This window comes from Oryctolagus cuniculus, chromosome 13 (genome assembly GCF_964237555.1).
Source record: "Oryctolagus cuniculus chromosome 13, mOryCun1.1, whole genome shotgun sequence".
Taxonomy (NCBI): Eukaryota; Metazoa; Chordata; class Mammalia; order Lagomorpha; family Leporidae; genus Oryctolagus; species Oryctolagus cuniculus.
Window position 1 is genome coordinate 50991061 of NC_091444.1, and position 121896 is coordinate 51112956.

General features: G+C 40.3%; 1 protein-coding gene, 1 non-coding gene and 2 pseudogenes across 2 annotated transcripts; 3 read left to right on the forward strand and 1 right to left on the reverse strand.

Moving 5' to 3' along the window:
• The first annotated feature begins 7369 nt into the window (after positions 1–7369).
• On the forward strand, positions 7370–7948 carry LOC100351180 (ubiquitin-conjugating enzyme E2 N-like; annotated as a pseudogene).
• Positions 7949–47543: 39595 nt separating this feature from the next.
• On the reverse strand, positions 47544–118806 carry LOC138844973 (small ribosomal subunit protein mS35 pseudogene; annotated as a pseudogene).
• Positions 60790–101230, forward strand: TSNAX (translin associated factor X). Its single transcript, XM_002717369.5, has 6 exons — positions 60790–60980; positions 61427–61531; positions 68014–68128; positions 73495–73625; positions 94903–95030; positions 99386–101230. Exons 1-6 carry the CDS (start codon positions 60965–60967, stop codon positions 99761–99763), a joined length of 873 nt encoding a protein of 290 aa, XP_002717415.1. The 5' UTR covers positions 60790–60964; the 3' UTR covers positions 99764–101230.
• LOC127483668 (U6 spliceosomal RNA) lies at positions 87228–87334 on the forward strand. The gene has a single exon (XR_007910090.1). It is a non-coding gene; the product is annotated as a U6 spliceosomal RNA (small nuclear RNA).
• Positions 118807–121896: the final 3090 nt, after the last annotated feature.

The following is a 121896-nucleotide window of genomic DNA, read 5'->3' on the forward strand; positions in this document are numbered from 1 at the left end:
GTAACTTCCCAGCAACAGCACCACACCATGGAGGGAAGCGTGAGTCCACTGTCGTCCCTTCCACAGCCACCATGGTTTCCCTGGCAACTCCATGATCTTGGGGCAGTTTCTCATTCTCTCTGACTTCAGTTTGGGATCAGTTAAATGAGAATTCAAATATAGTCTGGTTTGCAATGTGCCTGCTTCTGTAAGGCTAATTAGCCTATATGGAATTGGTAAACAAAGGCATGCTAACAGTGAACACAGCAGTAGATTGGTTCATATGCGAGTTGTTTCCCTTTTTGTTAACAGTAGCTGAACGCAAAGTTCACTGATCCCACTGAGTCTTCAATACACGTTCAATACATGTACAGGTTTTCTATGGGCTCAGTTCCAGCACACAATCTGTCTTGAAATTCTGTAGTGCAGTTTTCCCCAATTTTTGTGCATTTTTATCTTGTCTCCATAACATAGCAACAGCGATCTTTCCTTACATGCCCTTTCCCTTAGTTGTTTTAATTTTCCAATTTATTTTGAAATAATTTCAGATTGACAGAGAAGCTCCAATAAGCACAAAAAGTTCTCATGCATTCTTCACCCAGATCCTCTGAATGCTAACATTTTATCAGATTTGCATTATTTCTTCCTATCCACATTACTGTTTTTCCCTGAGTTGACTGAGTTGCACACATGATACCTCATTAATTCCTAAAACTTAATTGTATATTTCCTAAAAACAAGAATTTTCTGAGGCTTGCATTATGACATGGTGGGCATCCAATTTGGGCACTGGTTCATGTCCTGGCTGCTCCACTTCCAATGCAGCTCCCTGCTAATGGCCTGCGAAAAGCAGCAGAGGATGGCCTATGCATTTTGGCCCCTGCCACCACCTGGGAGACCCGAATGAAGCTCCTGGCTCCTGGTTTTGGCCTGGCCCAGTACTGGCTGTTGCAGCCATCTGGGGAGTAAACCAGCAGATCAAGGATCTCTTTCATTCTCTGTCTCCTCCTCTCTCTTTGTAACTCTGAATTTCAAAATAAATAAATAAATAAATATTTAAAAAGAACATTCTGGCCGGTGCCGCGGCTCAACAGGCTAATCCTCCGCCTTGCGGCGCTGGCACACCGGGTTCTAGTCCCGGTCGGGGCGCCGGATTCTGTCCCGGTTGCCCCTCTTCCAGGCCAGCTCTCTGCTGTGGCCAGGGAGTGCAGTGGAGGATGGCCCAAGTGTTTGGGCCCTGCACCCCATGGCAGACCAGGATAAGCACCTGGCACCTGGCTTCGGATCAGCGCAGTGCGCCGGCCGCAGCGCGCCGGCCCCAGCGGCCATTGGAGGGTGAACCAATGGCAAAGGAAGACCTTTCTCTCTGTCTCTCTCTCTCTCACTGTCCACTCTGCCTGTAAAAAAAAAAAAGAAAAGAAAAAGAAAAAGAACATTCTGTTTTACAACAATAGTATAATGATAAAAACTGGGAAACATTGATATAATACCACACTTTTGATATAATGCTATTATTTCATCTACAATCCTTATTCAAAGTTAACAAATTATCCCAGTACTATTCTGTATAGCAAGATAAAAATGTTTTTCCAGGTCAATAATCAAGTGTTTCATTTGGCTGTCAGGTTTTGTTGCTGTTGTTGTTAATTAAAAGACACTAGTTTTTAGAGTAGTTTTGGGGTGACAGAAAAATGAATGGAAAGTACAGGGAAATCCCAGATACTTCTTTTCACTTTGTTCCAACAACAACTTCCATTGGTGTTGTACAAGTGTTACAGCCAATGAGCTAATATTGACACATTATTATCTTTAAATTTTTATTTATTTGAGAGGCAGAAGGATGAGTGGGTTGGACAGAGACAGAGAGATAGAGAGAGAAGAGAGCAAAGGAGAGAGAGGGAGAGGCATTGAGAGACAGAGTCCCCATCTACTGGTTCACTCTCCAAATACCTGCAGTGGCCAAGACTGGACTGCGCTAAAGCCAGGAGTCAAAAATCAGTCCAGATCACCTACCTGGGTGGCAGGAACCCAATTACTTGAGCCATCACTGTTGCTTCCCAGGTTCTGTATTAGCAGGAAGCTGGAGACAAGTACCAAACCCAGGTACTCTGATATGTGACATAGGCATCTTAACCACTAGTCTAAATGCCTGCCACAACACACATGTTACTATTAATGAAAATACAGAGTTTACAGTATACTTTTTATAATGCACATTGATAGGTTTTTACAAATATGTGAGGATAAGTACCCACCATTATACCATCAAATACAGTATAGTTTTACTCTTTAAAAATACCCTATATTCCAATTATTTATCCCTTCTGCCTGTTATAGTATATAGCCTTTTCTGACTAACTTATAGATAGAAATATGCACCTACAACTTTTTGTGTTCACCTACATGTTTTACTTTTTTGTCTCATATATATATATATACATATATATATATATACATACATATATATATGAGATCTCTCTCTATATATATGTATATATCAATATATATCTATATCTCTATATATCTCCTTTGGTCTGAATCAGTTCCTCAGCCTTCCTTTGTATTTTTGGAAAGTATTATTTTATTTAGTCTGAAGACATCCACAGGGAATATGTAGAAAACAATAGGGAAATTTGTATTTTGGATGATCAGGGTTTTTCTTTATTAGTAAGGGTAAATACAGGAGAGGAACTTTATTGTGAAAGACAGTGGGGCTATCGGTGGACCAGGAAGTACATCCATAATCCCAAACTAAGAGCCCCTAGAGAGTTGGAGGCAATTATTAAGAAACATGGGTAATAATGATTATATAGAGATAGCCCCTTAGGGTGTATTTTATCTTACTGAAAGCTATTTGGATAAGCTCCAATGACAAAGAAACAGATATTCTTTCATAAAATCAAGTCTGGCTGAAAAAATGGCCAGAACAGTGAGTCTTTTAATTATAACATCATCCTGTACCTGGACTTGTTTTGCAAAAGGGAGGAATGGTAGGATGAGATCTCAAATGTTCCGTGTTTTAAAAGGCATGCAAGAGCGCCGTGGCTCACTAGGTTAATCCTCTACCTGCATCCCATATGGGCACCAGTTTCTAGTCCCAGTTGCTCCTTTTCCAGTCCAGCTCTCAGCTGTGGCCTGGGAAGGTAGTGGAGGATGGCCCAGGTGCTTGGGCCCTGACCCACATGGGAGACCAGGAGGAAGCACCTGGCTCCTGGCTTCAGATTGGCGCAGCGCCGGCTGTAGCAGCCATTTGGGGAGTGAAACAAAAGGAAGACCTTTCTTTCTCTCTCTCTCTCTCTCTCTCTCTCTCTCACTGTCTATAACTCTACCTGTCAAATAAATAAAAAATAAAATAAAATAAAAGGCATGTAAGAAATAGTGAGGCCTCCCACAAATTTAAGTAATCTGAGAGATACACAGCAGGAAGCAGAAAAAAGCCCCTCTGCTTTGCTATAAAAGTTGAGAGTGTCTCAGGCAGTATACTTCTTGGGACTCTGAAGCTCAGGGAAATCAGGTAGTTCTAGAGTACTCTGGAAGCCTGGAAAAAACTGCAAAATTCAGCTATTTGTCCCAAGACTAATTCATGTCAGCTGGTAGAGAGTCTACCTTTAAGGTTTTCAAAAACAAAGACATGGCAGAAAATGATGACAAAAATAAAAAGGCAGGTAGTTTTATTGGCCATTGTTCTCTAGTCTGCTCCAAGTAATCCCAGTAGGATAAAGGAAGCTACCACAGGTGATTAACCCTGGTCCTCAGTGTGGGACCAACAGTAGACCACCAGTTAAGTTAGGGCCTAAGCAGTGTACATATGGAAAGCAAAAGAGTCACTGGAATTTGGAGTATCCAATCCATCCCCAGAGGGGTGAGGCTCAGGGAAAATCAAATTCCTTTCAGCTCCCATTGACAGCAGATGATTGTCCAGGGGACTTCCCAGTTGACACCGGAGAAAATTGCTCTCTCCCAGGAGGCCCCAGGTTACTCTAAAAATACAAGAGGGAGAAAGCTGACATGACTCACATACTCTCTGTTGACTACCAAGAAGGTTTCTCTTCTAAAACAGAGTATAATATCAAAGACTTGTCAGGGAAGGAAATATAAAGTAGTTTCTGGAGCCTCTGACCTGTAAAGTAGGAACTAAAGGTCTGACTTATTTGTTCCTGTATATTACTGAATGCCCTGTGCAAATCTTGGACAGGAACCTGCTAGCTAATCTAGGTGCTACCATGTAGTTAAGCTAAAGGGCCAGGGAGATTTCTTAGTTCTCCTCCATGAGGGACTTAAGGATCCTGAAACCATTCCAGAAGTTATTTTAGTTCAGGTTAATCCAGTATGGGCCCACAGTCAGGTGGGGCAGGATGTCAACATCTATCCTATAATGATAATACTAAAGTAGACTAATCACTGGCTCAGGGTTAAGCAATATCCTTTGAGACTCAAACCAATAATTGGAATCTTAACAGTTTCAAACAGACTCTTCAGCCAGGGACTGATCAGGACCTGAAGATCTTCAAACAACCACATACTACCTCTTAAATATAGGTTTGTACAGGACCTGAGTGCTACAAATTGAGTTCAGGACATCTATCCCATAGTATCCCAATTGTTATATTCTGTTGTCTAATTTGCCAGGGCATAGCAGATATTATACTGTCCTATAATTAAAGGATACATTTATATTCCTTTGGACTCTGAATTCCAAAAACTATTTGCCTTTGAGAAGACCCCAAAACTCACCAGAAGTCACAGTATTGCTTGACTGTTCTGCCCCAAGGGTTTTTAAATTATCCTATTCTTTTCAGAAATTTTGAGCAAAGAACAGAGGGAACACAAATTAGAAAAAAAGAGACAGACTTACATATGTAGATGACATTCTTATAACTAGTCCTCCAAAGGAGGAGAAGTTGTAAAAACACCATTCATACCTTAACATGTCTGGTAGGGAAGGGGTACAGAGAATCAAAAGAAAAGTACAGATTTCGAAAGAAAAGGTTCTATAATGTCCCAAAGACAGCAGAGCCTATCCCAAGACTGTAAATTGGCAATATATATCTTTACTATAAAAATAATTACACAGATTCCTGGGAATGGCCAGATTCTGCTGGATTGGGATACCCAACTTTGGTCTAATAGCAAAGTGATGTATTAAAAGGAAAGGAAATTGTTTCCAACAGGGTAAACAATATGATCAGGCCACTAAGAGGCTAAAAGGGCTCTTATTAGAAGCTCCTTCTTTGAGACTGCCTGATATGGAAAAGCCCCTTGACCTGTATAACATGTGACACAAGGAATTGTACAGGAGGTCCTGATCCAAATCTTGGTACCATTAAAATTAGTGGTGGAGGGGCAGAGCCAAGATGGCAGAATAGTGAGGGCACGCACTGATAGTCTGGGAAAAGATAGTTTAATAAAAGTGGAGTTACTGTAGTTTCAGGGAAAGGCTCGGGAAATAAATTGCAGAGGAAACTCTTCCGGATCTAGTGGATGTGACACGGAGGACCTACGGGGAGAGCAAGGACGCCCACAGCTCGGGAGCCCAGTTGTGGAGTCTATGCACCAGTGCTGGAAGGGGAGGTGAGGTCAGTAGCCTGAGACATTGGCGGGGAAAAGGCCGAAAAGAGCCTAGCGGGAACGAGGCTTGAAGCCCTGCTGGGGAAAGTTCACCAGGCTAACTAGAGGAGAGAAAAAATAAATAAATAAAAGGGACCGGCATGGACACGAGCCTCTCTCTCCATTCAGTTTACAAAGGCAAGCAAGACAAAGAGCAGGCGGCATTTTGGAGGAAGCAGCGCCTGCCATCAACCAAGCAGAAAAACCTGACTCTGGTGGGGAGAAATAACAGAAGGTTAGGACCTAGTGAAGGTGTGGAACTAATGAACTGATACTGTGAACATGCAGGGAAATTTGAGATCACACGGAGGACTGCATAGACCCTTTGTGTGGTCCTTGGGGCAGAGCAGACAAATATTATACCCACAGAGGTCAGATTTCATACATTGACTACCCTCAATTCCGCTCAGCTGTGCGGAATTACTTTCCTTCTGAGTTAAAAAAGAGAGAGAGAGAGAGAGCAAGCAAGCGAGAGAAAGAACAACCTGGGTGATTCACCTTTGGCACACCCTTAACCCTGAAGAACCAAACAGAGCTCTCTGGCCACACCGATCACATGCCTCTAAGGATCCATCAAAAGCAGACAGTCCACTTAATCTAGAGTCATAGTATAACGAGAAAAAACACCACAGCAAAGAAATCAAAGAATATCTCCACAATGCCAAGCAACAAATGCAGAAACAGAGGAAACAAGAGCAAGGAAGACACTATGATGCCCCCAAATGAACAAGACAACCCAATTCAAGATGATGAGATAGAAGAAATGCAAGAAACAGATCTCAAAAAATTGATAAGAACATTAAGAAGTTCTCAAAAAAAAATTCTTGAACTACAGAAATCCTTACTGGACAGGATACAAAATCTCTCTCATGAAAATGAAATATTAAGGAGGAATCAAAATGAAATGAAGCAACTAGTAGAACATGAAACTGTGATAGTGATGAGAAATCATAATGAAATGAAGAATTGAATAGATCAAATGACAAACACATTAGAGAGCCTTAAAAACAGAGTCAGTGAAACAGAAGAGAGAATAGCGGACTTAGAAGACAGAGAACAGGAAAGGATACAGTCAGACCAAAGAAAAGACGAGGAAATTAGAAATCTAAAAAATATTGTTGGGAATCTACAAGATACTATTAAAAAACCCAATATTCGGGTTCTAGGAGTTCCTGAAGGCATGGAGAGGGAGAAAGGATTAGAAGGCTTTTTAGTGAGATACTAGCTAAAAATTTCCCAGGTTTGGAGAAGGACAGAGACGTCCTAGTACAGGAAGCTCATAGAACCCCTAGGAAACATGACCAAAAGAGATCCTCACCACGACACATTGTAATTAAACTCACCACAGTGAAACATAAAGAAAAGATCCTAAAATGTGCAAGAGATAAATGTCAGATTACTCTCAGAGGATCTCCAATTAGACTCACAGCTGACTTCTCATCAGAAACCCTACAGGCTAGGAGGGAATGGCGAGATATAGCCCAGGTACTAAGAGAGAAAAACTGCCAGCCCAGAATATTATATCCTGCCAAGCTCTCATTTGTGAATGAAGGTGAAATAAAGACCTTTCATAGCAAACAGAAATTGAAAGACTTTGTGGCCACTCGTCCGGCCCTGCAAAAGATACTTAAAGATGTGCTACACTCAGAAACACAGAAACACGGCCATCAATATGAAAGAAGGGAAAGGAAGAACACCTACCAGTAAAAGAGCATGGGAGACTCGTGCGTGAGGCGAGCGGAGCCGGAGACGAGACTAGAGGCCGAACTCGGGATCTGACAAGATGGCCGGGCTGCCCCGCAGGATCATCTAGGAAACCCAGCGTTTGCTGGCAGAACCAGTTCCTGGCATTAAAGCAGAACCAGATGAGAGCAACGCCCGCTATTTTCATGTGGTCATTGCTGGCCCCCAGGATTCCCCCTTTGAGGGAGGGACTTTTAAACTTGAACTATTCCTTCCAGAAGAATACCCAATGGCAGCCCCTAAAGTACGTTTCATGACCAAAATTTATCATCCTAATGTAGACAAGTTGGGAAGAATATGTTTAGATATTTTGAAAGATAAGTGGTCCCCAGCACTGCAGATCCGCACAGTTCTGCTATCGATCCAGGCTTTGTTAAGTGCTCCCAATCCAGATGATCCATTAGCAAATGACGTAGCGGAGCAGTGGAAGACCAATGAAGCCCAAGCCATAGAAACAGCTAGAGCATGGACTAGGCTATATGCCATGAATAATATTTAAATCGATCTGATCATCAAGTATGCATCACTTCTCCTGTTCTGCCAAGACTTCTTCCTTTTTGTTTGCATTTAATGGACACAGTCTTAGAAATATTACAGAATAAAAGCCCAGACATCTTCAGTCCTTTGGTGATTAAATGCACATTAGCAAATCTAAAAAAAAAAAAAAAAAAAAAAAGAGCATGGGAAGCTCAAAGCATATACTAGAAAATATTTCCGGGAAAATGGCAGGGCAAAGTCACTACATATCAATAGTCACATTGAACATTAATGGTCTGAATTCTTCAGTTAAAAGACACCGTTTGGCTGACTGGCTCACAGAACACAACCCAACTATTTGTTGCCTACAAGAAACACATCTCTCTAACAAAGAGGCATGCAGACTGAAAGTGAAAGGTTGGAAAAAGATATTCCATGCCAACAAAAAAACAAAAAAAAAGCAGGTGTAGCCATATTAATATCAGACAAAATAAACTTTAACCCAAAAACTGTTAAGAGAGACAAAGAGGGGCACTATATAATGATTAAGGGTTCAATTCAACAGGAAGATGTAACTATTATAAATGTATATGCACCTAATTACAGGGTACCGGTCTATTTAAAAGACATGTTAAGGGACTTAAAGGGAGACTCAGGCTCCAATACAATAGTACTGGGGGACTTTAATACTCTATTCTCAGAGATAGACATATCATCCGGACAGAAGATCAACAAGGAAACAGCAGATTTAATCAACACTATAGCCCAAATGGATCTAACAGATATATACAGAACTTTCAATACTACATTTAAAGAATTTACATTCTTCTCAGCAGTGCATGGAACCTTTTCTTGGATCGACCACATACTAGACCATAAAGCAAGTCTCAGCAAATTCAAAAGAATTAGAATCATACCATGCAGCTTCTCAGACCACAGTGGAATGAAGTTGGAAATTAGAGACTCAGGTTTCCCTAGAGAGTATGCAAACACATGGAGATTGAACAACATGCTCCTGAATGAACACGGGGTCAAAGAAATCAAAAGAGAAATCAAAAACTTTCTGGAAGTAAATGAGGATAACAACACAACATATCAAAACTTACGGGATACGGTAAAAGCAGTGTTGAGAGGAAAGTTTATAGCAATAGGTGCCTACATCAAGAAATTGGAAAGGCACCAAATAAACGAGCTTTCAACGCATCTCAAGGATCTAGAGAAACTGCAGCAAACCAGACCCAAATCTAGTAGGAGAAGAGAAATAATTAAAATGAGAAAAGAAATCAACGGGATTGAATCCAAAAAAAATTACAAAAAATCAGCGAAATGAAGAGCTGTTTTTTTTTTTTTTTTTTTTGACAGGCAGAGTGGACAGTGAGAGAGAGAGACAGAGAAAGGTCTTCCTTTGCCGTTGGTTCACCCTCCAATGGCCCCTGCAGCCGGTGCACCGCGCTGATCCAAAGCCAGGAGCCAGGTGCTTCTCCTGGTCTCCCATGCGGGTGCAGGGCCCAAGCACTTGGGCCATCCTCCTCTGCACTCCCGGGCCACAGCAGAGAGCTGGACTGGAAGAGGGGCAACCGGGACAGAATCCAGCACCCCGACCAGGACTAGAACCCGGTATACTGGCGCCACAAGGTGAAGGATTAGCCTATTGAGTCACAGCGCAGGCCTAAGAGCTGGTTTTTTAAAAAAAATGAATAAAATTGACACACCATTGGCCCAACTAACTAAAAAAAGAAGAGACCCAAATCAATAAAATCAGAGATGAAAGAGGAAACGTAACAATAGACACCACAGAAATAAAAAGAATCATCAGAAATTACTATAAAGAGTTGTATGCCAGCAAACAGGAAATCTATCAGAAATGGATAGATTCCTGGACACATGCAATCTACCTAAATTGAACCATGAAGACATAGGAAACCTAAACAGACCCATAACTGAGACAGAAATTGAAACAGTAATAAAGGCCCTCCCAACAAAGAAAAGCCCAGGACTAGATGGAGTCACTGCTGAATTCTACCAGACATTTAAAGAAGAACTAACTCCAATTCTTCTCAAACTATTCAGAACAATTGAAAAAGAGGGAATCCTCCCAAATTCTTTCTATGAAGCCAGCATCACCTTAATCCCTAAGCCAGAGAAAGATGCAGCACTGAAAGAAAATTACAGACCAATATCCCTGATGAACATAGATGCAAAAATCCTCAATAAAATTCTCGCCAATAGAATACAACAACACATCAGAAAAATCATCCACCCAGACCAAGTGGGATTTATCCCTGGTATGCAGGGATGGTTCAATGTGTGCAAATCAATCAATGTGATACACCACTTTAACAAACTGCAGAAGAAAAAACATATGATTATATCAATAGATGCAGAGAAAGCATTCGATAAAATTCAACACCCTTTCATGATGAAAACTCTAAGTAAATTGGGTATAGAAGGAACATTCCTCAATACAATCAAAGCAATTTATGAAAAACCCATGGTCAGCATCCTATTGAATAGGGAAAAGTTGGAAGCATTTCCACTGAGATCTGGTACCAGATAGGGATGTCTACTCTCACCACTGCTATTCAATATAGTTCTGGAAGTTTTAGCCAGAGCCATCAGGCAAGAAAAAGAAATTAAAGGGATACAAATTGGGAAGGAAGAAGTCAAACTATCCCTCTTTGCAGACGATATGATTCTTTATTTAGGGGATCCAAAGAACTCTACTAAGAGACTACTGGAACTCATAGAAGAGTTTGGCAAAGTAGCAGGATATAAAATCAATGCACAAAAATCAACAGCCTTTGAATACACAGGCAGTGCCATGGCTGAGAAAGAACTGCTAAGATTTATAATTGTGTAATACATAATTATTCTTAAGTGTTGAAACTTAACTGAAAAGTGATCCCTGTTAAATATAAGAGTGGGAATAAGAGAGGGAAGAGATGTACAATTTGGGACATGCTCAATCCCAAATTGACTTGCCCCAAATGGCAGAGTTAGAAACGTGCCAGTGGATTCCAATACAATCCCATCAAGGTGGCATGTACCAATGCCATCTCACTAATCTAAGTGATCAATTTCGGTTCACAATTGATCATAATGATAGGAAAAAGAGTCAAATGGATCAGATAAACAAGACTAGTGTCTGCTAATACTAACTGATAGAATAAAAAAGGGAGAGAACGATCCAACAGGGGAAGCAGAATACACAGCAGACTCATAGAATAGCAGATGTCCTAAACAGCACTCTGGCCTCAGAATCAGCCCTTAAGGCATTCAGATCCAGCTGAAAAGCCCATGAGAGTATTTTAGGCATGGAAAGCCAAGACACTGTGGCAAAAAACAAACAAACAAACAAACAAACAAACTACCTAAATGAAAGATCTCTGCAAGTGAGATCTCAGTGGAAAGAACAGGTCATCAAAGAAGGAGGTACCTTTCTCTGAAGGGAGGAGAGAACTTCCACTTTGACTATGACCTTGTCTAAATAAGATCAGAGTTGGTGAACTCAAAAGGCCTCCATAGCCTTGGCAACTCATGACAAGAGCCTAGGGTGATTACTGATGCCATAAATAAGAGTGTCAATTTGTTAAGTCAACAACAGGAGTCACTGTGCACTTACTCCTCATGTAGGATCTCTGTCCTTAATGTGCTGTACATCATGATTTAATGCTATAACTAGTACTCAAACAGTATTTTTTACTTTGTGTTTCTATGTGGGTGCAAACTGTTGAAAGTTTTACTTAATACATGCTAAACTGATCTTCTGTATATAAAGAGAATTGAAAATGAATCTTGATGTGAATGGAAGGGGAGAGGGAGCAGGAGAGGGGAGGGTTGCGGGTGTGAGGGAAGTTATGGGGTGAAAAAGCCATTGTAATCCATAAGCTGTACTTTGGGAGTATTTTACTGCTTTGAACTTTTTTTTGAGTGGATGTTTTAGGAAAGCTCTTCTAACATTGTACTCAGAGGGGCCAGACCACCACAAACAAGCTGCAAAAACCCATTTTGAGTGAGATTTTTGAACATACAATGTATAAATATATACACTGCAAGCAGGAAGGGCCCTCCCACTCTTCCTTTTCAATATCCTGGACACTCCCCTAACCCTTGCTATAAACCCTAGTAAGCTGCTTCTGAGGACGCAGTTTCTCTGGGAACTATACCTTCCCATTGTCTCCTCGACTTGTCACAGTAAATAAAGCTTTCCTCTGAGCAACTCCCACTTCAGTCTGATTATCTGGCAACATCCCAAGTATACAGACACCTTGTGTTTGCGAACACAAACTTCTTTCTCAAACCCTGTCAGACTCTGAACATGCCACATGGTTGCATGTCTCAGATCCCCTTACACATAACTGTGCTGAAGTGATAATCTTGGTGTACTCAAGTAGGAAAGATCCCCGAGTGAAACTCTACCGAATGCAGAAGAAATACAGTTTGTAGAGGCAGCAGCCTTATGGAAATGGTCAATGGAAGGCGAGATATGCAATTTTGTCTTTATGTGGAACTGTTGAAGCTAAGAGTTTCTCTTTCCAAAGAGAACTGTAGAAAAGGCAGCACTGGCTGTTGGTGACCATCTGGGACTAAACCCAGAAGATCTCGATCTCTCTCTTTCCCTCTAACTCTGACTTTCAAAATAAACAAGTAAATCTTTAAAAAAAAAATGTGTGGGGCTGGTGCTGCAGTCTAGCGGGTAAAGCTGGTGCCTGCTGTGCTGGCATCCCATATGGACACTGGTTCAAGACCTGGCTGCTCCAATTGTGATCCAGCTATTTTCTATGGTCTGGGAAAGCAATAGAAGCTGGCCCAAGTCCTTGGACCCCTGCACCCACGTGGGAGACCTGGAAGAAGCTCCTGGCTCCTGGCTTTGGATCGGCCCAGGTTCATCCATTGCAGCCATTTGGGGAGTCAACCAGTGAATGGAAGACCTTTCTCTCTGCATCTGCCCTCTATCTCTCTCTAAATGCCTTTCAAATAAATAAATAAATCTTTTAAAAATTTATTTTTAAGGATTATAAATTTCATAAGTATAACTTCAGGAATATAATTATTCTTCCAACTACACACACCCTCCTACCCACACTCCCACTTCTCCTCCTCCTCCCTCTCCCCAGTCTCATTCTCCATTAAGATTCATTTTCAATTAACTTTGTACACAGAAGACCAACTCTATACTAAGTAAACAGCTCAACAATTTCCACACACACACACAAAACTGTGAAAACTAGTTTCACAGTTAACTCTCATAATACAACTCATTGAGGACAGAGGTCCTGCATGGGGAGTTAGTGCACAGTGACTCCTGTTATTAATTTAACAATTAACATTCTTATGTATGATGTCAGTGACCACCCAAGGCTCTTGACATGAGCTACCTAGACTATGGAAGCCTTTTGAGTCCACTAACTCCGTCAGTATTTAGACAAGGCCATAAGCAAAGTGGAAGTTCTCTCCTCTCTTTAGAGAAAAGTACATCCTTCTTTGATGGCCACATCTTTCTGCTGGGGTCTCGCTCACAGATACCCTTCATGTAGAACATTTTTTTTGCCACAGCATCTTGGCTTTGCATGCCTAAAATGTTCGCATGGGCTTTTCAGCCAGACCAGGAAGGAAGGCTTAAGGGTTGATTCTGAGGTCAGAATGTTACTTAAAGCAATTGTCATTCTATGAGTCTACTGTATGGACTGTTTCCCATGTTGGAACATTCTCTCCTTTCTAATTCTGTCTATTATTATTCCTAGGCTCTTGATCCTATTTATATGATCACTTTAACACTTAATCCTATCTATATGTTCATTTTATCACTTAATATGATCACTTTAACACTAAAGATGGCATATCTACCACCAAGATAATGGAATTTTGGAGTCCCATGACAAGTTTTTAAACTGTACCCTTAGAAGTAAGTCTGGGATGGCCCAAGTACTTGGGCCCTGCACCCCATGGGTGACCAGGATAAGTACCTGGCTCCTGCCATCAGATCAGCCGCGGCGGCCATTGGAGGGTGAACCAACGGCAAAGGAAGACCTTTCTCTCTGTCTCTCTCTCTCACTGTCCACTCTGCCTGTCAAAAAAAAAAAAAAAAAGAAGAAGAAGTAAGTCTGTAGGAATGCATGTAAAACTATACAGCTTTACAGTTACAAACTTCCCCCTCCCTCTCTTATTCCCACTCCTATTTTTTACTGAGATCTATTTTCAATTGATTTTACACACATATGATTAACTCTATGTTAAGTAAAGAGTTCAACAAATATGAAAGATCTCCGAGCATGAGATCCCAGTGAAAAGAACAGGTCATCAAAGGAGGTACCTTTCTCTGAAGGGAGGAGAGAACTTCCACTTTGACTACGACCTTGTCTAAATATGATCAGAGTTGGTGAACTCAAAAGGCTTCCACAGCCTTGGCAACTCATGACAAGAGCCTAGGGTGATTACTGATGCCATAAACAAGAGTGTCAATTTGTTAAGTCAACAACAGGAGTCACTGTGCACTTACTCCTCATGTAGGATCTCTGTCCTTAATGTGCTGTACATCATGATTTAATGCTATAACTAGTACTGAAACAGTATTTTTCACTTTGTGTTTCTATGTGGGTGCAAACTGTTGAAATCTTTACTTAATATACGCTAAACTGATCTTCTGTATATAAAGAGAATTGAAAATGAATCTTGATGTGAATGGAAGGGGGGAGGGAGAGGGAAAGGGGAGGGTTGCGGGTGGGAGGGAAGTTATTGGGGGGAAGCCATTGTAATTCATAAGTTGTACTTTGGAAATTTATATTCATTAAATAAAAGTTTAAAAAAAAGAGTTCAACAAATAGTATGAAGAAAAAAAAAAACAAAAATCAAAACTGTTCCTCAACAGTGAAGACAAGGGCAGCTCAAGTCATCCCTTCTCAAAGTGTTAATTTCACTCCTACAAATTTCATTTTAGGTGCTCTATTAGTTCTCACAGATCAGGGAGAACACATGGTATTTGCCCACTTGGGACTGGCTTATTTCACTCAGCATGATGTTTCCCAGATCCATCCATTTTGTTGCAAATGATCATATTTCATTTATTTTTAGCGCTGTATAGTATTCCATAGTGTACATATCCCATATTTTCTTTATCCAGTCTTCAGTTGATGGGCATTTGGGTTGATTCCAGGTCTTAGCCATTGTGAACTGAGCTGCAATAAACATGGAGGTGCAGATAAAAAAAAATAATGTACACACCATGCCTCTCATACCTCCATTAGCAAAAGTGGAACAGATAAGGAGTACCTTGCTCAGGAAAGATTGGCAGTTCATCTTCACAGTTATGCCTAATTGAAAAGGCTTGAAAAGTCTTTAGAAGCCTGCTAGGTGAAATTATCCAGAGATTTTAGTCTGCCCTAAGATTGTAAAAAATGATAATAGAGGGCCAGCATTGTGGCATAGTGAGTAAAGCCGCTACCTGCAGAGCCAGCATTTCATTTGGACACCAGTTTGAGACCTGGCTGCTCCACTTCCAATCCAGCTTTCTGCTATGGCCTTGGAAAGCAGTAGAAGATGGCACAAGTGTTTGGGCCTTTACACCCACGAGGGAGACCGTGATGAAGTTCCTGGCTTCAAATCAGCCCTGCTTTGGCCGTTGCAGCCATTTGGGGAGTGAAACAGCAGATGGAAGACCTCTCTCTTTGTCTCTGCCTCTGCTTCTAACTCTTCCTTTCAAATAAGTAAATAAATATTAAAAAAAAAAAAGAAAGTGATACTAGGTGGTGGTTGGAGCATCCCAAGGTTTAGCAATAAGTTGACAATTACTTGGAAATTGGGCCTACTCAGGACCAGCTGAATTCTATTTGGATGAGAGCCTACTTGATTCTATTAACCACTCATTCTTTGTTAAGTACAAGAAAGCCCCTGAATCTACCCTTAACCCTCTTGATAGACACTCTTGTGAGCAAGTATCAGACCTGAAACTGCTTTTCAAAAGAACAAATATTTATTATAAGTCTACAATTTCTATGGCCCACAACTTAACCTTACAGTGTAAGAGTTTCACTCCTCTAAGCCTGGGGCTGCTGGAGTCTTTGTTCAGTAGAAAATCATTACAAAAGAATGACCTCTTATTTAGACAAGGTCATAGTCAAAGTGGAAGTTCTCTCCTCCCTTCAGAGAAAGGTACCTCCTTCTTTGATGGCCCGTTCTTTCTACTGGGATCTCACTCACAGAGATCTTTCATACCTTGTCTAAATAAGATCGAAGTCAGTGAACTCAAGAGGGTTCCATAGCCTTGGAAACTCATGACTAGAGCGTAGGGAGATTTCTGACGCCATAAACAAGAGTGTCAAATTGTTAAGTCAACAACAGGAGTCACTGTGTACTTATTCCTCATGTGGGATCTCTGTCCTTAATGTGTTGTCCAATGTGAATTAATGCTATAACTAGTACTCAAACAGTATTTTATATTTTATGTTCTGTGTGGGTGCATACTGAGGAAATATTTACTTAATACATACTAAATCGATCTTCTGTATATAAAGATAATTGAAAATGAATCTTGATGTGAGTGGAATGGGAGAAGGAGTGAGAGGTGGGAGGGGTGCGGGTGGGAGGGAAGTTATGGGGGGAAAAAGCCATTGTAATCCATAAACTGTACTTTGGAAATTATATTTACTAAATAAAAGTTTTTTAAAAATGCAAATTAAAACCATAAAAAAAAAGAATGACCTCTTCCCTTACCTTTCAGAATGAAGAATAAGAAGCAGACACTTCTGTCACAATGGATTAAATCACCACTTGGGATGCCCAATATCTCATGTCAGAGTGCTAGTTCAAGTTCTGGTTCCTCTGCTTCCCACTCAACTTCCTGCTAATACATGTGGGAAGGCAGCAGATGATCGGGCCCAAGTACCTGGGCCCATGAAATCCACATGGGAGATCCATATGGAGTTCCTGGCTCCTGGCTTCTGGCTTAGCCTGGCCCACTCCTGCCTATCGTGGGCATCTGGGGAGTAAATCTGCAGATGGAATCTTTGTGTTCCCTTACCCCCTTTTCTCTCTTTCTCCTCCCATCTCTCTGCTTTTCAATAAATAAATAAATCTAAAAAAATAATAAGTGAAATGTTTTAGAGGATATTTGTTATCAAGAGTATGGGCTTGTATTTCATGGACATTCTAAGAAAATTTATCTTGTAATATAGTACTCAGTGGGGGCCAAACCACCACAAATGAGGAACAGTTAAAGCTGCAAGGAGTTGGAGTCAGAGGTTTTTTTTTTTTCCTTTACTGTACTTGCTTTCATTTTATTTGAAGGGAGATAGATGGCTAGAGATCTTCATCTGCTGGCTCACTTCCCAGATGCCCACAGTAGTCAGGGCTGGGCCTGTCTGAAGTCAGGAGCACAGAACCCTATCTGTGTTTCCCACTTGGTTGGCAGGGACTCAAATACTTGGGCTATCATCTACTACTTCCCAGGATGTACATTAGTAAGATGCTGGATCAGAAGCAGAGTAGCCAACATTCAAACCAGGCACTCAACTATGAGATGCTGCCATCCCAAGTGGCAATGCAAGCCACTGCACCAAACACGCACACCAGAGTTTGTTTGCAAGACACAATGTAGGAAGACATATGTTGCTTGAGTAGGAAGGGCCTGCTTTCCCATTTTCTACATGTGGCTACTCACTTAACTTGCTATTAAAGGCCTAGCAAACTGGTTCTTGGGAAGTAGTTTCTTTTCAGGAACTATACTTTCCTACTGTCTCCTTTAGTTGTTACAAAACAACAAAATTTTCCTCTGAACAACTCCTACTTGAGACTGATTATCTGGTGACACCCTAAGTGACGGACCCCTTCTGTCTGCTAACAAAAGGATAAAGAGAAAGTAGGGAACTGGAACTGCATGACAAGCAAAAAAAATAGTAATGTTTGTATTATCCGAGTCACTGCAAACAAAAGAATGGAATGGAGCTAATATTTAAAACTATAATCCAAGCAAACCTCCCAGAAATAGAAAATCAGCTGAATCTACACATTGTAAGGGATCACTAGGTACCTGAGAAAATTAATCCATAATGATCAGCTCTGAGACATATCATAGTAAAACTATTAGATCCAAAGACAAAGATAAAACCAGGTAAAAAGATCAAATACTCCAAGAGAAATGAATTAGACAAGCCTCAGACTTTTCAAAACCAACATACAAAGCAAGCAAAGACTAAGGAGCATTTTTAAGGCACTAACCCAAAGAAAGTATGAATTAAGGATTTTATTTCTGGTCAAACTGTCCTCAAAATTTAAGACTACAGAATAGCAGTCTCAACACACAAATGTAGGGAATTCTGTATTAATAGGCCCTTCCTGAAAATGAACTTCATCCAAACAAGTTATACCTGGAGAAAACCGAGTGAAAAAACCAATGATGAGCATTTAATAATTTATAACTGTACATATAAACTTAAAAAAAGAAATGAGGGTGGAAGAGTTGTATACAAACATTATATAACATGACAAAATGGAAATAATGTATCAATATGGGGAGTAATAAGGAAGAGAGGGGGAAGAGTAAAATAGAAAAATCTCATTGTAGGGTAATAAGTGGGTGTTGAAAGACATAGGGTAAATTTACTTAGTGGTTCATCTATTTCATTAATTTTCCTCCCAAAAGACATGATTTTGGTTCATTAATTACAGATACTTTATTATTCTCTACTTCAATAATTTCTGCTTTCATCTTTCTAAACTTATACCTCATCTTTTAAAATACTATATATGCATATGATATAAATATACATATATACATTTATGTTAAACATTGGCTCAATGCTTACAGAGGCTAAGAAGTCTATGATTAGCTATCTGAAGGCTGGAATCTGAAGAAATCTAGTGGCCTCGTTTTGGTAGAAGTCTGAAGCCTGAGAATGAAAAAAACCAATGGCTTTAAGTTCTAGTCCAAGTCTGAAGACTTGAGAAGCAAGAGTACCAATGGTATGAGTCCATGTCTGAGACATGGAGGAGACTAGTGTTCCAGCTCAAGAAGCCAGGCAGGGAGAGTGAATTCTTTCCTCTGCTTTTTTTTTCTTTTGTCTACTCAGATGCTCAACACATGGGTTGATGTCTACCAACATTGGAGAGGTCGATCAGCTTTACTCAGTGTACCAGTCCAAATGCTGATCTCTTCCAGAAACAGCATCACAGACACACCCAGAATAATGTTTTACCAAATATCTGGGTACCCTCTGGACCACTCAATAAAACTGTTACAAGCCACGTACCACGTTAATAAATCTAATAAAAAATAATTATTACCTCTATCAATGATGAAAAAGGCTTTGACAAAATTAGCACATGTTCATGATTAAAAAAAAACACTAAAGAAAATATGAATCAGCAGAAAATTTTCTTAGGATGGAAGAAAGGAAGGATCCAAGATGGCTAAACGGAGAAGCCCTGTACTCACCTCTGCCACAGAAAAGAAACAGAAAAACAAAGGAAGGATCATGTATCTAGAGATGAGCTGAGAGGAAACTTAAGTAAAGACATGGTGGTGGGTATGTGTGTTGGTGGAGAGGGGTGAGGGAGGTCAGGAATTGACATTATTCAGAATGCCTGTATCCCAAATGGAAATAGCTGGTTCAACTCCTGGCTACTCCACGCATCTGTTCCAGCTTCCTGCTACCACACCAGGGAGGCAGCAGAGGATGGCCCAAGTACTTGAGTTGCTGTCACTCATGACGGAGACTCATATGGAGTCCTGGCTCCTGGCATTGGCCTGACCAAGCCTTTGTTGTTATGAGCATTTGGGAAATGAACCAGATGGAAGCTTTCTCTCTCTTCCCCTTTCTCTCTCTCTCCATCTTTAAGAAAATAAAATTGAAAAGTGACAGGCTATCTAAACAGCACAGAGACTTGGAAAGCCAGTGGAGAGAGCAGAGCGAAGCACACCACAGCTCCTACCCTGGTTCCCAGGCCTGAAGAACTCTATGTTGCTGGGGAAAATGTAAGTGGAAGGCTCTGTGACCCCCAACATTGCCACAAACCACCATAATTTACAGAGGGATTCCACATCCACACAGCTGGAAATCTATTCTAGAAAGCTGACTCAGGTCCAAATGACTGTTGCTGCAAAAAAAGGAACTTACATTTCCTCCCTTGACTCCCTAAGTTCACAGACCTAAGCCACTGTCACATAGCCACTGCCTAACTCCATTCTTAGGGGACAGTCAGCAGCCTCATCACCACAAGAAGCTCCCCAAGCCTGACAGTTCAAAGGGCAGAGAGCAGACCTGTCTCTATCCTGTAGCTCTGGGAGTGCTGCGTATAAACCCGAGAGCCATGCTTACTTGCTTTGTGGGATCTAGGGAAGGTCCCCTCTCCCTCTTGGGGCTCAGTGCTAGCAGCAGCCAATACACAGGCCCAGAGGACCAGATCTGAGGAAGACCCCCTGCTGTATCTCTTAGCCCAGAGCACTGGATGGCCAGGGCACAAGCCTCAGAATCATGCTTGCGTGACCATTGGGAACCAGGGGCAGTCCCTTCTATGTACTGTTGCTTTGGGACTATGGCTGTTGGTGCTACAATCCCAGGGGTAAATGGCTTCACCAGTGGACCTGGAGGGTCTGCATTTCTGTGCTTCAAGCGGGCAGCTGCTGTTCCACAATCTCCAGTGTAACCTGCACTCGCCCTGTGAGATCTGTGTAAGGACACCACATTGTACAGCTCTATATGTTTGTCCTGTAAGTCCCAGGGATACCTGCGCTCCCCCATGGGGCCTGAGGAAGGCCCTATCTGCATTCTTGTGGTACAGACCTGCACCTGCTAGAGCATAGCCCCCAATATAACCTGAAATCACCCTGTGGGACCTGGGTAAATTATACTCTGAGTCATGCAGCTCTGGGACTACAACTGTTTGATTCATCTGGGCTCACCCTGAGGGTACTAGGTAAGGAACTCATTGCATCCTGCAGCTCTGGTTCTGTAGCTGTTTGCTCTAAACCCATGCTCGCCCAGTGGTACCTGGGGAGGACCAGATAGTATCTACACTCTACTGTCCCAAATCTGTGTCGGCCAATGTACAATGCCCAGAATAACTTGTGCATGAAATGTAGGACTTAGATAAGGACTTTTTTTTAAAAGATTTATTTATTATACTTGAAAGTCACAGTTACACAGAGAGAGGAGAGGCAGAGAGAGAAAGAGAGAGGTCTTCCATCCATTAGTTCACTCCCCGGATGGTCACAACGACCAGGGTTGCACCAATCCGAAGCCAGGATCCAGGAGCTTCTTCCTGGTCCCCCACATGGGTACAGGGGCCCAAGGACTTGGGCCATCTTCCACTGCTCTCCCAGGCCATAGCAGAGAGCTAGATTGGAAGTAGAGCAGCTGGGTCTCTAACCGGCACTTAGGTAAGGTCTTTATTACATCCTTCAGCTCTGCACTATGATGACGAGCTCTGTAAGTCCTAGGAACGCCTGTGCTTGCCCTTTAGAATTTAAGGGAAGACTTTATCTCCATTCTACTGCTGCATGCCCTTGGTTTCCAGTGCATAATCCCTAGCACAAACTTCCTGTGGGGCCTGAGCAATGTTCCTTTCCTCTCCTGCAGCTCTGGGATCATGAATGCTAGCACCACACTTCTCAGTCACCTGAACAAATCCTGTGGGACTCAGAAGATCCTACCTGCACTGTATTGCTCCAGACCTGTGTCTGCCAGTGTAAAATCCCCAGCACTCACCCCACGGAACCTTGGAAAGGTCCTCTTAACATTTCCCAGTAGTGGTACTGGGGATGTGATGTGATAAGCCCCAGCATCACTCAAATGCACAGAAGGACTTATCCACATGATACAGTTTCAGGGATGCAGATCTTGGTGCCTGAAGTCCCAGTATCAATCAGGCTTGCCTGGTGGAACAAGGAAATTGAAATCTTAGTGTCCCCAGCACCAGAAACATAGCTACTGCCATCACAAATCACAGTGCAATTGACACCCAGCTCTCTGGGGCCTAAAGACATATACCTTTGGAAGCCCAGGTCCACTTCAAAGTCACACTATCACCTCCATGAACTGCTGCAGACTAGTCAACTGTGGCACTCACAGACAATGCTAACATTCATTATAGCTGAAAAGGAAGAAAAAAACTTAGAGGTAAACTTCTGGAACCAAACACCTGGAATCAAAGTGAAAGCAACTATGTAACTGACACTCTACATTCTATTTGAACAGAAAAGTTGTTGCCAACAAAAACTACTCCATAAAGAAGAAACTATACACCAGATATGGAGACAACAACATAGGGACACAGGAAACATCAAGAAGCAAGGAAGCATGACAAAGCTAAAAAAACACAATTGTTCTCCAGAAATAGATCCTGATCTGAAGGAAATCTATGAAATGTCTGAAAAGGAATTCAAAATAATGATCCTAAGGAAATTCAATAAGATGCAAGAGAATACAGACAGGCAATTAGAAGAAATGAGGAAACAATGCATGATATAAATGACAAAAACAACAAAGAGAAATCATTAAAAAGATTTTGTCAGGCTATTGTTTGGCTGAAAACTTTAATCAGTGAATTTAAACAAATAGAACTGAGAGTTTCAACAGTAGAATAGACCAAGAGGAATAAAGACTTTCTTACTTGAGGACAAGACTTGAAATAACATAGTCAGACAACTAACTAAATAAATAAATAGAAAAGAATTAATAAGGATGAAGAAAGCCTACAAGACAAACTGGATACTAGTAAGCAAACATTCATATTGTAGTGATACTTCAAGAAGAAAAGGAAGAAGGCATTCAGAATCTATTGAATGAAATAATAGTTTAAAAATTCCAAAGTCTTTAAAGAGAAATACATGTTCAGATACTGGAAGCTCAAAGGACCCAGCGAGTCTCAACCAAAAAAGAACTGCCCCAAAGTATGTAATAGTCAAATTGTAAAAAGGAAATGACAACAAGAGAACCCTAAAGACAATGAGAGAAAAATTCCAAGTAACATATGAAGTAAAACTCATTAGATTAACAGCAGACTTCTCAGCAGAAACCATACAGGTAAGAAGAAAATGGGATGATATGTTCAAGATCTAGATAGAAGAAAAAAATTCCAACCAAGAATACTATATCCAGTGAAAATAACCTTTAGAAGGGAAGGAGAAATTAAGTGTTTATCAGACAAGCAAAAACATCACCAGCAGACCAGCCATACAGGAAATTCTAAGGTAGTCCTACATTAGCAGCAAAAGGATCCTAAAAATCATCATGAAAACAAATGACAATAAAAAAAATTTTCCAAAGGAGCAGATACACAGAAGAGAAAAAGAAGATAATCCAAACTTATTATGACAGAAAGCTACCAAAAAACAAAGACGAATGAGAGGCAGAAAGAAACAGAGATTGAAACAGAAACAGTGATTGATTGTACTCAGTAAGCAACCCACAAAATGATAAGATTTAGATTTTATCTATAGATATTAATCTTGAATACAAATGATTTAAAGTCCCTAGTCGAAAATATAGACTGGCCAAATGGATAAAAAACAAAAAGACCCAATTATACACTGCCTACCAAAAATAAACTTCAAAGATAAAGATATACACAGACTGAAAGTGAAGAGTTGGAAAAAGATATCCCATGCAAATGGAAAATGAAAATGAACAGGAGAGCTATAGTCATATCAGATAAAATAACTTTAAATCAAAAACTGTAAGAAGAGACCAACAAGGATATTAGATATTGATAAAAAAGATCAGTTTACCAAGATTTAAGATAAATATGCACCCAACATCAGACCACCCAAATACATAAAGCAAATATTATTAGACCTCAAAGAAGAGACAGACTCCAATACAGTAATAATGGGGGACTTCAACACTCATTGTCATCAACAGATCATCCAAACAAAATCAACAAAGATTCATCAGAGTTGAATGATACTATGGAGCAAATGGACTTTACAGACATTTACAGAACATTTCATCCAACAGCTATAGAATATATATTCTCATAAGCACATAGGACATTTTCCAGGATAGCCTACAAACCAAGTTTCAGTAAAATTTTAAAAATTGATAAGATAACATGCATATTCTTAGACCATAATGAAATGACACTAAAAATTATCAATGGGGGGCCAGCGCTATGGCATAGCAGGTAAAGCCACCGCCTGCAGTGCTGACATCCCATGTGGGCGCCTATTTGAGTACTGGCTGCCCCACTCACAGTCCGGATCTCTGCTATGACCTGGGAAAGCAGTAGAAGATGGCCCATGTCCTTGGGCCCTGCACCCTCGTGGGAGACCTGAAGGATGCTCCTGGTTCCTGGTGTTGGATTGGCACAGCTCCGGCTGTTGCTGCCATCTGAGGAGTGAACCAGCGGATGGAAGACCTCTCTCTGCCTCTGCCTCTCTGTAACTCTAACTTTCAAGTAAACAAATAAAATCTTTTAAAAAAATCATCAATAGGCAGAACAATAGAAAATTTATAAATACATAGAAATGGTACCTGCTCCTGAATGACTAACGGATCACTGACGGAATTACAAAGAAAGCCAAAACATTTCTTCAAAGAAATGGAAACAAAATCACAACAAACCAAAGTTAGCCGGGTATAGGGATGGATATTGCAATGCAACAAATTAAGCTGCCACAAAGGAGGTCCACATCCCATATTGGAGTGCTTGCTTCAAGTTTTGCTATGTTGTGCTTCCTATCCAGGTTCCTGCTAATGCACTTGGAAAGCAGCAGATGATGGACCAAGTGTTTGAATTCTTGTCACCCATGTGGAGAACCTGGATGGAGTTCCTGGCTCCTGGCTTCAGCTCTGGTTATTCCAGGCATTTGGGGACTGAACCAGCAGATGGACGATCTCTGTCTCTATCTCTCTCTCTTGTTGTGTCACTCTGCCTTTCAAATAAGTAAATATTTTTTAAAAGATTTATTTATCTATTTGGGAGGCAGAGTTACAGACAGAGTGAGAGAGACAGAAAGAGAGATCCTCCATCTGCCAGTTCACTCCCCAAATAGCTGCAATGGTTGGAGCTGGGCCAATCCAAAGCCTGGAGCCAGGAGCTTCTTCTGGGTCTCTTGCGTGGGTGCAGGGACCTAAGCACCCAGGCCATCCTCCCCCACTTTCCCACGCCATCAGCAGAGAGCCATATTAGAAGAGGAACAGCCAGAACACGAACCTGTGCCCATATGGGATGCTGGCCCAACCTACCATACCGCAGTGCCAGCCCAAAAACAAGTAATATTTTTTTAAGTGTATATGTGTGTGTGGGGGGGTGGCATACAGCAAAGGCTGTATTAAGAGGAAAGTTTACAGCAATAAGTGCATACACTTCAAAAAAGAAAGATTTCAAATGAACAATCTAACAATATACCTCAAGGACTTGAAAAAGCAAGAACAAATCAAACCCAAATGTAGCAAAAAGCAATAAATAATAAGGATCTGAACAGAATCAAATGAAATTGAAACTAAAAAAATACAAAACATCAATAAAATAAAACAAAAAGCTACTTTTGGGAAATGTAAATAAAATAGACAAACCTTTAGCCAGACTAACAAACTCCTGAATACAATACCTTACTAAGATTAAATCAAAATATAGGAAATCTATGTAGACCAATAATAAATAATGAGATTGAAGCAGTAATTTAAAGTCTCCCATGAAGGAAAAAGTTAGGACCTGATAGCTTTATAAATGAATTCCACAAAACAGTTTAGAGAGGAACTAACTCCAGTACTTGTCAAACTATTCCAAAATATTGAAAAGCACAGAATTCTACCAAACTCTTTACATGGCCAGCATTACCTTGATATTGAAACCAAACACCAACACAAGAAGGAAACTAAAGACCAATATCCTTTATAAACATAGATGTAAAAAATCTCATCAAATAGCAAACTGATGGAGCTGGTATTGTGAGGCAGCAGGTTGAGCTGCCACTTTCAACACTAGCATCTCATATCAGAGTACTGGATTGAGTACCGGCTGGTTCACTTCCAACCCATATATTTTGAGGTTATTCAATTTGCTAGCATGGAGTTATACAAGTAGTTTCTTATGAGCCTTTGTATTTCTGTGATATCATATGTAATGTCTCCTTTTTCATCTCTAATTTTGTTTGAGGTTTTTCTTTATTTCAGAGAGAGAGAAATATTAATATGAACATGAGTCTTTGGTCCATGGGTTCATTTTCCAAAGGCCCACAATAGGCAGGCTGAAACCAGGAGCCAGGCACTCCGCATGGGTCTCCCATGTGGGTGGCAAGCCTGAAACCCTTGAATCATCATTTGCTGCCTCCCAGGATGTACTAGCTGGGAGTGAAGTAGCTGGGACTCCAACTGCCACTGTGATATGGGATGCTGCCCCCAAAGCAGTAGTTTAACCCATTGTACCACTATGCTTGTACCCCAAAAGGGCAATTCTTCTATCATGTTACTGGGAATGTAAATTGGTACAGCCACTGTGGAAAACAGTATGCTATCCCTTTAAAAATTAGCAATAGGGGCCGATGCCATGGCGTAGAGGGTAAAGCCACTGCCTGCAGTGCTGGCATCCCATATGGGTACTGGTTCGAGGCCCAGCTGCTTCACTTCTGATACAGCTCCTTGCTAATGTGCCTGGGAAAGCAGTGGGAGATGGCCCAAGTTCTTGGGCCCCTGCACACATGTGGGAGACCCAGAAGAAGCTCCAGGCTCCTGGCTTCAGATCAGCTCAGCTCCAGTCGTTGAGGCCATCCAGGGCGTGAACCAGTGGATGGAAGACTTCTCTCTCTCTGCCTCTGCCTCTGCCTCTCTGTAACTCTGCCTTTCAAATAAATAAATAAACCTTAAATTGGTAATGAGTACCACTCACAAGAAGATTAAAAGAAAATGGTTCTAGTGTTACACAGCATCATAGCATTGTGGGGTAAGTATAGTTCACAATCACCTAGCACATACAAATATGAGAAAGGAACTCCAATCATAAAGTAATGTCAAAGAAGGGGAGATGTTGATTACCCTACAGTATACATTGTCTACAGGCACTGAAATGTTACACTGTAGCTCATAAATACAAATGATTATCATTAATAAAGATACTTTATTTCAAAAAATAAAGCTTTCAACTTCCAAGTAAAAATATGATATAATATTTATTGCCTACTCCTCTATCCAGTATCTTGTATAAATGGGGAAACAGAAGGATGCCTACTACCTCCAGTATCACTCAACATTGTACTACAGAGATGAGCCAATGTTATTAGAGAAGGAGAATCAATTGCACATATATTCTTTTTTTCTTCACGATTTATTTATTTATTTGAAAGTCAGAGTTACATAGAGACAGGGACAGAGATAGAGATCTTCCACGTGCTGATTCACTTCATCTGGGTCTCCCATGTGGGCAGGAGCCAAGCACTTGGACAATGTTTTCATTGCTGTTCCCAGGCCATTAGCAGGGAGCTGGATTGGAAGTGGGACAGCTGAGACACGAAATGGCATCCATGTAGGATGCTAGTGTCGCAGGATGGCAGCTTTAGCCACTACATCAGAATGTTGGCCTCCAGTACATATATTCTTAAATTAAGTTCAACCCAAATCTAAGTAATGATAATATATGTCTAGAATAAAATTCAATATGAAATATTTCTACTACAACTCTACCTGGTAACTGTGTTACTTGATTTGTTCCTATTCAAACCTTCTATGTCTCTCATAGGACTTTTATATGGTTGTATGTACATCAGAGGGTAGGGAAAAGAGGCAAAAAAATCTGTTGAAATCCTGGATCTGCTACTATCATTTTTCTTGTTCCCATTACTCCTGTCAGTTTATAGATTTTTAAAAATGCCTTCATTGACATTTTATCACTTTATCATTACATTTAGTTTAAGAAAGACTAAGGAGGCCGGCGCCGCGGCTCACTAGGCTAATCCTCCGCCTAGCGGCGCCGGCACACCGGGTTCTAGTCCCGGTCGGGGCGCCGGATTCTGTCCCGGTCGCCCCTCTTCCAGGCCAGCCCTCTGCTGTGGCCAGGGAGTGCAGTGGAGGATGGCCCAGGTGCTTGGGCCCTGCACCCCATGGGAGACCAGGATAAGCACCTGGCTCCTGGCTCCTGCCATCGGATCAGCGCGGTGCGCCGGCCGCAGCGCGCCGACCGCGGCGGCCATTGGAGGGTGAACCAACGGCAAAGGAAGACCTTTCTCTCTGTCTCTCTCTCTCACTGTCCACTCTGCCTGTCAAAAAAAAAAAAAAAAAAAAAAAAAAAAAAAGACTAAGGAGGGAGAGGAAGTAACAATGTCTGGTCATTATCAACACCTAGTGATTATCATCATAATAAAAATGCTAAGAAAATATTCTGGGACTATGCCAGGGCTCACTAGGCTAATCCTCCGCCTGCGGTGCCAGCACCCCGGGTTCTAGTCCTGGTTGGGGCGCTGGATTCTGTCCCGGTTGCTCCTCTTCCAGTCCAGCTCTCTGCTGTGGCCTGGGAGTGCAGTGGAGGATGGCCCAAATGCTTGGGCCCTGCACCCACATGAGAGACCAGGAGGAAACACCTGGCTCGGCGCAGCATGCCAGCTGTAACAGCCATTTGGGGGTGAACCAAAGGAAGGAAGACCTTTCTGTCTGTCTCTCTCTCACTTCTATAACTCTCTCTCTCTGTCTCTGTCTCTCTCACTGTCTAACTCTGCCTGGCCAATATATATATATATATTCTGTATTTCTTCCAAGGAATTTAAATCATAGGGATAGTCTTGCTTTGGCTTTGAGGTTAGAAATGAACAACTACCATTCTTGAGTTCCAAAGATGAGCAGAACATTTAGGCCAAACTGTTCCACAGGACTTTCTGTCTCAATACAAAGAGTTTCTTTTTATATCTAAATCTAGTCAGGTGGAAAGACCTACAATTTTCTGTGGAAATGATATCAGTTTTGAAATTTACATAAGTTAACTAATAAGACTCACTTTTTTACTACAGATAAAATAAGTAAAGTTCCAATTTAAAATCATGGGGAAAGTATGTGCTCTGACCTTTGTGAAGGGAAATAAGATTTGTCTAAGCACTTGATTATTTCCTAATTTTCATAAAAGTCCTATCGCTGTGAGTCTCCCAGCTAGGTATGGACTTTATAGTCTTCTCATCTTTTGCTGCCCCAGATCATAAGACATTCACCTCAGCTCTATGATATCAAAAAGTTCCCTTTCACCTCTGGGCAGGCCCTTGCTTCTATCGGAAATTCTCTTCATTTGGTTGCTTCCCACATCCCAGGTGAGAATGTTCCCTCCTCCAGGGGACTTTGTTTATTTAGTCTGTAATAGAAAAAGAATCTCGGCTGGTGCTGTGTCGCAGCAGGTTAAAGCCCTGGCTTGAGGCGCTGTCATCCCACATGGGTGCTGGTTCAAGACCCAGCTGCTCCACTTCTGATCCAGCTCTCTGCTATGGCCTGGGAAAGCAGTGGAAGATGACCCATGTCCTTGGGCCCCTGCACCCACATGGGAGACCTGGAAGAAGCTCCTTCAGATTGGTGCAGCTCCGGCCATTTCGGCCAATTGGGGAGTGAACCAGTGGATGGAAGACTTCTCCTCTCTCTATGTGACTTTTTCAAATAAATAAATAAATCTTTAAAAAAAAAAAAAGGTGAATATCATCAATTAACTTGTATAATGTTCCTTCCCCAGTCCTTTTTCTCAGATCATTACAAAGAGGGTTAGGTGTACCTATTGTGCACCTTCAGTACTGTTGATATTTTTCCCACTGTAGACTTACTAGAGTGTGTTGTGATAGACTACTTATTTGCCCATATCCTCCCTTAAAGTATAAGCTCAATGTTTCAAGAATGATTCCACTCCATGAAGAGCTTGAGAAATAATAGTACAAACCTATTAACATGCCATTTTATGAAAAGTATAACAGGCAAAATAATCAGATTTTCATACCCACTGAATAGTGTATTTTCTAATTTTTATTTCTAGTTAGAAGATTGCTTAATGGATACACGAAATATCATCTGCTCTCTGTAGGGCATCCATTTCCCATCCAGCCTCCATCATATTCTTACATAGCTCAATTTTGTTCATATGCATCTTATTTGATTAGAAGAAACTGGTATCACCCCCAAATTGAGAGGTAGGCTCCATGTGGTATATTCCAATATGCTAACTCTACTCCAATTCAGTTAACTGAATTAGGGATGAGGTTTAAGCATATGACACTTCCATGGCAATGATATTGTTGCAATAGTGGGCACCTGACCTCCAGTAGTCTAATCAGATCCACAGGAAAGTTCTTGTTCCTCTCTGCTCTTCCTCTTCCCTCTCCTTCCCTCCATTTCCTTTCTATTCCTTCCCCTCTCCTACTAAGAGCAGAAGAAAGCCTAAGGACATAGCTAGCACACAGAGGACACAGAGTCAAGAAAATAATAATAAAATAGAGCCAGTGCCTTAATTATGCTGCACTTGGAGCCTAGCCTACACTTCCGCTTCTTGTTCTGTGAAATAATACCCTTCCTTTACACTTCATACAGTTTGATTTCTGTTACTGTCGCCAAGAGCATCATCCAGACACATGCACAAGCATTGTAAAAGACGTTCATTGTTTGCATCAGTTTGCTCTAGAGGGGCTGGATGTGGCCTCTTAACTTCTGACTCTCTGATGCTCACCACAGCCCTCTGATTTTCACCTTCTCCATGTAGATATACAGATGCTCATTGACTTATGATGGAGTTATGTCCTGATAAACCCATTTTAAATTGAAATCACTGTAAGTTAAAAATACATTTAATGTGCCTAATATACTGAACATTACACCTTAACTGTAGAGTATCAGTAATTGACTCTTATGAGCTCCATCCATTCTAAGCACTTATTTCCTATCTTTCAAAAAAGTTCTACCAGTGTAATCTTCTTATCTATATATGGTCTTCTCATATTTTATTATTCCATCTCCTTTCTCCATGCTTAGATCATGAGACACTTCTGTCTATTCTGTGAAATCACCAAGTTCCCTTTCACCTCTGGGCCTTGGCATGAGAGCACTGCACCACATATTGTTATCCCAGGAACAGATTAACATTCAAAAGTTGAAATACAGTTTCTAATGAATGCATACCACTTTCATATAATCACAAGATTGAAAAATCATAAGTTGAACCACTGTAACTTGGGGACTGTATTAACTCCAATTCTTTCAGAGTAGTTTTTAGATTATTAATGCAGTAATAATTAATGTTTTATTTCTCCTTTAGGATTAAAAGATATTCTATGGCTAAGATAACTTTTTATAATTAACCTACTCAAAGCACATGTAATTTAGCTATCACATTCCTTATAACATATCCACATATCAATAGACATAAATACATCCTAAGTATAAAAATTACTTTATATTCAACTACTTGATTCAAAATAAGGTTTCAAATCTCCAGACTTCATATCTGGCTCTAACATGTCAAATGTTCTTATTTCAAGGCAGCTATATTTTTAGCAAAAATTTTACTAGTCCTGAATTTGCAAGGCTATGTTCCTCTGACAATATCTGGTACTATAAAACTTTGTGATTTTTGCTAATCTGATATTAGTAAGTAGTATTTTCTTTTAATCTGCATTCTATAATTAAGAGTTCACTGATTCAGGCCGGTGCCGCGGCTCACTAGGCTAATCCTCCGCCTTGTGGCGCCGGCACACCGGGTTCTAGTCCCTGTTGGGGCGACGGATTCTGTCCCGGCTGCCCCTCTTCCAGTCCAGCTCTCTGCTGTGGCCCGGGAGTGCAGTGGAGGATGGCCCAAGTACTTGGGCCCTGCACACCATGGGAGACCAGGATAAGTACCTGGCTCCTGCCATCGGATCAGCGCAGTGCGCCGGCCGCAGGGCGCCAGCCGCGGCAGCCATTGGAGGGTGAACCAATGGCAAAAGAAGAACTTTCTTTCTCTCTCTCTCTCTCTCTCTCACTGCCCACTCTGCCTGTCAAAAAAAAAAAAAAAAAAACACACACACACACACACACACACACAAAAACAAAGAGTTCACTGATTTGATTTATTGTTCATTTATCTCTTTTTTTCAGAGATGTGTCTGCTTTTTTTCAGAGATGTGTCTCTGCCCATTTTTCTTACTATAAAAATTTCTTTTTAGTAAGGTAATTCACTTTGTCATATATTAAAAATAATTGTTCTGGGCCAGTGCTGTAGTGTTGTGGGTAAAGCCAATGCCACCCATATGGGTGCCAGTCAAGTCCTAGCTGATCCAATTCCAATCCAGCAGATGTTCCTGGGAAAGCAGCAGAAGATGGCCCAAGTGCTTGGGCCCCTACACCCACATGGGAGACCCAAAAGAAGTTCCTGGCTCTTAGTTATATTGCATATAACATTTAAATTTCTAGAGGAAGAGATGGGATAATTAATTAAAATTAATATATTTGGTAATACTGACACATTTATCTTTGACAAAAAAAAATACCCAAAGTCACAAGACAAATGACAAGTTAGAACTGCATACTAGTAAGGCAAATTATATTAGTAAGACTCTTTTTTAAAAGATTTATTTATTTATTTGAAAGGCAGAGTTACACAGAGGCAAAGAGAGAGAGAGAGAGAGAGAGAGAGATGTCTTCCATCCACTGGTTCACTCCCCAAATGGCCACAGTGGCTGGAGCTGGGCTGTTCTGAAATCAGGAGCCAGGAGCTTCTTCCAAGTCTCCCACGTGCGTGCAGGGTCCCAAGGACTTGGGCCATCCTCTACTGCTTTCCCAGGCCATAGCAGAGAGCTGGAATGGAAATAGAGCAGCCGGAACTTGAACCAGCATCCATATTGGATCCTGGCACTGTAGGCAGCAGCTTTACCCACTATGGCACAGCGCTGGCCCCACATTAATAAGACACTTAAAATTTTTTTTTAATTTTATTTTTTGAAAAGGACTGAAATACAGACAGACAGACAAAATAGAGATCTTCCATTTGTTGGTTCATTCCCCAAATACTCCAAGCTAAACCTGGGAACCTGAGATTCAGTCTAGATCTGCCACATGGGTGGCAGGGATCCAAGTACTTGAATACTTGGATGTGCATTAATAGGAAGCTGGAGTCAGAAGCAGAGCCAAAATTCAAAACATGTAATCTGATGTGGGTGTGGGCATTTCAATGGGTATCTTAACTGCTGGGCCAATTGCCTGCTTCTATAAAATTTGTAATATTGCACCATTCTTATGTTCTTATAATAAACTCCACCTGACATTTATGAATTATTTGATGAATGTATTACTGGATTTTATGAAATATAATTTTATTTATAAGTTTTACAGTAATGTTAGTGAGATTGGGCTATAATTTTTTTCTCATTTTGGCCTTATTATCAAATTTTGATGTAATAATAGTTTACTATTAAAATTTTGAAAGTATTTTCTTATGTAAATAATTTAAAAACAAGTCTAATATAATATATATATATCTCTAAAGTTTGTAATAAAAAAATGCTAAAAACAAAGGCATGAATAGAAGTGGTGAAATGGGATGTCACAACACTTTATTATATTCCTGAATGGGTAAATGTGATAAATGAGGAATATGCATAACAATTCAGTTTATATTCAATTGATATAACAGTTAATCCAAGGATCTAGTTGTCAGCTTCCCCAGTTAACCCATAGCTGTCTCCTGCCTCAGGATGATTAAAATCCTAGTAAAACAAAGTAGAATGCTATCACATTCACTCTCCAATTTCTAACTTGTAGTTAGATGGTTGGTATGTGACATACTTATTCATAACTCACATATTAATCCAATATACATATATGTAACATAACTCTTCTATTTATTAAAATACGTGTTTGAAGGAGAAGAAACACTTTATTTTAATCCTTTCTTAGAAATCAGTATACAATATTAATAAGCAAATGCTTATTAAATGATGGTTGCTGTAACTTTACTCATTGCAGTCATCATTAAAGTAACCTTATGAACTGTTTCCCATCCATCATTTCATTTAATTATCATCATTACACAAATGAGGGCCCAGAATATGAAAGTACATGCTTGAAAGCATGAAGCTTTAATCAGTGGCAGAGCCTGTGCTCAAAAACAGGTCCCTCTAACTCCCAAAACTACTTTATTTTTAGATATAATACGTGTGTGTCTGTGTGTGTGTCTGTGTGTGTGTGTACAAAGATAGGTTTTGCCACTGATCATTTCAAATATCTATTGCTGAGTACAGGATTTCTGAAGTTTAAATGAACCATCAAGAGTCACAAATGTTTTTGTTTTTGTTATACAGGGACATGCTGATCACCAGGAACCAAGAAAACTTATTATAAAATACCACATGTGAGAAACTGGATTTTCAGTAGACTTGAAAGCAGCACATACACGGAAGAAACCCATAATTTTTTTTAGCAGAGGAATTTATTTATTTACTTGAAAGGCAGTGTTTTAGAGAGAGAGAGAGAGAGAATCTTTTTGCTGGTTCATTCCCTAAATGGCTTCAACGGCCGGAAGTGGGCCAGTTCCGAAACCAGGACACAGAAACTCCTTCCAGGTCTCCCTTGTGGGTGTAAGGGCTCACTGCTTTCCCAGGCACAATAGCAGGGAGCTAGATGAGAACTAGAGCAGCCAGGACTCAACCCGGCACCCATATGGGATACTGGTGCTGCAGATGGTAGCTTTACTCACTACACCACAATGCCAGCCCTGAAACTCATACTTATCTAGGTACTTTATGAAGAGTGCTCTTAAAAATTAAAGGTAGGGGACCAGCACTGTAACATAGCATGTAAAGCCACACTGCCTGCAGTGCCTGCATCCCATATGGGTGCCAGTTTGAGTCCTGGCTGCTCCACTTCCAATCCAGCTCTCTGCTATGGCCTGGGAAAGTAGTGGAAGATGGCCCAAGTCCTTGGGCCTCTGTACCCGGTGGGAGACATGGAAGAAGCTCCTGGCTCCTGGCTTTGGATTGGCCCAGCTCTGGCCATTGTGGACATTTGGAGAGTAAAGCAGCATATGGAAGAATTCCACACACACCCCCCCCCCCCCGTAACTCCACCTTTCAAATAAATAAAATAAATAATATTTTTATTTAAAAAGGTATACATTTCATTTCTCTCCACATGCCATGTAAGAGTATTTATGCCTTTCTCTCAGAGCCCCACACAGCTTCACCAAAATTAGAGGCAGATTTGAGATTAAGATCAGATGTTCTCCAGCTATCTTTAGTCTGGCCATTACTCAGTATTGAGTCAAGCAATATGAGAGAGTCCTAAACTTATATAGATTTCAACGTGCTCTGGGTCAGGTACAACAGTGCTGCTCCTAGCTGGAGTGTGTGGAATCTTTAGACATTAAACATGTCATCTTCATAGAAAAGTTGCAGGGGAAGTTTCTGTATGGCTCATGACTGAGTAGAGTCACCTGTTTTGCCCAAACAAGTTGATTTATTTAGGGATTTATTGACCTACCTTGGCCAAACACGTTCATCAAATCTAATCTGAGTTGAGCAGTAATAGGCCATGCAGTTTACCAGTAACAGAGACAAAAATAAACTGTTTGAAGCCAGGTAGCTTGACTAATCACATGAAGAATGCATTCTACACTTGGACACACCCTTTGTCAGAACTTTCACTCAGATGCTTTCATCAATTTAAAATTAAGAAAGAAATGGCAAACACTTTTCATTACAGATGGCTTAATCTGTTCCATTGCAAAGATTGCATGACAAGAGTTAAATACAGATCTAAATCAAGTCAACACACATTTATCAAGTGCTCATTACGTGCAAGGCAAGGCACAGTACTTTTTTAAAAAACTAAACAGAAAAGATAAAAAGAGGTCTCCTGTTTGGGGCAGGGGTGGAAGAGTGGTAGGTATGGGAGTTTGGTCTTTCTCCCATGAAATCCAACTTCAAAGAGCCTAAATCCTGGTGCTCTTCTAAAAGAAAGTCAAGTCAGAATGAGCTTCCAAATGGCTACATCTTTCAAAGTACCTTTCACCCAAGAAACTCACAATATTTGACAACCAAGTTTATCTTTGAAATTTTAGAAAAGACAAAGGCCTAGAAATGTTCTGTCTCCTGTCAGGACAGTAATCAGGGCAGGCTGTTGGTTTCATCCCTCTAACATCCTAAGTGACAGTAAAGCAAGGACCCGAGGAACCAGCTGAAAATTTGTGAGAAACCTCAATGTAAACATCTTATGTGAATGAGGAGATGGCCAGTGGGGGCCTCAGCCTGGGGAGGTCACAGCCTGGGGTCTGTGGCTAGGGGAGGCCAAAGAGGGCAGAAGAATCCAAGGTAGGGACGAAGTTTAAACTTTAAAATTCAAACCCTGCTTCTCTACCACACTATCATGGGAAGATCACAACAGAAGCAATATTCTGGCCAGCTGGTGTTTCAGGAAAACATCAGGCAGCCCAGAAGTTTGGCTGGGGCATGGGGCGTTGCTGATGAAAATAAGTACTGGCTTAGCAGACTTTTTCAAACACACCCGCACACATCCACCCTCAACCACGGAGCCTTACACGTTACACTCTAAGAGTGTCTCCTCCCAGTGTAGCAGCCTCTTTGTAAGATATTACAAGCAAATCCATGACCAAAGCCGTTTCCCAGGGTAATATCAGGAAGCAGGCCTCTGGTTAGTCTCTTTATATTTTCTGGTCTTTCTGCCCCAAGGACCAGCTCCTCTACTATCTTAAAGTCAGAAACAGCAAGACAAACTAGACCCTGAGCTTTGGCCTTCCCCAAATTCATACTCATTTAATTCATGAGAAAAACAATAAAACTGTATTGCATACACCACCTGAATTCTGAAAGCAGAATTACTGGTACATATAGGATATGAATTCAAAATAAGCAAAACATATCCTTTCAGAAAAGACTATTGAGAAGAAGCCAGTACCATAGGTTAAAAAAAGAAGCAGAAATAATGGGAGTATTAGTCAATTTTTCATTATCTTAACTAAAATTCCTGAGAGGGGCTTCTTGGGAAAGAAAAGGCCTCTTTTGGCTTATGGTTTACAGAGTCACAGCACAAGACTGGGAGGCCCTGTTCGTCTGGCATCTGGAGGAGGCTGGTAGTGATGGACATGTGTAGAGGAAGGATTATATGGTGTGTCAGGAGGCAGAGAGAGACACAGAAAGCATGCTTGGCTTTTATAACCAACCATCTCCTAAGAACTACCTTCTGAGGGAACGCCCCCGGTAACCTAAGGACCTCCCATCAGGCATCCCTGTCAGGAACCATGACTAGATCAAGTCTCCATTTTCAGTCCATCAACCTTTAACATAAGACTTTGGGGTTTAAATGACTGAAATGCAAACCACAACAATGGGTGTGAGAAATATAATAAAGAACACAACAAATAATAATAATAGCTAGAATTTATATGTTGTTTGCTTTGTGTCAGTCAATGTTCTATATGAACTTTCATAAGCTACTACATTTAGTTACCACAACAACCTTACGAGGTACTTACTATTATTATTATTTCTACTTTACAGATGAAGAAATGGAGGCACAAAGAGGCTAAGTAAATTGCCCAAGGTGGAAATGGGATTTAAACATAGATATTCTGGTTCTATAAAACAACAGATGGATGGAGCCAAAGCAAGAATTAGTGAGCAAAATGAAATAGAAGGAAGAAGAAGAGGATAAAGGTAAGTGAAATGAAGTGTAGATGTGCCAATATCTGGATATCAAGTAAAGATAAAAAAAAATAGAGGATGAAGTATTTGAAGCCAATGGTATAAATTCCACAAAATAAAAGATCAAGGCTAAGGAGGATAGATAAGGGAAAACATATACCTAGACATAATATAATGAAATATAAGATGGCTAAGACAAATATAATAGTATTAAAAAGCTTACACAGGGGTGCACGTTTGGCTCAACAGTTGTAGATACTGTTTGGGAGGCCCATATCTCACTAGAGAAAAATGGGTCAAGTCCTGTTCTGCTTCCAATTCTAGGTTCCTGTTAATGTGCACCCTGAGAGGCAGTAAATAATGACACAAATAAGTGGGTCCCTGCCACCCACATGGAAGATGCAGACTTAGTTCCAGGCACCTGGCTTCAGGTTGGCTCAGCTCTGGCCATTAGGGGCATTTGGGGAGTGAACCAGAGAACTAAACACTCTCTCTCTCTAAGATTTATTTATTTATTTGAAAGTCAGAGTTACACACAGAGAGAAGGAGAGGCAGAGAGGAGAGAGAGAGAGAGAGAGAGAGAGAGAGAGAGAGAGAGAGAGAGAGAGAAAGTTTTCCATCTGCTGGTCACTCCCCAACTGGACGCAACAGCTGGAGATGCGGAGACCCAAAGCCAGGAGCCAGGAGCTTCCTCTGGGTCTCCCATGTGGGTGCAGGGGCCCAAGAACTTGGGCTATCTTCTACTGCTTTCCCAGGCCACAGCAGAGAGCCGGGTCAGAAGTGTGGCAGCTGGGACTCGAACTGGTGCCCATTTGGGATGCTGGCACTGCAAGCAGCAGGTTTACCAGCTACACCACACCTTTCTCTCTCTCTCTCTGTCTCTCTCTTGGCCTGTCAAATAAATGAAAATAAAAATTTTTTTTAAAAAAAGCTTTGTTTATTTGAAAGGCTGAATTAGAGAAAGAGAGAGAGGAAGATCTTCCATCTGCTGGTTCACTCCCCAAATGGCAATAAGAGCCAGGGTTAGACAGGCTGAAGTCAGGAGCCTGGAACTCCATGTGGGTCTGCCACATGGGTGACAGGGGCCCAAGGACTTGGAACATTTTCCATTGCTTTTCTAGGCACATTAGCAGGAAACTGGATCTGAAATGGGTTAGCCGGGAAACAAACCAGTGTCCAGCATTGCTGGTAGCAGCTTAACCCGCTGTGCTACAATGACAGCCCAAATAAATTTTTTTTTTTTGAAAAGTTTACCTAAAGAGCCAATCTTCTGGGGCTGGCATTGTAGTACAGTGGGTTACACCATTGCTGGTGATACCAGGATCCCATGTGCAGTCTGGTTCAAGTCCTGGCTCTCCACTTATGATCCAGATCCCTGCTAATGTGCCTGGAAAAGCAGTGGAAGATTGCCCAGGTGCCTGGGCCCCTGCCACTCATGTGGGAGACCCTGATGGAGTTTCTGGCTCTTAGTTTTGGACTGCTCAGCCCTGGTGTTGTGGTCATTTGGAGAGTGAACCAGAGGATGGAGATCAATCTCTCTTTGTCTCTCCCTGTCCTGCTGTAACTCTGCCTTTCAAATAAATATATATTTTTAAAGAGCCAGTCTTTTTCAAAGAAATAATAATTAGATTGGCACCATATATTTCACAGGAACTTTGGGCACAGGAAGAAAATGGAATAATAGTTTAAAGCACTAAGGAAACCCTCTGTACCTAGAATTCAGCCAAACTCACTTAAATGTGTATACTAAAAATATTAAAGATATTCTCAGGCATACAACTCTTCAGGTTTATCCCAGAAACACCCATTTAAGAAATGTTGTGGCAAGAGTATTCAAATAAGAAACACAGGTATATAAAATAAACACAATGAGGGGCTGGCGCCATGGCTCACTTGGTTAATCTTCTACCTGTGGCACCAGCATCCCATATGGGCACTGGGTTCTAGTCCTGGTTGCTCTTCTTCCAGTCCAGCTCTCTGCTGTGGCCCAGGAGGGCAGTGGAGGATGGCCGAGGTGCTTGGGCCCCTGTACCTGCATGGGAGACTGGGAAGAAGTACCTGGCTCCTGGCTTCGGATCAGCACAGTGCCGGCCATAGCGACCATTTGGGGAGTGAACCAACGGAAGGAAGACTTTTCTCTCTGTCTCTATCTCTCTCACTGTCTGTAACTCTACCTGTCAAATAAAAAAAAATTAAAAAAAATACAATGAAACAATACAGTAAAGAAGGAAGGGAAAACATTTTTTCAAAAGAAAAAGAATAGGGGCTGGCGCTGTGGCACAGTGGGTTAAAGCCCCAGCCTGCAGCGCTGGCATCCCATATGGGCACCGATTTGAGTCCCAGATGTTCCTCTTCCAATCCAGCTCTCTGCTATGGCCTGGAAGAGCAGCTGAAGATGGCCCAAGTCCTTGGGTCCCTGCACCCACGTGGGAGACCTAGAGGAAGCTCCTGGCTCCTGGCTTCGGTTCAGCTCAGCTGTGGCCAATGTGGTCATTTGGGGAGTGAACCAGCAGAATGGAAGACATCTCTCTGTATCTCTGTCTTTCAAATAAAATAAAATAATTCTTTTTTTTAAAAAAAGAAAAAGAATAGTAAGAGAAATCCTCTCAGAATTAAATTATATCTATATCAGTGTGGGTTTGATAGAGGTTATGACCAAAAAATGTGAGAGGGTACTAGAAATACATGTTTCAATCAGGGGTTAGATATAGAGATGGATAAGACTGAAAATCAATTTACTTTGTTTCTTAGGACAAAGGTAATAATCATAGGAAGAAAACATGCAGAATGGATAACTTTTAAACCAACAGAAGAAAATTAAGTTTAGACAAAAGAATGCAGGAAAGAGAAAAAAAGGAAACAAAAATAAAGTACTGTTAGTGGAAAGTATGGAATAAATTGGGAAATAAGTTATAATATAATAATTATAGTAAAACTGAGATAAACTCACCAATTAAAGACAAAGCCTCAGAGCAGGCATTTGGTCTAATAGTTAAGACACCTGTATGCCACTTTGAATGCCTAGGTCTGAAGCCTGGCTGCAGCTCTGGACTCTAACTTCCAGCTAATGCAGATCCTGGAAGGCAGTGGTCATAGCCCAAATAATTAGATTCTTGCCATCCATGTAGGAGACTTGGATTGCGTTGCTGGCTCATGGTCTTTCACTTTTAGAAGTTACCTATTCTGCCCGTGGTAGACAAAATTTCATTTCAGAATGGACAAATTTCAATGAGAACAATAAAAGCAACTTGTAATAGGTATGATAAATTAGCTGGTATACTGCATGCTATTGAAAACTGCTCTCTTTTGCTTGGCACAGACATTCTCCAACGTGGAAAAGTACTCCACTACCCACTGCTGAAATGGTAAATGAACACTCTATGAGACATGGAGTTAAGACAAAATAAAATGCAAGTTAAACACAGGTAAATAAATGAGGATTACTTCCCAGCAGAAGTTTTCAGAAGCAAAAAGAAGCTTCCTGAGAAGGAAGAATTGGATTTATAAGGAAAATCCTTGAAAAAGGTATGGTCGGCTGGCGCTGCGGCTCAATAGGCTAATCCTCTGCTTGCAGCACCGGCACACCGGGTTCTAGTCCCGGTCGGGGCACCGGATTCTGTCCTGGTTGCTCCTCTTCCAGTCCAGCTCTCTGCTGTGGCCCAGGAAGGCAATAGAGGATGGCCCAGGTCCTTGGGCCCTGCACCCGCATGGACCAGGAAAAGCACCTGGCTCCTGGCTTCAGATCAGTGCAGTGTGCTGGCCGCAGCGGCCATTGAGGGGTGAGCCAATGGAAAAAGGAAGACCTTTCTCTCTCTCTCTCTCTCTCTCACTGTCCACTCTGCCTGTCAAAAAAAAAGAAAAAAAAAGAAAAAGGTATGGTCGTGTTGAAACATGAAAATTCTTCAGATATAGGTGAGATCAGAAACATTTGTGCTTCGGAAGTTGGCTGACCCATCACAGAAGTGTCCAACAAAGTACACTGGTGAAAAATTTCACCATGAGGTAACTGCAGTAGAAGTTCCTGCAGACACAGAACAACAACTGAAAAGAATGACAGGGAGGGGGATGCTTGCAGATTTAAAGAATTCAGGGAAACATATACTTAGATACTAAGTAAGTACATGAATATCTTAAGTATGGGTCTGATCTTCATGAAATACCCATACTTTTATTGCCTTATTTTAAATTGTTTAACTTGTCATTTTCTTCTGGGAGCATGTTTCTGTCTTTAAAGAATATAATACATCAAGTGAATAAACAATGGTTTATACAGAATTTAAACATAACTCGAAATAAAAGGAAATTATAAAAGATGTCAAATTAAAACTAAATGAGCAATTAATTTATAGCAAATGAATATAATGTTAATTCAATTATTTCTCCTTTGCTTATTAACTGGAATACTTTTCTAAAATGTTATTTCTTCTCATTTGTTATTTGGCTACTAACTAGCAGGATATGTATCAGAAAGGTAGAATAAATATTAGATTCTTTCATTAGTTTTCTAAATGATTAGTTGGCGGCCGGCGCCGCAGCTCACTAGGCTAATCCTCCGCCTTGCGGTGCCGGCACAACGGGTTCTAGTCCCGGTCGAGGCACCGGATTCTGTCCCGGTTGCCCCTCTTCCAGGCCAGCTCTCTGCTGTGGCCAGGGAGTGCAGTGGAGGATGGCCCAAGTACTTGGGCCCTGCACCCCATGGGAGACCAAGAGAAGCACCTGGCTCCTGGCTTCGGATCAGCGCGGTGCACCAGCTGCAGCGTGCTGGCAGCGGCGGCCATTGGAGGGTGAACCAATGGCAAAGGAAGACCTTTCTCTCTGTCTCTCTCTCTCACTGTCCACTCTGCCTGTCAAAAAAAAAAAAAAAAAGAAAAAAAGAAAAATAAATAAATGATCAGCTGGCTTACCAGCATCTTCCAACACTGTCCTATAAGGTGTTTTTGGTGGCGGAGGCAGGGTACAGTTACAAACTTATGGATTTAAATATATTGGATGTGTTTGAATCCACTGCAATTATCTTTACTCTCAAATTATCCCATTTTTGTCATATCCTATTCCTTAATCCAGTTTGTTCTTTTTTTAATTTAATTATTTGAAAAGCAGTGTTACAGAGAGAAAATGAGAGACACACACAGACAGAAAGACCTTCCATATGCTGGTTCACTCCCCAAATGGTTGCAACAGCCAGGAGTGGGCCAAGCTGAAACCAGGAGCTAGGAGCTTCATCTGGGTCTCCAACATGCATGCAAGGGCCCAAGCACTTGTGCCATCTTATGCTGCTTTCCCAAGTGCATTATCAGGGAGCTGGATGGGAAGTGGAGCAGTCAGGAGTCAAACTGTTACTCATATGGGATGCCAGCACTGCAGGCGGAGGCTTAACCACTGCGCCACAGCACCAGATCCTTTATACTGTTGTTTCTTTCTTTCTTTCTTTACGATTTTATTTATTTTTATTTGAGAGGTAGTTACAGACAGTGAGAGGGAAAGACAGAGAGAAAGGTCTTCCTTCCGTTGTTTCACTCCCCAGATGGCCGCAATGGCTAGAGCTGATCCAAAGCCAGGAGCCAGGGGCCTCCTCCAGGTCTCCCATGTGGATGCAGGGGCCCAAGGACTTGGGCCATCCTCTACTGCTTTCCCAGGCCATAATAGAGAGCAGGATGAGAAGATGCGCAGCTGGGACTAGAACCAGCGCCCATATGGGATGCCAGTGCCACAGGCGGAGGATTAACCTACTGTGTCATGGTGCTAGCCCCTACACTGTTGTTTCTTAGCTCTCAGTTTTCCACTAGATTTGTTTAGTTTATTCAAACTCACTGAATGTGTTTTTAAGCTCAGATAATTCCTTACAATTTTTTTTCAAAGACTTATTTATTTATTTGAAAGGCAGAGTTACAGAGAGGCAGAGGCAGAGAGAGAGAAAGGTCTTCCATCTGTTGGTTCACTCTCCAAATGGCAGTATTCAGAGCAGGGCCGATCTGTAGCCAGGAGCTTCTTCCAAGTCTTCCATGCCCATTCAGGGGCCCAAGCGCTTGGACAATCTTCCAGGGCTTTCCCTGGTGATCAGCAGGGAGCTGGATCAGTAGTGGAACAGCCAGGATTCCAATTGGCACCCATATGGGATGCCGGCAACACAGATAGAAGCCTAACCTACTAGGCCACAGCGCCGGCCACAGCTTTTGGCACTTATTTCTAGACTCCTGCCAGGGCAAACCCTGGGAAGCACTGATGAGTTCTTGCCACCCATATGGGACACCTGGTTTGTATTTCTGGTTTCCAGCTTTGGACACAGTGCAGCTTCAGCCATTATGGGGCATTCACAGAATGAGTCAGTAGATGGGGGGGGGGGGGCACATTTTCCCTGTCTGTACCTCTCAAATAAATAAAGAAAAAAAGTAAAAAACAGAAAAATCTTTGTCAATTTCGATAATAAACAGCCATAATTAGATCAACAGCACTGGAAACCAGAAAACAATGGGATCTTTAAACAGCTGAAGGAAAATACTTTGAATTTTTATGCCCAGAGAAACTATCCTTCAATGAATGCATATAATAAAAAAAACTAAAAAACACATTATTTCAAAAGTCAAACAAAAATTGAAAGAATTGGCCATGAATAGACCTGCGCTAATGGGAATACTAAACAGTGCTGTTCAAGCAGGAGAAAATATAACACCAAATGGAAAATTGGAGATGCAAGAAGGAATAAACCTAGAGAACATTATTTTAAATGAAAGAAGCCAGACACAGGAAGACAAATACCACGTGATCTTGCTTATATGTGGAATCTAAAAATACTAAACTCACAGAAGTAGGGGGTGGATGGAAGGGTTTGCTGAGATGTTGGTAAAAGGATATAAAATTTCAGTTAGCAGGAATAAGTTCAAGAGATCTACTGTAAAACATGGTAACTATAATTAACAATGTCATTGTATATTTGAAAATCACTAAGAGATTTTTTTTTTTTACAGGCAGAGTGGATGGTGAGAGAGAGAGAGAGAGAGAGAGAGAGAGAGAAAGGTCTTCCTTTGCTGTTGGTTCACCCTCCAATGGCTGCCACGGCCGGCGCGCTGCGGCCGGCGCACTGCGCTGATCCGAAGCCAGGAGCCAGGTGCTTCTCCTGGTCTCCCATGGGGTGCAGGGCCCAAGCACTTGGGCCATCCTCCACTGCACTCCCTGGCCACAGCAGAGAGCTGGCCTGGAAGAGGGGCAACCGGGAAAGAATCCGGTGCCCCGACCGGGACTAGAACCGGGTGTTGCCGGCACCGCAAGGCGGAGGATTAGCCTAGTGAGCCGTGGCCCCGGCCCACTAAGAGATTTTAAATGTTCTCAACATAAAAAAGAGGCAATTGATATGGTAAGTTGATTTAGCCATTCCAAAATGTATACACATATCAAAAAATCATGTTGCACTTTATAACTACATACAAGTCTTGTCAACTTAAAAATAAAGAAAAAGGAAGGATTTAAAAAGCAAAATATAAATACTTGAGGTAATACAATTATTATTATTGTCTAAGCTGATAATGTCTTATGAATTTTAAAATATATAGAAACATGCAAAATAAGAAACAATCAAAAGGAATTAACATGTTCTAAGGTACTCATGTTATTTAGGAAGAAGGTAAAAGTACCAAATAACATTAGACCTTGATAAATTTTGGATGCATGCTGTAATCTTTAGGGTAACCACTAACAGAATAGTAAAAGGGACTATCAGTACAAGGCTGAGAAATGGAGGAAAGGCTGGAGGGCAAAGTGAAAAACAAATTAGTCAATCTGAAAGAATGCAAGCAATGAGGTAAGGGAGCAGACGAAACAAATGACAAACAAATGTGGAGGTACCAGATTTAAACTGAATATAACAGTCTATTAAAGTTGGTTCAATTAAAATATAAGGGGGACAGGCCTATTGGTTAAGTGTTTAGTGCTACTTGGGATGCCTGCATACCATATTGAGCATCTAGGGTCAAGTCCTGACTCTGCTCTCAGTTCCAGCTTCCTGTTAATGTACATCCTGGGAGGCAACAAGGGATGGCTTTATTGTTTGAGTTCCTGTCATGCATGTGGGAGACCTGGATCCAGTTCCCAGCTCTTAGCTTCAGCCTGGCCTAACTCCCACTGTTGTGGACATTTAGGGAGTGAACCAGCAGATGGAAGCTCTGTTGGTATGTCTTTCAAATAAATAAACAAATACACAAGGATAGGCATGCTGAATAAAAGAAGAAATCCCAGGTATATGCCTTTTATAAGTAACATATCTAAAATATAAGAATATAGAATAGTATAAAGATGGAAAAAAGTAGACTGTGGAAATCCTAACCTAAAGAAAGCTGTTTACTGTTTACTTTAATACATAAAAGTTGACTTTAAAGTGAAAACTCTTGCTAAAGAACTTCTTGTCACAATGATAAATAGTTCAATTTAACAGGCACACACACACACAACGCATGTGTGTATTTAGTTTGTATGTCAGTAACCTGAATATATATGGAGTTTCACCATTCACGTGGTGATAAGGTTGTGCACAGGATGGAATATAATCATGGCCAAAGTTAAAAGGCAGATAAGTAGCACCCAAGGAAGAGACGAAAGCATGATCTGAGGTCACTGAGAACAAACAAGCACATCAGGCTGAAGTTGTAGAGTTCTACAGTGAGAGGAGAAAGAGTGTGTGTGTAGCAGATCCAACACTGCCTCTGATGTCCAGTGGATCTGTTCTGTAGCTGATCACGTGACTGCATGCAATTCACTTCATGCTGCAGTGGAAGGACCCCACACTGTGACAGGAGCTGAAATACAGAATGCTAGGGCCACTGTTCCAGGCACTCAGGCAGATCAGAGTACACCTCAAGCCCAGAATAGGGAAAGATATTCCTTCTCAAGGCTATAAGCCCAGCATACTCTGTGAGGGCTCTTTATTTCCCAGTAAGGAAATGTTCCAGGCCCAAGGCTGAATCTTATGTAGCTGAACAAAGATTCACAGAATGCATAAAACTGCTGTCCCTAAAACACACACACACACGCACACACACACACACACAGCAAAAACTGACAGAATGACAAGGAGAAATAGATAAAACTATAATTTTTGAAGGAGATTTTTCATATATTTTTCTAAGTAACACAAGAAGCAGACAAAAAAAATCAGAAAGAATGTGAACAACACAATGAACAAACTTAACCTATATATATATGGAACTTTCCACTTAATTACAGAGCACAAGAAATGTGAACAAAATGACTATGTGTTAGGTCAAAATAATGAATGAAACGACATCACACAGAATGTTTTCTAACTGCAGTTGTGGTAAGCTAGAAATCCAAAACAAAAAGACAAATGAATGAGTGCAAACCAGCCTGCTTATGTCCATCAACTGATGAACAGATAAGCAAAATGTACTCTACCCATCCAATGGAATATTATCAACCACAAAAAGCAGTGAAGAACTGACATGTGCTGCGTCTGGATGAACCCTGAAAACACGGTGCTGAGGCCGATGCAGGGAAAGGCACCTCTTGCAACACCAACATCCATTATCAGAGCACCATTTGAATCCCCAGCTGTTCTGCTTCAGGTCATTTCTTGCTAATGTGCCTGCTAAGGAAGGGGAAGATGACTCAAGTTCTTGGGCCCCAGCCACCCATGTTGGACACCTGGATGGAATTCTTGGCTCCTGATTTTGGCCTGGCCCACACCTAGCTATTACAGCTATTTGGGCAGTGAATCAATAGATGGGAAGATTTCTCTCTCTCTCTCTCTCTCTCTCTCTCTCTCTCTCTCTCTCATTCTTTCATTCTCCCTTTCGCTCTGTTTTTCAAATAAGTAATTTTTTAAAAGAAAACATAAGTGAAAGAAACCAAATAAAAATAGATAAATAATTCATGATTCCATTTATCTTAAATTATGTGTTATAGGCAAATTCATAGATGTAGAAAATAGGTTTATGCTTTGGGCTGGAATATGAGGAGGGGACTGAGGGGAATCGATGTTCTAGTATTGCTGAATTTGACATCTGCGGGACTCTGTGAATATGCCAAAAACTGTTGAATTATGCACTTTTGAGCATGAGTTGTTTGATATGTGCATTGTATCTCACAAAATTATACCCACAAAATAATAATTTTCCCCAGATACCAGCTAGAAAAAAAAAGACAAAAAATCTTCAGATATTTAAAAAAAATTTTTAAGATTTTTATTTATTTATTTGAAAGGCAGTTACAGACAGTGAGAGAGAGAGACAGAGAGAGAGGTCTTCCATCCATTGGTTCAGTCCCCAGACAGCTGCAATGGTAGGAGCTGAGCAGATCCAAAGCCAGAAGCTTCCTCCGGGTCTCCCATGAGGGTGCAGGGGCCCAAGGACTTGGGCCATCCTCCACGGGCTTCTCAGGCCATAGCAGAGAGCAGGATCAGAAGAGGAGCAGCCAGGACTAGAACTGGTACCCATATGGGATGCTGGCACTGCAAGCAGAGGATTAACCTAATGCACCTCAGCGCCGGCCCTAGATATTTTTTTAAAGATTTATTTATTTATTTGAAAGTCAGAGCTACACAAAGAAAGGAGAGGCAGAGTGAGAGTGAGAGAGAGAGAGAGAGAGAGAGAGAGGTCTTCCATCCGATGGTTCACTCCCCAATTGGCCGCAACGGCCGGAGCTGCGCTGATCCAAAGCCAGGAGTCAGGAGCTTCTTCCGGGTCTCCCACGTGGGTGCAGGGGCCCAAGGACTTGGGCCATCTTCTACTGCTTTCCCAGGCCATTGTAGAGAGCTGGATTGAAGTGGGGCAGCTGGGTCTCAAACCGGCACCCATATGGGATGCTGGTGCTTCAGGCCAGGGCATTAACCCATTGTGCCACAGCACCAGCCCCAACCGGCCCTAAATATTTAAGAATTAAGAAATACACTTAATTTTTTAAAAATGTATTTAGTTGGGTAGGGGGAGGGAGGGAAGGAGAGAGAGAGATTATCTTCTATCTGCTGGTTCACCTCCTAAAATGTCAGTAACAGCCAGGGCTGGGCCAGGCCAGTCAGGAGCCCCAAATTCAATTCAGGCCTCCAACACAGGTGGCAAAGACACAACTACTGGAGAAGATGGAACGGAAAGCAGAGCCAGGACTCAAACCTAGGAGTTCTGATATGGAACATGCGCATCCCAAGTAGCATCTTAAATTGCTGTGCCAAATGCTTGCCCCAAGTAGCACACTTGAATTACTAATGGATAAAATAAAAAAAAATCACAGCTGAAACTGAAAAATATTTCACTGACTGATAGTAAAAATACTACATATAAAAATTTGCAGAATATAACTGAAGATGTGCTTAAAGGAGATTTTAAAGCCTTTAATACTATGTAAGAAAATAAGGCTAAAAGTAAATGATCTATCATTTATTTTAATAAAAGTGAGGAAGTTTCAAATCAAATAAAAAGAATCAGCAGCCAGCTTCAAAGAAAAGAGCAATGAGTCCATATAATAATAATATATTTTAATACTTGTTCATTTTTAGAAAAAAAAAAAAAAAAGCTTCAGGGGCCGGCATTGTGGCTCAGTGGGTTGAAGCCCTGGCCTGAAGCACCGGCATCCCATATGGGCACTGGTTTGAGAACCAGATGCTCCTCTTCCAATCCAGCTCTCTGTTATGTCCTGGGAAAGCAGTAGAAGATGGCCCAAGGTCCTTGGGCCCCTGTACCCACATGGGAGACCAGGAAGAAGCTCCTGGCTCCTGGCTTCAGACTGGCGTAGCTCTGACTGTTGCAGCCATCTGGGGATTGAACCAGTGGATAAGACCTCTCCCTCTGTCTCTGCCTCTCTCTGTAACTGTCTTTCAAATAAATAAAATAAATATTTTAAAAAAAGAAAAGAAAAATAAAAACTTCAGAAAATGGGGAATTGGGAAACCTACAGTATCCCACTCATCAAAGATATTAATTTTTATTATTTTTCTAGATAATATTTTCTTTAATAATTAGGAAAATTACCACTGATTATCTAGAACAACTGAAAGGTATATTAAAGATTGAAAATGCCAATAAGCATGTAGATATCAACAATCTTTACACTTTGGTGGTATTTATGCCTTCATTAAAATTTTTAAAATTAGAAGTTTTTTCCCAATGTATAGATAATACATACTGATTACACTGAAGAAGTACGAGAATAGGCAACAAAAAGCAAACACTTCCTATAATTGGGACTCCCAGATATACTCACTGTTAAGAGTTTAAATGTTTTCCATCATTTCTGTATATACATACATTAAAATGTTAATAATGGAAATTAGATTGTTTTTCCTTCATTATATACTATGTTATTTATATGCCATTTATGTGTACCTTGGAGGTATATATATATTTTTTTTTATCTTTTATTTAATGAATATAAATTTCCAAAGTACGTCTCATGGGTTACAATGGCTTTCCCCCCCATACCGTCCCTCCCACCCACCACCCTCCCCTTTCCCACTCCCTCTCCCCTTCCATTCACATCAAGATTCATTTTCGATTATCTTAGTATACAGAAGATCAGCTTAGTATACCTTAAGTAAGGATTTCAACAGTTTGTTCCCACACAGAAACATAAAGTGAAAAATAATAGATGATTTTTTTTTTAAATGATGATGAAATCAGATCAGACCTATTGTCATGTTTAATCCCAGTGGGAGTCAAGTTGGGAATTGATAGTTTCTTTTTTTTTTTTTTTTTTTTTTTAACAGAAGATCAGTTTAGTGTACATTAAGTAAAGATTTCAATCGTTTGCACCCCCATAGAAACACAAAGTGAAATATACTGTTTGAGTACTCGTTATAGCATTAAGCCTCAGTGTACAGCACATTAAGGACAGAGATCCTACATGAGGAGTAAGTGCACAGTGACTCCTGTTGTTGACTTTACCAATTGACACTCCTGTTTATGGCATCAGTAATCTCCCTATGCACCAGTCATGAGTTTCCAAGGCTATGGAAGCCCCTTGAGTTCTCCGACTCTTATCTTGTTTAGACAAGGTCATAGTCAAAGTGGAGGTTCTCTCCTCCCTTCAGAGAAAGGCACCTCCCTCTTTGAAGACCTGTTCTTCCTTGGAGGTATATATTAACATACAAGTCTAACCTCATTCTTTTCAACAGCCCTGTATTATCATATTGAATGGACACACTGTAACTTATTCAACTAATCCTACTGATGGAGATTTGTTCCAGATTTTTCACTATACAAATTTTAGTAAAAAATCTTTGGATATATATTATACTGACATGTTTCTGAATCACTTTCTATAAAAATGTACACATTTAATAGATTTACTTCATAGTATCTATAAATTTGTCTTGCTTTATTAGTTAGCATATCACAAAATTTTCAAAAGTGATCAAAATCTTTCTTGGTTAAATGTAAAACTTTTTTTTTTTCCACAGGCAGAGTGTGGACAGTGAGAGAGAGAGATTGAGAGAAAGGTCTTCCTTTTCCGTTGGTTCACCCCCCAATGGCTGCTGCGGCCGGCACACTGTGGCTGGTGTACCATGCTGATGCGAAGCCAGGAGCCAGGTGCTTTTCCTGGTTTCCCATGCAGGTGCAGGGCCCAAGTACTTGGGCCATTCTCCACTGCACTCCCTGGCCACAGCAGAGAGCTGGCCTGGAAGAGGAGCAACTGGGACAGAATCCAGCACCCCGACTGGGACTAGAACCCGGGGTACCGGCGCCACAGGCAGAGGATTAGCCTATTGAGCCGCGGCACCGGCTTAAATGTAGAACTTTTATAATCTATTTTGTACAGATGTTATAATTTAATGATCCCCACAACTGAATGTCTCCAAGTTTGATTAATAGAATCCTTCACTGAACATTTTTGTATCTAAAGTTTTACTTCTGTCTCTGAATAATTTTCAGGGAGATTACTGGGAATGAAATTGGTGGGACAAATAATATAGACATTTTTTATAGCTCTTGACGTATATAGAAAATTACTTTGCATGATCGCTGTTAAATACAAGAGTGGGAATAAGAGAGGGAAGGGATGTGCAATTCGGGACATGCTCAAGCTGACTTACCTCAAACGGTGGAGTTAGAAACATACCAGGGGATTCTAATTCAATCCCATTGAGGTGGCATGTACCAATGCCATCTCACTAGTCCCAGTGATCAATGTCTGTTCACAATTGATCGTAATGATAGGACTAAGAACCAAAGGGATCACATAAACAAGACTAGTGTCTGCAAATATTAGCTGATAGAATAAAAAAGGGAGAGAACGATCCAACATGGGAAGTGAGATACACAGCAGACCCATAGAATGGCAGATGTCCTAAACAGCACTCTGGCCTCAGAATCAGCCCTTAAGGCATGTGGATCTGGCTGAAAAGCCCATGAGAGTATTTCAGGCATGGAAAGCCAAGACACTCTGGGGAAAAAAAAAAAAAAAACCTAAATGAAAGATCTCGAGTGAGATCCCAGTGGAAAGAATGGGTCATCAAAGAAGGAGGTACCTTTCTCTGAAGGGAGGAGAGAACTTCCACTTTGACCATGGCCTTGTCTAAATATGATCAGAGTCAGTGAACTCAGGGGGCTTCCATAGCCTTGGCAACTCATGACAAGAGCCTAGGGTGATTACTGAGGCCATAAACAAGAGTGTCATTTTGTTAAGTCAACAACAGGAGTCACTGTGCACTTACTCCTCATGTAGGATCTCTGTCCTTAGTGTGCTGTACATTGAGATTTAATGCTATAACTAGTACTCAAACAGTATTTTTCATTTTATGTTTCTGTGTGGGAGCAAACTGTTGAAATCTTTACTTAATGTATGCTAAACTGATCTTCTGTATATAAAGAGAATCGAAAATGAATCTTGATGTGAATGGAAGGGGAGAGGGAGTGGATAAGGGGAGGGTTGCGGGTTGCAGGGAAGTTATGGGGAGGAAGCCATTGTAATCCATATTCTGTACTTTGGAAATTTATATTCATTAAATAAAAGTTAAAAAAAATAAAATGAAAAAAAAGAAAGAAGAAAAGAAAATTACTTTGCAAAATGTTATAGAATTTTCACTAGAGGGCTGGCGCCACGGCTCACTAGGCTAATCCTCCACCTTGCGGCGCCAGCACACCGGGTTCTAGTCCCAGTAGGGGCGCTGGATTCTGTCTCAGTTGCCCCTCTTCCAGGCCAGCTCTCTGCTGTGGCCAGGGAGTGCAGTGGAGGATGGCCTGGGTCCTTGGGCCCTGCACCCACATGGGAGACCAGGATAAGTACCTGGCTCCTGCCATCGGATCAGCGATCAGCACGGTGCGCCAGCCGCGGCGGCCACTGGAGGGTGAACCAATGGCAAAGGAAGACCTTTCTCTCTGTCTCTCTCTCTCATTGTCCACTCTGCCTTTCAAAAAAAAAAAAAAAAAGAATTTTCACTAGAATCAGCAATAGATATGCCTGTATTGCTAGTCTTCTAACATTGGCTATCTTGATAATACAATTTTCCTTGAGTCACTTACTATAGTTTTATAAACTATTTTCCAATGTGTTTCAGACTCTTGGTAAATGTCTTTTCATATTATACCACATAGAAAGACTATGATTTGGTTCAAACCATTTTAAAATATTTATACAATTTCTTGATTTATTGTTACAAATGGAGGATCTCTGAACATCTAAAAATATTTTAAAATGTCAGCCTGATTCTCTCAGTGAGTGCAGCAGAGCAATACCCTGTGGAATAATGAGATAAACAAGATCTCTACACTGAATGCTTACACGGAGCTGTTGAACTACCATAGCCTGGAGGTAGGAAGGTGAGTTCTGGTATTCTTGTGAGGTGCAAGTAAAGTACTTGTGATGCTCGTTCCACATTTGGGAAGAGAAAGATCAATGGTATAATTTCAGACACTGGGTCTGTGTTGATTTATTTAAGAAAACAGATCATATCTGGAAATTTACAAGTGGAGTCACCACCTAACACTCTCTCTGTCTAAGACTCATATCGCACTGGTCAAGAAGGAAGTTAATCAGGAATGCATTAAGATAAGTAATTTCTGTTTCTTCTAAGTCTGTGATGGTAGCCTTAGTCTCAGATTTCTCTAGAAACGTGGTATTGCTTTGGCTTTGGCTTTTGGTAGGAATAGTTTCAAAAATTTCCAGTTGTTGGGTACTTGTATTTCAATTATGTATTTGCTCATTCAGGAAACAACTATGGAATGGACTACGGATTCCATTGAGCACATTATGAGGCATTCTCAGATAAAACTGAGAGGCGACTTCAGCAAAGCAGGGAAAGCCTCATCAGATAAGTGGGGCGAGGGATTCCACCTTTGCTTGCAGTGAATGCTCAGTGGAGATTGGAGTAATCTGTCACTCAAATTCTCCTCTACTTCCCCATTTAAACTCTTAGGGTGTTTCATCATCCTAATCAGTGTAATAATTTTGCATGTGATCTGATAAGGCTATAAATGATACTTTGCAATTTTGCAATCCAAAAATCAAATTCTGAGTTCAATTTATGCTTCTTCAGTTCTCAGGCTAGTGGCCTACAAGTTTTGTGGGAAGGTTTAGAGACAGCTTCTGATTCTCTGCTCTGACATGGTCTTTCTATGTGGTATAATATGAAAAGACATTTTATCTTAAGCCTGTGCTATCTTTCTTAAATATTCTTCAAACATCTAAAGAAGGAGCTAATCCGCTTGTCCACTCTAGCCTTCCTTCAAAGGGCACTTCATTATAGTTTTCATAGGTAATGATTTAAATCACTCTTTCTGCATGTTATAATCTACCTGGGAAAGACTCTCATTAATCTTCAGTGCCTTCAGATTTAAGCCTAACAATCATTTCCTTGAAGGTAGTCTATGGTCTGCAACTATTACTAATAGTAAATTTTATGTCCATAAGTATTTCTTTTTTAAATATTTACTTATTCACTTGAAAGGTAGAGTCAGCGAGAGGGAAAAACATACAGATTTTCCATCTGCTGGTTCATTTCCCAAACAGCTGCATCAGCCAGGGCTGGGCCAGGCTGAAGTCAGGAGCCAGGAGTTTCATCCAGGTCTCCCACATGGGTACAGAGGCCCAAGGACTTGGGCCACCTTGTACTGCTTTCCCAGGCACGTTAGCAGGGAGCTGGATTGGAAGTGGAGCAGCCATGAACCAAACTGTTGCCTGTATGGGATGCTGGCACTGCAGGAATGCTTTAACCCACTATGCCACAATTCCAGTCCCAGCTGATTTTCACTGACAACTATACAATACATTCTAATTTTCAAAAATGAATTTCCTAAGAGATTTTGGACTGATGTTCTCATTAAAGGAATAGTTTTGATAAGAAAAATGCTTCTTACTCAAGCATAACCTTCAGAGTGTGTTCAGATTTTAAAATTATCCTAAAAATGCAACTGTTGCTTCCCCCCTCCTCCAACCATGACAAGACAAATTATGAAATAAAATCTATTCTTCATTACTAATTCCTAAAAGTCTAATATGCTCCCACCTTGTTAGACCCTCTGAGTGAGGATGCTAACACGTCGAGAGGCACGCCCCAAAGACTCAGAGTCCAGACCAGCTGATGCAAAAGCAAGAGGATTTATTCAGCATCTGCGCAGACGGGCCTCCTGAACTCGGGAGTCCAGAGAGCGCCCCCAGCACAGAGCCACACGGTTTATATACCCGCATCGACCAATCAGAAGCACTATAGTGTCCATGCACACAGCAGTCCAATCTGTGAGCTGATTATGTGAAAGACATGCGTCTTCTATCCAATCAGCTACGGAATCACATGGGAGGCATGCACACAGCAGTCCAATCCGTGAGCTGATCATATGAAAGGCATGCGTCTTCTATCCAATCAGCTACAGGGTCACATGGAGGCATGCACCTCGTCGCCATTTTGTTGTTTACTTCTTCAGCAGTTCCTTCCCCGTCAGTGTCATCTTGTTCACCCTGAGGGGGACAGCGTCTCGCTCCCTTCGTTCCCCTGGAGGGAGAGCAGCGTCCCGCTTCCCACACCGTTATTTGAGTATTAGGAGGTATACAAACTGGGTTAGATCTTAGCACAGCCAGGCACAAGTGTCACAGCTAGCTAAGCATAGGGTCCCTTATTTTTATAGCTGCACCTAATGTTAGCTTTGGGGGAAAAAGTTTAGGGCTTTAATTTTATTTGGAGCAAAGGTGACTTCTTGTTTTTAATAGTGTTAGCTTAAGTCACTCCATCTTGGTTTGATTTTTAAGGTTCTTCAACCTGAATCTAGCTTCATTAATATTTTCAAAAAATTTTATGGGGGGCTGATACTGTGGCATAGAGGGTAAAGCCGCCACCTGCAGTGCTGGTATCTCATTTGGGTGTCGGTTTGCATCTTGGTTATTCCACTTCCAATCCAGCTCCCTAGTTGCTTGGAAAAGCAAGGGAAGATAGCCAAGTCCTTGGCCCCTGCACCCACATGGGAGACCTGGGAGAAGCTCCAGATTCCTGGCTTCAGATCAGCCCAGCTCCAGCCATTGCAGCCATTTGGGGAATGAACCAGTAGATGGAAGACCTCTCTCTCCCTCTCTCTCTCTCTCTCTCTCTGCCTTTGCTTAACTCTGCCTTCCAAACAAATAAATAAGGCTTTAAAATTTTATGGAAGCCATCAATGAGATCTTTACTTCTCTATAAGTATCATTTTTTTTTCTGTCTTCTGTTCTAACCAAATTTTATAATTTCCGTTCCTAGGCATATAGAAAGGTTCTATTTCTTAGAAAATTCTTTTGAAATTAATTTTTGTGCCACTGATGGAACCAGGAATGAAAAATATCCCATATGATACTGTGAGTATTCTGAGGACACTCAGAAGAACCTCTTAGTTCATTTCTACTCTAGTTCACAGTCAATACACTCTCTGTCAACAAGGACAAAGAGCAAATGAACAGCCACCATTATAACATATACATAATTGTGTGGATAAAGGAAAGGTAAAAATATCTAAGATACAGCAATTGAAAGAGCCCATAGTTCTTGTTACTGCAACTCATCTTGAGACTGAAACTATTTTCCTCCCCAACGGGCTAGTCTATATTTCCCTCTATTTAGTTTGCACCATATCTGGCTGAAGTTCTTTGCCTGATAGGGCGATTCACACCTTTATTTCTGTGCAGTGTGAACTGTCCTGTGATGGGTTGCAACAGTCTGTTGATCATTGTGACCACTGTGCATAGCATATAACAAAGGACCCCTGAGGATATCCTGTTTAACACTACTTCTCCCAGCATTTATCCTAAAACAGCAACCCTGTTTCATTTTGATAGTTAAGATCAGTTAGCAAATATCCCCTCACCCTACCACTCCCCCACCCCCAGCCCCCACCCCGCACCTGTTTACTTAGTGCAAGATTTCTCAACCAACACATTACTGACATTTTGGACTGGGAAATTCTTTGTTGTGTGGGGCTGTCCTATACATTGTTATTTAGCAATATCTCTGGCCTCTATTCACTACATGTTAGCAGCAACCCTACTCCTTATCCCCCAATTATGATAACAGAAAAAGTCTCTCTAGACATTGCCAAATATTCTCTCAGAGGAAAATCATCTTTTGTTGAGAACCACTGATTTGGTGGTTTGAAGAGCCCCAGAGGGATGAGAGTCTCAATCCAGTATTCCTTACTGAATGTTCTTTTAGACATTTCATATAAATGGAACTGTATAATCAGCAGTCTTTTGTGACTTGCTTCTTTCACTTACTATGTTTTCAAGGTTCATCCGTTTTTTTTATAGATGGCGATTCATTCCTTTTTTATTGTTAAATATCCCATTGTTTTGATATACCATTTTGCTTATCTGTATATCTATTGGTAGACATTTGGGTTGCTTCTACTTTTTGTTTATTGTGAATAGTACTGTTATGAACATCTGTGTATAAGGTATACACCTAGGAGTAGAATTGCCAAATCATATCGTAATTCCTTTTGAGGAACTGCCAAACTGTCTTCTACAGTGGCTGTAACATTTTACATTCTTATCAGCGATATTTGAGAGTTCTAATTTCTCCATACTCTCATTCAACAGTTGTTATTTTCTGGGTTTGTTTTTGTGTTGTTGTTGCTAATTCTAATTATCCTAGTTGATGTAAAGTTACATCTCATTGTGGTTTTGCCCATCACTGTTTACTACTTCCAATACCAGCCTCCCTCCAGTCCTGGAGAAGTGGAACATCCCTTCCTCCTACTATGGCCTAGCACTGCTTGAAAAACAAATCTGCAAATTGGTATGTGCACTTTCCATAATTCCACACAGTTATTATTTACAATATTATAGCTATTTAAAAAAAAAAGTCATTCAAAACTCTGGCAATTCTCATAACTCCCTCCCTCTTCCTCATCACCCTAAGTTTGTTAAAACTACATAAGGGAAATGCTGAAATAGATAAATCTCTTAGGGAGCTATATTTCTTCTCTCACTTGATTACTATTTTTTTCAATACCCCAAACCAATTTGATATGTGTTTTTTCTCCTGTAAGATCTTCTTAAGATATTATACTAAGATTTATACACTAAATAACAAAAGGTAAAACTGAAAGGCTTAGTTCTTTATTCAGTCAAATATGGACAAGCAGAAATCAACAAGAGAAGCTAAGAACACTATTCCAGAGGTTGTCTTACTGAAAATCTTTGCCCTCCTCTCTTTGCTTTGGGGTAGCAGTTTCCCTTTAAAAACAAACAAACAAACAAAAAACCCTGATTTAAGTACCAAAACTATATTTTTGCATCTGAAGAAATAAAACAAAGGCCAACTTCAGGTTGCCAAAGAGTTGATAGTTATTTCCTGACAAAAGAGTAGTCAACGGTTGAGACACCTGGGGGAAAACCCAGGTTAACTGCAGATGCAAATAAGTGCTGGGAAAGTACTCCCAGGATTCATCTGCAGTAAGTACTTTGAGAAGTCATTATGGTTATGAAACTTAGTGTTCTAATCATTTACAGGAGGCAGTGAAAACTAACTTAGGTAATGCAGCTGTAGTTGAACAGGCTAGAGGACTGGTGACTAGAAAAATAAAACAACAAAGTACAGTTGATCTAGGTTTTAGAAATTTGAGGCCTTAGGAGCTGCTATTCCAGGAAAGTAAGGAAAAAAATATCCTTTCCCCAGCTTATGGTAAAATAAGCAGCACTCTTTGTAAAAATGTTCCTAATGCCGACTTCCTTGCATCTAGAAGTCACATTGAAAACAACTACATTTATATCATTTTTTCCCCCATAGTTAAGTCATCTCCAAAGAGGAGGTAGGGGGATATTAGTGGATGTCAACAGGGTCAGATGCCATAAAACTCAGGGGAATTATTTGCCTAATATTCACAAAGCCAGATATTGTGATGGGTTTTGCTAAGACATCCCATTAGATTCTTGTGACTCTAAATAAACTGGTATTTTACTCATGATAAACATGACCATGCACTGATAGCACTAAATCCATTTTGGGCCTTTATTTTTAGTACCAAAAGCTGTAACTGAGCCACTGGCTGGCTGATAGTGAGGACGTTATATCACACTGGCTGGCTGACTGATACCCACGCTGACAATTGTTGGCCAACAGCAAGGAGGCCTGTTACTTCACTCTGGCTGAATGATAGCCTCACTGTCAACTGTGTACTGCTATGGAAATGAAACAGTTCACGTTCAGGACTTCTCTCCTCCAAGGCTGACATTCAGAAGTTAATATACCTTCTGGGGCAATAGACACAGCTTCAAACTGCTACTTGAGACACATCTCACTGTGATTCCACTCCTGGTGAGAATTCATTGTGAAAGGGCATCAGCTGCCAGAGGCTCTGCTAGGATGAAAAGCCCTTTGCGTCACTGCTGATGGCTTGATGCGTTCACAATCCTTAAGTATCAATTTGATGTGTCTTCCCAATCATTCATTTGGAAAATTTCTTCTATGGAGGCATGTTATTTATTACTAGCACTCTGTGTTCTGAGTAATTTTTTTAAAATCTATTTTTCACTGTTTTCATGTATTCCTAATTTTTCCTTAATTTGCTTTTGTATGCCTTCCAATAAACTGATCATGTCAGGAACTATCTTTGCCTTACTTGGTCTGTCATTTGAATATAGGATAGGACCAGAACCTCTTGGAAAATTTATAATCCTTGAGGATGAAAATGTCACCAGGTAGTGGCCCAAAGCCCCCAGGAACCATCTTTATCCACAAGGAATTTGGCTTATCAATTCATATATTCAGAGTTGTCAAGGAAAGATGGGTGGTGGTTACTCTCTTGTTTTAGAGTTTGAGTACTCTTTATAGTGATCCCCTAGAGCAGAAAATCTTCCTAGGACACTCTTGTCATGGCCTTCAAGCTACTGCCAGTCTAGCCAGGTTATTTCGTTTACTGCCCCTTCAGCCCTACAGAGGAAATTTATACAATACAGGCCTACAATTTGGAGACTATTTGAAGAAAGCATAATAATACCTACAGTATCTTCCCTACTGGGCCTAGGCCACCCAACTCACTAAGCCTTGGCTTGAGTTTATCACTAAAAAGTGATGAACTGCCACTTGGTTGCCCATCTTGATGATGCGAACATCATTGTTCAACAAACATTGAAAGAGGCTTCCAAGCGGTCAGGGCACGGTACCAAGAATGAGCACGCTGGACGATTAGAGGGTCACGAGGCCTAGTTACGATATCGTACTACAAGCCCATAATAAAAGGCTCACAACTCAGTGGTGCATATCTGTTCTTACTACTAACCCTTCTCTTAAAGAGCTACGGTGCGAGAAGTATCCAAGCTCACCTTCTGAGCCCTAAGGTGAACTCCCACCCCTGTGATACAGATAAAGAAACCGAGACTAACCAAGGCTTCCTCAAGGTCACACAACCAGTCGGGGGCCAGGACAACTTTAAGCTCAAGCAGTCTAGCGCCTGAGGGCCACGAAAAATTTAAGGAAGCTACGAGAGGAAGAAAAAGATGGAAGGAGGACCGATAGGCGGGCTTTGCTCCCGTCAGAGATAACACTAGCAACACACCCACTGATCCATCCGCATATTTCACTACTTAACAGAGAGTTTAGTATCTAGCTCTGCAGGTTCCGCCTCGCTCCACAGAACTCCGTACCGGCTCGGGCGAGCTGCCGCCCCGCCGCCTTCCTCACCAGCACCGCGGGCAGTGCCGCAGGGCCGCCCCCCTCGAGCGAACTACAACTCCCACAGTGCACCGCGCGCCAAGTTGGGCCCACGCTCAGCGCTGGGGAGGGTTTCGAAGGTGCCTTGAGAAAACAATCACGAACATTTTCCGCCGCTGGCCCACCTGCACACAGATCTCACCTCCCGGAGTGTGCGTCCGTGAGATGCGTAGACTCGCTTCTGCTTTCAGGCACAGCATGAGGCAGGTGCGACATCTCGCGGACGCGAGGTCCCCGGACCGTAGGAGGGGCGGGGCCGAAGGCGAGCGTGCAAACCGGAAGTACGCGAGGGGCGAAGGGCGCGGCCCGGGAGGTTACGGGCGCGCGCTTCCGGCCGGTGCGTCGACGTCGGTCTGGCTGCGTAGGGTGGCCCTGCAAGCTCCTTTCCTGGGCTGGGTGGGCCGCCGGGGCCCCGCACCTTGCGCAATCGGCTCCTCCAAGGCCTTCAAGTCTTCGCTGGTCTTATCGTAGGCCGTGACGACATGAGCAACAAAGAAGGTGGCGTCCTCAGCAGAACGGGGTGTAGTGTATCCCCAGGGGTGGTTCTCCAGCCTGTGCGAGCTCACCCTTCTCTCGCGGTTGAAGGATGTCCTCTTCCTAGCACGCTCGGGGAAGCCGGGGGCGGGGGGATTGGAAAGCGGCTCTTCTGCTTCTGTCCTTGGCCGGGTTGGCCGCTGTGTGTACGCCTCTCGGTTTCTTAAGTCTTCGAGCAGTAATTTTCGCCTTGTTTGATGGTTGCTGCACCTGTGCCAGATCTAGGCCCTCTGTGGTGAAAGCCTGGATGGTTGGGGGGGGGGGGGGGCGGGCTGTTTTGCGTCAGTCTGCTGAGAAAAGCCGTTGTGGGTATCTGGTTTTAAAGGAAGAAAGGGGGTTGCCTGTGTTGTTTCGCAGACTCTTGGTGATGGAAGATCCCTATCCACTTTTTTTCTTCTTTTCTGCATAAGGATCAGGAGGGTTCAGGAAAAGGAAGCACGACAATTTCCCACATAACCAGAGAAGAGAAGGGAAGGATGTTAACTCTTCTTCACCTGTGATGTTGGCCTTCAAATGTAAGTTCTCTGTAATGTCAGTTGGTGATGGGGAGAGAACTAAAGGCTGTAACAGAAATTATTCTTGCCATATTGTGCACGAGAAAACAACCCCTAAAAATTTAAGGTGTGTAGAGGTGACATTTAATTTTTTCCAGAGGTTTTGTGAGAGTGCCAGTTCTGAAAAGTCTGAATTTCAAAGGCCTCGGCATTTATGCCCCATTAGTGTAAACAACCACGTTAGTAAACATGTGAACATTACCTCAGTAACGGTGAACGTCAGTTAATAGTAGCAATGCCACATACTTGAAAGTTGCCGTGATCTCATATCTTCTCATTTAGGTGCACTTGCCCTTTTCTCAACATACTGGCTGTCAGTTTGCTGCTGATTGCAAAACAAAAAATCCTCATTCCACTGTCCTCTCTCCACTTACCTAGGCCTTACAGTCTCGTGGTTCATGAATCTAGGAGGGGCTTATCTGGCTCCTTCTGACTTCATTTGCAGTCATCTGAAATTGTGATTGGAGATGGAGGATCCACAGCTCTTGTCGGCCTTCTTACCTCCCCTCACTGCTCTTTCCCTGGGGGCCTCTCCATGGTGCTGCCCCAGTGGCTTCATCTATGATGTCTATCTTACAGAGCAAGGAGGAAACCACAATCCCTTTGTCTTTTTTTTCCTAAGTTCCATGCATTACCTTTTTTTTTTTTTTTTTTTGAGAGAGAGAGATTTTATTTATTTATTTGAGATAGAGAGGAGAGACAAAGAGAAACAGGACTTCCATCCGCTGGTTCACTCCCAAATAGCCACAATGGCCAGAGCTAAGCTGATCCAAAGCCAAGAGCCAGGAGCTTCTTCCAGGTCTCCCACGTGAGTGCAGAGACCCAAGGACTTGGGCCATCTTCCACTGCTTTCCCAGGCCATAGCAGAGAGCTGGATTGGAAGAGGAGCAGCGGGACTTGAACCAGTGCCCATATGGTTTGCTGGTGCCCTAGTCTGAGGCTTAGCCCACAGTGCTGCCCCAACCCCCTTTATGTCTTAATCTCAGGCAGTTTTAGCTCTCACTTTTGCCTTAATGTATTTGTTACAGCAAAGGCATTTTAAAATTGATGCCTTATTTTTAAGGGGAAGAGTATTGGGTACCACCTTTTGAAGTAGAGTGCCAAATAATTTATAGGCCTATTTTAAAACCACAGTAATCTTCAGAGCTCTTTTTTTTTTTTTTAAAAAAGATTTTATTTATTTATTTGAGAGGTAGAGTTACAGACAGTGAGAGGGAGAGAGACAGAGAAAGGTCTTCCTTCTGTTGGTTCACTCCCCAAATGGCTGCTACAGCTGGAGCTGCGCCAATCTGAAGCCAGGAACTTCTTCCTGGTATCCCATGCGGGTGCAGGGGCCCAAGCACTTGGGACATCTTCCACTGCTTTCCTAGGCACATTAGCAGGGAGCTGGATGGGAAGAGCAGCAGCCGGGACTAGAACGGGTGCCCATTTGGGATGCCAGTGCTGCAGGCAGAGGATTAACCTACTGCACCACAGCACCGGCCCCCAGCGCTTGCTACAGCTAGCTGTAATTGAGTCAAGAGCATATTGACAGAGCCACATACTGAGTGAAAAAACTAGTGGGTTGGATATTCCCAGCCTTTCACACTTCCTTGACACGGTGGTTGTTTTCATGCATATTTATCTTATGTTTCTGATCCCTTTAGCCTGGAATTGCTTCTGATTTGATGTCCCCACTACCCATCTAGTGAATTCTTCTTTTTTTCCCCCCAAGATCTAACTTAGGTTATTAGCTTTGAAGCCTTTCTGATTTTTCTCCCAAGCAGCCTTGGTGATAGACTCACATTCATTCATATACATCCACCTGGTAATGAAATATTTAAGTATCTGCTATGTTCTAGCCTGTGTTAATGGAGAACAAGAAGAGTGTGGTTCTTTCCTAAACCCTTTACACATATTAATTATGGTTGTATTTTATTTAATTTGTTTATGTCCCTGTGTCTTGTACTGGAATGAGCTTTTTGGCGACAAGGAATTCTGTCTTTTGTAATCATAGTATCTGACTCTGCTCATTAAAGTATTTATAATAAATAGTGAAACAGGTTCATGTTCATTATCTTTAACTATAAGGCAAAATCCTGGCTAATTATTACCTGGGTGTTGAAGAACCAGATATGTTGACATCTTTGTCAGCTACTAAGTTAGTTAATAGCTTAATTAAATCCTCTTTTTAAAAATTTGTGTAGAATACATTTTTGCCTCCTCATAGGCCAGGCAGCTTGCTGAACCTTTAGAGTAAAAATGCTTGAGAAAATAAGTAAGTATTAAGAAAGTTAAGGGTTTTTTCCTTCTCCTTTTCTTTTCTTTTCTTTTTTTTTTTAAGTTTATTTGAAGGACAGAGTTAGAGAGGACATCTGTTTCACTCCCCAAATGGATGTGATGGCTGGAGCTGAGCCAGGCTGGAGCCAGGAGCCAGGAGCTTTTTCCTGGTCTCTCACGTGTGTACAAGGGCCCAAATACTTGGGCCATTCTCCACTGCTTTCCAAGGAGCATTATTAGTAGGGAGCTGGATTGAAAGTGGAGCAGCCAGGACTCCAACGCTCATGTTGGCATCACAGGCAGCAGTTTCACTTGCTGTGCCATGACATGGGCCCTGAGACTTAAGGGTTTATTGGTAGTTCAACCACTAGGGCTCCAAGTTTATACTTGAAATTTGGTTAAGTGACTATATTTTAAGCATTCTTACGGACAGTACGGTTCACTGATTTTACTGCTTCATAGTGGTATTGTGTATGTACTTCAAAACCTCACGTTGGTTGGTTATACCTCAGTAAATTGGGGAAAGAGATAGCAAAGAATAGGGGAAAAGGTTACAAACTTAAAAGAAAAATCCCGGTTTGTTTGTTGGAGATATTTATATTGTATGTGGTGAGGTAATTTTTAAAATCATATAATTTAGGTGATTAAAAGTAATTAAGTAGTTGTGTGTAATCATTTTGTGATAATCTCATGTTTACCACGTTAGAAGATTTTTTTACAATTGGAACAGTATGCCCATTGTGAGGCTCTGAGTGGTAATACCCTGTTAAGTCATACTTATAGTTAAAGAAATAATATTTTGGTTACTGGCAGAGCCTTTGATTTCCAAGACCTTTATAAATAAATAAGATGGTTTTGTCTTCTTAACTTTTATAGAGTAGATAATAATTGCTTTATTGTATAGTAACTTTTTCAGTATAGTCTTTTTTTTTTTTTACCAACTAATTACTTTTGTTCTAAGAAAAAGTCATTTCTCATCTTTATTTCCCTCATAAGATTTGCCAGGTGTTCCTATAAAAAGTTTAACATAAAAACTTAACTGGTCTGTTGGAAGATTTTCAGAAAAGAGAAATGATTACATGGGAAGGTTTTAAAGGGAAACACTGACTGCAGAGGTAATTTGAGGAGATGGTATTGTTGTCAAGCTTAAGCCCAAGGTTTTAAGAATGATACTTAAGTATCTTTAATGTTCTCAGAACTACTTTGCCAACAAAATTGTGAAGTTAATTTCATTAAAAGGAATCATCAGATGAAGATTTTACTGTTTTTGATTGAGTAAAGGTGTTTTCTTTTAACTTTTTATTTTAAAATGTCAACCATGGAAAAAAGGAAGAATAATATAGTTGGAAAATAGTATAGAGAACTTCTTTATAACCTTTACTTAGATTGAGCAGTTTATAGCATTTTGCCACTTTTACTTAATCACTATATGTAAATTTACATATGTGCACACATTATTTTTTTCTTAGCTATTTGAATTTAAGTTGTACTTTTTGTGACTTCTGTACTCCTTTATTCTTTAGGATATATTTTTTAGAAATAAGAATACTCTCTTACAGGAGGGATCTCCAACATTCATGAAAAATGTGTATTATGGAAAAAAATCATGAATTTCAAAACTTTTTTCACCAAAATAGACATCATTTAATTTCATTTTTCTTGAACATTTTGAAGTGCCCTTGTATAACTTTAGTGCCATTACTAATTTCAGGATATTTAGCATTAATACAGTACTTTAATCAATGGTATGTATTTTGACAACTGCCCCAATAATGTCCTTTTTAACATTTTGTCCTATCAGTTTCTAGTACAGGAATATATATTGCATTTACTTGTCATGTCTTTCGTTTCCTGTAATCTAGAACTGTTTCTTAGCTTTTCTTTGTCTTTTGTGATAATAACATTGAGAAATACAGGCCTTATTTATAGAATATCCCTTTCTTTGAATTTCTTTTTTTTTTTTTTCTTTCCTTGAATTTGTTCAATATTTCCTCATGATTAGATGAAGCCTATATCTCCCTGGTTGTGATACTTTATAAGTGATGATGTGTCCTTGGGCATATTATAAAAGACCAGAGTATATGAGAGTCTGGAGTTTGTTAAATATAATTTAGGGTCATTAGGGAATTTTAAAAGATAAAATACATTTTGATTTTTTGTTTTCTTTGAAAGAGACTATCAGAGAGAGAGATATCTTCCATCCTCTGGTTCACTCCCAAATGCCTGCAACAGCCCCAGCTGGACAGTGCTGAACCTATGAGCTTGAAACTCATAACTCAAAACTTAATCTACGTCTTCCACATGGGTGGCAGGGACCAAAGTACTTGATCCATTACCACTGCCTCCCAGAGTACACGTTATCAGAAAGCTGGAATTGGAAGTGGATCTGGGATTTGAACCCAGGCACCCTGATATAAGATGTGTGTTCCAAGCAGCATCTTAACCTCTGTGCCGAATGTCTAGCTCCTAAGATACATTTTTAAAATATCAGTCAGCAGTAAAAAGGCAGGACTGGGCAGAAACAGAGAGACCAAGCAAAAGTCTTTTCTGTAGTATAAATAACAGTGATAAGTTGGGTTAGGGTGGAGGCAATGCAGGTGATAAGACAGATTTAGCAGTGCTTTAAAATTAATTTGTAGAGGTAGGTGTTTAGTCTCACAGTTAAGTTACCTGTGTCCCGTATCAGAGTTCTGGGGCCAATACCTGACATTGGCTCTGACTCCAACTTCCTGCTAATGCTGACCCTGGTGGACAGTACTGATGACTCAAGTAATTGGGTTCCTGCCACCCATATGGGAGACTTGGATAGAGTTTGTGGCTCCTAGCTCTAGTCCGGACCCAGCCCTGGCTGTTGCAGGCATTTAGTAAACCAGTGGGTGGAGAGCACATGTTCACTCTCTCGCTCTTCTTCTCTGCCTCTCAAAATAATTAATTTTTTTTAATTAAATTGATTTATATTTTAACTTGTGAAAAATTTGTATTTTGTTTCAGTAGCATTGGCATACATTTTGGAAAGTAATTGCTAGACAGCTAAATAGCCTTTGATGTTATAGGAATATGAGTGTTCAGTTTCTTTGAAAAAGACTGCTAATTCCCAGGAGATTGTATACCAGTGGGTAGAAATGTTTAAGCTCAATAAAAGCATATGCTCTTATGTAGTGTGTTGTACTGCCCATGACTTCAGCAAGCAGTTCATTGAAGAGACATCTTTTGAACCTCTACCTTCAGGCATTGTTTTGTGTTCTGCAGATAAAGTGTTGAAGACATGGCAGTAGCCTTTATGAATTTTATATTCTATTAGTTAATAAGTAAATGTGTAAGCAAGTAATGTAATTTTGACTAATGAAGGATAAATGCTAAGAGTACATTAATGAAGCATAGTAAGGGAGAGTAAGGAAGAGGGAGACATGATAAATATTAGGCTGAGCAGAATGATAATTTGAATGATGAAAGAGAAATATGAAATGATCAGAGGAAATAGTGTTCTAGAGAAGAGCAGTAACAGAAACAGAAGAGTCAAGAAAGGTACAAGCTTGAAGAATTAGGACTGATATGAAGTTTGGCTGACACATGAACTTGGGTAGGATGTCAAGACAAACTGACGTTGTAGAGGCATGAATTTACTATTTAAATATCCTTGACTCTAGATTATTTTTCCTGTAGGTGATTTAATATGTATGGAGACTCTTAGTTATACTGGTGTATTAAATGTTAGTTATGTATATATTATAGCATATGTAACTATAAAACATAACAGATTTGTATTCTAGGAAAGGTAAACGATTTTCCTTCATTTTATTTAATATATCCTTTTGCTCTGTTATAAGCATACTCATAGCACTCCAGATGGAGTCTTTTAAACAGTAATAAAAAGTAACTGTTTTGTTATTTGTTAAAACTTTTGAGTAAGGAAAAACTTTTGAGGCTTTTAGTAAGATAGACCTAAGTTATTTGGCAATTAAGAACACTATAGACAATGGATATTAGAAATTACTTATAGTGTTCAGCTTTTTGTGTGAAAATTACTGTCATTAGCACTATGTAATATCATTAGCACTGTGTTCTGCTTATTATGTCTTAAATGATGGCAGGTCTGACATATGTTCTTCATGTTGTTTGATAGACTTTGGGTCTATGCTTATATAACCATATGCATGCTTACAGTTATAATAATGTGTTCTTAGCCTTTCAACAGGAACTTGATGCAAGACATGACAAATATGAGAGACTTGTGAAACTTAGTCGGGATATAACTGTTGAAAGTAAAAGGACAATTTTTCTCCTCCATAGGATTACAAGGTGAGTGAGTATCTTTAAAATTTGTTACAGATTAGTAGTTTGTTTTCTGTGTGTGCCTGTGTTTGCGCACGCTTTATACCTCAGTGGGCAATAACTAGCTCATAGAATATGCTATAACTTTGTTAATGTTGAGATTCAGAGGATATTAGCAGATTCATTTGAGAAATATTTTAATAAAAATAGGGAAAATTCTTACTTTTGGAGCAACTGGAGATTTTATGTTCTGTTAAAATAGATTGTGTTTGTGAAAATATAAAATTTTTGTTAACTTATTGCAGCTCATTAAATTAAAGCTCTTCTTGGGTGTTAGATGTGAAAATTTTAATATGAGATAAATATAAAGGATCTGCTTAACTTACCTTCTTACTCATTTCTCATGGCTCTGCAATCTGGTTTCCTGCTCACAATTATTTTTTTAAGATTTATTTATTTATTTGAAAGACAGAGTTACAGAGAGGCAGAGAGAGAGAGAGAGGTCTTCCATCTGCTGGTTCACTCCCCAGATGGCTGCAGTAGCCGGAGCTAGGCCAATCCGAAACCAGGAGCCAGGATCTTCTTCCAGGTCTCCCACGTGGGTGCAGGGTCCCAAGGACTTGTGTCATCTTCTACTGTTTTCCCAGGCCATAGCAGAGAGATCAGAAGAGGAGCAGCCAGGTCCTGAAATGCGCCCAAATGGGATGCCGGCACTGCAGGCAGCGGCTTCACCTGCTATGCCTCAGTGCTGGCCTCTGAGTCACAATTTTTAAAATTTCCTTTGTTAATTTTCATGTTGTTAAATTTAATGCATAGTCTTCTGCCTTTCTTATTGTACATTTCTGTATAATATGATATTGTTGACTACTTAATTTTTTGAAAATTCCTCTTCTTTCATTCAACTCTAACATTTTCTTTATGAGGACTTTTATCTTTTTTTCTTTTTAAAAATTTTAGATTTTTTTTTATGTTTGAGATAACATTTTTATTTTAAATTACACTCAAAGGCTTAATGCTCCACTAAATAAAGAGTCCAACAAGTAAAAAATAAAAAGACCACGGTTCAGCAGGAGTATATGCAAGGGCTAGAAACAATAATCAAATGAAGAGATGTCAATTTCACTCATATGCAGTAAATTTTAAAATAATCACAGGTCACTAAAACTATAGTAGTATATCATTCTTAACAGTTTGTTTGACAAAGATATAAAAGTTTGACCAAACTATATTTGCAGAAATACTGATACAGAGATTTCTTTATTTTTTCTGTTTTTTGATATTTTTCCCCCACATATAAGGGAGAACATGCAATATTTGTAGAACTTTGTCATTTTTTTTTTTTAGGCAGGCTTTGCATGTTTTATAGATTTCTTGGTTGCAAGTAAAAGAAATCAGCATGGGACCAGCATTATGGCCAAAGGTGTAAGCTGCTGCCTTTGATGCCACTGTGTCTCATTGGAGCATCAGTTCCAATCCTGGCTGCTCCATTTCTGATCCAGCTGCCTGCTAATCTGCCTGGGAAAGCAGCGAAAGATGGCCCAAGTACTTTGGCCCATGCCACCCACAGGGGAGACCTGGATGGATTTCCAGGCTCCTGGCATCAGCCTGGCCCAGCCCAAACCATTGCAGCATCTGAGGAGTGAACCAGTGGATGAAAGACTTTCTCTCTTTCTCTGCCCCTTTCTCTTTGTAACTCTGCCTTTCAAATAAATTAATTAATTAAAAAAAAAAAATAGCTTAACCTATCCTAAGCTGAGCCTAGAAGAAAATTACAAAAATTAAGATGATTCAGGAGTATTTTATAAGTGTAGCTGAGTGTCTTCCATCTTTCCATCTTTGTTTGCTTCATATTTCATTTGAGCAGCTTCCATTGCTAACACATGTCTAACTCACAACTCCCCTGCTCGTGTGTTTTAGGTCCAGCTCCTACGGATTTTTGTTACAAATTGCAGATGCCTCTAGAAGAGCAGTTCTGATTGAGTTTACACTAAATTATAAAGTATTTAGTGAAGACCAAATATTTATCCGCTGTTTGTTATCAAAAATATTATTGAAATATTGCATTCACTAACTTAAAACTTTTCAGATAATCCTGTAATTCTTTAATTTTTATTCTATTTAAGTTGAAGTAGAAAATGCCTGGCCCGTGGACCATGAAAGGCCTGTGAAATCATTTGCTCTGGCCCTGCCAGGGCAACCATATGTGGGGCTAGAAATTCAATAAATCCATAGCATACTAATTTTAAAATTGATAATTTTGTATGACCTGTGAATGAAGTCATAAATAACCAAAAGCCCTTGGCAGAAAATTGTTTCGCACCCCTGGTTTAAGTGGAAGCAAATTTGCCATATATACATTTATTGAAATGTGATACTGTTAACCTTGTTTTTTTTTCTTACTCTCTGAAAGTAATTTCTGCTTTTTTTTTTTTTTTGCTGTATCTAGTTCTAGTACAACTTGTATATCAAGCTTGTACTAATTCTATAGAGAGAAACAACACTTTCAATTAATTATGGACCTTTTTTTTAGTAGCAATTGCAATAAATTTTCATCAATATTCAGTAGTTTAAAATAATATAAAAAAGTAGGAATGTGACAGGAGAACTTACTGTGTTAGAAAAATCTACAGGGGCCAGTGTTGTGGTGTAGCTGGTAAGGCCGCTGTGTGTGATGCCAGCATCCCATATGGACACTAGTTCTAGTCTCAGCTGTCCCACTTCCTTTTTTTTTTTTTTTTTTTTAAAGATTTATTTATTTATTTGGAAGTCAGAGTTATACAGAGAGAGAAGGAGAGGCAGAGAGAGAGGTCTTCCATCCTCTGATTTGTACCCCAGTTGGCCACAGCAGCTGGAGTTGCACCGATCTGAAGCCAGGAGCTTCTTCCTGGTCTCCCAGGCTGGTGCAGGGGCCCAAGGACTGGGCCATTTTCTGCTTTCACAGGCCATACCACAGAGCTGGATTGGAAGTGGAGCAGCTGGGACTCAAACTGGCGTCCATACGGAATGCTGGCACTGCAGGTGGCAGTTTTACCCGCTATGCCACAGCACTAGCCCCCGTGCTCCACTTCCAGTCCAGCTACCTACTGGTGTGCCTGGAAGAGCAGCAGAAGATGGTCCAAGTGCTCAGTTTCTTGAACCCACGCAGGAGACCTGAAAGAAGGTCCTGGCAACTGACTTTGGTCTGGCCCAGCCTTGGCCCTGGCGACTAAACGAACCAATGGCTGGAAGATCTGTCTTTGTCTCTATCTCTGTAGCTCTGCCTTTCAAATAAGTAAATAAAAAGAAAGATAAAAAAAGGTACATTGGACTACTCACATTTTTCCACCAAAATGGAAAAATTCAATGTTTATTAGAAAATATTAATTACTTAGAAAATAATGATCTTTAGAAAAATAATGGCATAAAAATAAAGCAAATCGGGGCCAGCACTGTGGTTTAGCGGATAAAGCCGCCATCTGCAGTGCCAGCATTCCATATGGGCGCCGGTTTGAGACCCAGCTGCTCCACTTCAGGTCCAGCTCTCTGCTATGGCCTGAGAAAGCAGTGGAAGATGGCCAGAATCCTGGGGCCCCTGCACCCACGTGGGAGACCTGGAAGAAGCTCCTGACTCGTGGCTTCTGATTGGCCCAGCTCCAGCCACTGTAGCCATTTGGGGAGTGAACCAGCAGATAGCAGATCTCTCTGCCTCTGCCTTTCTGTAACTCTGCCTTTCAAAATAAATAATTCTTTAAAAAAAAAAAAAAAGTAAAGCAAATCAAAGAAGTCAGCCATACTACTCAAAGATAGCCACTATCAATTAGTACATTTCATTTTTATAAAATGATTTATTCATTCAAAAGGCAGAATGACAGAGAGAGTGGCAGAGACAAATCTTTCCTCTGTTGGTTCATTACCCAAACAGTGGTAACATCCAGGGCTGGGCCAAGCCAAAGCTAGGAGCCCCACCCAGATCTCCCACATAGGTGGCAGAGACTCAACTACTTGAGCCCTTATCTGCTGCTTCCCAGGCACCTTAGTGGGAATCTGGATCAGAAGCAGAGTAGCTGGGGCCTCAGACTAGCACTCTGATAAGGAAGCAGGCATCCCAAGCAGTGACTAAACCTGCTATGCACATCAGCCCCTGGATTTCATATTTTACATACTCTGTTTCATATTCCTTTTATCACGTTATGGCCACTGTGAACCTGATTCTGATTAGTAAACTGAAGAAAAATTACAAACTTCAGAAAAGTAAAAATAAAATATGAAACAAATCAGCCAATCACCATACACAAAGATAACTGCTGTTATTAGTAGATTTCATGTTTTAATTACAAATTATTTTCTTTAATAGACATGGATAGCCAATTGCCAGTGAATTTTTATAGTTTGTATCTTTCAAAAGAATTTGTCCATTTATTCTGAATTTTGAAATTTATTAGCATAAACTTGTTTATAATATTCCTTCATTATCCTTTTAATGTCTCTGGGGTCTGTAGTTAGGTTCCTTTTCTCATTCCTAATGTTAGTAATTTGGTTATTATTTTACTTTGAACAATATGGTTTTTTAAATAAAATTTATATTTACCTATATATCTACCTTTGGATGTTGTTCATTCTTTTATATAAAGGTACAAATTTCTTTTTTCCTTTGGCCTAAAGAACTTTAATATTTTTGTAGTGTCAGTTGGCTAGTAGTGATGGATGCATCAACTCTTTCTGGCTCTGTAAGCTATGGGACTTGTTCTGCCTGCTCACTTTTTGATGGTTCTTTTTTCCAGTCTTGCGTAGTCTCTTCACTGCAGTGATCACTACTCAACTGGAGACTTAAGGAGATCTCTTGTGTAGATCTCTGAAGCCATCTTTGTACAACTTTCTCTTCTGTTACTCTGCCCCGTGAATCTTAGTTGTCCTAACCCCTTAAACGCTCAACTCCTCCCTTACTCAGGCAGATTCTAGGCTCCATACATGTTTTTTGTCCTTGCACTGGCACTTGGAAACTCTTTGGACAATAACGTGGCACAATCATAGGGTATATATTGTCTCTCCCCAGCCCCTATCACTGTCCCATGCTGCCTTTGTCCAAAGTTTGAAACCATTGTTTCATATATTTTTTCTTTTTGTTTAAAAACGGAGGAAAAGTCCAGTCCTGAGTGAATGTTAACATCTATAGACGTCATGTTTTTATTAGCAGAATTTTTCTTGTAGATATGATCATATCATAAGTAACAAGTTTTGTATACTTTTTTCACTTAATGGTATGTTATAAAATTTTCCATGTTTTTATACACCATCAATAAAATTTAATTCTGGTTTTGAGAAAGGATGTAAAAAATATATTTAGTCATGCTAATTGATCAGTTTTTCAGTATCAAAGCATCTGATACTAAAAGTTCCCAATATCTTAATTATAGTGCTCCTGATATGGAAGAAATATTGACTGAATCGGAAAATAAATTGGACAGTGTGAGACAAAAGATACTACAGGTAGCCCAAGAGTTAGCAGGAGAAGATATGCATCAATTCCATCGAGCCATCACTACAGGTAAGTCTAGGTTCACTTCAGTGGTAGCATTTTTTTTTAAAATATTGTACTAGATTTATGTGTGAGTCGCATGAATTTTAATTTATACCTGGTGAAATTTTGGCCTTAAAAAACTGCAACTTTTAAGTAGCAACATAAAGTGAATCTTTATGTGGTGGTCCCAGCAGTATGTAGAAGTGGTCATTGATCGATTTTTTAATAAGATAATTGAGAACACAGATTTACTAAGATGAACTTTGTTATTATATAGGGAGTATTAGAACACATTTCTTTTCCAATTACAAGTACATCTCACTGGTGGCTCTTAAGTTTTCATTTTATTGGATTGTGAAAGAGAATGTATCACTTAGCCAGATGACCCCAGACGACATAATGTGACTTTTTATCTGGAAATTTTAAGATCATACTGGGTTTTATGTATTCACTTAGAAAGGTTCGGAAATTACTAGGTTTTGGTGGTTGTCACCATTTTCAAATTCGTTTGAGAAATATGTAAAGTTTAATTTCTTTCCTGTTTATCCTTAACATGATCTTATTGACAGGAGAGATATCCTGTAATTCAGATATATCCTAAGATTTGCAGAAGGAGTAGGAATTGAGTTCATTTGGTATCTGCTGAATATATATGTCCTTGTTTGGTCCAAATATTTATAGTTTCAGCACTTGCTTTTTCCGAAATGTTGAGATGTCTTTTTAGTATTGATAAGAGAATGCCAGCATATATTGTCAAGTCAGGGAGTACATTTTTGGGAACTCAAATGATAACTCAAGAAGTTATGTGAGGAATTGTTATAATATGTTCCCAAAGGAGATTAGTCCTATAATTTATTGGTAAGTAACAAGTTTATTTGGTTTTGAATTAATACCACATATAATAAACATGATTTTTAAAAATTTATAATTATTTGAAAGAGGAAAGGGAGAGAAAAAGAGAGAGATAGCTTCCATTTGCTCATTCACTCCCCAAATACCCAAAAAAACTGGAGCTGGACCAGGCCATAGCCAGGAGCCAGGAGTGGGTGGCATAGACCCAAGTTTTTGGGCCATGAGGGAATGCCTTCCCATGTACATTAGCAGGGGCCTGGATTGGAAGCAGAGTAGCCTTTATTCGAATCCAAAATGGCATGCTGGTGTTCCAAGTGGCGGCTCAATTCACTGTACCACAGTGCCTGCCCCAATAAACAATTTAATAAATTCAGTTTGTGTTGTCAAATTTGCAATCTCAAATATGGCAGATTTGGCTGAGTGGGAGAGATTAGGGGAATTGATAGAAAAAAGTTGAGATGAAAGGTAACTCAATCTTTGGAAGAAACTATATGGGAATATTATCTTGTGATTGGAAAGATTCCTTTAAAGTGACACAAGAAAGAATTAACCATTGGGAAAAAAAAAACTGAATAATCAAATTTCATTAAAATAAAATTTCTACCAGAAAATATTAAAGTTTGAGAAAAATCATTTAAAGTATGCATTTTGGGTAAAAATATAAAATTGGATAAAGAATTCCTATAAATGAACAAAAACAAATAATTTTAAAAATTAGCAGAAATTGAACAAAGGCCTCAAAAAAGACTATCTAGAAGTGGCTAATAGACTTGAAAAGGTGCTCAGCATCATTATACACTAGAATATTGCAAAGTAAAACCATAGTTAGATTCTGTTCACCAGCCAGCATGACTAAATTGTGAAGACTGACAATACTACTTTAAAACTACTTGGCAGTATCTCCTTTAACCACACGTATGCCTACCCTGTGACCTAGCATTCTGCTTCCAGGTGTGTACCTAAGAAAAGTGAGGCTTATGTCACAAAGAAACACGCTCAAGAAAGCTCATAGCAGCTGTAGTCATAATACCTTTACAATTAAAAATGTCCATCAATGGGAAAATGGACTAATAAGTTATAGTATAGGAGTCCGCGCTGTGGCATAGTGGGTAAAATCACCGCCTGCACGGCAGGCATCCCGTACGGGCACCTCTTCAAGTCCCGGCTGCTCCGTTTCCAATCCAGCTGCCTGCTAATGTTCCTGGGAAAGCAGTCAAAAGCTAGTGTGCTTGGAGGGCAGTGAAGGATGGCCCAAATCCCTGGGCCTCTGCCTCCCATGTGGGCGATCTGGAGGAAGCTCCTAGCTTAGGCCTGGCCCAGCACCAGCCATTGCAGCCATTTGGTGAGTGAACCAGCAGATGGAAGATCTTTCTGTGTCTTTGTAACTCTGCCTTTCAAATAAATAGATAAATCTTTAAAAAATAATTTTATAGTATAATTGTACAGTATAATACTACATAGCAATCTCACCGATATGTTGGGCAAAAAGCATACACAAAATGCTACCTACTGTATAGTACTTTTTATGTGAAGTTCAAGTACAGGCATGATGAATCTGGAGAGAGAAAAGGGAGGATAGTGGCTACATGGAATTGGAAGTTGAATACAGTGGTTATTGACTATAGAGGCGTGAAAGAACCTTCCAAGGTAATAGAATTGTTTTGTGTTTTGATCTGAGATCTGGGTGGGGTTACACAGGTGAACACCTGTAAGATTGAGCTATATACTTGAGACTTGTATAATTTACTACATATGAATTATAACTTTTTTTTTTAAACAAAGGGAAGTTAATGTTGACTGACGAGCTCATTCTTCCTCTTCCAGAATGGCTCTTTGTATCAGGAATTCACATTAACAGTAATTCCCGGCCGGTGCCACGGCTCACTAGGCTAATTCCCCGATGCCACCCCGGGTTCTAGTCCCAGTCGGGGCGCCAGATTCTTTCCCGGCTGCTCCTCTTCCAGTCCAGCTCTCTGCTGTGGCCCGGGAAGGCAGTGGAGGATGGCCCAAGTGCTTGGGCCCTGTACCCACATGGGAGACCAGGAGGAAGCACCTGGCTCCTGATTTCGGATCGGCGCAGTGCACCGGCTGTAGTGGCCATTTGGGGGGTGAACCAAAGACCTTTCTCTCTGTCCCTCTCTCTCACACTGTCTAACTCTGCCTGTCAAAAACAAACAAACAAAAAAAAACAAAACACACACACACACAAAACACAGTAATTCCCTTCCTGTGACTGCTGTGGTGCAAATATGGGCCACATTTAGGGAAAGAGCCATCCCATTCATCTGAATAATACTTTCTGTCAAAACCCCTGGATGAAGTTTCTCTTGGGTACTCTGTCATTTCTAGTTGATTGACAGGTCAGGTAGCATTAGCAACTTCTAATTCCATTTGAGCTCTTGAAATTTTTATATTCCTCTCCTAGTGGAGATGGAGTGGGGAGGGGGTAAACTGGTGGTTAGAATCCCCAAATGACATCTTCAAGCCACAAGCATGTAAATCTTTTCAAGGGTACAGGTCAGAAATAGTGGTGTTTGTCAGTTGCTTATATGTGAGCCTTGTACTCAAATATGGGATGGCCAAACTAGAGATAGATCCATACCAGTAAACTATTTCAGACACCATGATTATCCTAAATATATATTAAGTATACATATAAAATTTTGAGGACAGCCAGGCGATGGAGTTGGTAATAGAGAAGCAAGTTGGGTCTCCTGATTTCTATAAAGTCCTTGATCTGAAGAAGCAGTACAATCCAAATGTCTTGTAGCTTTACATAGAAATCCCATTCTACAGCTTCTTCCAGGTATCCAGTTAATTTAAGTCACTAAAGATAAGAATTTGTATAACTGTCATAATCTTTATCTTTTTTTTTCCTGTCATCTCATACTTTAGGCTTATCTTGCAAAAATTCATGGCAATGTAATATAATAAAAGCTCACCACAGTAGTCCTCACTTTTTATTAAAACCTTATATATTTTCTTCACAGTGCAGGTGTTTATGTAATACATTTTCATGTTTAGATGACCTCTCAATTCCTTATTACTTGTTGATTAGGCTCTACTAATTGTGACAATTTAAAGTTCCTGAGATATCTGTTGGAACATCCTACATTTGTTGTTTTTGGCCCAGTAGCACTATTTTTTGTATTCTTCATTCATTAATGAGAAAAATATAAGGAAAAAATTTAAATAAGTGCAAAGACCATTTAACAAGTAGATAATCATACCTAAAGAAACCTAGAAAGCTGTAAACCGGCTTTTAGAACATAACAGAGAAATGGAGGAAAGTGAACATATCATTTAGTTATAGAGTGTTTCTTCATGCAGGAAGGAAGCACTATGCTCTTGGAAAGAGGATAGGACAGTAATAAAATAGGAATGATATTATTCAGATATTGCTGTTTTACTGTCAGTGAGGATTACTGGAAGCACAGTGTTTGTCTTAGGACTTTGTTTATCATTTGTAAGTTTTCTTTGAGGATTTCCTACTGATGAATTTAAAAAAGTAAAGATTCCTTATATATCTCACTTTTCTGTTAGAAGTATTTAAAATGTGGTTCAGTGAATTGTGGCAGTAAAGATGGTTTCTTTTTAAGGCATAAAGCAGTCAAAGAAGTATCTAGGACTTAAAAATTTGCTGATATTCTATTTGATAAAATAAGGTTATTTATAATTAGAGTAGCATTAACAATGTGATGCTTACGAATAGCCCGCTGCTTGTAATTGTTAACTGCTTGTTTTGGTGTTCCTCCAAATAGTTGTTCTTTTGACTTGAAGATAAAACAATTCTGGCATTGAACTAAAGGAGTTTTGTGCTTTTCCTCATTAAGAATAGTGCTAATGGCATGCAGAGCATTTCCCCAAGGAATACTTGTGTGCGCTCAAACACCGAGTATCCTAATAATTGAATAACAACAGAATGTTAGGTCTGTTTTCTACACATTTCTTATCAGAGTAGATTACAGATTGTCCCAAGGGATGGTTAAAACAAATGGATAAATAATTAGTTGCTTGAAATAGATGACTTAAAATTTTTTTGTTATTGAGAAAGTAACTCCTGAAGGGAAATGTCCTCCATCTCAAAGAGAAACAACTGTTTAATTTAGTTTATATTAATGATAATGATTAAAATAGTCATGGCTTGAGACATTTTGATGCATAAACCATATTCAGACCCTAAGTAATGTTCTAATTCTTCTATTCAATAATGTGAATGATAGGTTAAGTGAGTTTTAGGGGATGGTTAGAGATATTTTTAAACTACTGTTCTTTGTGATCATGACTTTATTGGATTTTTACAATATCCCTAAATCATGGATATTATTTCTTTCACTTCACAAATGGGGAAATGGAAGCTCACAGAAATTATGTTCAAGGTTCTAAGTTAGTAAGATGTAGAAATGATTTCCTCCTGTATGGAAAGAATTTACCTATTGACTTTAGAACCTAACACCCAGTAGAGGCTTCTTCTTGCATATTTTCCTTATAAACTCAGCATACATTTTTTTTATAGCAGTTAACTTCTAAAGTGCTCTGTAATCTTCTCATGTATTGTGCTTCTTTATTGTCTGTCTTTCCTTTACTGGAATATAGACTTTACAAATATAGTCTTTACAAAGGTGTTATTTTTGTTGTTCACCTGATGTATCTGACACTTAATCCGTACTCAATAAATGAGAAAGAATAAAGCCTTTTTAAAAAAGTTTTTTTGTTGTTCAACCACAGTCTTTAACTGACAATTTGCTTTTGCAAGTTTTTATTTTACATTTTTTTTTTGTTCCTTCCAAAAGAAAACATGCTTCCAGGAACTATTTCTTAGGCGTACTATCAGGAATTGGATGAACATTAACGTTTAGGGAAGTGCTAAAGCTTGTTATATAAATACAGAGAAACTTGATACAAGTTCAGTGTATTAGCTCACTGGAAAAATGAACTAGGATCTGACTCCATATAAGATTCTGGAATGATAGTAAGAAGAATTTCTGCAACTAGAAAAGAACTGAGAAATATAGTGAAAAAATTTGTTTATGAGTTAGATAAAGAGTAGAGTACCAAAGATGTTGGTTGGTTGAAGATAAACATGTGAACAAATTTAATAAACTGCCATTTCAGTGGCTTAACAGAATAGAAATTGTTTCTTTCTCAGTTAACCAGGCTTTGTGGTGGTAGTTTGAATGTGTTCTGCCCACTTAGTCATTCCAGGTGCTAAGTCTGTTGGGACTCTACTTTTATTTGTACATAATTTGCAAGATCATCCATGACATCAATATAGAACAGACAAATTGCGGAAAAGAGTTAGAGGGTGGTGCCTGAGGATTTGAAAGTTGTAAAAGTCACTTTTGCCAAGGAAAACAAAATACATTTGTTGAATAGCTAATTTTTCTCTGAGAAATTTGGTATCCTTTTGGTTTAGTAGGGTGTCCAAGGGATATTCTTACTGATGGATTTTTATTATTTTTCTGAAAATTTTTTTAAGATTTATTTTGAAGAGTTACAGAAAGAGGGAAAGCCAGTGAAAGAGAGAGAGAGATCTTTCAACCTCTGGCTCACTCCCCCAGATGGCTGCCAATGGCCAGTGCTGGGCCAGGCTGAAGCCAGGAGCTAGGATCTTCTTTCAGATCTCTCACAAGGGTGACGGGGCCCCAACCACTTGGGCCATCCTCCACTGCTTTTTCCAGGCCATAAGCAGGGAGATTGATTGTAAGTAGAGCAGCAAGGATACTAACCAGTGCCGATATGGGATACTGGTGTGGCAGATGGTGGCTTTACCTGCTATGCTACAATGCCAGTCCCAATATTCTTTTGATTTGAAACAATAGTTGTTTAATTTTTTACTAAGACTTATTTTGGAAAATCAGAGTTTGAAAGAGTGACAGAGACATAGAGACAGAGATCTTCTGTCTGCTGGTTCACTCCCCAGATGGACACAACTGCCAGGGCTGGGCAGAAGCTTATTCCAGGTCTCCACGTGGATGAAGGGGCCCAAACATTTGGGCCATCCTCTGCTGCTTTTGCAGGCCATTAGCAGGGAGTTGGATTGGAAGTATAGGAGTTGGGACACAAACTGACACTTATATGGATGCCAGCGTTGCAGGCAGCAGCTTATCCTGCTATACCACAATGCTGGCCCTAAAGTAAATCTTCAAAAAAAAAAAAAAAAAAAAAGGGAGCGAGCCAGCACTGTGAAGTACTAGGTTAAACTTCTGCCTATGGTGCTGGAACCCCATTTGGGTGCTGTTTCGGGTCCCATCTGTTCCACTTCCAATCCAGCTCCTTGCTGATGGCTTTGGAGGGCTGCAGAGGATGACCCAAGTGCTTGGGCCCCTGCAACTACATACGAGACCCAGAAGAAGCTCCTGGCTCCTGGCTTCAGACCTGCCCAGCTCTGGCCATTGCAGCCATTTGGGGATTGAGCCACGAGATGGAAGACCTTTCTCTCAGGCTCTGTAACTCTACCTCTCAAATAAATACATAAATCTTAAAAAAAAAAAAAAAAAAAGAAAGAAAAAAAAAAGAAAGAAAAATCAGGGAAAGAGGTCTTCCATCCACTTGTTCAGTCCCTAGCCAGACTGGAGCCAAGATCCTGTTCCTCGTCTCCCATGTAGGTGGCAGGTGCTCCCATCATGCACTGTTTTTTTTTTTTTTTTTAAGATTTTATTTATTTATTTGAAAGAGTTACACAGAGAGAGGAGAGGCAAGAGAGAGCAAGAGAGAGAGAGAGGTCTTCCATCCGATGGGTTCACTCCCCAATTGGCTGCAACGGCCGGAGCTGTGCTGATCCAAAGCCAGGAGCCAGGAGCTTCCTCTGGTTCTCCCACATGGGAGCAGGGGCCCAAGGACGTGGGTCACCTTCCACTGCTTTCCCAGGCTGAGCAGAGAGCTGGATTGAAGTGGAGAAGCTGGGTCTCGAACCAGCACCCATATGGGATGCCAGTGCTTCAGGTCAGGGCTTTAACCAGCTGCGCCACAGCGCTGACCCCGCATCATGTACTGTTTTCCCAGGTCATTAGCAGGGAGTTAGATAGGAAGAGGAACAGCCAGGACACAAACCCAAATGGAATACCAGTGTAGCAAGTAGCAGCTTTATCTGCTACACCACAGCACTAGTTGTCTAATTTAAAAGGAATTTTATAATTGAAAGGGTACTTAGAGAACATAACAGTCTTGCTACCTCATTTTGTAAATGAGATTTGTTATGGTATTAAACTGGAATCTGACTTGATTTATCTACACTGATACATTTCCTGCTGGACCATGCTTTCTTTCTGGTAGTCTAGTGCTTTATACTATAAATATTTTCTCCAAAGCCAAAGGATTATTCTTAAAGATTTCAGATCCTATGTCTACTTAAATGCTTTTATTCTTCTTAAAATTACCTAGCTCGTGAGTAAGCAGATATAGTTTAAAGTTTTTGTCAACTGTGAGATGATTCAGCAAACATTTTCATGACTCATGACTTTCATTAAATCACAGTTTTTAAGTAAGTATGTATGTCATATTGATGACCATGAGAAATCCTTTCCATGGGCATTTTCTGGGGTATAAAATTTGTGAGCATTCTTCCTAGATGAATGTCTGGTACACATTACTTAGACTGTCTAAGCATGTGAGGGCTTTCAGTCCAGTTTCTCTTCATCACTGAGCATTCCTATTGCTTTTCTGAAATTCTACGTTGGGAACATAGAAGAGATAGTTTCTTCCTCTGTTTTAGATATATTGTATTAAAAGAGGTTCTTATTCCTTGACAAACTGCATCTTAATGTATCATGCCTACATGTGATTAAATACATAGTTTGCTATTCCTTCTTAGCCAACCACAAAGTATCATAAAACATGTTGAGCTAGGATAATATTTCAAAATAATAAGGACCTCTTTTAACTGTGAACTACAATCAAAATGAATTGAAAAGGCACCAAAAAACACTGTTTAATGAAGTTATAAAATACTGCCTAACAAAAATTAGGGCCGGCACCGTGGCTTACTTGGTTGATCCTCCGCCTGCGGCACTGGCATCCCATATGGGCGCCGGGTTCTAGTCCCGGTTGCTCCTTTTCCTGTCCATCTCTCTGCTGTGGCCCGGGAAGGCACTGGAGGATGGCCCAAGTGCTTGGGCCCCTGCACCCACGTGGGAGACCAGGAGGAAGCACCTGGCTCCTGGCTTCAGGTCAGCACAGCGCCGGCCATGGTGGCCATTTGGGAGGTGAACCAACGGAAGGAAGACCTTTCTCTCTCTCTCTTTCTCATTGTCTAACTCTACCTGTCAAATAAAAAAAATTAATTAAAAAATTAATGAGTCATTCTTATTTTAATTATTCTTCCATCTGTTAAAATCAACAAAGTTACAGTGCTGTTGTATGATTAATTGATTAATGCATTCTATATAAAGCTGCAATATAGGTAGTTGCCTGTTGTTTGCCAGTGAGGAAATTGGAGTGCAATAAAGTTAATAAACTTACCTACTTCACACCACTAGTACAAGACTAAATTGGTTGTTGAACCTAGAATGTCCCTATTTTAAGTTTGTGCTTTCTGTTGTACCATTGTCATATTTTATTTGGAGAGAGACTAGAGGTAAGGTAAGGAGACCATGGTGATCATTCTCGGTGTGCACTGGGTGAGGCCTCAAGCTTGTTGCCAGCAGTGGGATAGAGAAAAAATGGCATATTTTAGAAGTGCCCTTTTTGTTGTTTTGTTGTTGTTGTTGTTGTTGTTGTTGTTTGTTTAAGGGTAGGGCAAGGGGAATAGTCCAGGAAAGCCTTTAGATTTCTGGTTTGGCCAGCTTGATGAAGGGGAACATTATTTGTCAACAGAAGAAAGCAGGAAAGGTGGAAGGAACTTTGGATCTGACTAATTGGAAATTATGGGCCATCCTGGTAGCTGCTAGGCAACTTGACATGGGTTTGGAGAACTCAGGATGCAAGTCTACTCAGCAGTGACAGTCTTGGAGTCCGCAGTTTATGAATTGTAGTTGAATTTACAGACATGAATAAGGACTGTGCAGGGAGAGTGTAGAGGGAGAAAAAAGCGGAAAACTCGGAACCTTAACTAAAGGAAGTAGAATATTTAGTGGATAAGATCCCTCAGTAATCAAGAGAGGGTGAAATCAACATGAAAGGAAATTGACAGGCTTATATAAGGGGAGGACTCCCCTTTTGGGTTTTTGTTTGTTTGTTTGTTTGTTTTTGTTTTTTGTTTTTTGTTTTTTTTTTTTGAGAAATGCAGTTCAGCATGAGCACAGAGGTAGGGAATTGAGGAAATTGTTAAGTAATTTCTATATCACATGCACAGAAAGAGGGGTGAGCTGATGAGATGGTTTGGAAAGGATGGAAGACTGGAGATTGAAGAATGACTCTGAGGGGATAGTTGTTTGGCTTAGTAGTTGAAAGATATTATCTTTCAATTCCATTTTTTCACAGACTTTAAGTACCTGGAAATGTTCTTTATATTTCTTAATGCTGTAACCTTGAACAAAGTATACAACCTGTTTGAGTTACAGCTGTCTCACTTTTAATACAGTAATAGTAATATTTACCTCCTAGATTGTTTTGAAAATTAAATGAAAGAAGTCAATTTCTTATTTTGTTTGGCACATAGCCATTAATAAATATTTGGTTTTTTTTCAGGAATTTAGCAAAGTTGATCTGTAACATTGTGCTACATTCTAAAATTTATTTTCATTTGGATAAGAATTCAGTTAAATTCTTTTACTCAACATACACTCATCAGTGCTAAAGTTTATTTTACTCTGGGTGGTATATAAGTGCATACACTTTACAAAGCTAAGACTTAAAGAGGTACTGGTTTTCAATGTATAATTCATGTGTTTGAAAGTTGATTTTTGGCAGAGTGGACTATGAATAAAATGAACATATCCTATTTTAACATTTCAGTTATCTGGTGAAAATAACTTGTTTAAAATTTCAGTGGTATTCCTAGAAAGTTATAAATGCAATTTAAAAACTGAGATATTTATATACTATAAAATTAATTCTTTTAAATTGAACAGTTCATTTGTTTTTAGTATATTCACAGGATTTTATCCTTATCACTACCTAACTTCAGAATATTTTCATCATCCACAAAAAAAATCTCCTAACCATTAACAACTATTCCTTTTCCCCTTCCTTCTAATACCCACATCCCTTGACAACTACTAATCTACTTTCTGACTGTATGGCTTTGTCTAGTGTGAACATCTCTTATAAATAGAATTACACAATATGTGGATTTTTTTGTGTTTGGCTTCTTTCACATAACATAATGTTTTCAAGGTTCATCATCAAGAGAGTACTTCAAAAGGTTGGTGGAAATATAGAATTAAAAGATAACGTGCGGGAGGCTGGCATTGTGGCACAGCTAGTAAAGCTACTGAATGTGACACTAGCATTTCTTACGGGTGCTGGTTTGAATCCTGGCTGATCCACTTCTGATCCAGCCCTCTGCTAATGGCTTGAGAAAAGCAGCAGAAGATGACCCACATGCTTGGGTCCCTGCTTCCCTGTGGGAGACCTGGAACAAGCTCTTGGCTCCGGCCTGGCCCAGCACTGGCCTTTGCAGCTATCTGGAGAGTAAACTAGCACGTGGAAGATCTCTCTTTGTGTGTCTCCCTGTCTCTCTGTAACTCTGATTTTCAAATAAACAAATCTTTAAAAGAAAGAAAAAAGATAATATACATTTCCATGAATTTTTTGAAAACTTCTTGTGTGTCAAAGCACTTATCTTTTTTTAATTAAAGATTTATTTATTTGAAAGGCAGAGTTGCAAAGAGAGAGAGAAGGAGAGACAGAGATCTTTCATCTGCCGGTTCACTCCCTAAATGGCCACATCAGTCTGCACTGGGCCAGACAGGAGCTTCTTCCAGGTCTCCCACGTGGGTGCAGGGGCCCAGGCACTTGGGCCGTCTTCTGCTTTCCCAGGCACATTAGCAGGGAGCTGAATCAGAAATGGAGCAGCCAGGACTCAAACCAGCACTCATATGGGATGCTGGCGCTGTGGGCAGCAGCTTAACCCACTACGCCACAGCGCCACTGCTGTTTCATTCCTTTTTATGACTGGATCATCTTCCATTGTGCAGATAATGCCATATTTTGATTTTTGATCAGTTGATGGATGTTTGGTTTATTTACACTTTGGGGTTATTGTAAATAATGCTGCTGTTAACCTTTGCCTACAAGCCTTTATGTGAGCATATGCTTTCAGTTCTATTGGATGTAGCGCAGAAAAGCTGAATCATGTGATAAACAAGTTTCTAAAACATCAAAAACTTGGGAACAAAGTTTCATCTGTTTACCTTTATGTATAGTTTTTGGTGGAGAGTTGGACTGGATGTATACTTAAATGTTTTACAAATAGCCAGAAGTCTTTAATTGAGTTTTCCAGTATATGTTCTAACAGGTGAGCGAGGAGAAAAATAACAAATTACATAAAAGCAGCCCACGAACTTCTCTCTTCCTGGCAGCTCTGTAAATAATTCTAATTGGATTTCGTCCAAGGCAAAGGCAGAGGGGAAGGCATTGTTTGATGGAGTACAGCAGTAGGTTGAAAATTTTCACCTTGGGGATTATTCAATGAAAATAGCGGATGTCCTTTTCATTAAGTCGAAACATAACTTGTTTAAAAATCCTTTTACCTACATATGACAAAAAATGCTTTTCAGTGTTTGGGGCCAGATGTCCTTGAACTTTTTTTATAGTATAGCATGAAATTTCTGGGGAGCAGAAGTGGCCACATCATCTCTGAAGTAATTCTCATCAAACACATCCCAAGAGTAACTTACATAATAGCTTTAGAAATACTTGAAAATTTAACATTTCACAGTCACTAATATTTAATAGAGTCTGAGACTATAAATTTTGTTCTGTATTTTTTCCCATTTAAGAAAAAGAGAGCCTCTAATTCTGCACTTTGTCCCTTTGAGCTCTATCTTATAGGAATATCTTTTTTTTCAAAGATTTTATTTATTTACTTGAGGCAGAGTTAGAGAGAGGGACAGAGAATAAAGAACTTCTATCTGTTGGTTTACTCCCCAAATGGCTGCAATGGGTGGAGCTGGGCTGATCCAGAGCCAGGAGCCAGGAGCTTCTTCCGGTCTCCCATGTGGTTGTAGAGGTCCAACACTTGGGCCATCTTCCACAGCTTTCCTAGGCTATAAACAGATTGGTAGATTGGAAGGGGAGCAGCTGGGACTCCAGCTGGTGCCCATGTGGGATACCAGCACCACTGGCCGAGGCTTAGTCTACTGTGCCACAGCACTGGCCCCAAGAATCTTTCTTAATGAACTCAAATCTGAGGTACTATAAATTAGAGCGTTCTGAATGTTTGAATACCAAATTTTTAAACATTTTTGTCAGGGCACTTACAGTTACATAAAACTAGTGAAGAGGAATTGGGGAAGATTATTAGAAGCAATATACTAAACATTTCAGTGTCTTTTCTACACAAAGTATTGGGGATGAGGCAAGGAGCAAAGTTGTCGGGACATGGTCCCTGCTCTGAGTGTTCTGGGGTAAGGTGGGCAATTAGACAGTTGTTTTTAAAGCAGAGCACAAGTTTCATGGACTGGGAATGGGTGCTGCTGTGATTGGGGGTGTATCAAAACATTTCAACTTTTTCTATAGATAGAAAAAGATGTGAGAAAGGTCTTCACAGGCATACAGTAGCATGGAATCCTGAAAGTATGTAATATGTTTGAGAGAGCATAAGGTTAAAGCATGGGGAAAAGCTGAACAGAGAAGCTAGCGGGGAAAAAAGGCGAGAAAAAATGAATGTGTTTTGTGCTCGCTTAGGCAGTACACCTACTAAAATTGGAACGATACAGAGAAGATTAGCATGGCCCCTGCGCAAGGATGACACGCAAATTCGTGACGCGTTCCATATTTAAAGAAAAAAGTGTGTTTTGTATGCAGCTGAATGTAAATAAGCAAGTAACCTGGAAATGGCATGAGCTTTTGAATTATAGAAAATTTTTTATCATTATTTACTAAACAAGTTGGGTGAATTTTCTAACTTCTCTAAGCCTTAATTTGTTCATTCATTAAAAATAGTAATAAGGCCAGATAAGGTTATAATGAGTACTGAAAAAAAATGGATGTAAAGTATGTGATATATTCTTACATAGTAGACACTTAAGATTTAGGGTAGATGCTGTTTGTTTAATAAAGTTCTTTAAGCAGTTTTTGAACATGCAAGTGTAGAAATGGAGCTAAGTTGAGAATACAGACTATAGAGTTGAAATGCCTTGCTTATTAAATAATTGTGAATTTCAGAGTTCAGCAATGGGAAGGGAAAACTATTAAAAAGTCAAAAAGCAAACTAATATTTTTTAAACTATGACTGATTCTGAATGAATGTTAATAAAGATGATAATTATAGGAAAACATATGACAAAATATCCTTTCTAAATGAAGAAAGATCCAGATTCATTACTTTTTTTTTTAAGATTTATTTATTTATTTGAAAGAGTTACACAGAGAGAGAAGGAGAGGTGAGAGAGAGGGAGAGGTCTTCCATCCACTGGTTCACTCCCCAGTTGGCAGCAATGGCCAGAGCTGGGCTGATCCAAAACCAGGAGCCAGGAGCATCTTCAGGGTTTCCCACACAGGTGCAGGGACCCCAAGGACTTGGGGCATCTTCTGCCGCTTTCCCAGGCCACAACAAAGAGCTAGAATGGAAGTGGAGCAGCCAGGACTCAAACTGGCACCTATATGGGATACCGGCACCACAGGTGCTGGTCTTACCCGCTGTGCCACAGTGCTGGCCCCCAGACTCATTACTTTTAAAAAGTAGTTTTAAACATGAGTCAATTCGAAAGTAGGTTTTTTTTTTTTTTTTTTTTTTTTGACAGGCAGAGTGGACAGTGAGAGAGAGAGAAAGAGAGAAAGGTCTTCCTTTGCCGTTGGTTCACCCTCCAATGGCCGCCACGGCCGGCGCACTGCTGCCGGCGCACCGCGCTGATCCGATGGCAGGAGCCAGGTACTTATCCTGGTCTCCCATGGGGTGCAGGGCCCAAGCACTTGGGCCATCCTCCACTGCACTCCCGGGCCACAGCAGAGAGCTGGCCTGGAAGAGGGGCAACCGGGACAGAATCCAGCGCCCCGACTGGGACTAGAACCCCGTGTGCTGGCGCCGCAAGGCGGAGGATTAGCCTAGTGAGCCGAGGCGCCGGCGAAAGTAGTTTTAATGACAATATTGTGAAACGTGATTTTTGGTTAGCAAAATCAACTAAGTACAGTCCATATCCAAGCCATTTAATTTGTAAAACAAAGTACTGGATGCCATGATCTCTGTGGTACTTTCCAAGTTAGGGGTAATGAACTTTTCTTCCTCCTGAATTGTCAAAAAAAAAAAAAAGACTCCCTCTTAATGAAACTAAATTATATGGCAACCAAACAAGAATGCTTTGCTTCTAGAACAGAAGTTGCTGGGAAAAAAAAGTATCTGTTGCTAAAATGCTTGTGGTCTTTTTAATAACCTCATGTGAAATAATATTAAATTCAATGAATAGAATAAACAACACTAGGGGGATCTACCTTTTTTTTTACTAAATGTGGCTCTAGAGTTAATACCATTTTGTAAAGTATTTTTGCCACTTTCAAAAGTTGAACCAGTAAAAGCATGACCTCATAAAAATTGGTATAAGTAGGCAATGCCTTGATCTTTCATCTCATCAGATCAATAGAAATATTTGGTCTTGGATTCTTTAGACAAATGCTTATAGAACATGCTAAACACAAGATTTATTTTAAATTAAAATACAGCTTATCAAAACTTGCAGCATGGCACACAAGCAGTATTAATGGGGAAACTTATAATTATTCCATTAAAAAAAAACTGCAATATAACATTACTGTACCTAACATAGAATCTACCATTTAGCTATCTTGAAGTAGACAGTTTTGTGTTATTAAGCACATTCACAGTTTTGTAGTCATCAGCACCATCCCTCTTCAGAACTTTTTCACCTTCCCAACATAAAACCTTTACCCATTGTATTTTGTTTTTTTCAAAACAGGAATTTTTCTATTTATTAAATAAATGTTCTTCTAGAATATAATTTAATTACTAAACCCATATAATTTTTTAAATGGATGTAGCTCATTTAATCATGTTTTTGTGCCTGTTGTAAAAAGGGATTTATTAGGCACTAGGAATCATCAAACTTATTGCTTGGTGACATCCTTGAGCTTTACGTGGCACAAAGGCCTATGAAAATTCATGTCTACCACCTTTTTTTTTTTTTTTTTTTTTTTGGACAGGAAGAGTTAGTGAGATAGAAAGGTCTTCCTTCCATTGGTTCACTCCCCAAATGGCCGCCACGGCCAGCGTGCTGTGCCGATCCGAAGCCAGGAGCCAGGTGCTTCCTCCTGGTCTCCCATGCGGGTGCAGGGCCCAAGCACTTGGGCCATCCTCCACTGCACTCCTGGGCCACAGCAGAGAGCTGGACTGGAAGAGGAGCAGCCGGGACAGAATCTGGCGCCCCAACCAGGATTAGAACCCGGAGTGCCGGTGTGGCAGGCGGAGAATTAGCCTAGTGAGCCTCGCCGCTGGCCCATGTGTACCACCTTAATTGGTAATAGTCTTAGTTTTTGTGCTCATTTCTTTTGCCACCCTACATAGCAGAAGCACTTTGCTACTTGTATTTGAAACTTTTTTTTTCTTAATTTGTTTTTATTTATTTGAAAGGCAGAGATGGAGATTTTCCATCTTCTGGTTCACCATCTAAGTGCCCACAACAGCTGAAGCTGAGCTAGTCCAAAGCCAGGAGCCTGAAATTCAATCCAGGCCTCCCATATGGATGTCAGGCCCCAAGCACTTGAGCCATCATCGCCTGCTGCCTTCCAGAATGTGCATTCATGGGAAGCTGGAATGAGAAGTGGAGCTGGGACTTTATCCCAGCACTCTGATATGGGATACAGGCATCCTAAATAGTGTCTTAACTGCTCTACTAAATGCCTGTGCCTATCTGTTTGATTCTAATGTTTAAAACAGTGCTGTTTTTATTCAACGTGCTTCGGAAATGTAAGCCAACCATAATAATTTGAGAAGGGTTCATACCTTGAAATATTGAAATAATGATTTATACTAATTGTAGGAAATATACTATGGGGTACCCAGTACAAGATCAGGTAGACACATTGGTTCAGGCAATTGGTGAGGGAGGAGACTGGTGCAGGAAGATCACATGGTGATCCAGGAAGCAGAGAGACAGTGAGTACACTCCGCCTTCACACCTGTAAAGGGTTCAGTCATATGGGCTCTACCCCAACAACCTGATCCAGTCTTACCTCTTTCTGAGACTCAATCTTTAGACTCCATCATTCAATGAAATTCCATCCTTATTCAATTAACATAAGACTTTGAGGATCAGTACTTTTAATACTTAGGCCTTGAGGGCTACCCAGATTATTTTCCAAACCTTACTATGTGTCTGTTTTATAAATGTAACTTTTTGTTAGTTATGATATGATTACAGGCTGAGTTGAAACTGATGATGTAGCCAGCGCCGCTCACTAGGCTAATCCTCCGCCTGCCACACCAGCATTCCAGGTTCTAGTCCCGGTTGGGGTGCCGGTTCTGTCCCGGTTGCTCCTCTTCCAGTCCAGCTCTCTGCTGTGGCCTGGGAAGACACTGGAGGATGGCCCAACTGCTTGGGCCTTGCACCCGCATGGGAGACCAGGAGGAAACACCTGGCTCCTGCCTTTGGATCGGCACAGCACGCTGGCCGTAGCGGCCATTTGGGGGGTGAACCAAGGAAGGGAAGACCTCTCTCTCTCTCTCTCTAACTCTGTCAAAAAAAAGAAACTGATGATGTAGGTGGAGTGAAATTAAGTAAGGTTTTATTAGCCTTGTTAATGATGTGCTGTGTATTCTTTTTATTTATTTATTTATTTCACAGGTAGTTATAGAGAGAGAGACAGAGAGAAAGGTCTTCTTTCCGTTGGTTTACTCCCCAAATGGCCGCTACAGCCGGCACTACGCCGATCCGAAGCCAGGAGCCAGGTGCTTCCTCCTGGTCTCCCATGCGGGTGCAAGGCCCAAGCACTTGGGCCATCCTCCACTGCCTTCCCAGGCCACAGCAGAGAGCTGGACTGGAAGAGGAGCAACTGGGATTAGAACCCAGCGCCCATATGGGATGCCGGCGCCGCAGGCAGAGGATTAACCAAGTGAGCCACGGCCCCAATCTGCTCTGTATTCTAACAGCCGTGAGAAGTGTTTAAGCTCTAAAAAGGGGAGTGATGTGGTAAATAGTCCGCAAAGAATGGATGAGAAGAGATCAGGAGTGGATGAAGGGAAGGCGAGGAGGCATTTAGGATTAGGAAAATTTAGGATTAGGATTAGGGCCAAGTTTGTAAAGCAGATTGTGAGTTCATTGTTGGATGAATTGATTTTGAGGTTGCTCTGATAGGGATATCAAGTGAGCATTTGGATATATGCAGAAAATATCATCAAATATGTTGAAGGCTGCAAAGACTAAGATGAAAAAATGTCCATTCAACTTACTTAGTATGGTAACTGTAATAAGGGATGTTTGGGTATATAGCTGGGCTCAAACTAGATTGAAGTAGGCTGAGAAGTGTGAGATGAAGTTATTGAAAAATTGTTGCCAGTTACTTCAAGAAAATTTGCTCTGAATGGGAGGAGTGGCATGGGTAATAGTTGAAAATAAAGATGGGTTCAGTGGGTAGGAGAGATCCAAACATGTTTCCATGTTGACCATAAGCATCTAACAGAGAACACCAAATGTGGTACCCAGGACAATGGAGGGAGAATCCACGTTTAGCTTCCTACTGGATTTGGATCTCAATCCCGAGCCTAGTAGTGACTGGCTTCAGAAGATAGAATATCTCCTCTAGGTGTAAGGAGTGAAGGGGAAGTAATTTTCCTAATTCTCTATTGTGTTCATCAGGTTCTAAACAAGAAACTTAACAGGGTATTTAAATTAATGTTAAATTCCCAGTAGTTTAACAGGGAACATTTAACCTAGGAATTACCAACTTTGTAGAGGGTATATAGCAAGGGAGTGAGAGCTCTATAAAGAGTACAGGAGTACCAGGTGGAATGTGCAGCCATGTTTGTGAGGGCTGAGCAGAGCACCCAAGGAAGTAACAAGACCCAGACCTCCCCAGAGAGGTGCAGTCATGGCTCACTGGATGGCAGAGACATTGACTAAGGTGTTGCTCTGATTAGAGCTAAATCTGAAGCTGTCCATAAGGAGGTGCCATGCTGTGGAATTCCCTGCTGACTCAGTTGGCTTACTGAAAGCCACTTCTAGGAATGCAAAGGAAGCTGCCCTCAGGGACTTGCCACATACTGCTGGCAATCTAAAGCCTTACAGGTAGAGGGTACCAGGTGCTCAAAGGATAGTAAAAGCCAGTGCCCTCTTGTTTCTTAGCAGCCTTCTAAGTGCAGGACAGCCAGCAGCTGGTGTTGGAAAAATGTTTTAAGGGTCTACCTCTAATATCAGAGGTAATGGAGCTGAGAGTTAATTGACAAGTAGTGTACCTATTATTAGTCTCATTAGTGAAGGAGACTAGTTCACAAAATGAGATAATTATAAAAATATTTTTATCAGATTGATGTTTTATTAAACTCTGCCTTGTTAGTGTTTAATTTCTCAGCATAAAACTGGTTTATTAAGCTAATTGTCCTTTTCTGTCAGTGTCGTCTTCTGTGCTGAAGGCACCTATTTTCCCATCTACACTTTGGTATCATTTACAACTTAAAATGAGTCAGGATATTTTGGTTTAGTTAAGGTTCCTCTTATCACTATCAACACCAGTTCATCTGTTTCCCTTTGTATCCTTTGACCCTTAAATTTATTTGATGTGATGATACTACAGCTCTTAGCTTTCCTACACTGTTGCTGCCAAACCGGATTTGAAGGGTCAGGTAATGGAAGATTGTCTAGTAGGAATCTGTCATAAAAAGCATTAGACAGCTTAAATGCTGAGGATCTGATTAAGCTCTGTGTTTTCTTTCCTTTATCAGAAATTTCATTCACTTCTTGCTATTTTTACAACAAAGCCTTCAAAAAGGCTGTTTCTTAACCTGACAGTACTGATATATATATATATATATATATTTTTTTTTTTTTTAAGATTCACTTTATTGAAAAATAGAAGAGGAGAGACAGTTTATCCATCTGTTGCTTCACTTCCTAAAGTGCCACAATAGCTGTGACTGGGCATGGTGGAAGCCAGGGACCCAGAACTTCATTTGGGTCTCCACATAAGTGTCAGGGGCCCATCTTCTACTACCTTCCTAGATGCATTAGCAGAGAGCTGGGTAAGAAAGCAGAGCAGCCCAGACATGAACCAGCTCCCTAATATGAGATACCAGCATTCCAGGAGTCAGCTTAATTAATCTGTGCCACAACACTGGCCCCATGATACTGATTTTTTTAAGAATTACTTAATCCCTTTGTGTATGAGTTTGTAGATTGATGCATAATAAAATAATATCGAAAATTTTCAGTATAGAATTTAGTTGTTGGAGCTGGCATTGTGGTGTTGTGGGTTAAGCCCCCCCGCAGTGCTGGCAACCATGAGTGCTGGTTCAGGTCCTGGCTTCTCCACTTCCAGTCTAGCAGCCTCCTAATGTGCCTAGGAAAGCAGTGGAGAATGGCTGAAGTCCTTGATCCCCTGTACCCATGTGGGAGACCTGGATGCAGCTCCTGGCTCCTGGCTTTGGCCTGGTCCAGCCCTGGCCATAGTGGCCAGTTGAGGAGTGAACCAGTGGATAGAAAACTCTCTCTCCATTTCTCTAACTCTGCCCTTCAAATAAATAAAATAAATTTTAAAAAATGTAGTTGTTTTAAATGAAAAGTTTGATCTTACCAAAGTTTAATTCAGCGTGAAGTTTTTTGGAATTTGCATCTGGTACAGATTTATATTTCTTAGCTTTTTATTTTTCTGAACTAAAAAGCTAAAGCAGAAAGGAGTTTTCTGTGTACCTTGGATCCACTTTGAAGTATGAAGAGAAATTTTATATTTTGCCATTTTTTATGTTTATTTAAAATGTTTTTACCTATTAAAATTTTAAGAAAGAGTCAAGAGATCCTTAGTTTTACATTCATTTGATTGAATTATTGTTCTGTTTGCCATTTAAGAAAACAAAAGATCTGAATTCCTGTTAAAGCTTATATGAATTTATTTTTCTCAAAATCTTCGACATTTCTCAGTAGGCAAAAGTAGGTTTTTTTTAACACTGACTCATGAAGTTAAAAAGAGAAACTGAATTATTTATATGCAAGCTGTCAAGAAAATGTTCAGTGCTAATTTCCTTCATCTATCCCCAAGGGATTCTCTGTGCTCTAAGTATCTAGTTTTGGCTGGCTATATAGTAGGCATCCATTCAGCTTTTGTTGAGCTGGGTGATATATCAATTAGAAGTTTTTTTATTATATTCTTAGTGATTTAGGACTTGTAATTTTCTTTGTTGATTTTTCAGGATTGCAGGAATATGTGGAAGCTGTCTCTTTCCAGCACTTCATCAAAACACGATCATTAATCAGTATGGATGAAATTAATAAACAGTTGATATTTACAACTGAAGACAATGGGAAAGAAAACAAGACTGTGAGAATTTAAAATCATATTTCACATTTATTGCATATTTCATGTAATAGCATAATCATTATAAGAGAGTTATGGGTTAGTAATGCTAAGATTCAGATGAGAATGTTCTTTTTAAAGTGTGGTTTCATAGATTCTCAACTAGGAATGTAGTCTTTTTAAATATTTTGGTTAGTGGATAGAAGAACAAGAACAACCTTGGGTATATTGGAGGAAGTAGTACTTTTTACCTCTAAAGCATTATTGAGTGATAACTCTCTAAGTTTATTTTTTATTTTATCATATTTTTTCAGTGTGCTCTTTAAAACTATTGTATTTAATCCTTTCATTAGCCTTTTGAATGAAAAATTGTCCCATTTTATAAAAAGAAACAGGCTTTTAAATATTTTTAGTAACTTTTCAAAAGCCACACAAGTAGTAAGAATTTGAAACCAGGTGTTTTGAATGTAAGCCTGTGCCCTTGTCCACTCTACTAGCGCCTCTCAACATGTGCTGTTGGGATCCATTGCATCAGGTACCTACCTCAAAGGATTGTTTTAGAGGATTTGACTTAAAGGTTTTTAATTAGGCAGTATATAGCACTTGACACATGTGCACTCAGGAGTTCATTGTTATAAAGAAGTTGCTACATAGTGAGAGCTGTTAATCACTTTTAAATGCTTGAATCTGAAATTTATGAAGCTCCTCTGAATGAAAAAAAAAAAAAGAGAAGCTTTTGCAGTTTGACTTTTAAATATGCAATTTTTTTTCCTCCTGGATTTCAAGATAACAGCATTCAGTTAACAAGATAGACTGTTTTGAATTTTTGTACATTTTTTTAAACATCATTCAAACATGCAGGTTAGGTAGGCAGGATGTGGAAGAAGCTTCAAAAACAAAATTTTCTTTTTTTTTCCAAAAATTTATTTATTTATTTGAAAGTAAGAGTTACAGATAGAGTGGGAGAGACAGAGAATCTTCCATCTGCTGGTTCACTCCCCAAATGGCTGCAACAGCCAGGGTTGAGTCAAGTAAGAGCCAGGAGCTTCATCTGGGTCTCCCTTGTGGGTAGCAGGGGCCCAAAACTTGGACCATCCTCTGCTGCTTTTCAGAGGGTGTTAGTGGAGAGATGCATCTGAAGTGAAGCAGCCAAAACACAAACCACTGCCCATATGGAATGCCAGTGTTACAGGCGGCAGCGTTACCCACTATGCCACAATGCTGGCCCCAAAGTAAAATATGCTTGAATATCAACTAAAGGTTTAATACTACAAAATGAAACTAACATGGCATGGCATATAACTTACTTTAAGGAAGCCATGTATTTCAACTTTTTAAAATATACTAAGTTTATTAGGAAGGAAATTCATTTTGAGAAGTGAAATTCCTTCATAATGAAGATTGTATTACAGAACGAGATGAGTCTAATTTGACATGCCTTCTTGAAAACATTACTAAAGTACTACATCTCTCTAAATCTAAGTGAAAATATTGGGGGAAAGGCAAAAACAATGGAGAGTAAGTACATTATTTTTAGGATGCAGGAACTAAATAATTCTAAGTTTATGATGGCATCATGGACTTCAAATTGTTAAGACCATATTCATAAATAACTTTTCCTTTTAGTGCTCAGGATTCTTGGTGCTAAATATTCTGATACTTTGATAGGGAAAGGTATTTTGCTGTGACTTGCCTATTGTGAATGTTGTTAAAAACCTTTAAATTAAAAAAAATTAAAATTAATTTTAAAAGCTTTTTATTATGGAAATATTGCAAGCAATCAGAAAGGTAGACAGCATGGAAATATAGCCACCACCATATGCCTATTTCATGGATTTAATAATTGTTTACATTTTACTATATTTGCTTTCTATAGATATTTTTGGCTAAGCCACTTTAAGATAATCAGAGACATCATGATATTTCACCCCTAAATACTTCAGTGTCCTTCTTAAAAATGCCATTTTAAGTAATTTTTCCTAGTATTAGATTATCAGATAGAATTTATTTCTTTGATAGTACATTATTTGGAATTTGTTATTTTTTAAAGTATCTTTCTCCGAGATCAACTAATTTATAACCATGGAACTCCATGTAAGAATACAGAGAACATAAATATTTTCTTAAGAAAATGTCACTTTTATGAATGGCCTTCAAAATGTAAATCCCTCTCCACACACATACAAAATCTACCCTTCCTAAAAAATATTAAATCTCTGATAAATTATAATAAATCTTTTTTTTTTTTTTTTTTTTTTTTTGACAGGCAGAGTGGATAGTGAGAGAGAGAGACAGAGAGAAAGGTCTTCCTTTTTGCCGTTGGTTCACCCTCCAATGGCCGCCGCGGCCGGCGCGCTGCGGCCGGCACACCGCGCTGATCCGATGGCAGGAGCCAGGAGCCAGGTGCTTTTCCTGGTCTCCCAGGGGGTGCAGGGCCCAAGCACCTGGGCCATCCTCCACTGCACTCCCTGGCCACAGCAGAGAGCTGGCCTGGAAGAGGGGCAACCGGGACAGAATCCGGCGCCCCGACCGGGACTAGAACCCGATGTGCCGGCGCCGCTAGGCGGAGGATTAGCCTAGTGAGCCGCGGCGCCGGCCAAAATCTCTGATAAATTATAGAAACAAAACATCACAGACACATTTGTGATGTAATTTAAAGGGCATCAGAATGATTGGAAAGCAGGCTTTAAGCTGCTTATCCAGCTCTGCTGTTAACTAGCTATATTATCTATGGTGTTTTCTGAACCTAATTTCTTAGGCTCTGCAGGGAGGTTGTTGGACTAGATGATCTTTGAATAGTCTATACAGTATCTGGTTTCACGTATTGGATGCACAGCAACCAGAGGAATCTAACTAAAATTTCCTTTCTTAATTCTCCATTACCTATTAAGATTCCTTAATGTGACAGCCTTACTTCGCTAGCTCCCTAGACTCATGCTGTACTAATCCTTACTTTAAACTTTGCTCGAAAGTGATAACCTTCCTAGTCCCTCAGATATAGCACACAATTTTTCCTTGCATGCTTTTGCCCTTCCCACTGCCTGATATGTCCTTTGGTGTAATTGCTGCTTCGCCAAGCTAAGTGCCATGTGTTCTTTCAACAATTGGGCATTACCTCTGCTAGTAAGAACCCAGTAGAGAAAGACATCGATGAGAAAGAAACTGAAACCAGTGGAAAGAAAAGATTTAACACTGATGGAAATGATGACAGCTAACATTTACTATTTACTTTGTGTTGGGCATTATACCAAGAACCTGGTAAATGTTATCGCATTTAATCCTTAAAATAAACCTCTGAGGTAGGTACTGTTATCCCATTTTACAGATGAGGAAACTGAGGTTTAGAGAGATGAAATAACTTGCCCAAGGGCATACGCCTTATGAAGCAAGGTCCTGGAAGAGGTGGGTGGAGATGGGTCAAGGTCATTTGGAAGAGTTAACCTCAAACACGAGGAGGGACAACTCATCATCTGAGACTGGAGCATAGAAGGTAAAAATGGATGTGGATATGAACAAGGGTTTGTTTTTTTGTTTTGTTTTTGTTTCTGTTTTTTTTTTTTTTTATTTGTTTGCTTGTTATTTTGTATGGATAAAGATAATTGAGAGAGAGATTGTGCGAGGTGATCTCACAAATGACCAGGCTAGTGAAAGTAGGTAAGATTATCTGCTGAAAGTGAAGGTTCATTTGAGAAGAGAACTGAGCAGAGTGGTGAAGGTTTGGAGAGGCTGGAGTGAGCAAGTGTAAGGATAGATAGAGGGATTAGGGAATAATTTGTAGCGGTACGAACTCTGTGTAGCTGTGATTATTTTTTAACTCAGGTGCTCAGCCACCTGAATAAAGAACTAAGTAGATTTAGTATTGATTCAGGATTCTGTTCCTGCTGGGCAGATGTAGTAGAAGATAATGGGGTCTTAGGGAATAGAGGATATGGTGAGAAAGTAAGAAATCTGGATGATCTGGCTGAGTAGGGAGAGAGGAAAGGCCAGAAAGGGACTAAATGACAGAAAAATATGAGTGGATGACAAACTTGAAGGGGTTTATAATTTGACATTTAAATAAGTGATTGTCATGCAGTCATTAGGCCTTATTTAACAGTGTTTTCATTGCCTATATCAAGTGAAGTTAGGAATGGTTTTAGATTGACAAAAATATCTTGAAGTTCTGTGATGCAGTTCCCTACCCAATACATGGATTCTAATAATATCCCAAATGATCATTAAGCAAAATGGATTGTTTTATTTAGAGATTAGAATGACCAATCTGCTGTTGATTTTGTACTTTGTTATAAATATGATAATACCATAGTCAGTGTTTTTCACAGTATATTTTCTTTGTGTGTGTGTTGTTTCTGTTTTGTTTTGTTTTTGTTTTTTACCAGCCTTCCTCTGATGCACAAGATAAGCAGTTTGTTACTTGGAGATTGAAAATCACACCGGTTGATTACCTTCTGGGAGTGGCTGATTTAACTGGCGAATTGATGCGGATGTGTATTAACAGTGTGGGGAACGGGGACATTGACACCCCCTTTGAAGTGAGCCAGTTTTTACGTCAGGTTTATGATGGGTTTTCCTTCATTGGCAACACTGGGCCTTACGAGGTTTCTAAGAAGCTGTATACCTTGAAACAAAGTCTGGCTAAAGTGGAAAATGCTTGTTATGCCTTGAAAGTCAGAGGTTCAGAAATCCCGAAACATATGCTGGCAGATGTGTTTTCAGTTAAAACGGAAATGATTGATCAAGAAGAGGGTATTTCTTAGAATGATATCACTCAGTTATTTTGAGAACTCCTAAGAGAGACCAATTTGTACAAGACTGTTATTTAGTGTTTCATTTGACTTTGTTGTGGCTTTTACGTAGAAATGCTTTCAGTTGTACTTGTTTTAAATTGTACACAAGCTGTACATAAAATTATCCAAATGAGTCATTTCTTATATTCATGAAAAATTTGCATACAAATGTTTGCATACATGCCTAATTTGGACTTTTTGCAGGTTAACCATCATTTATCTTTGTTATGCAAACATGCTTTAGATTGCACTTTCTGCCATGTCTGTATTAATTTACTTTGTGAATTTTGCAGTGGTAGTTTTTAGTGAAAGCCATTTATAAATTAAGTTGGTGACTTTGAGAGAGATATATATATATACACATATATATATATGGTAAACATTTCTTAAACTGTGCACTTGTGCTTCCTGTTTAAATTTCTTGGTAATATTGTGCCACACCTCCAAAATAAGATTATTTTGTGGAACAAGAACTGAAAATTAATAAGCTGCCAATATTTTTAAGTTCAAGTTTATGAAGAATTATAGTGAAAATTCATATTATGGTCCAACTTTAGGCCTTTTTGAATTTGTCTGAAATAGCCTCCCAGAAAAACTGACAGATGTTATTTCTTTCTTTAGTTTTTTGTTCTTTATCACTGAATATCTGATGGAAAAGTGGAGCTAATATTGTAATGCTTTCAGTGTTAACAGTTGAGTTGAATTATATATTTGTGCATACAATTTAAGAACTTTTAATACTGATTATTTTACCACTTCGTTGTTATTTGGCATGTTTGGAGGCTTTCCTATTCTAGCATCTATTAGAAATTACATTAAATAATTCTAATGCAGTTTTGAGATGCTAAGTTAATCCAAGAGTTTTCCTGTGGCATTATCTAATAAATAAAAGTTGCCAAAGAAAATTTACATTCAATTCAGCAATAAGATAATTGTCAACACAGTTGAGAATAACAGTGGTAGTCTAGTAATATTTAGAATTGGAATTTGCCTATTGAAATTAGTTGTAGATTATCATTTGTGATGTGAAACTGACTTGAGCCTAGCACTGTTGGCCCACAACCAGACATTTCCAATTGGTTTGATGAGTTTTGAGAATCTAAATACTAAATTTTATTTTTGGTAAGATTAGTGCTCTGTGTGTAAGGGCTGATTCTTTTAAAATGTAATTTTCCAAGACATATCACCTAAAGGAAAATAAAATGTGGACATGCTTAATAAATTAGGTTTGCTTGTTTGTGTGCTTTGATGATAGTGGGTTTTTTGTTTCCACATTCTGTGGTACACTGCAGAGATATAGTCAGTCCCATTGCATATCTTGTTTCTTCTGCCCCCTTGAAATTAAATTTATAATGGTAAATGTAAAATAATAATGGATTGAAGAATGTTTTACAGATGTTGAAAATTGTGGTCTTTTGAATAAAATATTAAAATATAGGAGTTAAGTTTATTCTTTGATCATCTTGAGAAATAATAAAACTACTGTAGAATTTTTGGTTGAAATGTGAAACCTAATATAGACTAGCTAATATGGAGATCTATTATATCTTTTAAAAACCCAGAGAAAGGAGATTTTTCTGATAAGTTAACTGAGGTTGTCAGTGAAGTTCTCAAGATTCCGTAGTCCTTTCTTTCTGCTCTGTCAGCATCACACTGTCTTCAAGTCACTCCCCTGTGATTGCAGGGTAGTTACTGCATTTGCAGGCATCAAGAATACTTGACACCGGTGAACAGAAAAGTAGACTTCACTGTACTTCCTTAAGAGTAAAAATACCTTTCCATAAGCTCCCAGGGAAGATTTCCCTTCACATTTCATCGACTCAGTGGCTGCATTCCCTTCCCACTAACCCAGTTCCCTGACCACAGAATGAGTTCACCTTAATACACCAATTCATTCATCTGAGAGGAAAAGGGCAAACACAGTCAGAGAAAAGGGAAAATGGCCTATGGGTAGGCAGTCAGTAGCTTTGAGTAACTTGGTACCATTGCTGCTGGTATAGTTTCATAATGTGTGTAATAACTAATACAGTGGGTGTTGCACTAAGATGATGGAGGATCTCCAAACATTCTGAATCTCTCTGTTTTAAAAACACTTGCTGTGATAGCATCATCTGTTATAATATTTTTCATCTTTGTTATGAAAAGAAACTGGTTCAAGATTATATGGCAATTTGCTGGCAGAATTCTAAACTGAAATCAAATTCTTTGTTTCATAAGTAATTTCCTGCATGTATCAAATCATTGGGTTTTCCAAATAGACATTTGAAAGCCCTAGGGCTTTTTTAAGATTCCTCAAAAGAACAGTGGTATCTGAAGGAGAAATTGGCAGAATGGATCTTTACTGTATGAAAAAGACTTTAGATTCAAATACAAATATATTTAAAGTGTGGAAAATGATTCCATGTGTACTAGTATCAGATAAGACAGACTTTAAAGATTTCTTTTTGCTGGAGATATAAATTATAATAAATTATAAAGAGATACTGAGATATAATAAATGATAAAACAATATATTCTAAATATATAACAATTGTAAATGTACATATATGCACCCAATAACAGACCTCCAAAATACATGAAGCAAAAATCTTGCAGAAATGAAAGAAGAAATAAAATGTAACAGGAATTGGAAATTTTAATACCCCACTATCATTAATGGGTAAAAGAACAAAACAAAGTTGATAAGGGAGAAGATTTGAGTAACTCCATAGACCCCTGGGACCTAACAGACATACTAAACATTCCAGACAACAACAATACACATTTTTCCTCAAGTGTACGTGGAACATTTGCCACAGAATGTCAGGCCACAAAAAAAAAAATCTCAGTAAGTGTTTTAAAAAGACATGAAAAGTGCTGGCGCTGTGGCGGAGCCGGTAAAGCCGCCACCTGCAGTGCCAGCATCCCATATGGGCGCTGGTTCGAGGTTCGAGACCCGGCTGCTCCACTTCCAATCCAGCTCTCTACTATGGCCTGGGAAAGCAGTAGAAGATGGTCCAAAGCCTTGGGCCCCTGTACCCTCGTGGGAGACCCAGAAGAAGCTCCTGGCTCCTTGCTTCGGATCCGTGCAACTCCAACCATTGCAACCATTTGGGGAATGAACCAGCAGATGGAAGACACCTCTCTCTCTCTTTCCCTCTCTCTCTCTCTTGCTCACTCTCGCTCTCTCTGTGTGTGTAACTCAAGTAAAATAAATACATCTTTTAAAAAAAAAGACATGAAGTACATTCTCAGACTAGAATCTAGACATCAATAACAGGAGGAAATTTGGGAAATTTAACTAATAGAAATTAAGCAACACACTCCTAAATAAGCAGGAAACTGGAAAATGAGAGGAATGAAAACAAAACAATCATGCAACAATTTATGGGATAGAGTGGTAGCAAGTTCAGATACAACTTTATAGCTTTAAATGACTATTAAAAAAAGAATGATGTCAAATTTGTAACCTAAATTTCAATCATAAGAAAAAGAGCAAACTAAACTACAAAGAAAGCAGAAGAAAGGAAATAAAAGATTGGAGCAGAAATCTGAAATACAGAACAGGAAAATCTAGATTAGGAACCTTGTATAAAGGAAATTTTAAAATGTCTTCATATGGTACCCTTCATAATAGGTACCTACATAGGATGCCGGTGTTGCAGGCAGCGACATTACCCACTATGCCACCACGCTAGTCCCTGTGTTTTATATCTTAACCAGTAGTTGTCTCGTTTTTTCCTCTCCGTTTGCTGTCTTGTTTTATATACGGTGGGTGGTTGTTGGTTAACCTGTTAATTTAATTTTCAAGTTACAGGATGGTAAAGGCAAGTTGTACTGCACTAAAAAGGATTGACTATCAGATGGAGACAGAGACTGATAGGACTTCAACTCTCCCCTTCTAGGAAGAAGTTGCTCGTGCCTTGATTGCATGAGGAAGCACTGCTTCACAGCAGGTGGAAGCATATGCTGTTTGAAGTGTAAACCTAGCTACAAAGGTGTTGTGAATGCAGGGCGTGGCTCTACTGGGCACTGACCATTACTTGGTTCTACGCTTGCCTTCTAAACTGTCTACTACAGGGGGTGGAAGCCTGGAAACCATACCTCCTTGATTCTTTCAGAGAATGTTGTTCGCACTCTACTGATAATGAGAGGCACAAGTACCATTTGGAGGACAAAAGAGAAACAAGCCATTACTATTTCTTCAGCACCAGAGGGCAGGCGTATTAGGCGTGTTCACGTGGCATACGTGAGGTTTTGCAGGTCTTCTGCATTCTGTTCATCACACGCTTCAGTGTTGCAGGCAGCTGACATCATCAGCCCTGGTTTCCTGCAATTCCGTGACTGTGTCGTTTCCTGAATTCACTGGCAGATTGTCCTGACCTTCCTTTCCTCCAGTCTTTCCAGTGTTTTGGAAGCACCTGTGTTAAATCCTTTCCTGGCTATAATACCTAGAATGATTTCTGTTTTCCTGATTGGATGCTGACTGATATAGTTTTCAGATATGAAACACAGATGGGTTATAAGCACAGGAAAAGTTACACAATCATGGTTTAAATAAGAGAACTGCAAATTGGAACGGTAAGTTACCACTGTTCACTTATCAGATATGTTAAGCTTTGAAGTTCAACAGCACCATGTTTGGGTGAAACAGACACACTGCTATGAAAAGTATTCTGTGGCATAGCGGGTAAAGCGCCTACAGTACTGGCATGCCAAATGAGTGCTGGTTCGAGTCCTGGCTGCTCCACTCCTGACCCAGCTCTCTGCTATGGCCTGGGAAAGCAGTGGAAGATGGCCCAAGTCCTTGGGCCTCTGCACCTGCGTGAGAGACCCAGAAGAAGCTCCTGGCTCCTGGCGTCAGATCAGCCCAGCTCTGGCAGTTGTAACCTGGGGAGTGAACCAGCAGATGGAAGACTTCTGTCTCTCTCTCTCTGCCTCTCTGTAACTCTGCCTTTCAAATAAATAAATCTTTTATAAAAAAAGTAGAAATTAATACTGATCTATATTCTAGCGATTTGGGGAATAATTATTGAATTTATCCCTACTTTTGTGAAGTTGTATGTTCAAAAACTACTCACTATAGCATTATTTTGAATATCAAAAACTTTGAAACATCAGTGTCCTTCAGTGGAGAACAAGTAAATTATACTATAACCATACAATTAAATGTTATAAAGCTATTAAAAACAATGGGATAGCTCTGCACGAACTGTTACCGAAAGATAGCCAAGTTATTTTAACTGAAAGAATAAAAAGTGTATATTTTCTACAGCTCTCCAAATTTGCCTCTTCCAGTATCCCAGATTCTACAGTCCTTAGACTGCACTGAGACTTTCACTAATCTTATTACCTGTGAACTGCTCATTAGCATCTTAGTAGTTCCTTTTTCTGTAGCTCAAGTTCCACTGCCCATCATTACTACTCTGCATATACACTCGGATCTCATTCCTCCCTTGCTTCATCAGACTCACTGGCAAAACTGCAACCCAGATTCAATCCACCTGTCCCTTGGACGATGAAAAGTTTGGGAAAAATAACAACACTGACTGGCCTCCCTCTAAGTTTATGAACATAATTGCTGGAAATCCTATTTCCTCAGTACATGGATTCTTCCTTTCATAGATGACTGTTTCACATTGTCTTCTTTTTTCCTCCAAATCCTGTACCTTCTTATCCTCTCACCCACCTTGGCTAATGGCAAAGAAAACTGAAGTAGTGAGAATAGAATTTCCACAATTTCATTACTTCTCCCAAAGAACCAACACTTGCGCTCATGTACTCTGCTTTTCTGGTTAGTCCTGTTCACACTTAGTTATCTAAGACCAGTCTCTCCTGTTCGAGGTCCAGTTCTCAATGATTCAAGGATTACTCTGGCAGTACTCACCACTACACTCTACTGAAGCTCCCCATCAACATACAAATGCTTCTATTTTGTATATCTTGAAAAATTTTATCCTCACTTCTTAGTGGTCCCTGCTTCCATTTTGCTTTTCCCCTTTGCAACAAAACCCTTGGTTGCTGGGGAAGGGCTGAGGCTGAAGCTAGGAGTTGAGAACTCAATCCAGGTCTACCGTGTAAGAACTCAGTCATTTTGAGCCATCATGGCAGCTTCCGAGGGTCTACCTTAGCAGGAAACTGGAGTCAGGGATTCAAACCCAGATACTCTGAAATGGGAGGTGAGTGCCTTAACCAGTGCTTTAACTGCTAGGATACACACAGGGCCCCTAGCATATTTAAATGTGTTCAAAACATGTATGTCAGATGACGGTTAGACCACCAAAACAAAGCCTATTTTATGATAAAGTGTTGAGTATTTTCAGGTGACTTCTTGAATATCTGCATCCAAAAGATGCTGGCAGTACACTCCACTGTAGAGTAATGGTTGCTTACCCTGTGATCCCATGACTGCAGGGGAGCTGCGGCTTGCTGCCGCCGCCGCCCAGCATCACAAGAGTGTCACGCCTTGCACGCATCACTAGTCTGGGAAAAGATCCAAATGCCTAATCCAAAGTATGGTTTCTACTGAGTGCATATTGCTTTTACGCATCATAAAGTCAAGTAATCTCAAATTTAATCACATTAAATTGGAAACATCTTAGCAATCCTGTTTTTTTTTTTTTTTGATTTCCAAAGAATTTAATTAGACTTTCAGAGGACTCTAAAAATCTGCATTTTTCACAAGAACCCAGGTGATTCTAGGTTTTGAATGCAAGTATAGTTTAAGAAAGTAATTTTAACCTTAATTGTGTGTCAGATTACATAAACAATAAAATTAAATTATAAGCCATGTAATTGAACAATTTCTTTATATTAAAATATACCTAAATATAAAGATTTTTAAAATGAAATCATTTGTAGTTAAAAAAAGATAAGTATGCTAAACCAAAAGCTATACCACAATGAGAAACACTAACAGCAAATCCAAGTACAAATGAAGATACTCCTCTGAATTTGCACATTTTATCAAGCATCAAAAACCACTGATCTTTTTGTCCTTTTCTAGTACATAATTCCATATCCACATTCTCTGCATCTGATTGGATCCCTGAGTTATATACTTCATTTTCTCTTTCTTTCTTTCTTTCTTTCTTTCTTTCTTTCTTTCTTTCTTTCTTTCTTTCTTTCTTTCTTTCTTTCTTTCTTTCTTTCTTTTTTTTAATTTTGACAGGCAGAGTGGACAGAGAGAGAGACAGAGAGAAAGGTCTTCCTTTGCCGTTGGTTCACCCTCCAATGGCCGCCGCGGCCGCACCGCGCTGACCCGATGGCAGGAGCCAGGTACTTCTCCTGGTCTCCCATGGGGTGCAGGGCCCAAGCACCTGGGCCATCCTCCACTGCCTTCACGGGCCACAGCAGAGAGCTGGCCTGGAAGAGGGGCAACCGGGACAGAATCCGGTGCCCCGACCGGGACTAGAACCCGGTGTGCCGGCGCCGCAAGGCGGAGGATTAGCCTAGTGAGCCGCGGCGCCGGCTTACTTCATTTTCAGTGTGACATTCTCCGCAAATATATATCATAGGCTGCTGCTTTGGGGGCTGAACGTCCTTTTGGGTGTCCATTGTTGGTCCCTGTGTAGCCCAGAGAAACTCCTCAGCGGCACCAAACAGAACCCGGTGCACTGCTGTGTAATCCTGTGTTTTTATCTAAAAGGCTTTAGAGGTTTTAGTTTTGCCTTTTCCCATTTAGGTTTAGAATCAATCTGGAATTTATTTTGATAATTTATTTTGATATCTCAGGGTATGGTGTGTGGTATGGAGAAGAGAAGCTATCTTATTTTCCAAAGTAAACTGGAAGTTTATCCTTTCCCCATCAATTTTCAATGTCATCTGTATTGTATTCTCGTATGAACCATGTTTTTTTTTTCCTCTTTCTGTCCCATTGACCTATTTGCCTATCTCTACGCCAAAATTGCACTTTTATAACGAATCTGGACAACCTATTCCCATATTGTTTTCTAAATTGTCTTGATAGTCTTAGCTTCTTTTGTCTTCTAAGGGAACTTCAGAATCAACATGTTAAATTCCTTGAAAACCTTTCAGGAATTTTTATTTTATTTATTTAAAAAATTTTAACAAACAAAAACTACTTTTTTTAAACATTTTCAATTTTATATTAAATGAAGTCTTGATTACATATGCCACAAAATTAACAAATCCAGCAGATTCTTCTACTTCACAATTCATGTCAAGTTTAACAGTCTCTTCACGGATCCTTTGTACTATGAAAGGGTCTTTTCGCTGTCGCCCTCATTCTTCAGACTGAGAACAGATCGCCCCTCATCGCCCACTTCCTTGGTAGCCGGGAGCTCCTTTCCACTGGCGCCTGTCTTCTCAGCAGCTCTCATTTGCAGAAGCGTTTCCAGGACATTTTTTTCTCAGGAGCTATTTTTCCATTCATACTCCTCCATGTCTGCCTCACTTTTATATTTTTCCCATTCAGTTTCCCAAGACTCAAGGTATAAAACTGTTAGTAGATACATTGCGTAGTCGTAATTCTGTCTCTTTAAAGGACAGCTGTCTGTTCTGAGGGTGAGCAAATCACTGGTCTTGTGGGATCGTTCTCCTACAAGTTTAATCAACTACTTCTTTGCATGGTCATCTAAATTCAAACTGGAAAGTTTAACCCTTAAGGTTACTGTTCGTGCCTTAGGGTTGGGAACGGAGGGTCCTGATGAAACATAGGCAGCTGTGTCAATTTCAATTGGAAACTGCTTCTCACATTTCTCGTCAGTGTCAAGTGCGGCTGGCCACTCGGTCAGAAATCTTTAAGAACTTCACAGCGCTTTTTAATCGCTACAGGAGTCAAATGCAGCAAATTGGGGATCTTCAGGGGTTCTAGATTGCTCTCTTTTGCCATGGGCACACCCTTTTTCACAGGATAACCCATTCGAAAGGAAGAGGGACTACAGAGGGTTTAAATGGCGCTGCCACAGGGTAAACGCTGGTCCTAGTCAACAACCATTTTCTCTGTCCTAGGAGGCAGTGCCTTTCTCCTCTGTGCCCTCTGACTTCTGCATGTTCTTTGTGTTGTACACGGGCTAGGTCCTGGGGCACCAGTGGTCAGCGACACGCCAGCGGAGAAGGCTCCCATTACCCTGGCCCCCGGCCTCCGGGGTAGCCACACCAGGATTGTGGCGGCCGCCATGGCTGGGAGGACGGCAAGCCGCAGGGGACACGCCCCGCACGGCGCAAGGGCCCCAAAACTACATATTTAAGAGGTACTATGTGAGGTTTAGTTTCCTGTATACATTGTGTAATGTCTAATCAGCATAAATATTTTTATCCTTTCAAGCATGTGAAACATCCAATTGTTGGAAACAGTATATTGTGGATTCTTTAAAGAAATATATACAGTACATTATCTATCACTATTGATTGATACGCTATCGATACCCTACTATGCAATGTAACCCCAGAACTTACTCCTTTCTAGCTATGGGCTAGTAGTAACCACCAATCAACCTTTCCCCATACCTTTCTCACCACTTCTCTCCCCAGCCTCTGGTAACCACTCTTCTATTTTTAGCTTCTATGAGATCACCTATTTTTGAGACTCCACGTATGAGCAAGGTCATGCGGTATTTGTCTTTCTGTGCTTGGTTTATTTCAGTTAGCATAATGACCTCAAGTTCCACTCAGATTGTTGTAAATGACAAGATTTCATCCTTTCTCTCGCTGGGTAATATTCCATTGTGTATATGTACCATGTATTCTTTATCCATTCATCAGGGATGGACTCAAGTTGTTTCCATTTCTTGCCTGTTTTGAGTAGTGCTGCAGTAAACATAGGAGTGCAGTTGTGTTGTTGACAGATGGATTCCATTTCTTTTGCATATACACCAGAAGTGGGATTGCTGGATCACATGGAAGTTTATTTTTTGTTCTCTGAGGAATCTCCAAACTGGCTGTACTAATTCACATTTCTCACCAACTGCTGTACAAGGTTCCCTTTCCCCACATCCTTACTGACACTTGTTATCTTTTGTATTTTGGATAATAGCCAATCTTACTGGATGATATCTAATTGTGGTTTTGAATTGCATTTCCCTGATGATTAGTTATATTCTCCATGTGCCTGTTGGCTGTTTGCATATTTCCCTTTGAGAAATGTCTTTTTAGGTCTGCTGCCCAAATTTTAATTTTTTTTTTTTTGCCATTTAGTTGTGTTCCTTACATATTCAGAATATTAACCTCTGGTCTCATGTATAGCTTGCATTTTTTTCTCCCATTCTGTGGGTTGTGTTTTCACTCTGTTGACTGTTTCCTCTGCTGTTTTAGTTGGAAGAAATCCTATTTATTTTTTATTTCTTGTGCTTTTGGGATCTGATCTAAAAATTTTTGCCCATTTCAATGTCATAACATGTTCTCCCTATGTTTTATTTTAGGAATTTGTTTCAGGTCTCATATTTAGTTGATTTTTGTACACAGTGATCTCTCTCTCTCTCTCTCTCTCTTTTTTATTTGACAGAGTTAGTGGAGTTAGTGAGAGAGACAGAGAGAAAGGTCTTCCTTCCATTGGTTCACACCCCAAATGGCTGCCACAGCTCGAGCTACGCCAATCCGAAGCCAGGAGCCAGGTGCTTCCTCCTGGTCTCCCATGTGGGTGCAGGGCCCAAGGACTTGGGCCATCCTCCACTGCCTTCACAGGCCACAGCAGAGAGCTGGACCAGAAGAGGAGCAACTGGGACTAGAACCCAACGCCCACATGGGATGCCAGTGCCGCAGGCGGAGGATTAACCAAGTGAGCCACAGCGCCAGCCCCTGTACACAGTGCTCTAACTTCATTCTTCTACATGTGAATATCCAAATTTCCCAGTGCCATTTATTTAAAAAAAAAAAAAACTACCCAATTTCCAATGAATATTCTTAGCACACTGTCAAAGCTACGTTAGCTATAGATGCATGTGATTACTTCTAGGGTCTCTATTCTCTTCCACTGGTTTATGGATTTTTCTATGCCAGTACCATATTAGTTTTTTCCTAAATATTTAATTATTTATTTATTTTAAAGGCAGAGTAACAGAGAGAAGGAGAGAGAGAGAGAGAGAGAGAGAGAGAAATTGAGATCTTTCATTCACTGGTTCACTCCCCATATGGCCACAATGACTGAGAGTGGGCCAGGCTGAAGCCAGGAGTCAGGAACTACTTCTGGGTCTCACACATGGGTTCAGGGGCTCAGAGCCTTGAGTCGTTTACTGCTGCTTTCCCAGGTGCATTAGTAGGGAGCTGGATCAGAAGTGGAGCAGCTGTGACATGAACCAGCATCTCTATGGTGCGCTGCCGCTGAAGCTGCACCACAGTGCAGACCCTCACCATATTATTTTAATTACTATAGCTTTTTTCCCCCAAAGAAATATTTTATTTAAGGAATACAAATTTTGTAAGTACAACTTTAGGAATATAGTAATTCTTCCCACCATGCCCTCCCTCCCACTTCCATTCCCAGTCCCATTCTTCATTAAGATTCATTTTCAATTAACTTTATACACAGAAGACCAACTCTATACAAGGTAAAGATTTCAACAGTTTTCACACACACACACACACAAACTGAGAGCAAGTTGTACAGTTAACTCATAATTACTGTAGCTTTTTAATGTATTTTAGAGTCAAGGTAGTATAATGCTTTCCATGTTGTTCTTTTCGCTTAAGGTCACTCTGGCTATCTGGGGTCTTTTGTGCTTCCATACAAATTTTAGAAATGTTTTTTCTAGTTCTGTGAAAATAACATTTTAATAGGGATAGCATTGAATCTGTAATTCATTTAGATAATATGCACATTTTAAGGATATTGATACTTCCGATCCATGAACATAAGATGTTTTTCCATTACTTTTGTCCTTTTCAATATCCTCCATCAGTAATTTATACTTTCCATTGTAGAGATCTTTCACCACTTTGGTTAGCTTTATTTCCAGTTTTTTCTTCTTTTTTAGCTATTGGAAATGGGATCACTTTCTTAATTTCTTTTTCAAATGATTACTATTGGTATACAGCAATGCTATTGATTTTCTGTACCTTGACTTTGTATCTTGCAACTTTACTGAATTTGTTTATTAGTTGTAACAGATTTTTGATCAAGAAATTGGGGTTTTGTTTATGTACAACCATGTCATCTGCAAACAGTGACAATTTAAACTTCCTCCTTTCTGATTTGGATGCTTTTATTTCTTTTGACTAATTGCTGTATCTAGGACTTCTAGTATGTGTTGAAGAAAAGTGGTGAAAGAGGGCATCCTTGTCTTGTTCCAGATCTCAGAGAGAAACTTTTTCCTCAATATGATCTTTGCTGTTAGCTTATTATATATGGCCTTTATTATTGTAAAGTATGTTCCTTGTATCCTTAATTTGTTCAGAGTTTTTGTCATGAAGAGGTATTTAATTTTATCTGATGTCTTTCCTGCATCTATTGTGGTGATCATATGCTTTTTGTCTTTCATTCTGTTGATGTGGTGTATCACATTTATTGATTTGTGTATGTTGAACCATCCTTGCATCCCTGGGCTAATCCCACTCGATCATGATGAGTGATTGTTTTAATGTGCTGTATGATTCCATTTGTTAGTGTTTTGTTGAAGACAAAAAAAGTGAGTTCCAAAAAAAGTGCTAAAAACATCATTAACTGGGCCAGCGCCATGGCTCACTAGGCTAATCCTCTGCCTGCAGTGCTGGTACCCCAGGTTCTAGTCCTGGTTGGGGTGCCAGTTCTGTCCCGGTTGCTTCTCTTCCAGTCCAGCTCTCTGCTGTGGCCCGGGAAGCAAGTGGAGGATGGCCCAAGTCCTTGGACCCTGCACCCGCATGGGAGACCAGGAGGAAGCACCTGGTTCCTGGCTTCGGATCTGCACGGCGTGCTGGCCTTAGCAGCCATTTGGGGTGTGAACTAATGGAAGGAAGACCTTTCTCTCTGTCTGTCTCTCTCACAATCTAACTCTGCCTGTCCAAAAAAAAAAAAAAAAAAAAAAAAATCATTAACTGACAAAAGCACTGTATTTTGTTTTGTTTTGAGGTAAAACTATTAAACACAGTTCACAAAAAAATACAATGACTATTTAACTACAGTTACACAAGTCTGGAACCTCACTAGTTGTTCATATTATACTTTTACAAATGCATACAACTGTAGAGTCTCCTTAAGCTTAGTGTCAACCAAAGGAGGAGTACCACAGGCCTCGACACACCTGACCACTCTTTCATAGTGACTATACTTTTGTAACAACCTAATGTCTGTCACCTGGCACCTGGCAAGTGACAATACTGTTTCCTCACTTTTCAGAGCTGTACATGAAGGCTTTTAGGGCAAACCTCTGCTCCCATTCTGTACACCCTTCTCTCAGGTCAAATTGTGTTTTAAAAAAAAAAAATCACTGCTCTACCATGAACGCAAAAGGATTGGGAATATAGTCCTATAATTTCTTTAAATGTGCAGATCCTGTTGTAATCCTAACTGCAGATTGTCTGGGTCCACGTAAGAGCAGACGACAATGCAGTACCAAAGCACAGTATATGCTTTTTTTTTTTTTTTCCAACTGAGCCCAGTTGTGAGATTTCCTTTTGTTACTGGACAGCTCTTTTTAATCAGTCCCAAAGCCTTTGGAACACTGTAGATTTGCGTTAGACATAGATAAAACAGAAATGTAGTTAAGTCACCTGAGAAAAGAGATTTTCTGTCATGACTAAACACTGATCTTTTGTTCTTAGTGCACCTTAAGCATTTTTACCGATTTAGGGAAGAACCGCAGCCTTACCTGTTTCTCATGAAAAAGTCTTGAAATTCAGCCTGTAGTAACTACAGCTAGAAGAAAAACACCAGTAACATTTGCACGGCAGCACTGCGGTTCACTTTCTGGATTTGTGACACATAAGCAGCCCATGCGTTCTAAGACCGAAGTTAATTCCATCAGTGTCACTAGCAATGTTAATGGAAAAAATAAACAGTAAGTTCAAAACTTTTCTAAATATCAGATCGCCATGTTGTTTTTTTAAAGACAGACTGTAATGTTACAAATGATTCTGCAAAATACAAAAACAGATAGGCTGCCACTGAATGTCTTAATCATTTTCCGCGCAGTCTCATCTTTTGGCTCACCCACATCTGAGCGCACAGTGGGCTCCTCCCCCTCCTTCAGCAGTTTGATACTTGAAAGTGAACTGAGTCCCAGGCGTTCAGGTCTCCCGCGGGGCAGGAGTGAGGTCAGAGAGGTCAGCATACTCATCCTTTCGGGCTTCTTTATCCTGGCAAAATGCGGCAGGTCTCCCGGAGGCGTCTGGTTCCTCGGGTCCACCGAACCTGCAGCCCTTGGTCACTCGAACACCTCGCCGCGGATGGGAGTGAGTATGCGTGGTCCAGGGCACAGTCTAGACGCCGCAGCTCGGCAGGGGTGAAGCCGCGCCGCGTGAGGCGGGCAGCGAGAGTGGTTCATCGTCCTCGCTGGCGCTGCTGGATCCTGTGGAGCAGGAAGGTGCAGAGGCCAAGCAGCTGCCGTTGAGCGGCAGGAGAAAACCCCGGGCAGCAGCCCGCCGCCCCCAGCTCGCTCAGGTCGGTGCGGGAGCTGCTACATCACAGCCATGATCTCTAGAGCAAAGGTTGGGCCCGGCTGGGCAGGGCTCCGGAGCTCGCTGACTTCCTCTCCCTGTCTGCCAGCTAGTGGCCCAGAGTAATTTCGAGCAATACTTTGTATTTCTGTGGTATCTACTGTAACGCCTCCATTTTCATCTCTGATTCTATGTATTTCAATCTCCCACATTTTTTTAGCTAAGGGTTTATCAATTTTGTTCAACTTTTCAGAGAACTAGCTCTTCATTTGTTTGATTTTTTTGTATTGATTTTTAAGTATCTCATTTATTCTCTGAATTTTATTATTTTTTTCCTCCTACTAATTTTGGATTTTATTTGTTCTTGATTTTCTAGTTCCTTGAGGTACAGTGGTGATTTATTTATTTGACATCTTTGTGTGTTTTTCTTAATGCAGACATTGGTTGTTATAATCTTCTATCTTAGCCTAGTTGTGCCTTTTTTTATCCTGTAAATTTTTCATTTTCATTAGTTTCAAGAAAACTTTGAGTTTCTTCCCTGGATTCTTCCTGAATCCATTGGCTGTTCAAGTGTAAGTTGTTTAATTTCCATTTGTTATGTAATTTCCAACGTTTTTCTTGTTATTTATTTCCTGTTTATTGCATTGTGGATAGAAAGGACACTTGATATGGTTTCTAGTCTTTTAAATTTCTTGAGACTTGTTTTGTGACTTATCATATGATCTACCACGGAAGGTATTCTATGTGCTTTTGAAGTCTTTGTGTGTGCTTATGTACTAGTCAGCTGTTGGATGTAGACTTCTGTAGGTATCTCTTAGGGCCAATTGATCGAGGGTGCAACTTAACTCTGCTCTTTGTGGATTTTCTGCCCAGACGATATGTCCATTTCTGAAAGTGAGGTGTTAAAATTCCCTACTATTATTTTATTGGAATCTATCTCTCCCTTTAGGTCTATTAATCTTTGCTTTATATACGTGGATGCTCCAATATTGGGTGCATATATATTTCATCTTGCTGGATGAAATCACTTATCATTATATAATCACCTTCTCAATCTCTTCTTTTTTTTTTTTTTTTTTTTTTTTTTGACAGGCAGAGTGGACAGTGAGAGAGAGAGACAGAGAGAGAAAGGTCTTCCTTTGCCGCTGGTTCACCCTCCAATGGCCGCCGCTGCAGCCGGCGCACCGCGCTGATCCTGGCAGGAGCCAGGAGCCAGGTGCTTTTCCTGGTCTCCCATGGGGTGCAGGGCCCAAGCACCTGGGCCATCCTCCACTGCACTCCCTGGCCATAGCAGAGAGCTGGCCTGGAAGAGGGGCAACCGGGACAGAATCCGGCGCCCCGACCGGGACTAGAACCCGGTGTGCCGGCGCCGCAAGGTGGAGGATTAGCCTATTGAGCCACGGCGCCGGCTCTCAATCTCTTCTTACTACTTTTGATTTAAAATCTACTTTATTGGATAGCTGTATTGCTATTCCTGCTTTCTTTTAGGTTTCATTTGCATGGAATATTTTGTTCAATCTTTTCACTATGTGACTTTAGAGGCCAAGTGAGTTTTCAGTAAATAGCATATAGTTAGTTCCAGATTTTTTTTTAAAAGATTTATTTATTTATTTGAAAGTCAGAGTTACACAGAGAGAAGAGAGGCAGAGAGAGAGAGAGAGAGAGAGAGAGGTCTTCCATCCAATGTTTCGCTCCCCAATTGGCAGCAACGACCAGAGCGGTGCCAATTCGAAGCCAGGAGCCAAGAGCTTCTTCTGGGTCTCCCACATGGGTGCAGGGTCCCAAGGACTTGGGCCATCTTGTACTGCTTTCCCAGACCATAGCAGAGAGCTGGATGGGAAATGGAACAGCCGGGTCTCGAACTGAGGCCCACATGGGATGCTGGCACTGCAGGCCAGGGCGTTACCTGCTGCGCCACAGCGCCGGCCCCTAGTTCCAGATTTTTAAAAATCTACTTGATATCTCAATTTCTTTAAATTGGAAAATAAGTCCATTGACTAAATTAGTCTTACTACTGCAGTTTTGATACTTGTTTTGTATGTTTATTTTAGTTCCTTTCTTTCTCTCTTTCTTACAATCTTTATTTGTGGTTAAGGGATGTTCTTTAGCAGTATACTTTGATTCCTTGCTTAATACTTTTAGTAAGTCTATTAATGGTTTTTGCTTTGTGAGTACCATGAGGTTTGCTGAAAAAAAACTTTTGGCTATCTTGAAATGATAATAATGTGACATTGATTGTAAAGGCAGAGAAAGACAAAGACACACACACACACAGATAAGAAATCCTAATAAACAAGTGCTCTATTTCCTCTCCACACCTTGAATTTTTGATGCTAAACTTTACTTCTTCCTGTGTTATCTCTTAACATTTTAATGTAGTAATTATAACTTTAGTCTTCACACTAAAGATATAAATGGTTTATATCTCATGTTTATAATATTATAGTATTCTGAATCACCCATGAGCTTTCTACCTTCTGATGTTTTCTTCTTACTCGTTAGTCAGTGTCTGTCCATCTTCTCTCTCAGAACTCCCTTTAGCATTTATTATAAGACATGTCTGGAGGTGGTAAATTTTCTCAGCTTTTGTTTGAGAATGCCTTTATCTGTTCTTCATATTTGAAAGACACTTTACTAGATAGAGTATTCTTGGCTGACAGTTTCTTTTCTATTAGTACTGTTATCATCTCACTCCCACTAGCCTGTAAGGTTTCTGCTGAGAAATCTGCAATCAGTAGAATTGGATCCAGTGGGCCAGATTCATTTGAGTGTGCATGCTGAGCAAGTCTAGAGGCTCAGTTTGTGAGCACTGACTGGGAGTAGAGACTTTTGGGCTTTATCAAGTGCTGGGTCTTGATGTTCAGTAGGTGGGGTGGGGTAGGTGGGGCTGTGAACTCTGAAGCATGGTCTTAAACTCCTTCTCCTGGACTCTCCACACACCTGGAGTCTTACTTTCTGTTGGCAGTTGTGGGGAGAGGCAGTGGAGGCCAGCTGGCTGTGGATGCTTCAAACCACGGATATAGGCAAAGGGAAGGGGGCAGGGGCTAAGAAATTCAGTCTGACTGATTTTTTTTTTCAGTGTGCCTGGCACTGGGTTTCAGTTCCCTCTCCCTCTCTGAAGTGGGAGCTAAAGGAGGGACGACTCTTTCCGTCATGCTTTCTTCACCATGACTTTTCTTATAATTGTAAGAAAAGATTGTAACAAAACAAGACACTGTAGCTCTTGTGAAGGTGACTGGTGTGTGTATACTTGTTTAAATTGACGTGGTTGTGGGAAGGTGGTCACTAGATCACCTTACTCAGCTGCCATCTGGGTTTCTCTCCAGAATTTCTGCTTTAATTATATGGCAATTTATACGTTAATATTTGGAAAAGTTCCATCTTTATTCTATTAGGCTTTCCCATCCATGGATATGGTGTATCTTTCTTTTTAAGACTTTCTTTAGTGCCCTTTAGTGGAGCTTTATAATTTTACTTTTGGATCTTGCTCATCTTTTGCTAAGGTTATTTCTTGGTTTGCCACAAGGTGCTATTATTGTGGAGAATAGTTTCTTTCAAAATTTTGCTTTCTCATTTACATTTCATATTATAACATTATTGATTTTTTTCCACACTGTTCATGTCTCTAACAATCTAGCGGAACTCTTTTTAGTTCTAATTGTTGGTTTAAATTTTACTTGGAACTTCTTAATGTTCATAACCACAACCTCTACAAGTAGTGACAACTGGTTTCAAGTCTTGGCAGCTCCATTTCCGATCCAGCTCCCTGCTGATATGCCTGGGAAAACAGTGCAGGATGGCTCAGATCCTTGGACCCCTATAGCCATGTGGGAGACCTAGCAGAAGCTCCTGACTCCTGGCTCTGGACTGGCTCAGCTCTGGCTGTTGGGCCATTTGGGGAGTGAACCAGCAGATGGGCGATCTCTCTCTCCCTCTCCACCTCTCCCCCTCTCTCCCTCTTGCTGTAACTCTGTCTTTCAAATAAATAAAATAAATCTAAACAAACAAACAAAAAACCCCAACCTTACTGCTTGGATAAACCCTACTTGGTCACGATATAGAATCCTTTTAATATGCTGGATTCAGTTTTCTAGTTTGTTTTTGAGGATTTTTGTGTCTGTAGTCACAGATACTAATCTATTTTTTTGACATGCGTATAATGTGTTCCTCTGGTTTGTTATCAAGGAATACTGAATTCATCTCTACTATGTTCTCAACCTGCATTATCAACTCATGAGCACCTCAGTCTGGATGTCAGTTCCTTCCATGTGTCTAACTGAGTGATTTGTTTTTCTTCTCATTTCCTTTTATCTGTCATTTCTCTCTGTTTACAGAATGTGATATCTACTTAAGGTTGGTCTTCCACATTGCCAGATCTGGTGGCGGAATTTTTTTTAACCTTTTATTTAATAAATATAAATTTCCAAAGTACAACTTTTGGATTATAGCGGCTTTTCCCCCCATAAGCTCCCTCCCACCCGCAACCATCCCATCTCCCACTTCCTCTCCCATCCCTTTCACATCAAGATTCATTTTCAATTATCTTTATATACAGAAGATCAATTTAGTATATATTAAGTAAAGATTTCAACAGTTTGCACCCACACAGAAACACAAAGTATAGAGTACTGTTTGAGTACTAGTTATACCATTAATTCACATAGTACAACACATTAAGGACAGAGATCCTACATGGGGAGTAAGCGCACAGTGACTCCTGTTGTTGATTTAACAATTGACACTCTTATTTATGACGTCAGTAATCACCCGAGGCTCTTGTCATGAGCTACCAAGGCTATGGAAGCCTCTTGAGTTCACCAACTCCAATCTTATTTAGACAAGGCCATAGTCAATAGTAAAAATTCTCTTCTCCCTTCAGAGAAAGGTTCCTCCTTCTCTGATGGCCCGTTCTTTCCGCTGGGATCTCACTCACAGAGATCTTTCATTTAAGTCATTTTATTTATTTATTTATTTATTTATTTATTTATTTTTTGCCAGAGTGTCTTGGCTTTCCATGCCTGCGAAACTCTCATGGGCTTTTTATTTTTTTTTATTTTATTTTTTTTTATTTTTTTGACAAGCAGAGTGGACAGTGAGAGAGAGAGACAGAGAGAAAGGTCTTCCTTTGCCGTTGGTTCACCCTCCAATGGCCGCCGCGGCCAGCGCGCTGCGGCCGGCGCACCACGCTGATCCGATGGCAGGAGCCAGGAGCCAGGTGCTTTTCCTGGTCTCCCATGGGGTGCAGGGCCCAAGCACCTGGGCCATCCTCCACTGCACTCCCTGGCCACAGCAGAGGGCTGGCCTGGAAGAGGGGCAACCGGGACAGAATCCAGCGCCCCGACCGGGACTAGAACCCGGTGTGCCGGCGCCGCAAGGCGGAGGATTAGCCTAGTGAGCCGCGGCGCCGACCTCTCATGGGCTTTTTAGCCAGATCCGAATGCCTTAAGGGCTGATTCTGAGGCCCGAGCATTGTTTAGGACATCTGATGGCAGAATTTTTGAAAGAAAAACAAAACTCATTGTTTTTTTAACTTTTATTTAATGAATATAAATTTCCAAAGTACGACTTATGGATTACAATGGCTTCCCCCCCATACCGTCCCTCCCACCCACAACCCTCCCCTTTCCCACTCCCTCTCCCCTTCCATTCACATCAAGATTCATTTTTGATTATCTTAATATACAGAAGATCAGCTTAGTATACATTAAGTAAGGATTTCAACAGTTTGCTCCCACACAGAAACATAAAGTGAAAAATAATAGATGATTTTTTTTAAATGATGATGAAATCAGATCAGACCTATTGTCATGTTTAATCCCAGTGAGAGTCAAGTTGGGAATTGATAATTTCTTTCTTTCTTTCTTTTTTTTTTTTTTTTTACAGAAGATCAGTTTAGTATGCATTAAGTAAAGATTTCAACAGTTTGCACCCCCATAGAAACACAAAGTGAAATATACTGTTTGAGTACTCGTTATAGCATTAAGCCTCAATGTATAGCACATTAAGGACAGAGATCCTACATGAGGAGTAAGTGCACCGTGACTCATGTTGTTGACTTTACAAATTGACACTCCTGTTTATGGCATCAGTAATCTCCCTATGCACCAGTCATGAGTTTCCAAGGCTATGGAAGCCCCTTGAGTTCTCCGACTCTTATCTTGTTTAGACAAGGTCATAGTCAAAGTGGAGGTTCTCTCCTCCCTTCAGAGAAAGGTAACTCCTTCTTTGAAGTCCTGTTCTTTCCACTGGGATCTCACTCACAGAGATCTTTTTGCCAGAGTGTCTTGGCTTTCCATGCCTGAAATACTCTCATGGGCTTTTCAGCCAGATCCGAATGCCTTTAGGGATGATTCTGAGGCCAGAGTGCTATTTAGGACATCTGCCATTCTATGAGTCTGCTGAGTATCTCACTTCCCATGTTGGATCACTCTCCCCTTTATTTATTCTATCGGTTAGTGTTAGCAGGTACTAGACTTGTTTATGTGCTCCCTTTGACTCTTAGTCCTATCATTATGATCAATTGTGAACTGAAATTGATCACTTGGAATAGTGAGATGGCATTGGTACATGCCACCTTGATGGGATTGAATTGGAATCCCCTGGTATGTTTCTAACTCTACCATTTGGGGCAAGTCAGCTTGAGCATGTCCCAAATTGTACATCTCTTCCCTCTCTTATTCCCACTCTTATGTTTAACAGGGATCACATTTCAGTTAATTTTCAACACTTAAGAATAACTGTGTATTAATTACAGAATTAAACCAGTCATATTAAGTAGAACAGACAAAAAAAATACTAAGAGGGATAATGTATTAAGTTGTTCATTAACAGTCAGGGCTATGCTGATCAAGTCACCATTTCTCATAGTGTCCATTTCACTTCAACAGGTTTCCTTTTTGGTGTTCAGTCAGTTGTCACCGATCAGGGAGAACATATGGTATTTGTCCCTTTGGGACTGGCTTACTTCACTCAGCATGATGTGTTCCAGATCCCTCCATTTTGTTGCAAGTGACTGGATTTCGTTGTTTCTTACTGCGGTATAGTATTCTAAAGAATACATATCCCATAATTTCTTTATCCAGTCTACCATTGATGGGCATTTAGGTTGGTTCCAGGTCTTGGCTATTGTGAATTGTGCTGCAATAAACATTAGGGTGCAGACCGCTTTTTTGTTTATCAATTTAAACTCCTTTGGGTAAATTCCAAGGAGTGGGATGGTTGGGTCGAACGGTAGGGTTATATTCAGGTTTCTGAGGAATCTCCAGACTGACTTCCATAGTGGCTTGACCAGTTTGCATTCCCACCAACAGTGGGTTAGTGTCCCTTTTTCCCCACATCCTCGCCAGCATCTGTTGTTGGTAGATTTCTGTATGTGAGCCATTCTAACCGGGGTGAGGTGAAACCTCATTGTGGTTTTGATTTGCATTTCTCTGATTGCTAATGACCTTGAACATTTTTTCATGTGCCTGTTGGCCATTTGGATTTCCTCTTTTGAAAAATGTCTATTGAGGTCCTTGGCCCATCTCTTAATTGGGTTGTTGGTTTTGTTTTTGTGGAGTTTCTTGATCTCTTTGTAGATTCTGGTTATTAACCCT

Coding starts and splice junctions, on each gene's coding strand:
- TSNAX (XM_002717369.5), top strand. Junction 61,532..68,013: donor TGTGATGTTGGCCTTCAAAT/GTAAGTTCTCTG, acceptor ATGTGTTCTTAG/CCTTTCAACAGGAACTTGAT. Junction 68,129..73,494: donor CTCCTCCATAGGATTACAAG/GTGAGTGAGTAT, acceptor TCTTAATTATAG/TGCTCCTGATATGGAAGAAA.